Source organism: Lichenostomus cassidix, chromosome 2 (genome assembly GCF_008360975.1).
Source record: "Lichenostomus cassidix isolate B80296 chromosome 2, HeHo_3.0, whole genome shotgun sequence".
Classification (NCBI taxonomy): Eukaryota; Metazoa; Chordata; class Aves; order Passeriformes; family Meliphagidae; genus Lichenostomus; species Lichenostomus cassidix.
In genome coordinates, this window is record NC_139482.1 from 128,762,789 (window position 1) to 128,906,967 (window position 144,179).

The 144,179-nt window shown below is 41.4% G+C and overlaps 1 protein-coding gene, 3 long non-coding RNA genes and 1 other non-coding gene across 5 annotated transcripts; 3 read left to right on the forward strand and 2 right to left on the reverse strand.

Moving 5' to 3' along the window:
* The first annotated feature begins 4,499 nt into the window (after nt 1–4,499).
* Nucleotides 4,500–22,419, forward strand: LOC146442253 (uncharacterized). The gene is made up of 3 exons (XR_014850207.1): nt 4,500–4,612; nt 19,812–19,897; nt 22,201–22,419. It is a non-coding gene; the product is annotated as an uncharacterized LOC146442253 (long non-coding RNA).
* On the reverse strand, nt 15,992–23,932 carry CFAP418 (cilia and flagella associated protein 418). The gene is made up of 6 exons (XM_085053256.1): nt 23,767–23,932; nt 21,780–21,879; nt 19,665–19,735; nt 19,061–19,126; nt 18,158–18,253; nt 15,992–16,213 (listed from the first exon to the last, which is right to left on the reverse strand). The coding sequence occupies exons 1-6, from the start codon at nt 23,865–23,867 to the stop codon at nt 16,054–16,056; spliced, it is 594 nt and encodes a 197-aa protein (XP_084909382.1). The 5' UTR covers nt 23,868–23,932; the 3' UTR covers nt 15,992–16,053.
* Nucleotides 23,933–24,101: 169 nt separating this feature from the next.
* On the reverse strand, nt 24,102–24,183 carry TRNAS-AGA (transfer RNA serine (anticodon AGA)). Its single transcript has one exon. It is a non-coding gene; the product is annotated as a tRNA-Ser (tRNA).
* A 226-nt stretch (nt 24,184–24,409) lies between these two features.
* On the forward strand, nt 24,410–81,627 carry LOC146442256 (uncharacterized). The gene is made up of 4 exons (XR_014849575.1): nt 24,410–24,692; nt 24,832–24,948; nt 26,322–26,429; nt 81,406–81,627. It is a non-coding gene; the product is annotated as an uncharacterized LOC146442256 (long non-coding RNA).
* A 22,879-nt stretch (nt 81,628–104,506) lies between these two features.
* LOC146442257 (uncharacterized) lies at nt 104,507–119,857 on the forward strand. Its single transcript, XR_014849576.1, has 3 exons — nt 104,507–104,713; nt 117,353–117,508; nt 118,938–119,857. It is a non-coding gene; the product is annotated as an uncharacterized LOC146442257 (long non-coding RNA).
* The last annotated feature ends 24,322 nt before the right edge of the window (nt 119,858–144,179 follow it).

The following is a 144,179-nucleotide window of genomic DNA, read 5'->3' on the forward strand; positions in this document are numbered from 1 at the left end:
ACAAATGCAGGGGATGCCCCTGGATGTCCTGTGGCCTCAGCATGAAGGAAGTGGTAATTTTAAATACCACAGCTGTCAGGCCAGGCATGTGTGACATGGGGCTGAGGGCTGGAGCTACCCTGGCAGTTGCATGGAGCCACAGGGCCATCCCATGCCACCTTTCTCTAAGCACTTTGGGAAAAAATGCTGATGAGGGAAATAAGGTACCCCATCTTGGTCTCTCTGGGCTGAAGTCTCTCTGGACATATGGACCCAAAGGCTCATCTAATTTTGTTTCCAACTGTGCAGAGTTTCCACCCCAGCGTTAGCCCCTCCAAGTCACATTAGCACAACAAAAATCAGGTCTGTAGCCCTCAAAGGGCAGCTCACCCATGGCAGCACTGCTCTACAGATGCTTTGTAGAACTTGTGAGAAGGCCAAAGTGACTCTTTTAATATTTACCCTGGCAATGCCCCACAGCAGCAAAGGCACCAGCCTTATAAATGCTTTGGGGCAGTGTAGGGCACAGGGTGAGAGGCTCACTGGTGGGGAGGAAGAGCAGGTCCTGCAAGCTCAGAGAAATGTCCCTTGTTCACCAGATCTTTACTTACCCAGCAAATGGGAATCCAAATACAGCACCTCATGTTCCTCCTGCACCCAACACCACCCTGCCGTGCGCCTGTGGCTCAAGCAAAACACTGCAGAAGCTGAGGCTCCAAGAGACCTCAGAAGGGTTTGAGGTTGAAGCCCCAGAAATTTCCAAAGCCTCCCTGAGGGAAGAAAACCAAAGAAATGCTATTTTTTTCTTTTGCTACAGCCATTTCCCTGGTGAATAAAAGCAGCATTTGTGTCTCTGAGCAGAGCAGCTGAAATATCAAGGACTGGCACACTCAGTTTCCATGGGGCTAAACCTGCTTCAGAACCACTCTAAAGCACATAGATTGGGATGAAGATGTGAGTCCCTTCAGCGGGGTGCACAGGGGGAAGCTGCCAAGCTGGAGGCATCCACAGAGGCACAGGAATGACATCTGGAACCTGGATATGAAAATAGGCTGGGAATGTTGGGATGTTTGCTCAGGTGTCTCCTGCTAAACTTGCAGCTCTGAAAGAAGCATTGATGAGCATCCCCAACCAGAAGTGAGGTCTGATCCAGCCCAGCAAGTGGTTTTGCCCAGTTCCATGACACCTCATCTGTAGTGGATTTTGGTCTGGCAGGCAGACAGCATGTACCAGAGAAGGGCACTTCACACTCCACAGTCTCATTTTACACACACCTGCCTGGTTGTGAGCACTCTGTGGGACTGGAGGGTGTTTTTTCGGCAGGCTGATGTCTCAGAACAGAGTTTTGGTTTTGAATAATTTTTTTTAAAAAGCAAAAAAAAAAGTTTTTTCACACACAGGGTGGTTGGGCACTGGAACAGCTCCCCAGGGAAGTGGTCAGAGCACCAAGCAAGCCTGACAGAGTTCAAGAAGTGTTTGGACAATGCTCGCAGGCACTCAGTGTGATTCTTGGGGTGGCCTGGGTAGGGCCAGGAATTGGACTCGATGATCCTTGCAAATCCCTTCCAACTCAGTGTATTCTGTTATCTATGATTCTATGACCCACAGCTTCTCAGGGTTTTTGGCTTTTCTCATTTCTGCAGTACCTGAGCTTTTCTTCAGCAAGCTGAGTATTCCCAGTGCGAATCAGAAGGAGCTCAAACCTGTCCATAATTCATCTAGCAGGATTGTAAAATTGTTGTTCCCAAAGTGCTGCAGTGTCCACATCTAAGCAAGCAGTGGTGGGCAGAACATTCCATGGGCCACACATCTTACTGTGGCCTGAAGAGGCTTTCTGCTGTGAGTGCCTGTTTGCTTACTGTAAAATTTATTAAGGGCCCCTCTGTGCAGGCCATGTGGCTACAGGATTCATGGAATAGTCACTGCTTGGAAATAGCCTTTGAGCCAAGGACCAAGAGCAGGAGAGGTACATACAAGTGCCAAGGGGAACAAGTGCCAAGGGGAACAACATCTCTTCTGGGGTCAGAGAGAGAGGAGAAAAGAGCAAGGGTGGCACTTGCTGTGTCACTCACCATAGCAAGCAAAAATGCATCCTCCTTACTTTTTTCACAAGGAAAGGAAATTTCCACAAGTTTAAAATTGCAGTGTTTAAAAGTACCTTTTCTACCCTGTTTGTGGGACAGAAAGAACTTGTGCTTTGCCCTTCCCCAAGCGACTGGAGGTAGCTGAAGGCAGCCACCTTTTGATGTCTAGGATAAGGACGGGAGGCACCTCTGGACCTGTGCAATGCTCTGGTACAGCATAACCCTGGCATATGCTGGGGTAATGCTCTTTGCTTGCAGTGTGTCCCTAGCTTCTGGAAAGAGGGAAGGGAGTGCCAAGGAGGACAGTGGAAATTGGTTCCTTGTTTTGCTTTATTTCCTTTCCTATACCTAAACTCTTTCAGGGAGCTGGAAAACAGCAGCTACACTATCAGTTGCCCACGCCCCTTCCCAGTTTCTGATTGCCACAGATAGAAATATCCATCTAATGTAGGAGGAAACAGCATGAGTCTTTGCCTCTCCCTCCTGAGGGCCAGATAACTCTCCAGACCTTACTGCTGATGCCATGTAGTGTGGTAGTTGAAAAATGAAAGAAAAGGGTAGTAAGAGGCTCAAAACCTGCCCCTACAAATGGAGAGCCATGCCCAGAATGGGAGGAGGGCTGAGAGACCTCAGTGTGGTGAGGAGGTGTTGTGGGACAGGCAGCCCTTGCACATCCTGAGCACTTCAGCATTCCACATACTTCTCCCAAACTGCTGCTGTGGACTTGGAGCAGCTCCTCCTCTGGCCAGTGGTGTTGGCATAGTGGTCTCCTCCAAGGGCATTAATGTTACCCTTTGCCATGCTGCATCTGTCACTGTCCCTTGTGGGTTCCTTGATAATCTGTCAAATATCTGTCCCCATCACTCTCTGTGTTTCCTCTGAAAATAGGAATGGGTCCTGCACTTTCCAAGCACATTTAAGCTCTTCTTCTCTGCTATGTGCTGCCTCCTCAAACTTCTTCACCAGTTAAATTCAATCTCCTGTTGAGTACTCACTGCTAGTCATGCCCTGTGCTCCTCAGTGTCACCTTTCCTCGTCACAGTATCTCTTGTTTCCCCCACCAAGTGACTGTGGTTGAAATGGGAGTGGCAGCAGCAGCACAATTCCTAATAGATTATTTCTGTGTCCAATAAGCAATCTGTTACCTTCCTTAATGACAGTCTGCTCTGACAGCAAGAGGAAGGTTTGTGAGCTTCAGGCACTCTCACTGTCCAGAGGAAACATCTGCTCATTGATATCTGCTATTATAGAGGTGATTCTCTTCCATTTTAAATGCATGAGGCTTTAAATGAATGTAAAAGAACTGCAGGAATAGCTGAGCTCCTTGCTCCTGGTTCTATCTTTTATGAGATAGTTAAATACTGGTTTGATAAAAGAATGTATACATACACAAACATTCAAAAATTTCTCTTTCTTGATAGATTTTTCTCTCAGTATTTCCCACACTCCTAGCTACATTTCAGCACATCAATTGATTCAACTATAATCGATGTATCTAGGAGTGATGGTTGTTAAACCATCACTCCTAGATCACTAATTTACAAGCAGGTAAAGACAATGAAAGTGTACTTGGTTATTTATGCTACTTTCTTACTTCTGCAAAAACAGTTCCTTAAAAAAAGCTGAATTGAAAAAGTGGTGAGTGTACAGGGAATGAATGGACATTTCAGTGGGCAGAAGTTATCTATAATTATAGAAGTTATCTAAAAGAAATATATTTACATTTAAAAGTTAAACACTTTAAGGATAACAACTCTGTTGGGAATGGTTCTGCCAGTCTGGAATATGATCAGATATTATGATTATTGTAATTTAAAAATGCAGTTTAAAGGATGAAAAGGGGTGAAACCTCTGTGAGCCTTTCTCCTTCCCACCATGTGTCACTACCCCAGAATTTGGTTCTGAGGGGATCTGACATGTAGGCTTCCATACAGTAATAATTACGTAAAATAAACAGTATATTTTAGTGTGGACACAGATTTTGAACCCTTCAGCCTCAATGCTTTATATTTTAGCTGTGAGAAGTACTGAACTAGAAATCACACAGGCAAAATGTCCCCTGAAGAGCCAGCTCAGTTCAACTCCCACCTGCCAGCAAGGCTGAGGGCTCTCCATGAAGCCAAACCGCAGCTCTGTGGGGACATCCCTGTGTGTAGGACCACATCTGGTGACAGGGGACAGTGGGAAGGGCAGTGCCACAGGTGCCTTGTGTGTGCTGAGGGTTGGTCACACAGGTTTGCAATGCCTGCCATAGCACCTCTGCTCTGTGCTGCAGGACAGCCAGTCAGGTCACTCCCAAGGCATTGTTGTCTGAGGGAGAGGTGGGTTTCATCCCCAGGCTTTGCCCATATGCATATTTAGCTCACTAAAGAAGCCAGCAGGTTTTTTCATCTTTTAAAATTTGTCATTTGCCCAGACAGTTTCCAGTGCTTATTTAAGAGGAATTCAAACCGGCTGCCAAACTGCTTTTCTCAGCACTTTTTGTGACCTGTATGAAGGTGGAGGAAGCACACACTGAAAACCACTGGAACAAGCAATGGTGGAGGCAGGTTTGAATGACACTTGGTTAAAATGCAAGTGCACAGTGTTTTGCAAAAGCTTCAATTAGTTTAATTGTTTCTGTTGAATTAGTGCAATCCTACATTCAGATAAGCTCCTAAGGTATGACTCAAACTAGTTTTCTTAGCAGAGTATCAAAGTCTGGCTGACTCTTATTTCTGGCTTTCTAACTCTAGACAGTGCTGAAAGGGATGATGCAAAATCATCTCAGCTGGTTTGATGTAACCACCACAGTCTAAACCAAGAAAAGGCACTGTCACTTGCTCCCCAGCACATGTTAAACCAGTCTCAGTGGGACGCTGTCCTAGAGCCAGCTTGCCTTGCCTAGTTATAGCATGTTTTAGTGCTCAGACACTTGATGAGTTTAGGGGAACACACCAGCCGAACATCGTCACGTTGCCTTTAATCAGTGGCAAAGAAAGATTTTTTCTGGTGTGTAATTTGACTCAGATCTTATTCTGTTGCAATTCTGGGAGCTAGTTTTGAGAGAAGCAGCCCCCAGAATTGAGCAGTGGTGATGGCTGAGGGAACATGTGTGTGCCAGCCCTGCTCATCCCATCAAGACGTTTCAAGTGTGAAAATCACCGCAACAAAACCATGGAGCTGCATTAATGTCAGCAGCAGGGGAAAGCTGGCAGTGCACCAAAGGAAAAGAGTGAGCCAACACTTCAGAGCCTCAAAATCCTCATCTAGTGGGCAAGACCTTTAACTGCCATTCCTCTCTTAACCTGAGAATATAACACATTTACAGGGACCAGTCTTCCCTTCACTGAAGGCCAATACTATCCCAGTGGTCTTCCCCTGCAGAAAACCTTTCCAGTGTGTTATCTTGGAGATGGGAGGGTTAAGGTTACCCTGTGTGCCATACACAAAGCAGCTCTGCAAGGGCAGAGTGTGTTGTAGGCTCTATGCAGGCAGCAGCATCTTAAAATCCATTCTCAGGTTGCAAAGCACATGGAGAGGTTTGTTCCTTTGATGCATCTCTCAAACTGAAAAACACCCCCAGTGGATTTAGATAAAAAAATGGCATTTGTGTATATGCTATTGCCTAAATTCAGATTTAAGATCCCTATGGAAAATCTGGAACAATGCAGTTGAAGGGCTCAGTATTTAAAGCAGAGCCTCCCATTGGTGTGTGGCCTTGCCTGTGCTCTCTCAGGAAGAAATGCCTCCAGTGGGATGAACCAGCTGTGGCAGGCATGGCCCTGCTTTACACAGCCTGACCCCACTGAAGATCAGGCTCTACATGACTGGGGAGCATCCCATGTTTTTTTCCATGGCATGGCAGCAACTGCTGTGTGCTGTATTTTGAAGAGCAAGGTGAAGGGATCACTGTCAACAAGCAGGATTGCGTGGGGAGCATTCCCCTGCCGTGATGCAAAGGGATTTAGGTTCGTAACTCCTGACGCAGCTCCATCATAGACACAACAAACTGGTTTTGCATCAGTCCCTAATACTTTATCCATCTGCCTGCCCTGGAAAGCAATGCTCAACTCTGTGGAGAGCCACTGCAACTTGTGGAGTGAGCAGGGCCAGACTGGAGCTGTGTCCTCCCAGCACTGGGTGCAGATGTGGTGGAGAGTGGATGCTGAACTCCTTGAATTTCTTCCTCCACAGCCACGGCTGCCCTGAGAGTCAGTCTGGTCCTTTTAAGAAAGCTGCTGTGCTCCTCAGTGGGAATTTCCGTATTTAAATGACCATCTTGCAATTTCTCTAATCCTTCTGTCAAGGCCTCAGCAGTGACCAGGAGTGTGCTTGATCCCTGCCCAGCCACCCAGTCATTTCATCCTTTAATTCAGGTTAATGCTCCAAAGAAGTACTGTACTTATCCCCATTACACAACCACAGTCTGGAGGCATTTCAGGGCTGACATACCTTATTTTAGCATCAACTCCTCCTAAAACTATTAAGTTCCTGATGCTGTTTGCATCACGTTGATTTATTTTATGAATGAAAGGAAGATAATTTCTCAATACTGTAAGATGTAAAAGTCTGTGTCATAAGGCTGTGGCTGTAGCTTATTCCAACTCCCACCTTTATATTTTTTTGCTTTCCTAGCTCAGAGGTGTGATCTTAAATATTTTTTGTTTAACAACTAGCAGATAATGGGGAGATTTTAAAAAGTAAGCAATGCATATAAGTACTCATTGTCTGAGCTCCCCAAATGTCTAAAAAAGTGCAGCCTGCCTCCTCCATCTCATCTTCCCCTGCTCTCTGGCTGCTGACAAGCCTTCCTCAAGCACAGTGCACTTGTGACTTGACAGACTCCTGCTTTCATAGTAGAGCTGCAAATCCCTACTACTGGTGTGGGATTTAGGAGAGGAGGAGGTGTGGAAGTGCCTTCATCTCACAGGCAGCATCCTCCATCTCCTTCCCTGTTCAAACTCACTGCTACTCTTTTTGGCAGTAACCACCAAGGAGCTCCTGCTGGGAGTCCTTCCTTTGCATTTAAGGTGCGTGGAGGAAAAATGGAGCCCTGTAGTTGGCAGTGGGTTGGTGCCATATATTAAAACTTCTTAGCGTATAATTAGCAGAGTGAGGGGAGCTCCTCATGTGTGCCTTTCCATGAGTAGGCTCCTCAGTGCTCGCTCACACCGACCTGGATGGCAGCAACTTAGGTGATGATGTTTGTACACAAGAATGTTAATGGTTTATAGTTTACATGCAAGTGCTGAATCAGAATATGGCACAGTGAAAAGATTTGCGGAAAACATCTTTGCATTTCAAGAAGAATTTGCCTCTGTATTTTGAAAAACACAACAGCTGTGACTGGCCCACTTGTGGCCGTGCTCTCAGACCTTTCTTTCAATCTGCAAACCCACACTTTTTATTTTTTCCCCAGCAGTACAGTTTCCAGCACAGAAAATTTAAGGCTGCTGACAACAGAATTGCTTTTCTTAGTTACCCATTTTGGGCCTCTTAGATGTGGCCTGTGACCTCCTGGGGCCCCAGGCTATATTAGGACCCACAACTCTAGACTCCACACCCCAGAAAAGCGCTCAGTCTCCATCAAAAGTTTAGAAGGATGGCTGTCAAACATGACAGTTGAATTGACTAGACTCATTGAGAAACTAAATTTACTTCCTCAAAGTTTGCATTGCAAGCGTGCCCTGAGCTTTTCCCAGGTCATGGAGACAGATAAGAATTTTTCTGAAGGATGAATAAACACAGTTTCAAGACCACAAAGAAAACAACAGCCAACAGGGACTGAAAAAAAGAGTGGGAAGCGATGTTTTATTTTTAAATGTTTGAAGCATGAAGGTGCTCAGTTAAAGTAAGACCGTCAAAAATACTACCAAGTGCCTAAGTCCCACTGTGATGTTATCTTATTGCAATTCTCCCATGTTCTCCTGTGTTCTCCCACGTATTTCTGTTCTTGGCTAAGATACAGCCCAACCCATCAGACTGCAGGGAGAGAAGGGTGTTCCTTCTGTTCCTCCTGGGACTCGCTGGGCAGCTGGCACAGAAACACGTGGTGTCACTTTCTCTGATGTATAATGCAGCCAGCTCCCCTACAGTTGGAGGGGGATTTCTGGTGGCAACCTGCACCTGGGTTTTGCCTGAGCTTCCTCTAGGGGTAGACCTGTCTCAAGGGAGATGGCAATGCCTTCCAGCCCTGTGTTAGTGTCATTCATTTGAGCATGGCTGTAGAAAAAGGAAAATATTTAATTTCAGGCAAGTTAATGAACTCTTATTTTCAGCCCTTAGTCCTTTGAATAGCAGGACAGGAAATATGAGTAACTTGCAACATGTGACAGAAAAGGAAAGTAGCTGCTTTGTTCTTTTATGGGCTGTTGCCCTATTGAACAATGACGTGAGAATGTGTTGGGACAAACCTGATGAGGTGCTCTCTGCCACGAGGTGCCCATTAGGTTATTTGTTTTTCCCCTATTTAAAGGCGTCATTTGCCTTATAATGGATCCTGAAAATACCCAAGGTAACCACATGCGCAGCACTGGCTGAGAACCCTGAGTAGAGAATTGTTATTGCAAAGTCTGCCAAATGATTTGACATCTGGAAATTATCCAGTTTACAAACATATACTTTATAAAGAAGTAATGTTCTCCAGGTTTTAGGAAGGATTTGCAGTATACCACAGGGGAAAAACTCTTCTGCGAAACTGGAATGATTAAAGATTTTCACTTACCCTGGCAACCCTGTTGTGGAACACCTGGCTCGATACTCTGGTGCTAAGGCTGCTGACAGCTGTGTCACCGCGTTCTCCTGTGCTCAGGAGATTGGTGATGTGTGGTAGTCATGCTCAGCTAGCAGAACAGATGGACCCTGATATCTTCGTGACTTGAATTATTTTAGCAATTCAAATCCAGAATGTTCTCTTTGCAATGACCCAGGACAGATTGCTTTATTGCTGTTCAGGACACTGGTAGACTCTTTTATACCACTCTCCTTTTGCATAGTTTGTTTCTAGCCTTCCTCACTGGAATTGAACTAAGTGTAAATCTAGCACGGAGGAAGGGGAATGGGAAAAGGACAGGGAAAGGGAGAGGGAAAGATGTTTCATATATATGTGTGAAGATGCAACTAAAAGACTGCTTTAAACTGCTTCCAGGTCTCAATCTTAGCCAAAATAATTTCTCAGTATACTTTGGGGAAGACATGAGAAATGAGAGTTGTCATTCATACAAAAAATCAATGTGGAGGATCCTAGGATTTTGTGTCACTTCAGCCACTGAGGAGCACTTATTGATGGAATGGTGCTTTGCTGTGCTGTAGGCTCAGGGCAGGTGGATTTCCCAAAATATACACACAATCAAAAGGAAAATTGACATCATATGTTAATGAGCAACAGATTACACTGCAAATAATGTTTTGAAGACATGTATCTGCCACTTGTAAGCAAGACATCTCACTGATCCAAAGCACATAAAACAATGCAGCAACAGCTTTTATCTTGGAAGAGCTGGAACCAGAGCTGTGCCAGCACTGATATAAAACCTGCAATCTAAAAATTAAACCAGATATTGCAGTGTGTATTCAGATTCAGGAAAGGCTTATATTGCTTTATGGCTAGTAAGACTAATAACAACTCTTACTATGACAAAGTTTTATTTTTAAAGACACACATCCTCCTACTTCAGCATGCAGATTAATCTCTTCCTGCAAGTGACAGTAACCCAGATGGAATGAGACTGTAATACATGAGGCATTATTTTGGCTAAGTGCCCCCCAGATATAATCTCTTCCTAAATGCATCTGCATGTGTAAGATTGTACTCTGATTACATCGATGAGAATGGTCTTCCCAGGAAGGGCCAGGCAGCTATCACAGGCTGCTCTAGCAATTTATACACTTTTTCTTATCAGCATCCTGGGCAGTCCGCTCTGCCTAGATAAGGAGTTTGATGCTAAATTCAACCTTCCTGTCCCTGGTAGCTGCTTCCCCCTTCCTGTGAATGCTGTTTACATCAGGGCAGTCAGGACACAGAATTCTGAGCACACTCAGATTGCTGACTATCCCAAAGCTCCTAGCTGAAAGATGTATGCTCGCCATCCCATCTATTGCAATGTCTTAGAGTGAGGACATATGGTTTGCCTTTAAACAGAGATTGAAAAATTCTATGGATGCTTTATAAATACCCTATCACCATTCAAGAGTGACCATTGATTTCCCCTCTGCAGGCAATCACATTTTTTAGGCATGAATTTAAGGTACTAAGGAGCTAGAATATTTTGTGCTGGTGAAAATGCCTTTTCTCTTCTCTGCTTCCCAGTACTTTAGCAAAAAGTTCTGACGGTGCAAGGGTTTCAATTTCACTAAACTCTTTGAAAACTTCCACATTTTTTACTTATATTTGAATAACAGTTATAAACTCCTAAGAGGTTTATAATATCTTAGCTCTTACATGGAAGTATAATACCTATATTAGCTGTTATCTCTAAAACCTATCAACAGGAAACAGGTTTCGAAATACTGCAGGAAACCCTGAGGCAGGAGATGTGGGGGGACAGATTCAACCCCATCTTCTGGGCCAGCCTGTGGAATTGCAATCATAAAAGATTCTAGAAAGGACACCTCCCATGTGAAGTTTTGTCCTGGCTTTTGGCAAATGGTGGGTATTTTAACTTCTCCATGCAGCATGCTATTTTTATTTCTTTAACTTATGCGTGTCTTTAGTTTAAAAACAAACAAAAACCAATGGCTTGCTTCTTGTCTGAAAAATTGTTTTAACAAATTTTTATATATGAAACCTTTCACAGTGTGCTACTTAGCCTTGCTTGTTCATATCTGCCCTATTAAACTTTTAGTTCAATTGTTTCTATTAGAGGAAATCAAGTAAGTAAAGGATGTAGTAAGTAAAGAATGTAAGTAAAGAATGAAGTGTTCCAGAGATCACTCACCTATGGTGTAACTATGCTAAATTTAGATGATACTCCCTATTTAGATGATACTCCCTATTTCACCAGTAAAATTAGCAAACATTAGACCCATGGTTTAGATATGTTTGTGCTTCTAGTTAAAAGCACCTTGTCACTTCTGCAGAAACAGACACAACTTCACTGGTTATTGAAATAGTGTTTACTTCCATCCACTTTAAATCTGCTTTGTATAGTCAGACTCTCTGGATTCCCAAAGAACCAGAAGAGAGTTCAGAGAGTGAGACTTCACTAACCTCAGCTGTGGCTCATGGATGATGGACTGCAGGATGTAGGTTTTTGGATGATTCTCATGCTGCATCTCAGACTGCTCTGCAGCATCTCTGCTCCAAGTTGCTTTCCTACATAGACAGGAACAACTTTCTTTTTTCATTTCTAAATTTTTGACTTTTTCCTTTTAAAGACCTGTCACCTTGGGTGATGTGCTATATAAATTTTGTATTAGAATATCCTAACAGATCCTAACATATCCTAACACAACTGCTACTTGCCAAAATTATTTAACATTTTCAGGAAAAATTAATAAGGACAGAGTGAAAAAATTCCTGAGCCAATTCAGGTTTTCTACTGATGTTATTAGAGGATAAACATACACAGATATACCTATATAAGCAAAGACACACACACACACAAACACAGAATTTTTTATGTTTCTTTAGCTGACAGTAAAAAATTTAATCTAATTCAGTATTGGTCAAGGACCACTTGAAGACCATTCAGATGAATTAATACAAAAATCAAATGGAATTGCTACAGATCTGGCTACCCCACTTATAATGACACTAGTAGGAGACAAATGAAAGAAGCCTCGGTCCGTTGAATGTAAAACATTATTACAGAAAAACACAGAAGTATGAGCTTCTGTTAGTGAGGCAGAAGTCTGAACTGTAACACTCAGTGGTGTTGCTCTGCCCTCTGCAGACTGGATTGTATAATCACACATTAACCCTGATCATGCACTTTTAAAGCACATCTAACTCAATAGAGAAAAAGTTATCAAAGTGAATGAAAACACACATAACACCACTGTGACACTTCAAGTCCTAAATAAGTCAGGAATATTCATGAGGCAGTGGCTGGTTTCTGAGTATCCTCACTGAGTCCACACCGCAAATTAAGCTGGGGAAATCATTATTGCCTGAATAGCACCAATGCCTGGAATCCAAACTCAGAATGAGGTACAGGAAGTATTTATCTGTGTTACTCTAATGTAAGCCACGCAGCATTTTTTGATGGTGGAGAAACAAGTTCCAACTCCTACACACAGAGCACCTCCCCCCTGGTACTAAGAACGGTTTTTTACAGCAAGACCCAGGGCACATGGACCACAGCAATTGCTTGACTGATACACCAGGGTACAGCACCCCATTCTGCAAGATGTTCAGCTATATGCCACCCTGCACAGCACCTGCCTCCACCTTTTATCCTTGATAAATATCCAAGAAATTTGGCAAATGCATCCACCTTTATGAGCTCTCTATAATTTTGTGTGCTCTCCTCATGTTATCTGGTAAAGAATGTTAAAGCTTATTTCATTCTGACAGAAAACATTTTTGTAAGTCTTCTCTTGGATAGGAACAATCAACACACAATTCAGATTTGTTCCAACTTTTCATTTTATTAAGTGCTGACATTTGAAAAACTTTCTCAAAGCACACATGCCAAACCCTAGGCATCAGATGTGACCCTCACAAAAGAGCAGCACCTGATGTTCCTTTACTCTACCTGCCACCTGTCTGTGGTTATCGGGTGTCACCACAGCCAGAACGTCAGGTCTTCTGAAAAAAGAGCCTGGCAGGAAGAAAAATTTGCCTATGCAGCTCCCAACATAGCACTTCTTGCGTTGTGTGACTACCACATGTGCTGGTTACATGACCCAAAGACTCACATGTCAGGAAACAAGAGAAGTGGCAGTCTTTCAGCAAGTGGCAGCATTTGCAGCATATCTTCAGTACAAAACTAAAATAGATGTTTGGGAAAAAAAATCTTCATTTGATATAATACAGTGCAGAGCTTCCAATATGTAATGTTATTATGCTTCTGTAAGTTTAATTTAATGCAGGTCAAGATTCTTAGTAATGACTCTTCTGAGCTATATTCACCCTCCGCAGTTTGAAGGTAAAACAAGTGAAATAATGTCAGAGCAACATACTAAAATTTGATGGAATCTCATTTTGTCGTACTTCATTGCTTTTGTTTTTTTGAGGAATCTGCTGCAGAGTAACGGGACAGGCTAGAAAATTTCCAAGCATATCACTAAGCAAAATAAAAGTCTCAAATTTTCACCTTGCCCAGTTCACAAATGGAAATAGTATTATTCCAAAGCAAAACTTTGGAGGAAAACAATGGTCACGTTTATACTTAGCAACACTGTTCTCCAGTAGTTCCTTTTGACAACAGCTGAACTGCATTCTTCAACAGAATTCTTTACATATTCTTAAACAGAATTCTTGACATAATCCCTGCTATCTCAGATAACTGACACAGAAATATCACTTAGGGTCTGGGGTACATCTTGAAAACCTTGTACAAACTGACAATACCTTCATCAAATGAACATTCAAGCTCTAGTTTTACCCTTCTTTACATTCTTTTCATCCAAGGACTTTGGAGTGGTTTGTAACATGTAACTGAAGAAAGCAAAGGAAAAGAAATAAAATCTTAATACTGCTCCTCGTTCCAACAAAATAATGGTATCTAATGATATAGCAATTATTCTCAAATCTAGAAATACGCTAAATTCTGTAATGAAAATCAGTACAAGAAGCACTGTTTCTATACCTGTTTACAACTTCCCTTAGACAAAAAGCTGTCATATCCCACCATTCTGGCCAAGGCCAGAAAAAAGTTAACTATCCTTGAATAAACCTGATTATTTCAGGAGAATGTTCAGGGTATAGGAGACATGCTCCTTTTCCAAGTCATATGAGACTTGGACTCATGAACTGAGGTGGGAATTAGGATTTTCCCCATTTCCTGCTCACAAGTTGCAAGCCCAGCTTGTTCTGACACTGTGGCACAAATTCCAGTACAACTCCAGCCAAAAGACACTCTGTGGAACTACTTGGTCATGAGTTCCAAATAGCCTTGGAACAGACAAGCCAATGCAACTCAGCATTTTTTGAAATGCATTCTTCAAGAAGACTGGAAAGTAGGTTTCTTCTTCCCCAGAGCTTGTTAACAACTGTTGGGTTCTTAGGCTTAGCACTGATGCTCCCTGGGCATGAAAGTCGCTTGGACCCACCTGAAGAAACTCCAGGAACACTCACTGCATACAGCCCAGACCAGAGCTACATCTTCACAAAGGACAGAAAGGCAAGCAGAGCTCTTCTAGGAGCTGACTGAGCATTAGGCAACTGGTCTCTGCCCCTGAACCTGCAGTTTTGCACTCCAGCAGTTGAAACTTCAGCCTGAAATACTAAATTCACTGAAAACAATACATGACCCTAAATATGTCTATACCATTATGCCAAGCAGTATCTCTCCAAAGCCAACTCACCTCTGACTCTACAGCAAGGTCGCATGGGCACTGAAGGTGCAGTCTGGAGCACCAAAGAAGCACTGCCAGGCTTCTCAGGCACACTGCTGGACCTCTGCAGGTTCTAAAACAAGAACTCGTGGAAGGACAAGGTAAGCAGGGTGCAGAGTACATTATGTCTCTGGTTACAACTAAGATCTGCCCTTTCAGAGGGCGACAGATTCAGGAATCACCTCTATAAAACCATGCAATTGTTTTGGAAAAGCTCGGAAACAGAACAAATGTACAGATTAGAACCATGAACAAAACTTCAGAGAAAGAGAAATGGCTCTGTATAGCTAGAGTTGCCCAAAGTAAGTAATTCTGAATTTATCTGTGCAGATACACATACTGCATAGCAAAAATACTGACAGAGTTCCCATTTTGAGACATTTTTCAGTGTAGTAAATGACAGGACTGGTTATCCTTTCCTCCCTCTCCCCCCGCATAAAACTCAAATCTATCTTCTGTGTTATTTATACATAATGAAAAGAAAAAGGTCATAAAAAATAGTGACATTGACTGTAAGCAAGACAATTCACCAAGTAACAGTATTCCAGAGGGAAGGGAGTTAAAACAGGATAGTTACACTTTCTGAATACACAATATTTTAAAGAGAAGCTGAAGTGAAAGCTAAGTGAAACTGAAAAAATATCTGAATTTGAACATGAGTAGGGATATATATATTTTTTTCAGTCTTAAAAGTCTGAGCCTTTTCCCCTTGAAAATACTGATAGAAGAGTCACATACCCTTCAGAATCTCTTTAAAACTGCATATTTAATAATTGCACAGTAACTTGTTCCTCTCTTGTGCAGTGATGACTGAAGAAAAGTTGAAGAAATTCATTGTGGTAGTAGTCCTTAGTCAGTAAAAAGTGCTCTGAAGAACCCAGTAACAAGTGGAAGAAACTTTTCAGCATCTGCAGTTTTTGGCTACTGGTGGGTAAAAGGAAGTAAAGTTTTGGGGTGTGCTGAAACCTTTGAGGTTCACAGTAATTTTTTAAGAGAGAAACAACCACTTGTTCATTAACAACTATGAACAAAGCCAAAGAGCAGGATTAATTTCTGTGCAGCAATTAATACGCTTGTGTGTCATGGCTGTATCCCAACCCAGGAGTCTGAATCCAAGATTCTGCAGACACAGGAAATAAAGCTCTCTGCTAGATGTGAGGAACAGTCTCAAGGTGCTTTGCCCATGCCCAAGTCTGTTATTTCCTCTTTCTTTCTTTAATACCACTGAGTATGAGCTTTAACCTCATTTAGATTCCAGAAAGCCTCCAAGTTGGTTGTTTCCTCGTATAATTCAACTCCCCTCACTGCTTGCAAGACAGTTGAATTAAAAAAACAAAGAGCTTTCAGGTTGAAATCTGGGTGTTATAATCTATTTCTAGATATAAGTATAAAATATTCCATCTGTTCTCGGAAAACAGATGTTTTTTCATTACAGAATTACGGTGTTGGAAACAAATTGATTTGAAGACCCATTTCCACATAAGTAGGTATCCCACAGAAGCAGACTTCATTCTCCATGTTTACCACAAACCCACCGAAGCTGCTGCTCTGTTTGGAGGTCAGTTAATTCATTGATGGATCTCCAGCTGCACTGACAAGCATAAGCTCGTGCTCCTTTCTTCTTTATCATCTTTGCTCTTAGTTTACTGAGCTCAGGCATGTTATTCCTGCCAAAGAAGTGACAGCTTAGAATCATGATTTTTTTTTTAAAGCAAAAAAAGTCATGAGGCCATTTCAAATCAAAAGACATCTTAAGGACATTTCTGAGTACCACTGTCACAAATGAATTTAGGGATTTATTTAAATTCTGTTTTGAACACAATCCTTTCCTGAGAGCAGTCTCAGTGGCAGTTGCTGTGTTTCCAAATCAACTACAGATTGATGTTTTTGTAAACAACATTCTCTGCTGGCTTTAGAAACTCCCAGTCAGCCTCCAGAGGAAGAATTGAGAAGAAAACAAGGCAGAATTCTTATGTCAGGAAATTATCAAAAATGTATTTATCTTATCAAACTTACTCTAAAAATTGCTATGCATAATGGGTGCAATTACAGAGTAAACTTTTCATTAGGAACTGTTACTCAGGATGATTGTTAAAGTGACTGAAATGAAATGGCCATAAGAGGGTATAGTGTACATCACACCAGAAATAATTCCAGTGCAGCCATTAACCACAACAAATGAAAAATCAGATAGGCTATGATAAAAAGAAGTTGTTTCAAAAAAACTAAGTGAAAATGTAGCATTTTGGCTATCCCTGCTCTCCTGATCTCCTGGCCATCAATTACTGAATTACTTGAATTGCTCAAAAACAACATTAACAAGCCAGCTAAATAAAGAAAACCCAAAACAAGTATCAAATGAAGAAATTTTAAAAAAAGACATCAGACACCTACTGATGAAAGGAAAATGTTTAATCCTAAAGTTTGCTTTCTAAAGTTCAGGTTTGTCAAAATAAACAGCTAAATATCTTGCTAAATATTACAGATTTTAGTCAATGTTACAAGTATCTGATACTAATGCTGCTCATGTATTTTTTTTTCATTTATTAATTTCAAGATCTGAGAAGCAAGATAATTTAGACTTTGGGTAAATAGAAGAATCCCACTTTTGTTTAACTTTTCCTCCTACCAAACTAATCTTAGGAGACTACTGCACCACAGTATTTTTAAAGCTGCTTTAAATAATGGGGAAAATAACGGCATTCATAGAGAAATACAAATTTTGAGGCTGGAAGAAAAATACAGAAATAACCAAAGATGTAATAAAGGAAAATAAAACAAAAAGACAGGAAAATAAAGAAAAAGGAGATGATGTCTCCATTACTGCCCTGCTCTGGCTGTCACACACATCACTGTCCAAGCACATACTTGAACACATCCACCTCTTCCATCACTTAATGGGCACACACAGAGACTGGACTAAAATAAGACGAATCAAAATTTGATGTCTGTATTAGAAGCATGCCTACTACACTACCTTTCACAAAGTCTTGGGATTAGCTTTAGAGAAACTGGAAATAAGAGCTCCTTAATTGTAAATCTTCAAAATTATTTAAAGACATCACAATATAAGAAGAAAATAAAAATCCCACCTGTCCATTTAACCAAACCTTGCCTCAAGAAAGAAATCTGTTAAGAAATAAAGGTATTTGATTTTCACTGAACCTGACAGCATACTTGATCCTGGAAAAAAACATCTGACTTGAAAGCATCACTGTCCATATGACTGAAGGTGAGGTGCAATGCACATGCTGAACAGTCTGCAGTTATGTTGCAGACATTGTAGAAACCCTGCACTACTTGGTAGAGCTAACTCATCACATGGATTACCTGCTTATTTCAGCAGTATGGTGGCCTTTTGATCCATGAAACTTGAATTCTTTTTAAAAGCAGGACAATCATGGGAGAAGAGATGGAAATGGATGAAAACAGATTATGGGAGACATTGCTTCCCTTTCCCCACAGACTTTTCCACCTGATCCTGAACAGGTAGCACACATTGCTTCTTTTTAGGTGACAGAGCAGTGCTAAGGACTTTTCATCTTTCCTGTCCTTATTGAGCCCCAAAGCACATTAACACAATATTAATACCAAACCTACCCCAGACATACCTGAAGAAAAGATAATCACAGGACTGATCCCAGACATAGTCATTGAAAAGTGACACACGGAAGTCACAAGCAGTACAACGCAGTTGATCACACGTTCTGCACAAAGAAGAACAAACAATCAGAGAAGCTGACTGATATCATATACATAGATCATAACTGGTTTAAAGTACAGCACTCACTCAGAAATAATAGAAGCAACATTACCTAATCTTAACGCTTTTACATGTCTGGCAAGTTCAGTATTATGGAATGTGATTTAATTATATGATCATGTATTACTTTTACAGCTTCTTATCCTCACTGATACATTAAATAAACTGATATTCTCTTGATATATTCTCTTTAGTCTTCCTCACTGGTACAGCACCTGGCCAGCATCCAAATGTGCGTTGAGTACATAATTACTTTCTGCAAAAAATGCCACATGGAAATGCAATAATGTTCTATAGGATGTTGTGGATAAATCTTCAAAGTACTATCCTGCTAAATTCAGCTGCAATTGCAAAGCACTCTGACTATTTTCAGTTCAGGCTCTGGAATTATTTAAACCAGCCCAATGATTTAAGTCACATACTTGGCATCACATAGAAAGGGGAAGAGAGGCAGGGAAAAATAACAACACAGCAGCAATTTACTTAACTACTTACTGATTTTTGGTTTCATCTCTCATTTGCAAGCATCTTTCAACACCTCAGACAAACAAAAGGTCTAGTGGTCAACAACAGAGGACTGGAAGGGACCAGCTGATTTCAACTGCAGTTACAGGCAGCCACATCTTTAGATGACTACAAGGCTGCCCTGCCCAGTTTAAATGCAGAAGTTTGTACCACCAGGGAAACAAACACAGCTGTGAATAAAAATAATGACAAAGCAAACAGCACATATTTTTTTCAGTTTTCCCACCTTTTTGAAATATTTGTTCCTATTCCAGATGGTGAAAGGCTTCCACCCAGGTACACTGGACAGCATCTATATGGATTCATTAAAATATATGAAATATATGAAAATATATTGCAAAACAGGTTAGATAAGCAGTACAATGTTTTTTCTAGTTTAACAGCTATTTATAAAAAACATTTATATTGGTATTTATAAAAAAATATTTATTAAATATAGGGAAAGCATCCAAATGCTTGTAAACTACAGGATTTTAAAATTTCCATTACCAAAGTGTTCAAAGAAAAACTCTCTGAAAATCACTATGTCAAATATACAAGGGTCTATATATCGCAGCACTGGATAAATGCGTATGTCCATAAGGCAAAAGAAGGTGTGGTTCAGTAATTTAAATAACTAATACATTTATAATAATTAACTTTGACCACATGAAAACACATTACCAATTATTGAAAATTATCTATTTATCTTTGTTTTTCTTTAAAAAGAATGTTTCTCTTCTCAGTGTCTTTCTTAGGTAATGTCAACACAGATTAAACAGCAGCAATATTATTAGACTGATAAGTTATAATCAAGCTATGTCCAATGAGCCCAAACATTTTTCACTTACCTTTTCCCATGTGCCTGTACAACAACATGATTTCTTTCAGGTGCGAGACTTGCAGAGTTGGACTTCAATTTCTGTTAAAAAAACCCCCAAGGAGTAAAATGCAGCACTACAGCAAAGTAACAATGTTCTGTTTTATTTTATAAGCAGGAGCCAGCAAATCTCAGTCACAGAATAAGGGGACAAAGACTTTGGGAATTTTCTTGTTCAAGTGTGTGAGGCTCTGAAAGTAACAGGTAAGTGAGGAAGCAGGCTTCTTCCCATACTGAATTTCCAGCTCTGGCTGAAGGAATTCCACACCACATGACCACTTTGACTTTACAATCAAGACTTAGTATTTCATGCCCTCCTTTTAATAATTTTGCTTTTAAAACCAATTATAATTTGGAACCCTCTCCCTCAATGTTTTTAGCTTTTGTTTCATTAAAACCCATCAAGAACTTGGATTATTCAAAAAGACAGAGTCTTTGAAAAGTTTCTTATTTGCTACACACAGAAGATTTTATTTGAATTCTAGAATATTTGAACTCTAGATCCTAAATGGAAAGTTCTAGGGATATAAAATGAAAAAAACTATACAAATTTACTGACTTAATTCTCTTTCCCTAAGATGTATACAAGTATTTTTGTTAGTTCAGATTAAGCCACTCTGTAAAAAATCAAAGACAAACAAAACAAAAACAATGTCACTCATGAAAATAAGAGAATCCACATAGGGGTTATGAAGTATAATAAATACCATTTTCTACAGCTGATACCCAAACAAGTATCTATCTTCAATGGCTTCTGTCATTCTAACTGTCTTGAGAATGTAAATCTGTGGCTTCATCTCCATCTCCTGCTGTGAAATGAGAAGTCATTTGCAGAGGATACAAAACAGGGAGCAGTGGTTGGTGTGTCAGGTGACTGTGTTGCCATTAAGAGTGACCTCAAATGACTTGCAGAAATGGGCTGGGAGGAATCTCTTCAAGTTCAGCTAAGGGGAAATGCAATCTCTGCCCCCAGGGAGGAATAATTCTTATGCATAGAACGCCACGTGGGCTGACCAGCCAGAAAGCAGCTTTGCAGAGAAGGCTGTGGGAAATTCGGTCAATAACAAGTTGACCGTGAGCCAGCAGTGTGCCCTTGCAGCACAGAGGGCCAACAGTATCCTAGGCTACATTAGCAGGGATATTGCCAGCATGTCCAGGGAGATAATCCCTCCTCTCTACTCAGAGCTGATGAGACAGAATCACAGAATCATTTCAGCTGGAAGGGACCATCCCCTGCTCAAAGCGGGGTCAGTTTCAGCAGCTTGCCAAGGATTGTGTCCAGCAGCATTTTGAAAACCTCCAGACAGACCCCACAACCTCTCTGTGAAGACTGTCCCTGTGCTTGATAACCTTCACAGTAAAAAAAAGTGTTTTCTTGTGTACAGATGGAATTTTGTGTGTTTCAGTGTTTGCCCATTGCCTCTTGTCCTGTCACTGGGCACTATGGAGGAGAGTCTGGCCCCTTCTTTACTATACCCGTAGGTATTAACACATATTGATAAGGTCCCCCTGGAGCTTCTTTTCTCCAGACTGAACAGCCCCAGCTCTCTCAGCTGCTCCTCATATTCCAGTCTCTTAACCACCTCCATGGGCCTTTGCTGGAGGTTCTCCAGTAGCTCCATCTCTCTCTTGAATTTGAAAGACCAGAACAAGACATGGTACTCCAGATCCAACCTCATAGGCATGCCTGGAGCACTATGTCCAGTACAAGAGAGGCATGGACGTAGTGGAGTGGGCCCAGAAAAGGACCATAAAGGTCATTAAGGATTTAGACCATCTGACCTCCAGGTATAAGCTAAGAGAGATGGAATTGTTAGTCTGAAGGAAACAATGGTCAGGAGAACCTTATGAAGGTATGTCAGGGAAGAATAAAGAAGACATAGCCATACTCTTCTCAGTGGTGCTCACTGACAGGAGAAGCAATGGGCGCAAATTGAAGAACAAGAATTTCCACTTAAACATATTTTCCAAGTTTATTCTACAGCATGTTTTCATTCATGTTTTGCTTGAAAAGTTTTAGCTTATGGTGCTATTATTTCCATTGTTGAACCTAACTTGTTCTGCATTTCTCCAAACTTCTACTCACCTGAAGTGTTTTGGTAAAGCTGCTGTCATTACAGATTTCATCAATAATGTCATCTAGATCTTCTTCGCTGCTGCCAGCACTCATTAATGGTTTAGCTGATCTGAAAAACAAATAAATCAGCCTTTATTTTTACAGCAATATCACAGCAGTTCTTAGAATTGAAAGTTAAAAAATATAGTTACAGCCTTTTTCCTCTAAAATTTTTGTTGTATCTCAGGTAGGCCATCCAAATAATGACTGAACAGATGTAAACTGCAGGATGACACCTTTCAGTTCCTGTTGAATTGTCCCACCATAGGTCTTATTTTTGCTTGCTTCTTTTATTTCCAACCACTTCCAACACTGAATAAAACTATGACAGTACAACCCACACTGTGCTTACTGGGCAACTAATCGGACAACCCGGATTTTTCACATTCAGCTTCAGCAGCATGGATACAAAAAAGCCAGAGGAAAGTCTCTACTCAACTGCAGGGGTTCTGAAGAGAATTTCTGCCAAACTGGATGCATTTAGGAAGATCACCTGCACTTTGCTTTCACTCAAGCAACACTGAAGTCTGCTGTTTGCTAGCTCTTTGTCAAAGAGAGAGAGGCCTGTAGTACCACTGCATTACCCAATCAAGAACCAATCTACTCCTGAGAAAGAAGAAAAAGGTCTGATTTTTTTTTAAAGATTGTAATTAGATTGACTACAATTAAGTGCTCATCTAACCATTATGCAAACAACGTGGAAGTCCTGTAATGCGGCCAAAGGTAGTGCTCTTGCTGGTCTTGCATTAGTCATTGGGCTCTTCAAGATCCTTCCTGGGACTCTGAAATGCATGTTGTGTGAGCGCTCAGCAGCCCACCTGTGGAGATATCTGGCCAAGCCTCTCTGGTCCACAGACCTTCCAAGGGGAGTCTGAGATATCTGTGAGGGCTGGGATGTAAACCTGACAGTCAGGAGGGAAACCCAAGCGCAGGCAAAGATGCCTGTCAGGGCTAGGATGGAAAGCTGAGGGCAAGCAAAGACACCAATGAGGGCCAAGATGGAAACCTGATGTCTGGGATGGAAGCCTGAGAACAGGCAGGGATGCGGGACACCGAATGCTTGGCAGTACTGTCAGCAATGACCCTGTCAGGACCAAACCTGCAGGTATTCATATCACCATTGTGAAAATTGTGGCATTTGAGCCAGATACCTCATAGTGTAGAGTGTAAGTTAAGTGCTTACTGTAGCAGATATGGTTAATGAAATATGAACAGAAAAATTATGAACAGAAAAAAACAGATCCAAGGGAACAGCATGAAGCTGTGTCAGGGGAGGTTTAGGCAGGATATTAAGAAAAGGTTCTTCACCCAGAGGGTGGCTGGGCACTGAAACAGCTCCCCCGGGAAGTGGTCACAGCACCAAGCCTGACAGAGCTCAAGAACCATTTGGGCAATGCTCCCAGGTACATGATGTGATTTTTGGGTGTCCTAGGCAGGGCTAGGAATTGGACTTCAATGATCCTCGTGGGTTTCTTCCAACTCTGAACATTCTGTGATTTCTGTGAAATGACTGAAGTATGAAGAGAACAAAAACTTTGATAATGCTATTGCTAAAGTTCTTCCCGCTCTAAATCGCAAGATTTATAGATATTTGAGATCAGTTATTTACAGAGAGCTATTATGACGTGAGTTACAGAGCCAAGTAATCCCCAGCCTCAACTCAGAGGCAAGTTAGAGCAGCTTTTAACGCCATATTTAATCCGAGGCTGCGGTACTCGCTAAAGACAAAGACTGGCTGAAGTAACTAAACTCGCTGGCACACGATTTCGGTCTTTAAAAATTAAGGGCTGCAGGTGACACTCGCCGGCCCGGTTCCGGCTCCTGAACCCGCGTATTTTGGGTTCCTGAGAGGTCTGGCCGCACGGGGCAGGCAGGGAATGGGCTGCGCGCCACCCAGGCGGCCCTCGCTCAGCGGGTAGGTTTGTGAGGGCAGCGGGACCGCGGCGGGACCGCTAACCTGCCGTCCTTGGCCGCCGCGGGCTCCTCCTCGCCGCCGCCGTGCCGCTGGCACAGCCGCCTCTCCACTTCGTCCAGCAGCCGGTCCAGCTCGTCCGCCATCTTGCCGCCCGCGGTTGCCAAGGCGGCCTCGCGGCAGGGGAGGGGCGGGCTCTGCTCGCCCGGCCCGGCCCGGCGCGGTGGGGTGCGGTGCGGTGCGGGCGGCTGTGGGGCTCCTGCGGCGCGCGGCCGCGGCTACGCCCCCGCCACACAGCCACATCGCGACACTGCTCCCGGGATTCGGCAGTGAACGACGGCGGAGAAAAAAAGAAAAACACAAAGCCGCTGGCTGGCGGCCGTAGTCGGCAGGATTCGAACCTGCGCGGGGAGACCCCAATGGATTTCTAGTCCATCGCCTTAACCACTCGGCCACGACTACGCATGCTGCAATATCTTTCCCAGCATGTTATGACAGTTCACCAGTGGGAACTCATGATTTGGCGCTTCGGGTACGTCTCCTCACGGCGCGCGGCGAAAGGCTTAAAATAGAGTTTAGGCTTAATGCATCTCTTATACAGTTCACTGCGCTGCATATTGGTCTGTTTAGAGTAAAATGAAATTTGTTGTGTTTATTTTATTTTTCCCACCCCCGTAGATTAGGAATCCTCGTGGAGCGAGCGGCCTCAGGAACACTCCCCAGCTGACATCCCCTGCAGCGCCCGGGAAGTCGGGGTGACATTTTTGAGGGAAGGCCCACAAAGGGAAGGCTCTCATGTTTGAGGGAAGGCCCACAAAGGGAAGGCTCTCATGTTTGAGGGAAGGCCCACAAAGGTTGCTCTCGCCTACCGTCCTGTTAGTAAATCCAGGCTACAGCAGGAGGTGTCAGTCAGCAGCCTTCCAATGCCATCTCCATTTCTTCTCTCGTCTGAGACACACGGGAGGTCAGATGTCTCGAGGTGGGTGTACTGCCCGTGAATGCTGTATGTTGTTATATTTATTTAGAAATGCAAGGAAGCGGTTTAGAGAGAGAAAACTGCAAGAGCATTTAAGCTAAACAGAGCATTGCCATCTCCTCAGGTCAGCTGAGATGGAAAGCACAGTGCTTGTACCCTCCCGTGGCCCAGATGGCTCAATATTTGTCAGTTCATGATGAACTGGAGTCTACAGTCCTTAAGAATGCCAAGAAAAGCCTTTCAGTAACAAGGTATTTTACAATTCTCTGGGTATTTCAATTAATGAGTTGCAAGCCCTTTCTGAATTCCCTCGTACTTAAGCTTTTATTTCATTGTTCCATTTTCCTCCCCACACATCTCAGGTCTCCATTAATACCCCAGTCCGATACACGGCAGTGCTGGTGGGGGAGATGTGTTGGGTAGAACAGTTGTGAGCCTTTGCTGGGTTGACGTGATGGAAGAAACGAAATAGTGTTGATGCTGCTCCAGCTCTTTTAAGTGGTCCCTTGGCCAGAACTCTGTGTCATGTAGGTAAATTCAATCCAGAAGAAGTGGATTTTTGGGTGGAATTTTTACATTCATCTCTTGCAGCTGTGGAGAGTTTAAACTAATCACAATTCTCCCCAGTACGCTATCATCTCTGTAATTTGAAAAAGGATCAGGAGCCCACAGGCTTGGAAAATCTTGAAGAAACTCTTGTCCTGAAATACATCATCACATGTGGAAAAGACCACTTGCTGCATCATCTTAAAGGAGCTTAAGAATGCCGAAATCCAGTATCATTCTGGCATTCTTTCAAATGGCGTTAGAAATCTGAGTACATTCTCTTTTGACTGCAAAACAGCTTCTTTCCCTTTCAATCAATCCTGTGGCTGTCAGTGCGTCTTGCAAGGTGCCAAAAATGTATGGAGTGTCTATGGGATAATGGTGCCAAAGTCAGGGGTGCCTCGAGGCCTTCTCCCATGAACTCGTTGCAGCATTTGCTGAGTTGGAAAGCATTTGAAACCAAAAAGAAAAAAGACGCAGACCTTTAAAAATCCTTAAACTGAAAAGATTGGCTTTGTGCAGATTGCTGCCTGCTGTTTGGATCCTTGTTGTTCAAAACTTCTGAAGGGCCTGATGCAATCAAAGAGACTTACTGGATCAAATTGATTCCAGACTAGTCCATGGAATCACACTGAGGTGAATCTGGCATCCTGGGCCTTCAGCTAAGCTGTGGCCAGGAGAAAGGAGTTGAGGTCATGCCCTGAATTTTGTCCTCTCTTAGCAAATCAGTGAAGTGGCTTGTGCAAATCATATCTCCCACTGACTGCTTGGGGCTTATAGTGGTGTAAATGGAAAGGTTACTGATTGTTGAGGGCTGGAAAAGTACAGAGTGACCACTTTGATGATGATGGCTTTTTTTTTTTTTTTTTTTTTAATATAGTATCTCAATATATCATTAGGAAAAGAGAACAGAAAGCTAGAAGGCTGTTCTGGGTGGAAGCCATCATGTTCTCTAATCCTCAAGCTACTGAAAGCCTTCTCAGTGGTGCTGATAAAACTGGATTTTGCCGCAACAGTGATGAGGACAAGAAAAACCTTCTAGGACAGGATGTTAATTTGCCTCTTCTGTTTTCTCTAGGGACCAAAGAGAGCCTAAATTGAGGATGACCAGAACTCTTCTCAGCCCTGTTCACTGAACTATGGAACTCTCCAGGACCTGGGTAATGATAGAAGTCAGCAGAGCCAGGTAATACCGAAGTAGTTTCCAAGTGCTACTCATTGCCTGACAAGAGTGAAATGATTGCAGGGAGGCACTCTTTTTTTGATATGGTGATAGCATGTTGCAGTCCTTTCTGCCTTCCAATCTCTTGCCCCAGAAGTTGGGATGGAGGTAATGCAGTGACTGCCTCTCCCCAAGGTGTTCTGCTGCCTCCAGCAAATGTAGAACAGTTCAACTGCTTGCTGCCAGTCACAGGATATTGCTCTTATCCTGTTCCTGCTCACAATCCAGTATAACATCATTTTGAGTGACACCACTTATTTCCTATTAGTAGAACAGTGTATCAACATGAGAAAATTCAAGGCTGAATCTAGATTTTTGGCCATAATTTTAACCACTGGCAAGCATTCCCATGAATAAAATTATTCTACTAAAGATACCAGCCTGGGAGACGATGCCTTGAAAGACCTCTTGGCAGCAAAATTAACTGTGTGTGCAAGATTCCTTATGTAACACTGGTTTGTGATGTTGAGAGACAGCCTCAGATCAAAGGACAGTTTAAGCTGGAGGCTATCCCAGTCTTGGACTTCACTGTCAATCCTTCCATCAAAGGTGCAAGCTCAGAGGGTGGATTTTCAGTTCAGCTTGCTGGCACAGCTGCCTTACACATGAGGGGCACAAGGACTGAACAACTTCCAGTTACTTCCAACCTTCCTCTGAATTAATAATTTCAAGGTTAGAGTACGTGAGCACCTGTTTCCTGGGCTACACAGTTCTCTTGCAAAGGAAAGTATTCCTGAGAAGAACAGGTGAGTGTCCAGAAAGACAATCTTAGCCATTGCTGTGAGGGGTAAACTTATTTTGGGATGTTCATAAACATACATACTCATTTTCAAATTAGTGTGACATTGAGGTGCTTACCAAGGGAAGCAGAAGATTTTTCATGACAGTATATAAAACAAAAAAGAACTTGCTTGGGGGCCTTTTTATTGACATGGCATAATCCTAAAATCTTGTTATAACCATGACATTTTGATCTCCGTGAGGGCATAACAAACATTGGAAAGTCATTTCTGGGAAAAAACTGTCAGATTGTAAGGCTGTGTAACAAGGAGGTCACACCTCCAAATCAATGATAATTATGTGTAACTTTGAATAAAAATGGTGTTGCCAGACGCTGTGCCGCTTTACTGCACCTGCATTCTCTGGCACCAAGGGTGTCAGTCCCTGTAAAATGGAGCAGAGGGAGGCACAGGGTGATAAAGCAGGTCTGTGCAGAGAATATATCACAAGGTAAAAATGTTTCCATTTAACAGATAGAAATAATAATTAGTAGTAAATATAAGATAATTAGCTTGCCAGGAGGGAACTAGGCTGTGAGAATGTGAGTAGGAAGGAGAAAACATCAAGCAGAGAGGGCCAGGGACTATTGGGGAAAAATCCTTCCTGCTTGCTGCCCATTGCACAGCTGTGGTGAGAGGTAAACACCATGTAAAACCAGCCTAGCTGAGGGAGCTGAAACCAAAGCAGAGATAGTGTTCCATCACCCTTGCCAAGGCTGGAAAATGTTTTTCAGGGATGGTTCTTCAGAAGAGTTGTGAGCTAGGAATAACTATCTTGTAAGCCACAGAGGCATGGCATGTGTGTGCATGCGGGGGTGAAGATGCTGTTTGTGTGAACTCCACACTAACATCCTGCTCCTCAGTGGAGCTGGTTGAGATTTTTCTTCCTGAGGCCCCAGGATGCTGCATCTTGGAGACAGAAGTGGCAGCTGACAGGGGTGGTGTTGTCACACATCATGTTCCAGATACACTCCTTTGTTTCACTGTATAGCAGTGGACTTTGTTTCACTGCGTCACTTCCTTTTCTCTACAAGAATCCCAGTTGGAGGAAACATGTTAGGCGGAATCACACCTGTGTAACATGAATGCCATTTGCATGTGTGATTTTGTACAGGCTTTTACAGTTAAAAATACTTATAATGGCAAGAAGAATAGTGTTTTACAGATGAAAGCTTCTTCATAAAACCTCACTCTAGAACCTCAAATGCTGAACAGAGTTCTTAATGTCTGTAAGTTTCTAATGAGGTTTTAATTTGGATTTGAAATAAATAAGGTTTTTTCCCAGTGCAGTTTTCAAATGGGAGAATAGTAAAGGGCAAAGTGAAAATTAAAAGCTAGGACCCCACTGATTTCAGCAGGGTCAGAATTTCATACAGAAGGTGAAAATCCAGTCCACCTGATTGCAAATATCTGTTCCTTGCTGGAGGACAGGAACTCGTAGCTCTCCTTCCAACTCCAAGCTGTGTCTCCCAGCAGAGGGCATTGCAGAATGACATTAGCATTTTTCAGAAATCTGGCAGAAGGGGAACTGAACTTCAAGGGGTTGTTTGGCTGGTCTAAAATTTATTTTCATGACCTCCACTGGAAGAGTGGATCATCAGTCATTTAAAACCAAAAGATACTTCTAGCAAACTGTAGCTGGAAGATGAAAGGAATTTTTCCTTGCACTCCAAAAAACCCTGATGCCTGAAAGAGAAGGCAAATGCCAGAAAGCATTTGTTCTTAAGTTTCTCTGTCACACAATTTATTTTCATGTTTTCCATGACACTGTAGGCTGAAGCACAAAGACTGGTTTCAGGCTGAGATCCTCCTGACATTCTGTAAAAAAGAATAAACTGTTTCCTATTAAAAAAAAATGCAGAATTAAAATTAAATTGACGTGAGCAACAAGGAGAAGAGAGAAAGTTCAAGATTTGCAGTAGATGTGGATAACAAGCATAATTTAAAATAGTGGAGATCAGAAAGGAGATTTTTCAAAAGACTGGGCTGTGCTATGAATCAAACCAAGAAGCTACAAGGTACCCTGAGCAGTGCATAGCCTTCAATGCTTCTCTCTTCCCTGCCACCCTCCCTAAGCCCTGCAGCCCATATCTATCATGCAGACAGGTCTTCTGACCCTGTCCCCACATTCTGGCTGGTTCTGTCTCATAACAGTTGTGCCAATCCACTTTCTGGAGGCAGTGTACGTGGATTTAATGGACATGATCAGGTTGACTCCATAACGCAGGCCTTCTGTTAAGTCTCTGTCTACAGGCAGTGTTTATTTGAGCTTATTGTGTGGCCAGCCATCAAACTGACTGGTGTGACACCTTGGCAGAGGAGAGTGAGGGATTGAGGGGAGGAGAGGCTGAGAAGTGTGTGGAGCAACAGTACGTTCTGTTGTTTAGCATTTGTTCTTTGGCAGGTCACAAGAGGATTCAGTGTGTTTGAAAGCAGTCATTATAGTTTTACAGGTGGAGAAACTGAGTCACCCAGGTGGTTGTAGCCTGCCCAAACTCATTAGATAAAATCAGGATAGAAGTACTAAGAGCACTCCCATCTCTCCTGTTGATAAAGTCTCAGCTTAGTACACTGTACACTCACTGAGCTACACCATGTCTATGAGCTATGGTAAGAAACACTGCCAAGTTAGAGGAGTGCAGGTGGGCAAGAGTTAAAGAGCAAACTCTCCCGCCTCGATTCTAGATAATGTTCTCTCTCAGGTTAGTTTCCAGAGTTAAAACCAACGGGACTTGAGCAAAGGTCCTGAATTTGAATTTCAATGAATGATATTGAGGGAGTGGTTGGGGTATTTTTTACATACCCTGAAAATGCCTAATAGGCATTCAGCTCTGGAGGACTTGAAAGGACTGTAACCTTTCCTACAGTTTAACAACACATTTCTCCATAAAACTAACTTAAGAAAAATTCCCTGCATTCCCACACTGAGCACTTAGCAGTCTTTTCAAACTTACGATATAGCTGTAAATATAGCTTATAACCATAAAATTAAGGTTATGTGGACTTGTAACTTTTTATTTTATGCTAGCTCTGTGGCCCACTAGCAATTTCTACAAAGGTTACTGTCCTAAAGTCTGCAATGAATTACATGAGTAAACTAAGAAGACACAAAACTTAGAAGAGTAAGAAGAAACAGAAAACAACCCTCACTCTTTAAACAGACATTGGGTGTTTAAAAAGAGAAGGGCAAACAAAAGGAACTTCTCATGCTTTACAATTTCAATTTCAATTTCAATTTCTTTGTGCTGTACAGGGAACTTGCTAGCATACATAACTGTCACTGTGCTCATGGGGTGTTTAATGGCTACAGAATAACTTCAGAAAAGCCAACAGATCTCAAAAATAAATAGGTAGTGTTTTCTTGGAGTGCTACCAATGAAATTCTGACAACCTGTGCCAAGTGAAGCTCTGATGAGCAAAATTCAGATGATTTTTACTGTGGTGTACTAAAAAAATTTGTTTCCATCTAGCTGCATCCTTGCAATTTATGTTACGGATTGTGAAGTTACAGAACCTCTAGTTTCTACAGAAAATGGGCTCCGCTTTTATTATGTCATTTTACAGTGCCTAGAAAACCTTTGGCTTTCCAATATTGTAACTGCAAACTAAAATCTAATAAAGATAGCTTTTTTTCCAGTAGTTACTGTAGACTGACTGTAGAGTCAAGGTACTTCAGCTGAGTTCTTGAACAGAAACTCTTTAAAGTCCACTTCTTTTAAGAAAATTTTGTGGAAATTAGCCCTTGCTAGGGTAGGGTCGTTACCTCCCACTACTTCTGTTGTCTTGAAAACTTTGAAGGCCAGAACCACCTGATGAACAGCCTTGTTTTTTATGACAGCTCAGTTTACTGTAAATCTGTGATTACAAGCATTTGGACAGCATGGAAATTGGATGCAACTTCTGTGGCTCAGGCCCTTAGCTAAAAGAAATACAGCCACAGCAGGAGGGGGCTAAGGAAAGGAGCAATTAATTTAGTTTTCCTACAGTATTGCAACAACATGAGCATCATAATTTAAAAGCCTTTGGAACAGTCTTCTTAATTTCCTCCTATCCCACTCGCTCAACTTTTTGTCTTGGTCTGGCTTTTGTTCACTTCATGTAGCCTGCCAGACCAACCTAAGCCTGCCTGAACCCAACCAGTTGGTCCCTGACGTAATCCTGAATGCTGACCTGTGAGGCTGACCTCAAGATTTGCCAGGCAGAAAAGGACCCACTTGGCTTTAAAGTGCTGGCTCTGTTTTGCGAAGAGCTGGCAAAGTATGTTTTTCTTTTTACTTTTATAGCTTGTTCCAAAGTCCATGGAGGATACACAGCTGGCTGGCAATACCACAGCTAATTCCATGGCTGCAGAGTCTTAAAAAGCCTCTGGTGGTGATGCTCAAAAGCAATGCACAGGAGTAGTGCGCTATGTAATATGTGTGCTGCCTACAGACCTTCTTGCTCTCTACAAATGCACAGCATTAGCGAGGTGTTTCATTAATCTGTGATGGAAGTAAAGCAGACGTCTCTCTAGATAGCAAGTTCTAAGTGCTCCTGATCTATGTCAATTCTGCTTTTACCCCACTGCTTCTTGCTCTCATGTCTAATGCCACTGAAAGTGAATGACAATTCCAAACCTGTTTTACATTTTGGAAATTGCTTGTGTTTGGGAGACAGAAAGCTGCTCTTTTGAAACTCTTTAAATGAATATTCAGGTTCCCAATGAATTAATATTTTTCTCTTGTTCGGTTGTTTATTGATGATAGTTCTATTTTCTCTAGAGTATCTATTTTTATGGCCGCCTTTTTTCTTTCTTGGCATCTGTGGCTTTGCAAGTTGTCTGAAAAAGTCTGCAGGACAAAAAGAACACAAATTTACTGAAATTTAATCTAAATCATAACCCAGAAAAGCAGCAGGAAGAGAAATAAACAGCAATAACCCTTTTGGAACTAATCTCAACTCTCTCTTCTGATTAAAGGGAATTGCAAACATAACACATGTCTCTGAAGTAGCAATCTCAAGGACAATTATATGAAACATGGCAACTAGACAAGTCTCCCAAACACTTGCTGGTAGCTAGGATGAGGTAGTATGTCTTTTCCTGTTGTTGAGTAAAGTCACCCACCCAGCCTTTACACAATGGCTGCCTGTGAGCACTGACAGGAATTATCTTCCTGTGAGCATTACATAGCTCATCACCTTCAGTCAAGTAAATGTCAGCATGTCTTAACATAAACAAATCAGGATGGCAGCAGCTGAGAGTCACACTCCAGTTAGACTTATGTCTCGAAATGTGAAAGATCTGGCAACATCACTAAATCCTCAAACGAATACATCAGAGCCTTGTTTCTTTCACAGGTTGCAGTTGTATCTTCTTTGACATCCCCATTCCCAAAACCTAGAGATTAGTGCTCTTACTAAAGGTGTGAAAAATCCATGCTCAGTTCTCTCCCCTGCTCAAAAAAAAAAAAAGAAGGATTTTTCTCTCTTTTTTTGGAGAGGTGTTTTCAGTTCCTCCTGTGGTACAGAAAAGAAACCAAGACACAGGGCCTACCATTTAAAGCTTTTTAGTTGGTACATTATTGAAATTGCTTTTGATGTGCTCTTAGGGACTTCTCCAGTGTGTCTCCAGAGTATTTGTAGTGATTTACTTTTTCTTTCACATTGAAGAATTAATGGATGGGAAAATATCTCTGTAGGCCTTAGAGCAGAGACTGGAATGAGTCCCACTTTTTCCAGGTGAGTCTTTCAGCAGGATATGCAGCTGTGTTTGTGTGATTTTCACCTGAGAGCCTGGAGTGGTGTCTTGTGGTTTGGGCAGGGAGCTTTTGGGTAGAGGAGCAAGCTGCTCAAGTTCTCTATCGAGTAGGCTTCTCCATAAGACACTGATGCTAGAATTGCTCTACTACAGCTTTTCAAACACCTTAATGGTCTGTAGCTAGTTTCTGAAAGGGCTTCAAGAGTGACTGTGGAGCTCTTGATCTCAAGCAGAAGCGTGTTGTGTAGCACAAGGAAAGGAGCTTCAGCCGTGGGGTGAAAGGATGCTGCTAACACCCTATTGCTGCCCATGTTTCATGTTAACTAGCTCTAGATATATGTCCCCTTCTAGCTGGGGATATTGGGCCTCATTCCTGGGATTTCTGACTCAAACTGCACATGTGGGAAGCCTAGCACATGTGGGGAGGGGCTGGTTTCTATTTCACCACCAGTAATTCAGGCACTGTGGCTTTTAGCATTCAGTCCTTTCTTCCTGTAATGTCAAAATCACACAGTTGCCTGGTGTTGTGCATCTTGATTGCTGGAGACTAGAGTCCAGGTATGCAGCTGTCCATGTCTGTCTCAATGGGTTGGGATTAATTAATCTCTTTTCTTTCTACCATTTATCTGGGGAATACATCTAAGAGAAGGTCCAGCTCCATAGTATTTTTATTTGTAGGTAATCTAATCCGAGCTTTAATTATTGGTTATGTGCAAGGCATAACCAGGTACTCATTCTATAGGTACTGCCTAAGTCCACCATGAAACATACATCCATCTTCTTCACTCGGGCTTCTCTGAGGTCTTTCCAGTTGTCCCTGGCACAGTGTATGGTAGGCATATTGACTGGAGTTGGCAAAGGGATAAATGAATGCAATGTAGTCCATGACTGAGGTAAAGAATGGCATTAGCTCATTATCTTAATCAAGTATTTTTAGCTGCAACTCCTCTGTGTGGATTACATGATGGGTGGTGGTCTTTTATTTGGCGATTTGGCAAAAGGATGAGGGGCAGAGAAGAGGGAGGAAAACAAGGAAGGAATGAGGGTGGTGGAGGCCAACAGGTATCTTGATGAGGGCGAACACTTTTCACAAAGAAGTGGAGGAGGAGCCCAGGCTTGACTGGTGCTTGCTGACTTTACCACGGAATACATTTATCCAAAAACCAAAGAGGGGGATGGGAGGGCAGTTTTCTTCAATAGGAAACCCGGATGATTTGCTTTGTGTTGAGAGACCAGTGTGTGAGCAGTTGTTTATGCCTGCCACCCAAGCACAAAGCTGCTGTACGATTATGAAGACAGATTGTTAATATACTTTCAAGTTTGCTTCTATTACTTATTTTTCCATGCTGTGTGCACCGTGGAAAAACTCAGACTAGCCAATGAAAGCTGAACTGCAAAAGCAAAGTTTTCCTGTGAATGTAAAATGGAGCTTTATAAAATCACGCATTTTACGATCATTATGAATTGTGATTGGTTTCCAGACCAAAAAAAAAAAAAAAAAAAAATCTGCAAAACTGCACCTGCAGCAAGGCTGTATAGTGCTGATGAAAAATGTGAATCATGGATTATTACAGTTTTGGGTTTTGTTTGGATTTTTTTTTTTGTGTTTGTTTAATTTTGTTTTTAAGTTATAGGTTTTCCATTATTTATTACAATTCCTTTAGGACAACACAGGAGTCTTGAGTGTCAAATCTGTTCATACACTCTGGGGTACCTGCATGCAATTTATATGGAAAAGATGATAAGCGTTCGAGAAGATTGAACGCTACAGCCACTGGAAAATGGAAGGAGAGAAATTTTTACAGCTAGATGTCACAGTTAAATCTTAATCACAATCATACTGTTATAAATCCAGTGTAACTCCACAGGGAGCTTAACAGGGCCCTGAGCACACTGCTGCTGAATTAAACACAGCTTGTGCCTAGCATGTTGCAAGCCGCCCTTTGGTGGAAATATCCTTTGGTGGATGTATGCAGGTCCAGACAAATTCACAGGCAGTATCTCAATTGTCTTTTATAGTACTGTTTTCTGGTGCCCTGCTGGAGTTCCTGGTAACCAGAAAGCTTAATAAAAAGCTCTAGAAAATGTAGATCTTAGAGGAAAAATGTCACTCATGAAAATACTGAAGAAACATGATACTAAGATTAATAAATGTCATTAGTCAGGTTGCTAGCTCTGTCGAAGTAGTACTGTAACAACCCTTGGAAAAAAATAATGGAGTATTTCTGAAGAAAAATTGCAGAAACTAGTAAATAGAACATTTCATAGGTTATGCTTTCTCCTTTGTGTGCACACAGTCAGGGAAGAATATACCACATAGGAAAATTAGTGCCTGACACATTTCACATCATGGCTATTCCTGGCATGCTTTCCATAGTTAGGTTAAAATTGTGTTCCATGGAGTTACAGTACTTTCTTTGATTTGTTGCCAATATTTGCTTAAGCAAATTGAAGAGCTCACATTATACTAGGGTAGAAAGAGTGATAAATTGCAAAAATGCAGTAAATGTTAATGCTACATGTTTAAGCAGAAATCTGAAGAAATTGCTCTCATGGCTGATAACTTTAACAGATTGAAAAGAAAACACATGATCACATAACACAGTAAATGAAAGCTTGTGATAGAGGATACAGGTTCAAATATTTGCCACACCTGAAGAGATTTTGAAGTATTTTTTGCTTGGTTCCCTGAAACACAGTTCTTTAGTGTTCAAAACAAAAGCTTTGATTCCTAGAAAAAGTATACCAAATATTGTGTTCAACTGTGAGAACTTAGATGCTAAATTCTCCCTTTTAAAAAGTGCTTGCAGCTCCTGTGTTGACTTCAGGATATAATTTGGTCCATTGTAGTTATTTTAGCCTATTTTCTTGTCAACAAATTTGTGTTGTTTTTGTTTATTTCTGCATGAATGGAGAAAGCCATTGCAGAAACTTTAATTTCAGAGCCATAAGGCACATAATACAGAGCAGAACTAAATCCTGACCTGGTACACTCTAGTTTTGCTGTAAAGGTAAACTAAACCCCTACTGCAAATAGGGGTTTAGATAAAAGTTTTACAGTTTCTGGGAATCTCTTGAAATGCAAAAAAAGGGAGATGCATGATCAATTATTATGGACAAGATACACTATTTTATGAAGTATAACAATCAAAATAATTTGAAATAGATTTAGTGGCATGTATTCCATCTCTGATTTATACTTGCAGAAACATGCCGTGTATTTATACTAGTTAATGTGAAGATACGTATGCTACTTAGATCACATTAAAGTCAGGTGAATATTGTACAAAAATATTTAGAAATGCTAATTTCAACAAAAGAAGGAGTTCAGTGAGGTACAGAACTAATGAAGTCTGATATTCCATTGCCTCGTTACTTCTAGGTGGAATCTTGGATATTTGACTGAAGCTGTCATTCCAATCAGATTAAATTCTCAGATCTTTTAATGATTTCCCTTAATATGGGGATACCTAATTACTTTTATTGGAAGGCTATTAATGGAAAATAGACCTCATCACAGATGATATATTTGTACAAAATTTTGTAAAAAATATGTTGGGAACAGACAACAGTAGGAAAAGAGGGCATTATGAGATCTCTGATTTTTCTCCTCTCCATAAACCTTCCAGCGATGTGAGGATTAGGTGATATTGTCACCAGGTGGTGTAAAACCAAACACAGCCCTTGAAGAGCAAATAGCATATAAGAAATAGCAAAAGAAAGAACTGAAGTGAATCATTTGAGAACATCCAAACAGCTGAAATATGTTCACTGACATGGTTATTTGAACAATTGTGAATAACAACCAGATGAATTGAAGTCAAAGTTTCTCCATAATAATTCAGAAAGAGAACAAAAGGCTTAATCTACTAAATAAAATATTTGCTATGAAAAGCTTGCCCAGCTCTAATTTATATATTGTAAAAGGATGTTGGCTTGAGATATGCTTTATTACCAAACTCAGATAAGGATACAGGGAAATGCTGCCTGAGGACTTCATTAAAGGAGCTATGGACTAGGAGATCTAAGAGTGGTCAATAGGTGAAATGAAGGTATTTTTACAACTTTATGACTCTAGAGTAATAAACAAAGGATGTGACCAGTGGAACTTGGGGGAGGAGGCAGATAGAGAAAAATCAAAATAAGACAGAGTGCAAAAAGATAAAACATATTTTGGCAAGCTTATTTTGACTTTTTAAACTGGAACGGTGAACTCCTATGGACAGTCCCTCCCTTCCACCATTATGCAATGACTTCCACCCCATTTTCCATTGGTAGCCCTCTGTGTCAGTAGACACAGATCAGCTCTGGGTTTTAACTGGTCCTGGCACATTATGAGATCTCACCTGATTCAGGTCTGTGAGCTTCCTCAAAGCAAAACCCTGCTTCTGCAGAGTGCTGTGCCTCTTGCTGTAGACAAATGCATGTGGCTTTACTGTGATAACTTCCTCAAGGTTATGTTGACCTTAACTAGTGAGTCAAGTGGATAATATGTTTGTGGGGGGGAGGACTAAGTGAGGCTGGATAACATAAGTCCTCTCAGAGGTTCCCTGGGAGACCACAAAGAAGAATGCTCTCACACACACAAAAGTAAGAATGTGCATTTGGAGGGAGTGTTCATCACCACTGTGTTAATTTCTGATGGAAGACTTGCAGGCATTAGAGTCACTGCAGCTTTCATCCAAGCCCAAGTCAATGAATTACAGTGCATTCTCTGCTAAGCAGGACTTCATGCTTTCCAGTTCTTTCACATGCAGCAATTTTACAAATTACAGGATGTAACTGGGAAGGGTTTGTAGGATTGTCCTGAAAATTGCAGTTCTTTCAAAAGGAAGCTTTATTAATTTTTAGTCATATAAATGTGATACACCTGTGCAAATCTTAAGCATCTTCTTTGGAACAGTCTGTGGACAGTCTTAAGGGTCCCACATACTTGGGTAGGTTGCTAATCTTACCTAAGGGAAGGCAGTTGTTCACATGTAACAGCTGGCAGAAATCACTACGAACAACAAGACAGGTACATCTTTATTGGATGGGAACCCAGAGAAGAAGAAGCAGAAGCAGAAGAAACAGAAGGAGAAAAAGAAGAAGCAGAAGAAGAAACAGAAGAAGAAGCAGCAGCAGCAGCAGAAGAAGAAGCAAAAGAAGCAGCAGAAGAAGCAGCAGCAGAAGAAGCAAAAGAAGCAGCAGAAGAAGAAGCAAAAGAAGCAGCAGAAGAAGCAGCAGCAGAAGAAGCAAAAGAAGCATCACCAGAAGAAGCAGCAGCAGCAGAAGAAGCAGCAGCAGAAGAAGAAAGAAGGAGAGTCTCCACTAAAAAAGAATCTTTGAGGATTTCTTTTATAAATTTCTGCCCAGTTCTCTTCTACTTTCCTGGTAATTTAGGGGTTCCTGAGTTCCCTTTAATGCTGGATGGTGAGTTCAACACACAGGGTTTCATGCAGAGCAGGATACCTGAAGGACTACAGTTAGCGGAGAAAGTTTTTTTGCTCAAAGAGAGAGTTGCATCTTTATTTTCACTTGATTTTTGTGGCTAACATGAGGATTAGCCTCTCCATTTCCTCTTCATACTGTCCAAATTATCCATGCTTACTTATTGTACGTTTTTGCAGCTACTGGTCTGCTTTCAGCCATTGAAGGCTGAAAAAGACACAGATTAACAGGGATTCATGGAATGATGTGCTCTGTCTGGTTTCAGATTCCAGATTACATCTTTTCCCTGACCCTGCATCCAAGGCTCTTACAGAAAGTGACTTCATGGTACTAAGGACCAGGCAAATTTGAGGAGCAAACAGATTGACCAAATGAAAGAAAAAGACCTCCCAGATATGCTAAGCCCCAAAACGTTCCTCCCAAAAATCCAAAGCAAAGCACAAATTCAGTAACATTGGAACTGATCTGTGACCTTTCTCAGGTGGGATTTGAGGAATTAAGGAAACCTTAGAAAACTGAGGTCATGTCTGCTCAGCCTAGACTTTAGAGATCCTGTGGTGCTCCACGTACTAGGCGAGTATTTACCTTCATGTTCTGACCAAAACATAATCTTCTCCCCAGAGCAAAGGAGCATCCATACTCTGATTAGAGTCTCTTCTCCATCTTGGAAGTGTCTGCATTTTGATGATGCAGCTTGTGCCTTTGTGTAAACATACACACAAGTGCATACAGCGGGACTTGGGTATTGAAGAGGGCTTTGCACACAAAAGCAAATTTCCCATGTTTGTACAGAGTGTGAAAGGCTTATGGCCATGCCTTGGGAAGGCATGTTCCCTTGGAAAGGGAAGTATTTTGGGATCCTTTTAAAGATAATTTTCATTATTTATTATTAGTTTAGATGGATGGCCAGCAGTGCAAGCAACAACATGTAACAGCTGTTGGGCTTGATTGGGCAAACATTCTCCTTTTACACATGGGGACAATCCTTTTGAATTCATCAGAACTTTTAGGAGTATTGGTGATACTTACCAATATTAAATTCAATTTGGGAAAATCATTTAGGTGAGAAAAATAAATTGCAAGTACACGGTTAAACTTGCAAGAGTATTTGCAGAGCATAGCTTTGATGTATAATTAGCGTTTGCCAAGTTCTGTGCTAATGAGTCAGAATTTGTCTCTTCTATTTCCTAATTTTAAAAAATCCCAACGCAATTTTATTTCATCTTTTAAAGCACTTTGACTCTAGGGATCAAAATAACTCAGACTTCTGCACTAAGTTATACCAGAGAATAATTTTTGTTGTACTGTAGCACAGACTTTGAATAGTTGCTGTTTCAATACAAAAATAAAAACCATTCGCTTAATGTGTAATTAATAGTTTGGCATTTCCCTAAGGCTTTACCCAGGACCCTTTCTGTTTCTGTTTTGTATTACTGAACTCCCCTGCTAAATATTTCCAGATCATATAGATTTAGATAAGACATGTTCCAGAACTTATAACATTTTTTATTTTGACTTTTACAGTATTTATTAGTGTAATGAAAATAATACTTTGACAAGTCCCCAAATAAATGGTAATATTCACCCCTGGATGGCTGAGTGAAACATTCAGTGCCATGGGTTATTTAAGTGTGCTTACATTGCAGACATAAAAAATATGATAAAAATTTTAGTGCAGATCTGTTAAAAGCTCATGACCCTCTCCTTTGACCAAGGTGTTGATCCTGTAGTTTGAGGAACACTGGAGGACATTGGCAGACATGAGAAATGCCACAGAGCTCTCCTGGGAGTACAAGGAGACTGCAGGATTGGGACCTAACTTTGTAAGTGCTTTGTGGCATTCTCTGGGACCACTCTTACCTGCTTCTATGCATAATAAAAAGAAGAATAACTTGATGAAAAATATGTGACTCAGAAATGGAATAGTGGGGAAAATATCAGGAATTAACAGATGTCAAAAACCCAGTTATGATAAATTGATACAAACTTCTGCATTACTAAAGAATTTTACCCTTATTCACCAGTATGTATTAAGTTATTGAAGCCACTTTTATACTTAGTAGTGTATGAGTGAGAACTACTTCTGACAGTCATAAAATAGCTCATTTCTAAGTAACAGATTGTGTGCTTAAGGCCTGTAAGACCTTAAAGGTGCCATTTGTTTATTTGTAAAGCTTTTAACACACTTTTGAGACTATTCAAAAATTAAGGAGCCTTTGGAATCTAGGCTGGATTTCAGAATGTGCATACATATAAAAAGTAGGACTTTGTAGAGCTCTTTGGCCAAAATGAGTACATTTTCTCCTTTATGTGGCAGATCTCAACTTATGATTCCCTAGCTATACCTTCATACCACAATTCTTTTCCTGGTGGATGTGAGTCAGGTGGTCTTTACCTCCACACCATTTTGTCACCCAGACAGACTTATAAGTTGATTTTGAAAAGAGAAACATCAGTTCAAAACCAAGAGCTGAAGAGTCTCTTGGAGAATATTAAAAATGATGTTTCAACATTTCGCAAAATAAGTATTCCTTTTGCTAAATGAGAAGTTTCAACATAAAAAATAGTTTCTCCATTTTTTAATCCCACCTGTAAAATGTTTCCAAACATGAGTAAAACTCCTAAGTTTATGCTCTTTATAAACTTCAGTTGTTCAATACATTTATTGCTTGTCTAAAAATTGTCTGACTGACACCAGGTTTGCTACATAAGCAAGGCTGAGGGGCACAAAGGTATTTTCTGGGCAAAAACACTTGAAATATCTTAAGTAACTTAAATTCTCTTTCTCCTCTTGGTTCTTCCTGAATAGACCACATTGAGTGTACATTAGAATTTTCATTTCCTTGGAGCATGCTCACTTTTTCATTAACACATCCACAGAGTTGGATATGGTTTTTTTAATGTGAAGCTTCAAAATTGGAAGAATTTCCTTCTTGCCAATCTTTTCCCAATATGTGCTCCCATAAAGGGTATGTATCTGCACAAACACGTGGTGAAGTTTGAGATAAATTTGATATTAATTCGATGCACACCTTATTGTTTTTTCAACATAAGGAAGAGTGATCAGTTCCTTGTTTGGTATCACTGCACAGGTCTGACACCATCTAGGAATGATCGTAGTATCTATGACTGGAAATGCCATGTTTTTACTCTTTCCTCTATAAGTGTGAAATGTCATGTGATGGTCCACACATTACCTCAACCCTTTGCAAATAGATTATTTTTATAACAGGTCTACAGAGCTCTGTCTCTTTGCAAAAGCCATGCACCTTGCAAATTAATTGGACCTGAATGTAATGAATCTGGCAAATAATTAGCTAACTCTCAATTCTACTGTTCACCAGTGTTTATGCAGAACACACAAAAATTGTCATAATTTATCATAATTTCTGTTTCACCACAGCTACCATTATGTGATGGATCAGTGGTGACACATGAAATGTTTCTTGATGATTAAAGAGCTAAGTGGTAGTAGCATTTATGTGTATGAAAAATTAGCAATATTTTAAATTGCTGAATGTCTCATTTGAATCTAAAAGAAGATTAAATATCTCTGATTTAGTGTGATTAAAATAAGAAATACAAAATTGAAGTATGGTTAAAAATCTAATGCATGGCCCACCAGTAGAGTTAATACATTATCAAGTCTCCTCCCAAACACAGTTTCAACATTCTTATTTATATGTTGGAAACTGCTATTGGTGTCATTGTGCAAGTTAGGCTTTCCTTGTTTATTCTGGTATCTGAGTTCCTCTAGGGATTATAAGGGGAATTTGGGACTCTCCTCTGGCTAAGTGCAACAGGAAAATGACTGGCACAAGGGTAGAAAGGTAAAAGAAGGGCAGACTGAGAGCAGTAAGACAGGGCTGGGAGGGGAAAAAAAGGCAGATATTGAATCCCTATTGAGCAAGTAATGGAATTTATTTCAAGCAATCAGGCTACCATTTTGTGTTGTTTGCCAGAACTCTTATTCTAACTGCTGTTACCGCTACCTCATTGAAATGGATGAGACATTTCCCATTACTTCAGTGAGAACATGATAAACTGAGCCCTAAGTACAGATGGAAATCTCGCTTTTTGCATGTTTTGAAGGTTATGCATTCAATTTACACTGATCATGCACACAAAGTTGGAGCACACTATTTTTATTTTTAAAAAGGTAAAAAAAAAAAAACTCAAAGAAACCAATGCAGTTCTTTATCTCTGTGATAGTTTTGAATTTTCAAGACCCTCATCTGAGTTTCTAGGTCTTGCGTAGTTTTGTGTCTTACTGGTTGGAAATACTTGTGTCTGGGCTAAGGCCTATGATATTCTGCAGTTTCTGCTTCCCTAGGGCTTTATGACTTCAGGGTAACCAGCATTTGAGTGTGTGGGCAACTTATCCCAGCTTTGCTGGTGACAAGCAGGTTCTGCCTGCTGAGGTTTATCTGTGTAGAAACCTCCAGATGCAGCATGCTGTTGATGCAAGAAGGACTTGGAAATTGTTCATAACTTGCCAGAGTTACACTGAAAGAAGGTCTTGATTGTTCATTTTGGTGAGGAGCAGGAAGATCACAGATGGCCCAAAAAATGTCTTCTTATCTGTAAAACAAGTCATTCAGTCGAGCTCTCTGAACGGGACAAAGGGAAAGGCGAGATGGAACAAGTCCATGCTTACTTAGATCTGACATCAGCACAACTTGAGGAACTGTTGTCAAAGGCTAACAGGAAATATGACCTACGGTTCATCCAACTGCAGGTTTCCTTGGAGTCTAGACTCCTGTTTTCAACAGCCTTTTCACAAGTCTTGTCCTAAGTCCACTGAGTCTCCTTTGGAGAACAGCTGAGGATAGGGGAGCACAGAGCCATATTAGAAGTCAAGAAATCAGAATCTGTTTTGTTCAGAATCATAGAATCATTTAGGTTGGAACTGACCTCTAAGATGATCGAGTCCAGCCATTAATCCAGCACTGCCATGTTCACCATTAAACCTTGTCCCCAGGTGTTTCTGTCTTTTGCATTTATTTATGTTGCAGATGTCTTCAAAGGACTGGCAACACTTGGTGGTACGCACTACAGATGAGTTGAAAAGGGTCTTTTCAAACAGGGGGCCCATGCAATGTTCAAACAACAGCCAATTAGACGTGCTCTATAGGAAAATTTTAGCAGAGAGATTGAAACAGACCTGGAGGCAGCCATAACTTAAGAACATGTGTAGAATAATACAGATGAGTTAGTGGTTAGCATGTTTGCCTCTCTTATAGGCACTCCCGGCTTGCTCAAGGTATGCTGGCACTGCTAGGGTTTTTGGGAAGCCATCACTTGTGGAAGTGGGCTTGAGACAGAGCACATCACAATAAAGTTTGAAAACACCTGAACAACCGGTGTTGGTTTACCCTTGTGGTCTTTTTCCTGACATCCTAAGAGTTCACTGAAATCTCTGAGTAAAAAAACCCGAAGTCTGAGCATGGAAGAAAAAAACCAGTGATGTGTCAGAGAATCATGTGAACGGCTTGAGGGGAGAAAACAGAAGTTTTGCTGAATGCTTAACTACTGTTTCCCAGTTGAAAATACAATGGCTTCCATGCTGATCACAATTACGCTGTTATAAATCTACTGATTTCTTCTGCACTACCTTGGATTTACAACATTGTAACCAGTTTTGTTGGGTCTGCTGCTGCCAAAGAATTGTATTTTTTCACTCAGGCACACCCATTAAACTTCTCTTTATGTTGTCACATAGCAAGTGGTCTATCTTCTGAAGCTAAAGCATGAAGATACAGCATGTCCCGTTCCTGCTTTTAGTGATTGTTCTGTATTTAGTCAGCATTAGGAACAAAAGTTTAGTTCTGACTGGCTAATCTGATTGTGATCTGATTTGCAACTTTTTGTTTTGATTTTGAAGTTTTGATTTGACTGAGAAACTCACTGGATTCAGTGTGAGGACGATCTATATCAAAGCACAGTCACAAAGCTGTAGGACTGCAGGGGTCACAAAATGTCCCAGTGCCTGTATCACAGCCAGATTCCATGATGTGTCTGGTTTGTTCTTAAAAATCTGCACTGTCTTCCCCAATAGGTTAGAGCTTTGGTCCACTGTTCACTCTCACCTCCAAGACTGAAAACTCTTTTCCTCTTTTCCTGCATTGCTCTGGAATCTTCTTTATTGCAAATTAATTTTTCATCCTTTTGTCTGTGACCACAGAGAACAGTTCATCATATCTGTCTCCAACAGCCTTTTTCATACTGGAAGACTGTTATCAAGTGCCCCTTCAGTCTCCTCTTTTCTAGACTAAACAGACCCAGTTCCTTCAGATTTTTCCTCATAGGTCATGTTTTCTAAACCTCTTAACATTCTTAGTTGTTTCTTTTTTTCTCTTTTTTTTCTTTATTCCTGTGTAAAAGAGAAGACAGTTATTCTGGGAAAATTATTTCCCCAGAATTTGGCCATAGTGAGTCCCTGCTGTGATACAGTTTTTTCCTTGCTAGAGAGAGTGTTACCCACCTTTGAGTTAATGTTAGCCTAAAGGTCTCATGTTATCTGTTGTCAATCTCTGTGGTCACTGTGTGGTGTGGAAAATGTAAGTGGAATGGTGAGGAAGCATTTCTGAGTAGGGGTAACGTGTGCCATGTTGTACAGATTTAGCATACAGGTAACTGATTGAGGAGTCAAACATTTCATGGTTTCCAAAAAAGCCCATCTTTAGAAATCCTTCCTTAAAGAGGGCAATTAGTAGGTACCCTTTCTGGAAGATTCTGGAAGGTGGATGCAGTGGTCGTGGAGCATCAGTGCTGATGATTTGAACTAAGAATTGATGTTTGCATTGCTAGAGGGAAAGTTTTCTCTGCAGTGGAGCACAAATGTATTTTCTCTCCCTGACTTTTTCTCCCTCACACTTCATGACAATGGTATTTCTGGAGGAAGAAATATCTGGTCAGGCCTGTCTCAAGAGTCCAGACTTAACTTGGCTCTTTTCTACCTTAAACACAAGGAGTTTTATGTTCTACTGATTTTTGTATCTGAAGCTTGAACTACTCTTTCTTCTGTTACACATTTTAATGAAGTGCACCAGAAAACAGAAGGATGATGAAAAGCCTCTCAGAGTCCAGGACCAGCCCTGTGATCCCTTAGCTCCATGATTAGCCAAAATAATGTGTAAGGTTATATTAGTATTTTCACATTTCCTTTTCATGGGGGTGGAAGACTGAAAAATGTCATCAAATATCTCCAAACCATTTTCATGTTTATTAAGAATCACCGTTGCTTATTGCCCTTAATTTGATACATCAAATTTGCCATCATTTCTGAGTCTGGCACTGCTGTGGGACTGCAGCCTATTGATTCTGGCCTGACGTATGTCGGTGACAAACACACAGCAATTACTCTAATATTTACCACAGTATTAAATGCTGGTGGGAATACAAATCCTAATGGATTCATCGTACAAATTTGGAGTTGCCTCTAAATTAGCCCAATTAACTTCTGCTGAAGTTAAGCTCTGCTTACACTGGCTATGACAGAGAACTTCACCTCTGCTAGAGGACAGAGTTAAGCCTACTTCCAGCTGAGATGGCTTACGAAATGTTTTCACAAACGTGTGTGGATAGCACCGGACTGTTTCAGAATCATATTTACAAACTGCACTCTCCTTCAGGAGCTGGAGACGCCGTTCAGAGAAGGCTGAAAGAGCCACTTGTGTCATAGTTTGCACTGTCAGAGCACAAAGCAAATGCTAGCCAGCAGGGTGCATCTACAAACCAGCCGAAACTTGTTGCGTTCTATGTTAGCTGGGAATAAGGAAAGCAGAAGCACTGCCCTCCTGTGAGCCCCAGTGGGAGGAGGATTTACCAAGAGGAGAAGGCTGTGGACCTGTCCAGGAGGAGCTGTGAAGGAACCAATAAGAGGTACAGACATTTTTGCAAAAGGTAGTCTAGTAATGGATGTCCTTGACCTTGATGGGATGATGCATCTCATTGCCTTCTGTATTCCAATGCAGGAGGGAATTTACCCAGGGTTCTGGAGATACTCCAGAAAGCCACCAAAGAGGAGACCTTATGAATCCTTCTTCAGTCTTCTAGACACATCTGCAGCTTGACTGCCTGGGTCTCCAGATTGATCCTGAATTTTTGTTTATTTCTTTTGCAGACTGAAAGAAAGTCACGGGGTTTCTGGATTTTTGTTCCTTTTTTGTATCTTCCTAATTTGTATCTTTGTTTGAATGATAAATGAAGTCAAACTCATGTAATAGTATTGGCAACAGGGTTTCCAAAAAAATGCAAAGATAATTCTAACCTTCTGCCATTGCATGATTATTTTTACCAACTTCCTGGACATTCAGAGGGTGCTTACTTTCCCATTTTATATTTTTGCAGAGTGGAGATATGTATCATCAGACTGTAGCCTAACATGTCTAATTAAATAACCCCATCCACATTCACATACACGAGTGGCCAATTCAGGGGCTGCTAAAAGTTCTGCCACAAGTTGATAGACCGTGACATTGATTTCATTACACGAAAGTGCAGTTTGCTAAAAACTTTCCCCCCATCACCAGTAGAATTAGAACTTTTCCAGTGCCTAGTTTGGCAACAGAAAGGATGGCTTTATGAATGGATGTGTAAAATAAAAAAACTAGTTGCTGATGATCAGAAGGCAATTCAGCTTTCTGCCATGAAGAACAACTTCCAGAATCAAGAAAAATGTGAAGTCTGTGTTCTGTGTTCTTTACCAATTACCGATGCAGGATGCTATGGTCGATCAGTTGTTAGCATAGACCTTCAACAATTCACATAACTCCTTCACCCTTTTAACTTCAACTGTGGAAATGAAAAAGTAACTGTAAATCTTGCTGACAATTACTTCTATATCTATTGGCAGGCAGACAGCTTTGGCCTGAACAACGTGGGAACAACATGTACTGCACAGCCAATGCCCATTAATTGTCTCCTTAGTTTCTCCTGCAACTTGTAGAACACATTTCTCCCAGGTGATCTGCTGCTTTAAATGTTAGTACAAGCTTGTCTGGCACAGAATGCCAATAATTTATTAGTCAGATTCTGCTTTTCAGTAATATTTACAGCGTGTTCTGTTGTAGAGCACATTAGATACTCTAAGTACAGATGAAAATGTAGGAGAAGTGATTTTTTTTTGGTTATCTTCAAGAGGCAATTAAAATTACTCTTATTTTTCTATGAACTGTTTCATCAGCTGACACAGACCCCAAGACTGTTTTTCCCTCAGTCTGCGTATGTATGCTAATTCGTGAATGGCACAAGGATACAGTAGAAGCAGCTTCCAGATACTTTCCTCTCTGTGCACAGGACTGCTCTGTGGATTGCCTTGTCATCTGGACTCCTTGATGTACTGCTGTACTGATTAATCACTGCTGGTTTTGTTTCTGTAGCTTCTCCGAGACTTCTCCCTGGTTTCTGAGAAGGGTGCTGTGGCAGTAGGCAATAATAACTGCTTGGCTGCGATGGATACTTTTCTAGTGGGAGCAGTTGACCTTTGACTTTCTACTTCTGAACTAGTCTGTCAGTGCTGAATGCTTTATAACACTTATTTAATGAGCAATCTCTTCTCACCTCTCCCAAAGACTTAATAGCAGAAGCTGTAGCAAGATCTCCTATCATCATCTTTTTTTGTTCCAGAGGCATCGTTGAATATGCACCAGTGTTTTATGGAATGTTGTTACAGCTAAATCCAAGTGACACACAAAAGCAAATGAAGAGGAACAAATACTGCCTTAAGTCCTGCCTCTTTAACCCTTTTCATTCAATTTTATTGTACAATTTAGTCACTGGAAACCCAATGAGGATTGAAATGTGTTAGACCATTCTAGTTAAATGTTAAATGAAGGTTCAGACTAGTGTTTAGACATGAAGTGGTGTTGAATTAAATGCCCTTTACAATTTTAAGGATCACCAACTATCTCAGGCTCCTGGGCCTGGAGTTTGGAATCAGATGTGTTTTCTGGCAATTTTCTAGTCTTATTATCCAAATAATGCTGCACCAGTTACTGTATTTGGTCTCTAGCTACTTCAGTTGACTAGAAGTCTTTTTCTTACCTTCAAACTTGAATTCAGCTCAAGTCTGTTTGAAGACCTGAGAACACTGGAAAGGATGGATGATTTGCTGTTGTGGTGTGTCACCTATTTAGCTGTGACTGGAGACCCCTGGCACCTTTTGTGGGATCAAGCTGTTGGGGAGAGTGAAGCTTGCTGGTAACCTAGCATTAGGCTTACTCCTCTGTGCGTTGCTGAATAAAAATAAAAAATAAAAGCATTTGGGAATCCTGTGATTTGTCCACAGACAAATGCAGGACAAATAGTTTTCTTTTGTCATTAAGATACTTTAGTTCAGACATATTCCTCTGTGCATGTGTGTCTCCCACTAGACTGTGCACCTTTTTCACTAGACCTGAGAGATGAAGTTACCGGAAATCCAGAAGTACAATGTGTCTGAGACCCTGCTGACCCACACTGCCCTGTGCTGCTGCTGCTGCTTTGTCAGAGGCAGGGCAGGCAGCCCCTGCCCTCACTGTCCCCCCAAACAGCACTGGACATACCAGGAGGGCTTTTCAGGTGCATAAGGAGCTTGTGAAGACCTCAGAAATGTTAGCTAGTGTGCTGGAGATGTGTCTGTAGCAGCGATCATGCCTAAAATTGCTGCATGGATGGGGTGTTTGGGGTTGTACACAGCTTTGGGCTGGCTCTGCAGGGAAGTTCTGCCTGAAGCATGGCTCTGGGCCTTGGGTATGCCAGGGCAGGGCTTATTATGCCAGTGGCAACCAGTTCTTCACCTGGACCAGTAAATAAGAGAGAATGGGCACAACATTCACTCTGGGGAGCTGCATTTGTGCTGGTGAAATATCTAGTCCTGAATGTGATGGTGCTTCTCAGTCTTGAATATGAGGCTGGACAGAGAAGATACAACTGGATTACAAGGACACTCACAGACCTGGGAGGATTCTCCTTTCACCTTGCCTGGCTTAGTTAAGCAGATAAAATTTTGTTGCAGTGCCCAGCCTTGGAGTGCTGTTCTGGAGGGCAGCACTGACACAGGTGGGCTCCTGTGCCCTTCTCTGAGGATGTCTGGAGTCCTCCACAGAAGTTGCTAGGAATGTTCATTAATACAGTTTGTCTGAACTAAAGTATCCTAATGAGAAAAGAAAAAATTCTTATCCTGCATTTGTCTGTAACAGGATTCCCAAATGCTTTTTTTTTTTTTTTTTTAAATTTTATTCAGCAGCACCCAAGACACCTGTGTCTATTCCTTCAGAAAAATCTTTCCTGCAGTATCTCAAAAACTCACTTATAAGAAGTCCCCTTTTCAGGTCTAGCCGAGCTTTTCCAGCCCTCCTCCTTGTTTACACCTGGGCTGAAGGTGGTGTTGGACAACCTGCGCTGTTCTTCCTCGGTGATGGTGGGAGCATGCTGTCTCTCTGCTCTCCATCCCATGAAGCAAAGGCAGGGGGAAACTTGTCCATATTCACAACCAAAAATTTCAGCATGAAACTCCTGCTCAAATCGGCGCATAGAAATATGTGGCTTTTCCAAAGGTGCTTAATTTTTACAGCTCCACAGACTAAATTGGGGAATTCTTCATGCTGAACATTTTTGGGTGTCAGAAATGAAACATGAGTGATCTGAGTGAATCTCTGAAATGTCTGCTTACTCCTGATACTCACATGTCTGTAACTGCATTTATTCCTGGTGGTGGTGATGGGAATTAACCGCATTCCCATCTCCAAAACAGGGAAATACATTGTAAAAACAAATTTTCAATGCTGATATTGGCTTAGAGGAAGACCAGAGCCAGTAAAAACAGTTATTGCAGCCTTCAGATGAAATCTCTGATATGCAGTAGCTTTCCCAGATGCACAGGCACAAGGAGGATGGCTGGGTTCACATATTTTCTCACACATATCTGCTAATGGAGAAGTCCCATGTCCCACAGCAAATGTAAATACCCAGTAATGTTACATAAAGTTATAGCTTTCTCTAGAGAATTTTTGCTTCATAAATTTTTGGCAGCTCAGGATGGATGTAATCTTGCTCCTATGTGTTAAGTGGAAACAGGGCCTATTGCTGTCAGATCGCTACACTGAAGCCTTGAGCAATAATGGATATCTTATTAATGGACACAGAAATACAGTTGCCATGAATTTTGAGACTTAGAATTTAAAATGTGCCTGAGTATCACCTTTGAATAAGGCACTGCCTCCTGCCTGTATTTTATAACACAAGACAGGATTATTGCTTTACCAGAATACATGAGAGAAGTTGCTTCAGTGGTGGCATGTGAGGTTTGGATATCACAGAATTGTTTTGGCCATAGGTAGCTCATTTAAGTGATGCTGAATAACACCTTTTTCCAATGATCTGAGACATAGCAAAGGTGTATTCTCTCTTGTTGTCTCTGACCTGCCTGGGGTTTGCAACAGAGGACATTTATTTGCCACTGGATGTAGAGCTTCAAAGGTTTTTATGTTGGTGATTTATTTAGTCTTTTTATGCTGTTGGAAATTTTCTCATTTAAACCTCTAGGCACTGGTTTTACTTATCTCTTGTTAAATTACTGTCCTAAACAAATATTTCGTATGACCTTGACATGGTTTAGACAATATTTTATTAGCTCCATCTTATGGTCTGACTCATGAATCCTTTATATCTGTTTTCAGACCTTTGTTGTCTGAAAGATGACATTCTCAAGCTGTGTAAGCACCCCTGGATATATGTGTGTAAATCTCACTGCCTAGGCTGGAGCTGGTACCTGTTTTTTGGACATCTTGGTACCCTTTGGTACCCAGGGGGATGTCCAAGTCTGGAATCTTTCCAAATGGGAAAATTCATCACAAGCTAGATCAGCAGTTGAGATCCATGGAGCTGGCGTGGAGGAGCTGGATATGGTTGCTAGGCTGATTCTAGGTATGGGATCTTCAGAAACCTGTGTGAGCTACCTGCATGTAAGTCTCTGCTGGCAGTAGGATTTTGTTCAGAAGTTTGAATTCCCTGGTCAGCCAGAGAAAATTTTATTCAGCGTGCTCTGCACTGGCCCTGTGATGTTTGTGTATGTCCCATGAAGCAAGACAGTTTGTTGGGTGGAACAGAGTGGGGTTGGAGTGTCAAGGGGCAGAGCGATCCTTCTGTGCTTCTATCAAATATTGCTAACAGGGATTGTTGTTGCTAGTAAAAATATCCCTTAGAGATGACAAAGAGCACACATACACTTCACAGGTTAAAAGTATGTGTCTGTAAAGGTATCACTCTATGGTGCTTGTAAACATTTTGGAGAGCCTAGCTAAGATTTATGATACGTGAAACAGGGTGTTAAGGCATCATTGAGCCACCACTGTTTTAAAAATCTGGCATCCCTTTTACTCGTAAGGCTAAACTGTTTTAAATTTATTTACACCCCATCATTTCCTTAGGGACCTGTTTTCCATAAACTAATGAGGCACTGGTGCAAGAGCTCTGCTGTTATTCCTGGCAAAGACCATTTTGACTCAGAGGCATACTTCACTGGTTTGCTTTTTTTTTTTTTTCAGTATGCCACTGCAAATAATAAACAGGAGAAAATACATCATGTTTTTGAATATCAGAGACAAGTTGCAGGACTGTGAAAGGTTAAACAAAGCAATTACAAGTTGAAATCCATCTTACTGCACTTGTCCCCACAATTTTTCATGTCTTTCTTTTCTCACCTATTTTAAAATTGTACATATGCTTTGTTGAAGACGAGGTCAATCCACTAGCAACCACAGAGCATGCAAGCTTGCAAAAGGGAAATAACTAGATTGATATTCCTCATTGTGTCCAAAGGAGTGATATCTCATTCCTTTTCCCTTGGTTAACAGTGTGTCACACAATGGATCTTTCACTTAACGTTTGAGATACCAAAAGACTGCTGCTGAGACATACAGGAATTTTGAAGCAAGCAATAAGCTTAAGGTCAGCTTTTAGAAATAAAAAGCCCAAAGCTTCAATAGATTTTCTAAGTGCTGATTCTCAGTGCTGAGTGAAGGTTCTGTAAAGGGACTGGGCACTGGAATATATGCACCCAAGAACAAAACTGCAACAAAAGTGTACAATAGAAATCAAACCCTTTTCTTACATAACACTTCCAACATGCACTTCAATTATTCACACCTTTGCACTAAGCCCCGTAAGTATGTAAAAATTATTTATTGATGAGGGAAAAATGGTTATTATCAGTGTGATTACAGTTGGTTGTTAGAATATTAAGAGTGCTGTTCATTAGCTTATTTACATGAAAAAATGTCAAAATAAGTGTCTGTTATTATTCTTAAGGGAAAAACCTCTTCCCAATTACATGTGAAAACATGTTGTTCTGCCTGTGGACATGGGAGGATGAACACACTGTCCTCCTTGGGCATCTGAAGCAAGCAGCCTACATAAGGGTCTGCAGTTTCTCTGGGATCGTGGGAGAGAGAGAAAGGTAAGGGCAAATAGTGGCTCTGAAGATGGGCTTCTGCTCCCAGTTTGGTTGTAAGGAGGACAGAGCATCCCTCTGAATGACTAGCTGCAGGGGACCTGGGCTGTTTACCTGGAGTGGGGAGGTGAATATTCATGCTCCCTGCCAAGGTTATTAACCTTTTTGACATTTGTGAAAATCAGGGTAGGTAGGAAGGACGTTGTTGTGGTTTAATCCCAGCCAGCAACCAAGCCCCATGCAGTTGCTCACTCACTCCCCCACCAGTGGGATGGAGGATAGGACTGAAGGGCAAAAGGTAGAAAACTCGTGGGTTGACATAAGGACAATTTAATAGGAAAGCAAAAGCCACACATGCAAGTAAACCAAAGCAAGGAATTATTTACTTACTTCCCATGGGCAGGCAGTGGTGTTCATCGATCCCCAGGAGAGCAGGATGCCATCACATGTAATGGTTGCTTGGGAAGACAAATGCCATCACTCTGAATTTCCCCCCTTCCTCCTTTGTCCCATCACTGTATATACTGAGCATGATGCCACATGGTATGAAATATCCCTTTGGTCTTTTGGGGTCACCTGTCCCAGCTGTGTCTCCTCCCAACTTCCCATGCACCCTCAATCTCCTCAGCAGCATGGTAGTATGAAAAGCAGGAAAGGCCTTGATGCTGTGCAAGCACTGCTCAGCAATAACAAAAACATCCCAGTATTATCAACACTGTTCTCAGCACAAATTCAAAACATAGCCCCATACTAGCCATCATGAAGAAAATTAACTCTACCCCAGCCAAAACCAGCACAGAAGTAATTTCCCAAAGCCAGAAAACAATTGTTCCAAAGCTGAAACTAGAAGCTAAGTGTCCTGATTTGCTGGTCATGTATTTTAATTAAAAGAGCACCTCTTCCTGCAGAGAAGTACTTATTAAACACAGGAAACAAAACATGCAGGAATAATGATGAACTAGAGCTATAAAACAGGATTTGCTTGTTTGGTTCCTCCCCATCCCCCCTTCCCCATTAATCCCAGTTTTAATCTAGTTTCTGTAAGCACTGAGTGGAATACAGTCCTTTATTTGTGAGCCCTCATGAATATAGAGCAACCAAATAGGACAGAAGTGCAGTCTTCAAGCAGTATATTTCACAAGCTGAGGTGACCATGAGGAAGAAATCCAAATGAGGCCAAATTGTCAATGGATACAGAAATATTTTTTCTCTGACATTTCTTTTGCTCACTGTGTTACTAAACTGATAACTGTTACATGAGGGTGTCCTGTTAATAGCTGCTCATTAAAAAATTTTAACTTAATACAGTTAACTTCAATACCTTGAAGATGGGACAAGCATTAAGGCAAATACTAAAAATTCTAAATACTTGACTGCAAAGATAACTGATGATGCTTGAAGTTTGAAAGGACTAAGCAGGATTTGCAGAAGTGGATTGTGCATCACATTTTGAATTGTCTAATTCTGTGTTGTATCTCTCAAACATGAATCTTATGGTAAACCGGATGAAATCTGTTCACACTGAGAATGGCCATTGCAAAATGTTGCTGAATTACACTAGAAAGAGTACTGTGATAACTCTGTTGAATTAAAGCACATTATACAAAGAGTACTGTTAAAAAAAAGAGTTCTGTTTTCTGATACATTTTAGATCTTCTAATCCATCCTGGTAGCCCAAATTTAAATTTTCCATGTGCACTTTTTCTTTCTTAAATCTTAGAAGGTGATGAGGTCCCATGCTTGTAGAGTATTTCAGACTTTCCATTTCTTTATTAAGTGTGTATGACGTAAAGTGCTTTTATGTACAAAGTAAATAATGGCTTTTAGATATAAGCCGACAGATTTGTAAATTTAAATATTATTATATATTTATAACTGCACCCAGATTATTTGATAATGCCTATGTCTGTCTACTCTCACAGAACGCGTGAATGTTTTCATTTCATTTTACGATACTGTACTGCATGTATGTGTGTAAGCACTTGAAAATATTCTCACAGATGTATAGCCATGATGAAACCCATGTTCAGACCTTAGAGCGGGTGACAGACCCTTGACTTGAACATACTCTTGGAAAAATTTATTGCTGATTAGGGGCAGAAATGGGTTTTTACACTAAACATGCTCAACATGTCAGGTAATGCATTTGGCCAAGGGTGCCTACAATCAAAGGCATCTGTCTGGGCAGCCAGGCACCAAGATGCCCAGCATGGTGCTCTCAAGATGCTGTGAGCTTCTGCAGCCTGGCACAGGTCAGGCAGATGCTGCAAGAGAGAACATGGATGGGTAGAAGTCACAGCACACCACATTCCCACCTGTCCTGCCTTATCTCTGGGTGCACACTGCCTCTGGTAAGCACAACACATTAGTTTCCCTCACCTCTCAGGTTCAGGCTTGGTCTGCAGAGAGGAAAAGGAGAGAGAGCTTTGTTTTCAGGTCTTTACTCTAAGTGAAGCCAGAGAAATTACAAGATTTGGTCAGTTTTGGACATAGCCAACATCCCAGGCTGCCTGTTCTTGGAGCTTTGCTTGCACTGGGTGGAGATGCTGGGAAAACACCATGGGGAGCTGCATCTTCTGAAAGCATACACTTGTGCATTCATGCACACACACACACTTTGGGTGCCCTTCTTGCAACCGGGTGTTTCATTGAAGACACTTCAAAGAGGTGAGGGTGGGGCAGGAAGGGAGGGCAGAGCCATCACTTTGGTCAGCATCCTACAGGACAGAAACAGTAAATGCCCACAAAAGCAGGCAAATATACCAGCAGGCTTGATGAGACAGCTTGGGGGTTATACAGGACAAAAATGTCTTTTCCAGATTTGCCCAGGTCTTACCCCAGTTTGTCACTCACTGTGACCCTGCATACCCCTTGGTATACTTATTTTTGTTTTATTAACCATCATCCATTCTGATTGATAGCAGCATGGCCAGAAAACAAGGGTCTGGTTTCCTTGCACCCCCTTCCTGCAACCTCAGCCCCATTCTGCTCAGTGTGGAGTGGGGTGACCAGTGCAGCAGGACTGCTGTGAGTAGGGGATTAATGGTGTCTGAATGCACTCCAGCACTAAAAGCCACCTTGGTGGGACACTGAGGCTGTGCTGCACTGAGGGGCAGAGAGCACCTTTGGGAGATTTATTCCCCTACTTAGACGCTCATAATTTTTTTTCCTTACCTTTGCAGAAAAGGAATTCAATAAATCACCAAGAATGCCTCATACGCTCACAAGGAAAAACCATTACCTGCATGTTTTCTGCATGTATACAGCATCATATATATCCACATTACAAATGTCACAAACATGTCTTAGAATCAGTCTGCTTCATTTTTTCCAGATGGCAGAAAACCAACTTTCTACAGCTGTTCCTTAAAACATATTTTTACTTAAGTAATGGTGTTTTGCTAAACAATGGTACTCATAAACAAGTAATAATGCTCAAACCCACTTTGCACTGTTTTAACTGACTACCCAAGACACAGAGAAGTGATTAATTTTGCTTACAGGCTCTGTTTTTACTTTGCTTCATGGTGTAATTGATGCTTACAAAAATTATATAGAACAGGTTGTCAGATGTTGCAGCATTTTTTCCACCCTGAGTAAGGGCTTTGAAATTGATTTGGTTATATTTTTAAATAAAATAGCACTGAGCTGGAGAACCAGAATTTTGAACATCGAATGTCCTGAGACATTTTATTTTGATAATTTCAAAACTTTATAAAATGCTCTTAAAAATGTTAAAAAAGGTCTTTGAATGCAGATTCTCCTCAATACTGCTTTACTTCTGGCAAATTGGAATTTTCTGAGAAAAAATACTGTCATTACATATCTCAGTTAACTCCACTTGATATCAGAAAGGTCATTTAAACCTCTTGAAAATATTGTACATGTTTTCGCAAAAATTCTGAGATTTAATCAGGGGATTTATGAGGAACCACAGCCAGATGCAAGTAAAGGGATTCATGGGCCTGCCTTTAACAGTTAGGGGATATCCATCTTTGTATTTTTGGAGGAAAGAAGTCTTCAAATCTTTCAGCTCCATCTTCTGGCCTTCTGTCTTCTCAGTCCCTGAAGTCATGGCTGTAGAAGTCATTACTATGGAAGTGTCAAGCTGATAAAACAATCCCTTGTGAAAAACAAACAAAATAATGTTTAAAAAATTTCCTTCTGAGCCTGTCTTCTTGTACTGGGACAAATGACAAATAACTTTTTTTTTTTTTTTTTTTTTTTGTGTGTGTGTGTGTGTGTGTTCCATTTCTATGTCTGTAAAATGAAGTGTGTGATCCTGGTGCTTGAGGGAAATGGTTTAGTCTCTCCTATTGCAAGTTCAACTTCTCTTGCACAAAAAATGGGCCAGATCCTCAGTGGATGTAACACAGAGCAGGTCAAACAACAAGATTGGGTTTTGCATGGAAACACCAATTTGCTGAAATCCAGATTTCTGACCGGCTGTTAAACCTTTTTTAACCAGAATGAAATTGCCAGTTAAAAGCAGCAAGATCAAGCATCCACGTGCTGTGGAGACTTTTATTATGGAGACAAAAACACTGCAGAAAATTTTGGAGGTAATTAAACATTGTGCTGTATTTGCAGCAAGTAAGGCACGTTTAGGAAGGCTTCTTCCCAGGAATCTTTGCTGAAAGGTAAATTTATTTAAGAAGATAAACTCTACTTTGTTGTTGCAAAGCATAGCCTCCTGTCAGAAAAGTCTAGAAGTGCTGTATATGCTCAGTCTGGCCTCCATAATGTCTTGTTGTGCCAAAGGAACATAAGCCAGTTAAAAATGGCTCAGAGATGGGGGTACAGTGTAGCATTGCCATGAAGAAAGTGAAAGGCACACTTGGCACTAATTTGCCCTGTATTCAACCCCAAAGCCCCAGAATTTGCCTTGACAACCCTACACCACATGTTCACAGAGCACTACAGCTATCTGGAACGTGTTAAGAAAACAAACACATACCAAGATATGTATCTCATGTGGACTAATAATTTTACAATGTTTTGAAGGAAAAATCTGCAGGACACTGCTATTCCTTCCTTCCCTTTCTGGCCTTTTTCGGCACAGGAGTTGAAATATTGGTGTGTGCTTTGGCTACACCAAAAGTCTCTTGGTCCTCTGTGGTTGTTCAAAGCTCTAGAATGCTTTTTCCCAGTCCTATATCTACATTACACACACAAACTTGCATTATGGCACAGCAGAGGTAATCCAGGTGCCTAACAGGTGGGAAAAGTATCAATGATATTAATGGCAGAATTATACGAATGCAAGTTTTTAGATACTTTAAAAATTTGCTTCCACAATTTTGTTGGGTGCAAATCTGATCTTAGGTAAGGCCTTAAGACCAGACAGAACTTCTGTGATCAGATGAATGCAGAAGACATAGATACTTATTTTTCAGCCCACAATCAGGTTTGTTCATGCACTTCTGCATTTGCAGCCCCAAGCAGTTCCCATTAGCTTTAGCAAAGCTAAATGGTTAAGTGCCACAGAGTTAGGCCACATTAATCTCACCTTTTCCCATGTGGATTTTAAAAAATGGAAATAAAAACATTTGAGAGAAAATATGGGTCTTCTGGGAGAAGAATAGGTTCTGCCTGCTGGTCCCAGAGGGAATATATAACACCAGGATTAGAGTTACTAAGGAGTGGCTTAATGAAGCTGCCTGGCTCAAAGCTGGTCATGGTTGTACACATGGGAATAACATCTGCATACCAATAGAGCAAGGCAGTCCATGTTTTTTAGCTAAGAACAAATCAAAATCAAAACCGGTGTCTTCATACATTAAAAAATTACCATTTTTTTAAACATATGGATCCAAGCACTGATTTATTGATCTTATATGTAGGTGTAGGGAATAAAGCATGATAGTTTCATCCCATTAGAAGTAGAAGGTGGGTTGGATGGATGTTGTTTGCTGATCTCCCAAACCAGCACAAACTGGCCAGTAAGAAATGGATGTCTCTGCAAAGCACTTGACTGTCAGCTTCTTTGGCAGAGGTGCTTCAGGTGGTCTTGCCCAGGTACAGCACTGAACATATTTAGATGGGCCCATTCCTGGACCTGCACTGCCAGACAATGCAGCAGCTCTTCTGTTCTCAGTCACGTCACAAAAATCACCTTCTCTAACTGAATCAGCTCGATTTTAAAGCAGTTTGCATTCTTTAGGAGTGTGTGCTAGAGCCTCACTACCATCTGACAGCTAAAGCCTTTTAATTATCCTCATCCATGTATTCGAGGCTAAATTATTGCATTAGTTTTATCTTTTCATCATCTTTTCTACTCCACAGCATTCACTATCTCTAAATATAAAGTCATATTGATATATCTTCTATCTGCCTCCCCCTGCCATTTTTCTCCCTATCAATCCTTTCCACCCATGCCTTGCTTGGGTGTGCACTGGCCTTGTCTGTGCCTGGTGGCTCCCTGTATCCAAGGAAATTGCACTGCCCTGTCAAAGTGCTCAGTGCTTACCTATGCTGTTACATACTTTTATGCACACTTTTGAGCATTCTCCCAGACAGCTCCTGGGCTTGGCCAGGAGGTGTCGTGAGCCAGGGAGTGCTGTTCCAGTTGGTCCCTTAGTGTAGGTATCTAAACCTAGGTGTGCTTAAATTGTATAGCTCTATTCTCATAGTGTCTTCCTGCACTCCTCACACCAATATTTCTCAGGTCTGCATTCCTGCCATTGGTAGAGGTGAGGTCTGCACTTCTGTGGTGGGCGTTACTGACATAATGCTGGGAATTTCGTGGATAGCATCATTTGCTGGATAGAAAGGGAAGAGAAGGAGGAAAATAGGGAATCTGAAAGAAGAATAAATTAGTGCAGGTTGTTAAAAATTATCAGCTGTCAAGAGCTGTTCAAAGGACAGATGAAAAAATTACTTCACTGCTAATGTGTCTGAGATTTACTACAGAAAGGCCAACTACAGAAGTTAGACGACAGTTGAATTCCTCAGTTTCATTGATCTCATTTATTTCTAATATTTTTCTCTCCACCCATATCTGTAACTTGGAAAATAATGCCATTAGCATGTCTTGACTGTCTCATTAATACTGTACTCAGATATGTACCTTCTGGAAAACCAAGCAATCCCACTTGGCCTAGCTAGAAAATTATTGCATACTGCCTTCTCACCTATGGCCAAAGGATGCTTAGTTTTAATTCCTCAGAATCTTCCTGAGCCTCCTATGGCAGCATCAATTCCTACATGCCAACACTTGAGTTTATAGAATAAGATATAGCAGCACCTGTGACCAGAGGCTCCTGCTGCTAGAAGCTAGAGCAGTAGGGGGAAGTCCCTGGATCTCCACAAAAAATACCTTCAAGTGAAGGTGATTTCCCACATAACAAGATGAGGAGAAGATGGTTAGGAGATGTGCCTGGTTTTGGAGACTGTTTACTAGTTATTAGTTAAAAACTACAATATTTCAAATTCTAAGACCATTTGTTAATTTTTGGGAAGCCCCAAATTAAAAAAGAAAAAAAAATCCTTACACAACTAATGGAATGAATTTCTTCTAATCCAAACAGTGGCAAATTTACCCTTTAGAGAATCAAATCAAAGTTTCACATGATCTCAAATGCCTACTCTTTCAATGTACAGGTGGCTTGCTTGCAAAAAGCCAACAAGGCTTGGTTTTCTCCAAAATTACATCTTTCACAGAATCACAGAATCGTTAGGGTTGGAAGCAACTTCTGGAGTTCATCCAGTCCAATTCCCTCACCCAGGCAGGGTCACTTAGATCACAGGTTACACAGGAACATTTTCATGTGGGTTTTGAATGTCACCTGAGAGGGAGACTCCAAGACCTCCCTGGGCAGCCTGTTCCAGTGTTTTGCCACCCTCAGTGTAAAGAAGTTCTTCCTCATGTTGAGGTTGAATTTCTTGTGTTTAGTTTATGGCCATCACTCCTTGTCCTGCCACTGGGCACTGCTGAAAAGAGATGGTGAAAAGGCACCATCCTCTTGGCACCTGCCTTTGAGTTATTTATAGGTGTTGATGAGATCCATTCTCAGTTTTCTCAGGCCCAGCTCCCCCAGTCTCTTCTTGTAACAGATGCTCCAGACCACTTGTGCCCCTCTGCTGACCCTCTCTAGTAGTTCCTTGTCTTTCTTGTACTGAGGAGCCCAGAACTGGACACAGCACTCCAGATATGGCCTCACTAGGGCTGAGCAGAGAGACAGGATCACATCCCTCAGTCTGCTGGCCATGCTCATCCCCATGCACCCCAGGATACCATTGCCCCTCCTCGCTGCAAGGGCACTGCCAGCTCATGGTCAGCTTGTCATCCAGCAAAGCTCCTAGGCCCTTCTCTGCAGAGCTGCTCTCTTGCGGGTCAGCCCCCAGGCTATATTGGTACTTCTCTCTCTGTTTGTGTGTCCACATAGCCCAGTACGCCTGAATAGATGAGACTTAAAACTCTGGGCAATCCATCCACCCAGAGTTACTGAGCAGCAGCTCAGTAGTCTACATTCTGTACTACAGATTATTGATAGATTATAGGCACTCGGTGTCTAAAGGTCCCTGAGACTTGCCTTCACTGTAGTGGCTGTGCTTACAGCATTTGTGTGCTTAGAAATACTCCACAGCTCCCCTCTTCGGTCCTTTATCCACCTCTCCCCCAAACCTATGTCTCTTCCTCTGATCTCTTCCCTAATATGGAGGGAAGTATTATGGAAGATCTAAAGGACTTTTATTTACTGCCCAAAGCTATCATCATTGTCTGACAGTCCCCCCCACTCATGTCTTCTCAACCTGTTTGATCCTGTCCTGGTTCAGAGAAATCATCCCAACAAACCAGGGATGCTGGCTTCTTCATCGTGGCGTCTTTATACTCAGTGAAAGCTAACTGAATTTAAGCAGAGGGGGCATGTTTTTATTTCTTTAATAAATTTAAGTCAAGACCATTTACATGAAAAAAAGTAAGTCCCTTGAGATTTTTAAACCCTCCAAAAATAGCCCTCAAAATTCAGCCAGAATTAATGCAGCCACAATTTCCATGGAAAGCACCATCAGATGGAGGAGGCTATGCCAGCCAGCATGCATAGAATGACTGTTCAGTCCCCTCCACTCTTCCCACCTTGGCAGATTTTGTAGGGAGACAAGGAAAAAGTAATGGTTGAACTCTAACATGATGTCATACCCTCCGTCAGGAGAAGATCACCAAAGCTTTCAAAAAGTCTCTTACAAAATCCCTTAAAAGAGGGTGTTAAAGAAACTATGCAATCACAGAACAAGTAGAAAGTGCTGTCAATAATTAGAAATGGACCAAGAGAAAACATAAGAAGAAGGAAAAATGACTAGGTTTAGACAGCCTGAAAGAAAAACAGGTGCAATCCATGCTGTAGAATATCATCACTGGGGATCCTGCAGAAAGAGGTGAACAGTGAGGGGAGTTCTTAGATGTGAGCAGGGTTACACTGCTCACCAGGTGCCATACATGGCGATTCTTGGGAAGGGTACATGAACCACTTACAGGAATTATGGTGCATTTAAAATGAACTTTGATAATTAATAAATGAGCCCAACAGAAAGATCTATGAAGTCCTTTGGTAAACTAGCAGTGTCCAAACTGAACCAACCAAAAAATCCTGTTTCAAAAGCAAATGCTATGATACCATGGGAATGATGGACACAATTAGGAGAGGAAAACACCTCAATCTGAAATTATGCATCTCAGTTGAAATTGGTGAGCAGTACTCTCTTTAATAACGAATGAGGATCTGACCTTGTTTATTGATATCAATACTGAAAATGGATAGCAGGAATACTAAGGATATAAGCCAACAGCTAAAAAGAACGTGGCATCTTAGAAACAGATTATTCCATAATTTGATAACTGCTGGGAATTTTAGGAATTTCCTTTGAAACATCTTGCCAAGTCTTGATACCAAGATACTAGAACTAAGCAAGTTGGGACTTGATGGAGTAGAGCAATTCTTAACATAAGTGGGAGGTCTTCAGTAAAGTTTGATATGATACAGGCTATTGCTAAAGCTAGAACAGACAGGATGAATAAATAAATAATATGTCTGTTGTTTTAAAATGAAAATAAATCCTGCCACTCAAAGCTGTAGGGTATCCACCCCTCTCTGGTTGGTAAGGTATTGCTGAAAGATCAGATTAATGAAAAGGAAAGCTCTACAGGTTTTTTTGGATTTTTTCTGTTTGTGCAGATTTCTGTATGACCATGTGCACATGCATGCATACTCAATACTTTTTGCAAAGACTAATGGATCTAGTGGCACATATTCAGCATCTATGAATTTCCCAAATCACCACACCTGCAGGAAAAAAAAGTGTTCAGTCCCTCTATCCATCCCTGGCGTCAGGTTTGTACAAAGCTGTGCTTTACATAGCTCAGATTGTTCAGATGCATCACTTAAGCCAGTCTTGAGTAGGATGAAGTGTGGGGGACATTGAGGGAATATTTTACAGAATGAAGGGCTTCAGGGAAAGGATTGGAAATGGAAAAACAGCCATGATGGACTGTGCTTCTCTAGCTGTCAGATGCAGCTTGGAAGTCAACCAGGATGTCTAGAAAAGCAGTTTTTTCATATCCTGGTGAGTAAGTTATTATTTCATTTTTTCCCCCCTCCAATATTTTTCAAAGTCTTTTACATTTCACTTGCACAAAAAAGAGTGTTATGGGGGAAACTCCTTTTTTTATACACAAAGTTTTGTCTTCTACCAACCAGGGCAAATTTAGAATTGGTGCAAACACTGAGGAAGCTGCACATACAGAGAAAGTAAAAAGCTAACAAAAGCATCTCTGGAAATCCATTTGTGTTTAAAATTCTGGTTTCTAAGATTATGGTTATTATTTTCTGTTATTACAGGCCCTAGGCAACAGTGAAATAGTTCTGGGCATGGGACTAGCAATGGCAATTCCGTGCATAGACTAAATAGGCGAGACAGCTGAATAGGAAAAGATTGCAACATGCAAGGCAGAGATGGGTGATGCTGAGAGCTGAAAACATCTCTTGGATCCCACAGCATTAACCACAACCTCAGTTTCTCTCACCTACATCTTGCACACCTAAAAGTATCACCAGTTCCATCACTGTAGGTTGCAGCTACCCATGGGTCCAAGGCACCTGCTGTTTTCTGCTGCCAGAATGAGATTCCAGACACACTGCCCCACTGAACATCAGGCCCTTGTCCAGATGACTGCACTGATGGTGAAACTGTCTGTCTAGTCTCTTGGCTTCCTGGCTTGAAAAATTGGTGTTGCTAAAAGAAAATGAACTTGCTTTTTTTTTTTTTTTTTAATTTCTTCTGTCTGGAACTTGATTTTCACTTGATTAGTGACAAAGATATACATGGTTCCCCCACTCTAGCAACTCTGAATTGCTGTACCTGTTGTGGCACATTCTCAGGATGTCCCTACTCTTGTAGACAGGGATATAAAGATTGGAGCCATCTCAACATCTTTCTGGATTCTTCTCATCAACACTGAGAGTCCAGGTCTCCAGAGGCCTCTTGGAGTTCACTGTATCTTGCCTTTCTTATCAAGCTGTTATGTAAACACTCAGTACTCTGTGCAAGATACGATATCTTGATGGCTTTATCTCTCTCATTGTATCTGACCTGTCTGGAGCTTGCCACAGGGGACATTTATTTGCCACTGGACATAAAAGCATCAAAGAGCGAATACACCTTTGTTATGTTTCAGGTCACTGGAAAAAGGTGCCATGAAGGATCACTTAAATGAGCTACCTAAGGCCAAAACAAATCTGTGATATGCAAACTTGGTTCTATGGGCAGTTTAGGAATTTGGTTCTTCAGGTGGCTCCAGACATTGCAAATAAAGTGACTGGGATGGTACAGACACTGTAGACAATGTCCAGCTTCATTTCTGTAGCCTGTCACTGTCCTCCTGATATAAGAGAAGCATCCAGAATGCTGTGTACCACACCACCACATCATCTGTTTGCTGCTGCGTCTGTGGTTATTCAAGACACTTCCCTTGGATCAGTAACTTTTGATACCTGTTGCAGAGGCAGAGACCTCTGCTGAAATTTAGTTAAATGCCCCATTCTTCTTCAGTAGTTCACACTGAGCTTTCTTCATGGGAGCAGCCAAGTCATTTGCAGTGAGCCATGTGGATTTGTGAGGGCTGCATCCCTTCCTTTGCTAGTTAGTAATTCACAGAGCTCATAGATGTGTGCTAGAGTTACTGTAATTATCCATTAATCATTACTACACATAAAATCATTGCTGACTTAGTGTACTCTGGGTTACCATTTGCATCCTTATTATGTCCAACTTAGTCTCATCAGTGATGGTTAAAACTTATGCCAGATCTGGATCAGGTGGGAATACACTCAAATTCTTTCCATTTGCCATGCTCTGACTGACATGTAATGATCTGTTATTTTGAACAAGTAGCACAGTTTTTGCTGACTCACCTGGCTAATTTTCATGCTGCTGAAATTTATACTGTTCATCTACCACATTTATTTTTGGTAAAAATATTCTTTAAAACTAAGAATGTGCTATTGTGTTTGTCTCTGGCAAGGGGGAATGGCTTAGGATGCAGATCTGTCTGCAAATCCAGTGTGGTGTTTACACACTTGCTCTCCTGTCACCCATCCCTCCCGCACCACTTCCTCTCCAGCCACTCCCACAGATTTACTGGCTGATTTAATTTCAAATTATTTTTCCTTTCCAGAACATAACTTACTGTACAGTATCTAATTGCCTGCCTCAGTTCTGTTGCTCAGTACAGATGCAGGGGTTTTTCTACACCGACAGAAGTGTTTTTCTATGCTGTACCTGTGTGGATGTAAGCATGCCGGACAGTAGTCACGTGAGCCACCTTGGGAGGAGAAAGCCCAGCTGTGCAAGCTCTGGCTTGCTGATCTCTGTGCTAGCAAATATATGTATTTTACAAGAAACATAAACAGAGCTTGTCCTGGTTACAGGGCAACCAGGGAGATGCAGCTGAACGTGTAAGACAGTTGGCCTTCTTGGTAGATGCTTGGGCATAGCAGCCAGGCAACTCAGGTTTAATTTACAGTTAAGTCATCTAAGTTTATTTCTCAGAAAATATATATTTTAAAAATTCTGAAATTAAAACATGGTTAAAACTCTCTACAATAAACAGAAGTCTTTAGAGGAAAGAATGGCTGCCAGCTTTGCTTTTTGTTAAAGCTGTAACAGATTTGAAGTTTATTTTATACTTAAGGCTTAAAAGATGCTTGAGACCGTTCTTCAAAAGGAGCTGCACATCTGTGAAAGCACTCACTGAATACTTCAGATAATGCTCAATCTGGGTTGGATGCCCCAGAGATCAAGTCAAAGAGAGAAGTGATTGTTTTGCTTTTGATATCTACACCCAACCCCCTTAAAATGGGTGACATTTCAGCTGCAGGCACATTATCAGTAGCCTGAGATCAGAATAGCTGTCAAGTACTTTCAATTTGGAATAAAAACCAAACAAGCAATAGAGGTCATGAGTTAAAGATTTAGGACATGCTGTTAAACTTCTCAAACCTTTTTCTCCCACAGAAGGGAAGCTATAATAGCTCTCTATATAACTTACATATCATGGTGGCAAAGGAAGACCAACCAGTATTGCAGAGAATGTTTCTGCTGTGTAATTATTTTTAAAATGAAACTCTGTAGGACTGGGAGATTAACAGCACAGATTGATTTTTCTCAGGGTTTTCATATCTATGTTTTCAGCAGAGGTTGTGTGAAACTGTTCTGTATCTAGACTTGTAAGATGGGAACAAAATTACTTCATGCTGACTCTGTTAAGTCTCCTGCATCATGAAGTCATCAAGACATCCTAGTGCAGAGGGGCAAATTGCATTTTGCAGTTCAGGGGTCTAGTTTTTAATTTCAAAAATCCAGAATTCTTACATGACAAGGTGAGACAAATCTATTAAATTTTGTCTTAATGATAATTTCCTCTCAAAGACATTTTTGTTAGGAATGACAGAGGATTTTGTTGCTGTTGAAAGGAGAGGAAGCCACTCCACCACACTTTGGCTAGATGAAGAGTCCACAACATCTGCTTGTCTTAATAACCCTGTGTGGCTCTGTAGATGAGTGCTGAGGATTTATATCTTCTAAAGCATGCCTGGTATCTCCAGCACTGCCTTCTGTTCTAACAAATCTCCATCCTCCCACTGTAAGCCCTATTCTTCTGAGGGCCCTGGAAGACCCCAGGTGTTCATATCCCATCCTGCTGCCTTCTAAACACTCAGAATAATTTTATTTTTATAGGGGTTTTTCTGCTAGTTATTGTTTTGGTAGTTCTTTTGGTGGTTTTTGTTGGTGTTTTTCTTGTTATTAGTTTGGTGGGGTGTTGTTTTGTTTTGTTTTGGTGTTTTTGTTTTTTGGTTTTTTTTTAACTACCAGTTAGGAATTCACTGTTAGAAATCACAAGGGAAATGGTAACCTATTCCAAGCAGTCCTTGCAGGTGCTATCTTCAGTGTGAGAAAGCCCTTCCCTGTCTTCCAGTGAACAAACTTCACCCTGTCAAGAAGGATTTCAGGTTTGTCTTTTGTGTAATTCCCTGTTCTGGCAGCCAGGCAAGCTTAGCAGATCTTCATGAAAATCACTTCCTTCTGTTCACAAGCTATGAATGAAGATACTCCTCAAGCCCTCCGTAGATCTTTACAAGCTTTGCGTGTTTCTAGCACAGAATTTGAAGGTGTATCAGACACCAGGTATCACTAGCAGTGTGAAAACTTCCCATAGTTTGCCCAAAGTGTGCTGATTGTCCAAATGTCCCAAACACACACCACAATGCAGGTGAACTCCAGTGAGTTTCTTGATTCTTCGAGGTTCTGAAGGGAGCTGAGGGCTATTCAGCACTCTCTACCCTGCTGTAGAGCCCAGAAGAGCTTTGATGAAATGTTGTTATGAAGGTCATTGAGTTCAGTTTCCAGAGTTCACTGCATATTCTTTCCATATTCTTTCTCTGGCTCGGAAGAAAAATGGAGGGATGGTTTGCTTTCTCCTAAAGCCTTTTATTCCACCAGTCCTCTGTGCATATGCAATAACTTCTAGAAGCTGGTCTGAGGAGGCCTGACAGCTAGGGTGGTGAGCAGCAGTTTCTTATCTGGGATGGAGAGTGTGTAGGGAGCTCTCTCTATTGAGCTTAGAGGTCTTAGGAGAAAGGTGAGGTTCTCCATATCCTTTACTGGGAGCAAAAAAAGCTTTCTGTGAAATCCCTCGTAGCAATATTCACTCAGTGTAATGGCTTCTTAGGCTCTGGAATGCACTCATACCACCTAATTATTGACATCTTGAAGTCAGGTGTTGAATCTAATTGCTTGGCCTCATTGAAGAGAAATGGCTGTTCCCAGGTTGATTCATTCAAGCTATCATGGGCATTTGTTTTAGGACAAGCTGTCCTTAGAGAGGCAGGCATCACTCTGTTTTGGTTGTAGGGTTGAATGTTTTAGGCACATAGAGAAGTTAGACCCCAGAGCAGGTAATTTTTTTGACTGACCTCTTAAGAAAAATATTTCTTCACTTTTTGTTCTCCTTTTTCTTTGGCATGAAAGAAAATCTGCTTGCAGTAACACACTATGATACTTTAAGGACTGTGCAGCCAAGCTGTTTAAACATTTATTTAGAAACTGTGGCCTGAAAATTATAAACTGAGCAGCAGTTTAGATATTGGCATTGGTCTTTAAACTGCATATATTTAATTTCTCTTAGCTTTCCTGTATTTTTGCTAGACACTATTTAAGAGGTTTGGAGTTTTGCTTATCACCTGTATTTGCAGGGTCTGTCATTCATCTGGAAATGTAAAAACTATATTGTTAGCCCACAACTTCAGGTGTCAACTCTAAGTTATATGCTTTTTTCCTGGATACAGGTTAGGGAGAAAGAGATTCATTGCCTTGCAAGATTGAAAAAAGAGAAGGTGAAAAGAGTATGAGGTGCTCAGAAACTATGGGAATTGGGAACCAGTTAAAGGCTTGCAGGGAGAAAGATATGAAACAACTTTTGCTACGACAAGAGAGAAACAGCTGCTGTACTGTAATAACAAAACAAGTATTAATATTTCATTAAAGGATGCAGTGTTACTGCTGAAGGACATACCATTAAAAAAATACAGAAGCAGCCTTGCTGCAGAAAATTAAGTTGTGCCTGACACTGTGATGAGTAACATCTCACAGGCAACAGGAATATACCCCATAGTAGGAAATATTAGGGATTAGAGAGAAAGCATCACCTTGCACAGAGTTGGAAGACACATCGCAGTGGGGATGAGTGGGAAGAGATGGACGATTTCTTGATTTTGAAGTGCGCTTTCCTCTCCTGCTCACCGCAGTCCTGGAGAAGGATGCCATCCTGCTTTCCTGGCGGGTGCTGTCCAAACCCTTCCCTGTTTGTCAGGGATGTTGAGGACACAGGCTTTGTCTGATGTACCAGTGGGCAGCCTTGTATTTAAGGTGGGAGTCTTGGCTCATAGAGAGCGCAGGCATCCACCTGTGCAAGTCACGGCGGTTTTCAGAGACATTCTTCCACATGAACTAAAGATGGCTTTGCAACGGCAGCAGCTGCTCAGAGGATGCACAGGCAGCTTACGGTGGGGCTCTTGCGCTCTGCGGGCACTCAGAGCCCAGCCGTGCTGTGCCTTGGCCGGGCTGGCAGCAGCCCTCGCCCTGCTCGGTGTCCCTGGCCGCGGCATCAGCGGCGGTGGCAGCTGAAGGGGACGCGGGTGTCGCAGCATCTCGGCCAGGGTGGCGTTGGTATCTTGGGTATCTTGGGTCACTCACCAAGAAATTTTTGCTCCCTTTGTTTCCAGCCCTGAGTCAAACTCGAGAGCAGTTTCTCTAATCTTGGGCTGTTAATACAAAATAATGCTCAAATCCAAACTGCCCCGATTTTACTGCCCTCTAACCTCTGGTGTGGCTGGAGCTTGTGGAGAAGCAAGGAAATTCACTGGACTTTTGATTATCGTATTTTTTTTTAAGCTGTGGAAGTGGTTTTCCAAGATTATGCTCAGAACAGAATGGAGAACTGTTTGCCTTTTAAATGCTACAAATAACTGACTATGTGTAAAAATGTCAGACCTGATTGAAAACTGGAAGTTAGACTTTAGGAAGAGGGCTTCAGATCATGATTTGCCACCATTTTTAATGTGTGTGGTCACATCCAATTCCTTGTATGTTAATGAGTTTTGCTCATGGTTCAGGTGTGCAATTTGTCCTTCAACAAGTGAATACAATGCACGCTTGTGTACTGATCTGGCTATGATAGTCAATACATGTTACTCTTCTGCAGCTGAGGAAAAGTCAGTTAATGGAGACAGATCACATCTGTTCAGTCCAAACAGACACTGAGGAGAATGTTCAGATGCAGTTGCTAAACACTGCACATTTTTGAAAACAAAGCACAAATCTTAAAACTAAAACTATGGGCAGCTGGCAAACAAGGTTTAAAAAGAAAGTCTAGAACCGGGTTTAAAAAAAATGTCTAGAGCCATAGGTAATGTTTCTCCATTCTGAAATATTGGGTGATGGTCCAGAAGACTGAAAAAAATACCCTAATGTTATTCTGCCATGATTCAAAAGAAGCAGAAGATAGTGTCTTGTTAAATGTTACTGAATAAGGATATGGGTGTTTTGGGCACATGGCAGAACTGCAGAAACAAGAGAAATCGATGACTGCTAAAGAAAGGCAGTCTCATTCAATGGCAATGCTTCTATAATTTGATTTTCTCTGTCTTATTTTTTTCCTAATGAGATTAGGGCAATATTAAAATTTAGTCATGCAGTTTTGTTCTTCTAGTTTCAGATCTAAGTTCTTAGCCTTGTTAGGCTAAGAACATGTGGAATAGAGACATGTGGAAAGGAGTCATTCTTGCATTAAGATGGGTCTGCAGAGGAGGTGGGATGAGTTGAACTTTGGATACACTGGTCCTCCACCAGGACTACTGTAGAGCCATTCTGGGCTAGAAGTCCAGCTCCTAGATGGGTACAGCCAGATGAGGTGAAACCTTTCTCAAGCATATGCACATAAAATTACAAGTACTACAGAGGTATGATGACTGAAATAGTTAGAAAAACAGCCAATTATTTAAAAGCAAAATTAGAAATTCTAGAACTTTGTAGTGAAGATAATTTTCTACTGAAAGAAGTTTGTTAAAGGTGTTGATGGAACCTCCACCTTTGAAAATCCTGATGTTTTCGTTAAGACTGGGTGTCCTTTTAAAAGCACACTCAAAGGTTCAAGAACTCAGGAGCTCAACTCAATATGAAAAAGGAATTAATTCCTGAAAACTTTATGCTAGGAAAGAAGTTAGATGGCAAACTCTTCTGCTCCTAAAGTCCATCAGTCTGGTATAAGCAAGAAAGGTGATACAGCAAGAAAAATACTAAGACTGGACTGGGATGATAACTTGAATGGAAATAAGTGAAAAATTATATGTCTTTTGCTGAGGTTGTCATTAAAAAACATAGTACATGTTCTCCAAGTACCAGTATCATGCTCTTCAACATCCAAAAAAGGACTCAGGTGTACCCGGCCACAGGTATTTAACACAGAAACACAGCTCTTGAATACCAGATGTGCACTTAGAAACAGCATGCAAGGCAATTAGGAGGTCCATTGGGATTTACCGTGTTTCTAGTTCCTGCTAAACTAATATCTGTGAAGCTTTGCCTGAGGAGATATTCCCATCCCTACGTTTTACACAGTAGGAGTTCATTGGTGTAATCTGCATATAGTCAGAAGCTGAGACATTTTTCTGGTTTTCCAGCTTGTCAGAGCCCAATACACTACAGCAAAATTTGTAAAAGTCCTCTTTAGACAGCAAGTGGGGGCATATAACCATTTTTGTTCAGCAGAGCTGAACATTGTAGGTAAGGCATGAGGCAGCTGCTTTTCCCTGACCTGGTGGGTTGCTCACTGACTACATTTGCAGAAGTCGGCTGGCAGAATATTCATCAGATTAGTCCTGTGGGAACAAAGTGAGGTGTTCCTATTGCTGCATTGCACCATATATTGTGTCACTCTCATGTTATCTTTTATCATTCTAGTACCTGGTGGCTTCAGTAAGAAGGAAAATGTCACTGTGCCCGGCATGTGCCTTCCTTGAAAAGCAGAGGAGGAAAGGTGGTAGTGTCAGGGAAGCCGGGAAAGCAAATTCAAATGTCTGCATGGGACTTTTGAACCAGAAGGAATAAGTAACTGGAGTGAAGATTTCTCTCAGGAAGAGACTGAGTTTCTAAAAGGAAAGCGCTAGCACACAGCTGACCTCAGAGACATTCCTAACGGCACCCCTTTCTGAGTTTTCCAGGGATCGGGAGGTTCATTGCTATCTTATTTCTCATTAAAAATGAGAAAACCAGAAAGTGTAAGCAGAGGGATTCAAAACAGAACCCCTGTTCGTTCCAAACAAGGAGTTTGCTGTGCTGAGCACCTGGGGTTTGAATGGCTCTGTTGCTCTGCCTGTGCAGAGAAGAGCAAGTGAATGAAGCTGCTAATGGAGAGCCTGGTTTTGGCTGGGCTGCAAAACCCATTAAAACAGCGGAGCCAAGACAGTGACAATGTTTTGGCATGCTTTTGCAGTGGTCAAAGTGACCCTATATATCATTTTATGTATTTATTTTTCTATATGTGTACAGTCACCTCAATGACTTGGCATGCATTCTAGTCATGCCAGCCAAACCAGACCTTTTCTTTTTGGCTCTGCCTTCAAACTTTCTGGCATGTCAACTTCTACAAGGAAAGATGGCTGGCAGAGGAATCTTTGGTCTCAGCTGGGATGTAGTGCCATTTTTTTTCTGCAGTCATAGGGCACAGAAGGAAGAATCTGTGTTTATTTCTACATAGAAGGTAAAGACAGTAAAAAAAGAGGAAAAAGGCCTAAGCAGGAAACAGTAGACTAGGTGTTACTTTTAAAACCAAGTAGTGTGTGAAGTTTTTAAACGTAACAGCACAAAACTGCATATACCTTGAAGCTGTCATATGAAACCAGTTAGTAGAACAGTCTCATCTGAAAATACTTGGAAGTATAAGAGCCAAGAAGTGTAAGAACCTTCAGAGAGCCACTTAAAGCTTTGTGAACAACTAATACTACATTATGGGTGTAATATTTAATGCTTATGGTTTGCCTATGTACTCATTTTCTAAGGGCACACCAGTCACAAGCTGTACAGTGCTTTAGTGAAGCATCATCTTAGACACTACATAAAAAACAGATATAGAGATGGTCTAGAGATATCCAAAGTGAGACAATGCTTTAGAGGACTGAAAAGTTGAAATGTCAGAGGAGCTTAGTAGCTCCTATCTCATTGACAAAGATACCTTTCATGGCCATGAGAGCATGTTTGAAAGAACTACAGCATGAAGAAAGAGAGTGGAAAATGTTATGCTGGGAACTCATGTTTCATCCTTAATGACATTTCACCCTGACATGGGGATGATATTGTTAGACTGATCTGAGAGGAATGTCTGCCAGGACATTGTAAAACAGGGAACTTGATTTGCCTAAGGAAAAAGCGGTGAGATGACATGATGGTTGGACTAAAAAAAAAGTTAGAATATGCATCTCCTCAGCAGCAGGCTGGGATATTGAACATGTTACTTACAGATCTGTACAGTACCTTTCTGAATTTGCTGCTTGCAGACAAGCTCCCATGCACAGATCTTATAGGAATAATACTTTGAGTGAGCTGCCCATTATTTCCATTTGTACAAATTGCCATATTATTAGCGCACTAGAATGAACTGACTGCAGCAAGGACTGCTGTCCCATGGTGGAAGGTTGTTCTCACATACTTCACGGTCTGAAAAAGACAGCACTTTAAAACCTTATTTCATATAGAGTCTATAACAACAACAATAACAAAAAAGAGGCAATAAGAATGACAGTGCTAGAAATTCACAGGTCCAAGATGTCTTAAAATTAAGGCACATAGAGACAGGGGCATCTGTTCTTGAAGCTCAAACATTTGATTTGGGAAGAACAGGATGTTCTGTACCACTCCACTGAATCTTTTTGTGAATCAATAATATTTTAATATCCATAATAACATATGATTAATTTAATATTTGTGATATCAAAGCCTTCTGATAGCTCTGAAAAAATTGTTGTAATACATTGCCAGAAAGGGCCATGTCTTTGCACTGACTTTAAGAAAATGTTTTGTTGATTTATAAGCAATTATAAGCAATTAAAGGACTACATAAAGGAATTGATCAGAGGACACACAACCTAAAGCCAAACAAGGGTTATCTGTCAATTATTTCTGAATCACAGAACTGTTTTCTGGAAGGGACTGCTGGCAGTCATCTGGGTCAGCTTTGCTGTGGAGCTGGACTATTGTTTACAGCAGGTCAGATTGGAGAGAGCTGCCTTCCACTGTGGACTGAGAGAACTAAATACTGATATGATATTCTGGTAGAATCCAGGCAGATGTTTGAGAGGAGTGCCCAACACTGGGTTATAAACAAAGAGAGTGAGTTCATTTGGATCATGGATGCAATTTATGTTCTCTATCCTTCAGTGTATTCTGCTGTCCATCACAAGGGTCCAGCTGGAGCCAAAATATTTCCTTTCAGCTCTCTGTTGCTTGATTTGAAGTAAATACTGGAGCTCTTCATTTCCTCCATACCTGCCTGGTGGATTAGATAGGAAGTAACAATACAGGCAGCAGATGTCCAAGCACCTGCAGCAAGGTCTTGACTCTTGGTGTGGCACTAAGAACTAATTGTTTGTAAATGTGATAATGTGTACTCAGAAGACACCATCCCGTGCTGTCTTCTCTTCCTGGGCTGTAACAGCACCTTTGAACTCCTCTGGCTGCTGGGCAGGGGTGAGATAATGATCATTGGACTCAGCCTCAGAGTGACAAACAGATAAGGTGCTGTAGCATCTTTGAGTGGCTTTCACTGGATGCAAACCTGAGGGCTCTTCAACATGGTTAAGCAAGGAATATGGCCAACATGGTGTTTTAATGGAGAAAAATAAATGAACTAGTTATGTAACCCACTACTGTAGTACGAGTTTGACATTAGAATAAAATGAACTGCATCAGTTTAATCCACCTGTGGATGTAGGCAATAATATTCAGGATAGCAGGAAACCACTCTGAAGATGATTCAGATATAGTGTCAAACAGAATTTGGCCCAGTGACTGTAACCAAAGTCAGAATGTTTATTACCAGTTAATTTGTACACATGCCTGTGGCTCTTATTCTTGAAAATAACCTCCCTGAGTGACTGTGAAATGCTGCTATTTCTGTTGCAAAAAGTACATTTTTCCTGTGGTAGACCAACTCATCTTGGAAGCTGTTCAGCTGATGTAGCTGTTTGTTAAATGGTCTTTATTCTTGTGTAGGAGCTTTTGGAAAAATGTGATAGACAGTGTAGTCATATAGCACCTGCATCCACTTTATTGTAGCTGTAGGACAGGGGATCAAGTTCAGTCTGGGTTCAAGCAAATTCTGCTGCTACAGAATTACAAATGTCCTTGTAATATACATGTCTTGTTCTTATCCCACAGAATGAAGATGGGAAACTGAATTTGTGATACTATTTTAAACCACCAGGAAAAAGCAAATAACTGGTCAGCAATTTCCGGACACATTCTATGGGGAGCTTTTTAAGGCTATTTGAGCATTTTGAACCACATTGTTTCCCCCTGAGCTGAAAAATTCTTCCCTGCCATTCTGCACCTTCTATTGATCACGGTTCAAAGATCAAAGTAAAGTGTGTTTTCTGAGAAGCAAAGGTTAAAGTAATTTACAAAGTTACTTGACTATTGGGAGTTCAGGGGCAAGTATTTGGGCAGCAAATACAGTCTAGAGTCCTTGTGTCCTGCTATCTATCTTCCCCTGGCATCTGTTCTGAAAACCTGTTTGCTTTTGCAACAACGGCATCGTGCATTAAAGATACAGCACAGGGGCTCAGAAACATTGAAAAAATCACTGGCCTAGTGTGAATTTGATAGGCCGATTTATAAGTATGGCATTTTTCCTGCATTCACAAATAGAGCAGTTATCCATCTTCCCTGCTTGTTAGTGAAGGGAGGATTTTGTCCCTCGAGTTTAATTAAGCACCAAAACTCATGGCTTTATTTATTGACAAGCCTTTTCAGGGTGCCCATCTCTGTGATATCTGAGGCCACTCAAGCCATGACCCTGCTGCATTCCTTGGGAGGCAGGGAAAGGTCTCAGGGGTTTATCGCTGCCGACCGGGAGCTCACCCATCACTAACTGTAATAGTGTTAAGTGGGCAGCCTGCCGGTACCAGGGTCACCACTGGCAGTGGAGGTGGAGTGATTATAACAGTATTTGACTTGCTGTGATATGAGACACTGTACTTAGAGAACACTCAGAGGGAAATTGGATGGAAGAGACAATAAGGCAGAAACTGTTAATCTCTTTAGCACGTGTATGGTAATCGGTATAGAAGCTTATGTACCTACCTGAATGTACCTGAGAGAGAGAATCACAGAATCACAGAATGGGTCAGGTTGGAACAGACCACAGTAGGTCATCTGGTCCAACCTCCCTGTTTAAACAGGGTCATCCCAGAGCACATGGTACAGGATTGTGTCAGATCATTCTTGAATATTTCCAGTGAGCGAGACTCTGCACCCTCTCTGGGCAATCTGTTCCAGTGCTCAGTCACTTGCACAGCAAAGAAGTTCTTCCTCATGTTCAGGTGGAAATTTCTGTGCACCAGTTTCTGCCCATCACCTGTTGTCCTATTGCTTGGCACCACTGAGAGAGCCTGACTCCATCCTCTTGACACCCTCCTTTCAGATACTGATAGACATTGATGAGGTCCCCTTTTAGTCATCTCTGAACAGGCCCAGCTCCCTCAGCCTTTCCTGGTAGGAGAGGTGCTCCAGTCCCCTTGTCATTTTTGTTGCCCTCCTCTGGACCCTCTCCAGGAGCTCCATCTCTCTCTTGTCCTGAGGAGCCCAGAACTGGACAGAGCACTCCAGATGTGGCCTCACTATGGCTGAGCAGAGGGACAGGATGATCTCCCTAAACCTGCTGCTAATGCTCTTCCTAATGCACCCCAGAATACCTTTGTCGTTCTTTGTTGTCCACCAGGACCCCCAGGTCCTTCTCCACAGAGCTGTTTTCCAGCAGGTTGGCCCCTGGCCTGTTCTGGTGCCTGGGGTTATTCCTCCCCAGGTGCAGGACCTGCATTTGCCTTTGTTGAATTTCAGAAGGTTCCTCTCTGTCCATCTCTCCAACCTGTCGAGGTCCTTCTGAAGGGCTGCACAGCACCCTGGGGTATCTATCAGCCACTCCTCTCAGCTTTGTGTCATCAGGGAACTTGCTGAGGAGGCATCTGCCCCTTCATCCAAGTTATTGATGAAAATTTAAACAATACTGGGCCCAGTACTGAACCCTGGGGGACACCACCAGTGACTTCCTGTGCCACTGATTACAACGCTCTAGGATCTGCTGTTCAGCCAGTTCTCAGTTCACCTCTCTGTCTGCTCACCTAGTCCACACTTCCTGAGTTTGCCTATGAAGATGTTGTGAGAGACAGCATTGAATGCCTTGCTGAAGTCAAGCTAGACAATATCCCCTGCTTTCCCCCCATCCATCCAGGCAGTTGCTTCATCATAGAAGGCAATCAGGTTGGTCAAGCATGATTTACCTTTAGTGAATCCATGCTGAATACTCCTGATCACCTTCTTGTAATCCAGGTGGATAGACATGGCCTCCAGAATAAGGCACTCCATCACCTTTCTGGGGATTGAGGTGAGGCTGCCTGACTGGTAGTTCCCTGTGTCTTCCTTCTTACCCTTTTGGAAGACAGGGGTGACATTTGCTTTCTTCCAGTCCTCAGGCACCTCTCCTGATCTCCACAACCTTTCAAAGATGATCGTGAATGACCTTGCTGTGGCATCCACCAGCTCTCAGCAGTTGTGGATGCACTTCCTCAGGACCCATGGCCTAGTGGATGTCAGGTTTGCCTAGGTGTTTTCTAAGCCAGTCCTCCCTGACCAAGGAAAGGTCTTCCTTCCAACAAGCTTTTAGTCTGGTCTTCTGGGTCAGAAATCCCTGAGGGCTTCACTTGTCAGTGAAGATTGGTGCAAAGAAGGTGTTTGGTAACTCTGCCTTCTCTGCATCCTCAGTTATCAGGGTTCCCCCTCCATTTAGTAATGGTCCCACATTTGTTCTTCTGTTGTTATTGATGTATCTGAAGAGGCCCTTCTTGGTGTCCTTGACATCCTTGATAAGATTTAATTATTTAATTCGGAATGGGTTTTGGCTTTTTTTTTTTTTTTGCAAGACCACTATCAGTATTTTAAAAGGCTCTAATTAAAAGCAAGATCCTAGACTAAAACTAATCCAAACCAGCATATTTTCTGGGTTTTTCCATTTCTGACAACAGCAAAAAATTTGCAGCTCAGAATAACTCCCAGGAGAGGAAATATTATTTATAGCTCAGTGGTTTTTTTTTTCTTTATAAAGAAGTGTGTGGTAAGCATATATTTAGAAATTAATTGAAAAATAATAATAACAAAAATTATTAGAACTTTTCACCTCTGTGAGTACCTTTTTCTTTTCCCTTAGCAGTCCTGAATATGGAACAGGGAAACAGGTGTCATAAATCCACAAAATAATTATTCCCCCTTTGCTATATTACATTTTATTTATATTCCCTGGCTGTTATTTTACATTAAATCTGCAAGTTCTCTTCTTAGATTTTAGTTTTCACCCGAGCAAATGAGGACATAGCACATAACCACTGTTGCTGCAGAGAGTTCTTTTCCAAAGCTTAATTACTCTCTGGTTATGTTCATAAGAGTTTTAAATATTTCTGAGAGTTTTTGGTAACTGTGCATTTTTGTGACAGACTTCCTTTTTGATTGGAAATAACTGGTCTATAAGGAACAAAATCTTCAGATGTTTTTCCATTAAAGGTTAAATTTACTTTTGTGTAAAACCTAGTAAGGTTTTGGCTTTTAAGGTCCAGGTAACCTGTCCTTCTCTGTTATGTCCTTGAGGAAAAAGAACTTCAGACTTCCATGATGTTGGCCTCAGACTGGAGAGTCTGAAATAAATTAAATTTTGATCTATGGCAGAACCTGTTTCTTTCAGTAGTGAAGACCTGTTTTCACTAGTGTCCTGTGTACCTACTCGACATAAAGGGGAAGATATTAACTGCCAGAAAGAGCATGTAGTGAAGAGGCGATGGAAGAGATCAGAGGGAATAAAAGCAGCTAGAGCAGATGTCCAAATCTGTAGGCAGCCTCATCAAATGTGTCTCAAGAGGTAGTTCAGCAGAATAGAGCAGAGCCTTGCAGAGAAGCTCAGAAGCCCAACAACAGGTTTCTCTTTTCTGTCCTGCATTTTAGATCTCAGTATGGCATTCCCTTGGTTATGTTTTAACACCATCAGACCTGGTACTGCTTCCTTCCAACCAGCTCCCTCTGCTAGGGTGAGGCTGCAGACTGTAATGGCACACTGGCTGTCCAGCCATGTGAGCAAAGGAGAGTTGAGCAGAGGCACCCAAGTTAGTGCTTATCAACACAGATATTTGCAATCAACTTAAGTGTGGGCCTGACAATAATATTGCTGTGTTAACCTGCCTCCAAACCTCTGCTAAACAGGAATACCTCTGGTCATGCTGCACTGCTTCCATCTCTGGACTAACATTTTGCCCATTTGCTTGAGGTCTCTGAGCCCTGCTTTACTGAAGTTGGGGTAAAACTCCGTTCATTCAAAGAGCACCACTTTGCAGAAGAGCAGTGCAGAGGAACACAAGTTTACCTAGCCTGCAGGACAGTTGACTATGGAGAGTGAATAATGTGAGTTTATGTTGGGAGGAAATGCTGTTCTTTGTCCCAGCATGAACACAATCAGCATCTGTAAGACCTTTTCTCCAGCAAACCCTGCCTTTTAGTCTCAGAATTATTTCTTCATTGTCAAAATTGCCTTGTTTCTAGTTTTCTTAGCAATTATCTTCATATATAGATTGAAGCAAATGGGTAAAATTCATCCTCTGTTGATTCAAAAGACATTTGTTGAGCAGTAAGATGAGCCAGGCCTGTATTTAGAAAGCTGATATGGTTAAAATTAGAGGAGGTAAATGATGGTTCAAGATATGCACCGTGTAATAGGAGAGCTGGAGGGAAAGCACAAGTTACAGTCCCAGTGGAAGCAGGGTATTCACCAGACCATGGAGGTATACTCCACCAGGTGATTCAGAAGCATCTACCCTGGTTTGGACTTCTGCCCCTACTGTTATTATGTCCAAATGAGGGGCAGACCAGGCTATTTCTCCACCAGAGGTGACCAAGACCCGCCCAGCACAGATGCAGGGTTGACCAGGTCAGCAAAATGGGGAGCAGCACCAGGCTGGGTTGGAGACACGCTGAATCACTGTTTCCAGTAGGTAATTTTTGTCAGTGCAGCTCCTCGGGCCCTTGTTAGAAGTGAAAATGGCTTTGCCCATGGGCACATTCTCTAAGGAGAGCAGATGTTTTCATAGAAACAATTAAAATCTGTACCAATGAGACATTTTATCAGAGTTCTGGCCAGAATCCCCCCTGTGCATCTACTTGCAGGTGTTTGAAGAGGGAAAGCTGAGAGAAGGAAAAAAGCAAGGCTTAGCCAAAAGTAAGCATGACTAACAAATTACTCATAATTGAGGTTTGTTAATTGCATAGAACCCAATTAAACCTTTCCACATCTGAAATGGAATAACTTATGCTCACAGCAGAGCTTTTTAGCTATGAGACATTTCTGGTGACACTTGTCTGTTGATTTGCCGTTAGATAACTTCTTGGCTTGAGGCCAGTGGGACTGAGCTAAGAGACATTTTGTACACGTGTTTGCAGCACATTTTCACAAAGGGTTGCCAGAGTTTGGCCCATGATGACTAGTGAGTGGATTTATTACATTATTATTTTGGATTGTTATATTATTATTATGCATGACTGACACAGTGAAATTCTTATGCTGCAGAACTATGTAGAGTTCATATAAACCAGTAAGCCAGAGAGGCATTTTTCATAAAATTCCAACCTAAAGTACAGATTTTATGTATCTGGAAAGTCATAACTTTATGTAGCATCTGCTAGAATGCAAATATCTCCCCAAATATGTTGCCTCAAAGTGGATCTAGAAGAAACCTTTCCTGTGATTCCAAAAAAATGCAGATGACCAAAACCCCACCATTTCCAAGTGTGTGTGCCTCTTCCCTTCTTAGTTCCAGCTGGGACCACAAGTGGAAATACCAAAATACCACAGAAATGTAGTTCTTGCGGTACTTCCAGCCCCAGAAGAAGGAGGAAGTATTAGAAATCTTCCAATAAATAATGTTTTCATGAGATTTCTAGCCCAGAATTTCAAGCTCAAAAAGTTTGAATAATAAACCCAGCTCTGCTTGTCCACCTCGCCCTCGCCTTTATATTCAAGGACTGTTCTGTCTGAGATATGGCTGATATTCCTTCTAAGCTGTAGTATATCTTCAGTTTCACATTAAGTTCAGCAATAAATTGGATTAAATCTCGTTATGAAAGACAGATTTAACTTTGGCCTTCCATTTCTGATGGCTGCAGAAGAGTTGTTTTCTGTTTGTTTGTTTGTTTGTTTTTCAGGACTGCAAGGCTTCCAAAGGCAACTACAAGGCTGAGCAGTTTGAATGCCATGGCAGAAGAGCCGCAGCCAGCAATTTGGGTGCACACCTGTGTGTGGACAGGTAAGATGCAGTGCCATAACACGGACAAGAAAAAAGTGTACACAGCATGACCTGCAGCTGAGCTGGCAATGGCAGAAGAGAGAGGACTTCCAGGATGAGCTGGTGAGTAAAAGAAGATCCATCAGAAGAGCTGTCTCTCTGGTGCGCCCTGACTTTCCTCTGGTAAACAGCTCTTTCTTGTACAGAACTCTCTAAGCCCAGCACCAGCTTCTCTTCTTACGTGGCTCAACCTGTAAGACACTGGGTTTTGTGGTTGGCTGAGCAGATGAGGAGCGCTCACCAGAACACCTTAAATAGGTCTATATGATGGTAGCGCTATCAGGCACATTTTTCTGTCCTTTTAGAATGGAGCTTTGCTGAAACCTCTGTAAGAAATCAGGTCAGTGTAATCAGCACTGAAGGGACTTTCATTGTTGTTGGTTGAAATTTCACCACAGACAGATCATAAGATTTTTGTGACCTTGTGATTTCTTTTGTGAGTGGTGGTTGTGCAACAGATCCTCTGGTAAGATAAGACAACGTGAGGGTTTACACAAAGTAGGAAAGTTTACAAGAGATATGACTTGCCACTCTCCTCCTTTAAAGAGGAGACTACATTTCAGGCGCAGAAAAAAAGAGTAAAGCAAAAAACCTTCAAGATTTTTATTCTCTTTTGAGGTTGAATGTGATGCCAGATCAACAGTTTTCAACTTTTGAGGTCTCTCTCAGTACTAGGAAGATGACTGGTTGAAAACAGTAATTATTGGCAAACATTGCTTTGCTCCTCAGCAGCTGGGGCTGAGTGCACGGTAAATGGATATATGCCACTTTTGTGGCAACAGCTTCCTTCCATATTCCCTTCATGCTGCTACTGAGCAAGTCTGCTACTGAGATGGCTGTGAGAGCTACCTTTGCATAGCTAACCTCCCAGGTTACTGGTAAAAGAGGAAAAAAAGGAATGCACCGCTCACCTCCCAGTATTTTAACTAGGAATTTTGGGTAAACATTTCAGTGTCTGTGTTGGAGGATGTGGCTGGGCACACTCCTTTCACCACCTCATACGCTGTATTGCTGGGCAGATGTCATCTCAGCTTTCTGCAGGCTGCACTTTTAGCATTTCCCAACTCTCTAGTTCCTGCAGACCCAGGCTGTTATTTTGTTCAGTGCTGACTGTTAACAGAGGGAATCACGTGCTCATGCAGAAACATTACTTTTGTTCTCGTGCTTTTTTTTCTCTCATTTAAAATGTGAACATATCTGCTTGAGTTTTTTGGTGAAAACCACCTTTATTTTCTGAGTTAGAAGTCTGAAGAGACACAGACCTTTGAAACATTTTCTTGGTGTGTGGGCAAAAACTAACAATAACTTTTTTATAAGGGATATGACCAATTCTTGCTGGTACTCAGATTGCAAAATGTTTTGGCTGCTTGCAGTCACAAATGCTTTGTCCATTTCTGCTTTCTTTTGCATCTAGTGTAGGATCTAGTGAGCATTTATATTCATTTAAAAATAAAACACAAAGCTCTTTTGCTGACCATGTGAAATTCTTCAAGAGCAGACACACACACGCACACACATATACATATATATAGCTTAGGAAAGAAATATTTTCTTTAATAGCATGGCTTGTATGGACAATAAAACGCCCACTAAATATAGTAATGTTATAAGTTCCCATAATACATCTTAGGTTTCAGAAATTTAGAACCTGGCTCTAAAAAGCGACTTTTGAAACCCCTGAGAGTATAATTTTTCCTTAAAAAGAGAAGAATATGTGTTGAACTGGCCACTGATTTTCCCTCCAACAGGAGGCCTTTCCATAAATGTTAGGTACAATGATGTGTTTATTAGTTTTGATTCACTGCACTGGTTAATAGCTCCCTCTCTCTTTTGAGCACAGAGATGTGTTCTGGGATGAGTTGCACATTCCTCCTCTTAAAAATTACATCAGGAAACAACAGACTTGGCAATAAAATAGGGGAAAGAGGATGTTTGTTTCAAAATAATGATTTGGGGTTAGCCTTCTGTTCTGAAATCTTTTGATGGGAAGAATGCTGAGCCCTTTATGAATTATTCCCTTCATAAATAGGCTGAAGAGATATTGCTATGCTTCAGAGGTGAACAGGATGGCTAAGGTAAGGAAAGCCTGACAGTGTGTGCTGTAATGGTGAGAGCTGCAGCCAGCTGGGAAGCAGGAACTGAGTGCCACGAGCAGAGCAAGAGTGTGGGGCCTGATGCACAGCTCAAATCTAAATCATCTAGGACGAAGAGATGAGCCAGCAGTGACAGACAATGGTTACCATCCAGCAAGGCCTGGGTGGCCCGTGGTTTAATAGCTGACAGCTCCTTCCTAGCAAGCAGCGTGTCTGTAAAATCATCTGAAAAGCAATCAGGAGCTGCTTATCATTGCTGGAATTACTTAATAGCCATCTTGGAGCTGCCTTGGGACAAGGCAATGGACTGCACTCATAACTGCAGATGGGATCCTTTCCCAGGTCTGGTCACAGGCATGGGAAGGTTGTACTCCTCCTGCAACTTTGTACCTCTTTTTTAAGTAGGCAGAAGAAGGCTGACTAAATTTGGCTTATTTGATTCTTCATGAGCTGACTGATCAGATCTGAGATTTCTGGGGGAAAAAAGGATAATTTCAAAGCAAAATGGGGGAGTTCCTGGCCTCTGTATGCTTCTGGGCTTTTTCAAGGTGTTTTGCAGAATAAATTGATCTGGACCTATCTCGCTGTCTTTTCTTCTTACTTGTAAGGGCAAGTTGGGAAAAGTTTTACTAGAATCACTCATTTGCTTTCCAGAAGGTTCCTCTGGGTTAAGGGGAATGCTGAAGTTCAGTACTGTTCCCAGGCTGCCAGCCTACTCTTTTGAAAAATTTTTGCTTAAGGCTGTTCAGCTCAGGATGTCTTCCTGTTCCCCTTTAGAGACACTTGGGGAAATATTCTAAAAGGTGTGTGAGAAATTTATGTTGTGCCACTTTAAAGATACTTATGGCAGTTTATGCTCTTGGATCTTGAACTCTCGTCTGATGCTATATTGCTCAGCATGCAGGAATATGATCACAAAACCATGGAGGAAATTTTTGGATTTGTCCAAGTTTCTGTGATAAATGTGCGAGGTCAGTTTAAAAAGAGGCTATTTATCTGGAAGAGGTGAAAGACAGCTGTATCATCCATTTGTTAAGAGTTGGTGTCTCTAAAGGTGTGGGGTAGATTGTGGAAAAACCTCTTGATGTTACCAGTGATGATGAGAGAGCAGGAAAACTTCAGAAGGAAAGTTTAGGAAATGAGTTCTGATTGCATGGATCTCAGCAGAAAGCTAAGCAGGCTAATTGTCTGAGTGAGAGTAATTTAGGAAGTTATACAGGGGAAGATGAAAAGTCGGGAGGGAGAATTATCAGGAAAAAGGCACATGTTATCAAGTGGATAAGGTTACTACAAGAGAAGGTGTAGGAGATGACCTTTGTTAGCACTCATGACTGTGTTAGCAGTCGTGGCTGTGTTTGCCATGACAGACAGGGCTGGATTGGCTGCTTGGGTAGGGGGAGAACTAGAAGAAGGCATAATCATGAAACCAGCGGGAGAAGGACAGGCTGTGGTGGACTGGATCATGGAAGATATGAGCAGAACAGTCTTGAGGAAATAAAGAACAATTACCAACTCCACAGGTAAAGTCAGCCAAAACAGGCCTGTTTGAAAGTACACCCACAGTGGTGACACAGCTCCCACTGCTCTGAGGAGCATGTGTTTTCTCAAAGGAAAACTGAAGCACACAAACACATTTTTATGCTCTCCAAACAACACAGTGCAGAGAATTCAGTCCATGTTTTCAGTGATGCCTCTAGAAATTGTCTTCTGCCAATTAAGTCCATACATAATTCCACCTAAATGCCATTGTAACTGGCATGGTGGAGACAGGTGGAGATGGGCTCTGTGCAATGGAGGTAAGGTTTGGTATGTTACCTGTATCACAAGTAAATGTCTCAACTGTGAGCTATAGTTCCTGTGGTCTGCCTGCTGCTCTTAGGAATGATAAAAGGGCTTTTAGTGCAAAAAAGGAACAAACATGTCCAGACTTGTATCTGCATAATAAGCCCTCACAGAATCTTCCAGCCAGTATTTTGATGGTGTATTTAGAAAGTCTTTCAAATATGACCTTTCAACTACTGATGCCATCCTGTAACTTTCACAAAAGCGACTGTGTCAACTGCATCACATGGCTGAAGCTAGACTGATTTTCAGCCATGTGATGCTATTTTATCACCCTCAGGACAAAGGTTAAGTCCTTCCTTTCTGTTCTCTGTTAGGCACCACTTTCTTTGGTCCTCTTACTTTGATAACTTCTGAAATTCCTGAGGACCACAGAGTTAAGGGATTTTATAATCCACCATGCACTTCTCTGCTGAAGAACCTTGCTGGTGTGCTGCATGTAACAGAAATACCTTCACACAATGAAGCAATCATTCTTCCCCAGCAGGGTCTGAATGTCTTGATTCTCATCCTGCAGCAGGTTTGGCAGGCAACAAATCCCTCAGTTTGCACAGGGAAGTGGCCAGCATAATCTTTCTGCATTTTAAAACATTCTTTAATGCTAGTCTCTCTGCATTCAAATGGTAACTTTAGCTGACATAGAGTTTTGTAGACTATTTGAATTGCAGCCTATTGAAACTCTACCACACTGAATTTATGAATATCTTTATTGCAGTATAAATGTGTTATTTTCCCCTTTATTTATTATTGTATGGGCATGTTTTTAATACCTGTTCTGTGACTTATTTAGAGACTGTTGTCTCCTTTTTCTTTAGGTGGGGGCACCTGCATTATTGAAAGCTTGAATACAAAGTGGGTAGCACTGAGATAAAGGCTCATAGTTTTTAAATCAACCTCATGAAGCCTGTGGACTGAATGGACAGATGAAAATAAGTGTAGTACTATATTGCATATTATATAAAGGTGTAATTAAGTAAATGGACAAGTATTGAATGCACAGATGGACTAAAGTGAATTTACTGAAGTTGAGGATATTTCCTGTGTGTTTTTTCACACTAGATTTCAAGATTGCATGTGCAAAAATTCAGTCTCTTCCTAAGTGAAAACCAATGTAAAATTAATCACACTTTGAAACAGAAAAGGTATGAAGTAGGTCAGGTTTAAAATCTGAGTTTTAAATATTCCCTTTTCTGCTAGTTCTGGAAAACAAACAAGAAAAGCCAGGAGTAAAACCAACACTAACAGCAACTATCCAAAATTTGGACAGATGCTATGTAAAAATCTAGTATGAGAAAAGGAATTATGGCAACCCAACTTTCTATTTGCAGCATGTGTTGGCCATGCTGGATGCCCACCTAGGCATGAAGGGTGTGATGCTTGGCTGAGCAGTGGTGTGTCCCCACCTCCCGTGGTGATGCTGCACTGCTCGGCTGACACTGGTGGAGACCAACTTGAGGGGACCTGTTGGGACTGCCAGAGCACAGGGTGGTCTCTGGGCACCAGGCTGGGGCTTGACAAGAGGAAAGGCAGCTATGCTTCACCCTGTGCCACCTGTCACCTTGTTCCCTTACCACTTAAGAACCCCAGTGCCGCCCAGCCCATACCCACTTGCAATGCAGATGGTCCTTCCTGGCCTTGTGCCCAAGCACTGGATAATTGGGTTTTAGTGATAGAGAGGCAGGGGTTGGGGCAGAGAGGGGAATGTGGGCGAGGGTGGACGATGAAATTGGGATCATCAGAGGAGACCTGGAGGCTGGATCTGTCTCAGGATGTCGCTTAATGGCTTCTCCCAATTCACAGCTGCATAACTCGTGCTGGAGTCAGGTTCATAATATCTCAGGCATGTGATTCACATGAGTGTAAAGGCCACTGGATACAATTACACATTTATTTTTACCTACCACTAAGGCAACTTCCATTCAGTACGACCTGAGCTGGTTGCCCTTGCTCTATACTATTTCACTAGTATTTTTCCTGACAATTCATGTTTAAGAAGCACAAGACAGAGAGAGAATTAATGTTATGTGAAAGGATTTTCCTAGGGTAACTGTATTCAGTCTTTGCTCAAACTGAACGAATAACTTTGATCTGTCAACTGTGAAAAGTAAACTGGGTGCGACCTTCCGTCATCGGCTAATCGTCTCACTTAATGACATCTGTTAACTTTGTTCTGATATTAGATCATGGTCTTTCTTTGTACTGTCAAGATTTTTCATTCAAGGTCTAATTATTTCACTTTATGTGTATACAGATATCTTGGGAGTCAGTTGCACCTAGTATGAAGATAATTTTTTCTATTTTGAATTTCAAAAACTGATCACAGTGGTCAGATCGACGTGGCCTTTTAGTGGTTAAAATACACCAGCTTAAAACCCAGCATTGTATCTCAGTCCCTCTCTTCCCCTCAGTTTCTTTTAGGCACCGTATTTACTTCTATTCTTAAGTGAGAGAGGAGGAGGAAAAGAGAGAATTGTTTCTGTCTGTGTAATGTTTGATATTTCAATACTCGAAAATTTGATTGATTTGACTTGTTACACACATCTGAACTGCCCCACAGGAAGGAAGAAGAAAATACTGGTTTTCAGTCTGTACCTTTCCCTTTCAAAGTTGTTTTTTTTGGTTTTTTTTACCTTTTAATAGTGACAAAGGCATGGGTAGATGGCATTTTGGGGGATTAATGGCCATTTGGGGTTAATGCCCTAAGGCCCTCTGTCCATCAGCTCTTTCCAAACAGTGATTAATCTCCAGGGGAATGTGTGTGCCCTGATCGCTACTCCTGATAATGCTCATCCTTATAGTATAGATCAAAACATGTAGACTTATTGTAGTAATGGTCATGTTCTCACCTCCCAGCCTTTGTTCAGTTCAGTCAGCCACAGCTTAAGCCCCAGTATCTGGTCACATTCAGTTCAACAGGCGTTTTCTCCCCTGGGTCCAATCCTGCAATGTGTCCAGTGTTGGTCACTGGTGTTTGAGAACACTCTTCTGCTCTAGTAACTCTAGTGAAATTTCCCCTTAGAATGTAGGGGCATTCAGTTCGCTCTCCCCCTACTATGCAATAGCACTGGAGGATGTGGGACCACCAAAGAATGTGAAGGCAAAGAATGGAAATGGCTTTTGGGGTGAAGGGACAGTGGTAGGTGGCCAGATTTATGGCAGGGGAAGCACTGCACAACCATGAGCTCTTGTGCCTATTTCCTTTTTCTGGCACCAGCCAATTCTTCATTTGTTGCTGTGCTGTGCTGTGCTGTCTTCTTTGCCAGGTTTGGGTGAAAGTGAAATGGTCAGTTAAGTGAATTACACCATCTGTAGAAGACCAGTGCCTGTCAGTAAGTCAGCCCATACTGACCAGGTGAGTAGGTCTAATATTTTGCAGATCCTTTCCCAGGGATTACAGGGTTGCAGAGGATTACAAATTGCGGAGTACCACATCAGCTCTTAAAGATAGGTCATGTGCTGTCTCTGTATTAGGGGATTGTTTTCTTGGTTATATCTCTTAGTACCTTGTCAGATCTACTTTTCTCTCTCTGAAGCACTTTATTCTACATCACTTCCTTTGGGAGATAGTCTAGTAGTCCTCACTGGGATCCAGCCTCATTTTAATTACCATTTCATGCATTTGGAATAGGATTGTTAGTTCAATATCTGGTTATAAATAATACTCACCGCTAAGGAGAAATGCATGGAATCAAGACTTCTACATGTAAAGGCTTTAAATTCTGAGAATCTGAAATAAGTGTTTCAGTGCATTCCTGACTCTTTAAAAACATGTTGCATGCTGAGAAATAATAGAAGAAAAAATAAAACCTCAATGGCCATGTTTTCTACTTCTGTCCTGTGTTTGAGTCATTGTAATGTTTTTATGTGGTGTCTAATCTCTCTGTGAGCTGCTCCCTGAGCTGTCCTCTGGGTTTTCAGCATGCATTCTTTCCACTTTAGGAAAAGGATTATGTCTGGTGATTCTCTTGTTCCTCTAGAAGCTCTTTTAAGTAAATGTTGCCACTGTTAGATTTTTATGTTCAGTTAAAAGCATGTGAATGGGTGCAAGTATTTGATTTTAATTTCATAGAATAGGAGATTTTCTTTTAGTGCATGGCTATTGAAAATGTTATCTTTTTAGTGTATTTTTGGTCTTTTAAATACAGATAGGACTTTTAAATACAGCAGTGTCTAAATAAGTGATATTATGTTACATTTTCATGACACTTTATTATGCACACATATGAAGCTTTTCATAGCTTCCAAGTGGCTGTTTTCCTTATTCACTCTTTCAGTGATTGGGATGGACTACCATAGAATTAGCAAAGCCTATAATCACTGATTCCTTCTGAGTATATTCCCAAATCTAGTTTGAAAGCATAGAGACTATTCCTATAATTCTTAATGAACTCCAGCCACTCTTGATGACAATAAAAGAAAATGCAAAGCCATTAGCAGCTTGCCATAACAGTAGAGTAATAGCCAGTCAGGGCTATTGGGAGCTGTGGGGCTATTTGAAAACAAATTATTATTTCACCAGCAGCACAGTAAAACAAGCTGCACAGACTTACTCTTTTTTCCCCCCTTAAGCTCTTTCCCTTATTTTTTCTCTCCTTTCATGCTGAACATATTTGCCAAAAAAAGCCTAGAAATCAAGCATGTGGAGATTTCATCCTCACATATCAGAGTGTGAGACTTTCACCATGGCATTAATAGCTAAGCCTTCTCTCTTACCGCATTTCCAAGTGCACCTCTGCTTGCTCAATTTATAAAAATATTCATTCTTCTTGGAGGAAAAAATATCCAGTATTAAGTAAGCATTCTAAATTAGCATTAAGTAGCATGAGGACTTACTAAATTAGCATGAGGACTGACTTTCCTAGGGGAACACATTTTAAAATGAAATTTTAAATTAACTTCCAGCCTTGTTTTGCTTTTAAGCATTTTACCTGTTTATTGCATGTTTATTTTAACCATCTCATGTATTGTGTAATAATCTATGAATCGGTTCATTGTTCTGTATTTGTGAACTGACCATTCAGGTTCTGTTTTGTTCTGTTCTATTCTTTAATTAAAAAAACCCCAAAATCTAAAACACCACAAACTTGATCTTGCCTAACTTGAGAAGCCCATAAACTGACATTCAGGGGTCTGCCAAGAACTTCTCCACAACGAGTCTGCTATCAAAGAGCCAGACAGACTGTGTCTTTGATGCAAACTACAGGAATTAATAAAGGAGATAAACACAACTGGAGAGTTTGAATCTGGTTGATGGAATCCCTATCAGTGACTGAAAGCCACTCCAGGGCTGTCCTTTATCAAGTGTCCTGTTTAAAATTATGAGAACACCTTTGAAAGGGGTGTTGGTGGGAACTGCCTGGTGAAAACAGGACTGTTGCCCTCACTAGATCAAATCAGGCATAGCATTGTCTAGATTAATTTTAAAACCCCGCAATTCCAGCACATTGTTATCATGCTGCATCTCTTTCTTGCAGTGAATAAAATGTAATTGCATTTTTTTAAGTTGTTGTTCTAGCAAATCCTGTCAGCTTGTACACATCCAGGCCAGTGAGAGTCAAGCTGACCCTTTCTAGCAGGCAGAAACAACACACAGGCACAGGCTGTAAACATTGGAAAGCTGCCAGGTCCACTCCCAGAATATTTGGTATGAGTAGGCAGGAATATAAGCACAGTTATGCTGGGCTGGACCACAGAGCCAATACCCAGCACTGACTGCAGTTAATGCTTTGGGGAGAGTATAAAAACAGAGTGACATATAGTGACTGGGTTTAGAAAAAGAGTTCAGATATTTCCCTTTCTACAAGGCAGAAAGAAAATCATCACCAGTATCACAAACAGAAACACTTAAGACTGCCCTCTGCACTGTATGCATGTATGTGTGTGGCAAATGAAATCCCATGAAGGAAAGTTTTGGAAAAGAAAAAGGGCAAGGAGAGGAAAGCTATCAAAACTCCCAATATTATTATCAGAAAAAAAATCCCACAGTCCAACCCTCCAGAGTGTTCACTTATCTTTGCAAAGCCTATTCAATGAGTTATTCAGCTCCAAGAGATCCTCTGAGTGAAGTGACTCATCCTGGATCTTTCAGCTGTGGACACAGAGGTGAGTAGGTTCCCATAGGATGCTTAACTTAGCTGGTGTGTTCTTGAAGTTGGTTAGTAGGAAAACGCAATGTTTGCTACCCAGGAACAGAGACCCTGCCTTGAAGATCTGCAATTTAAGGGAAAAAAAATGTAAAGCTCTATTTTAGATACTTCCCTGATAGCAAAGTGGGTAAGCCTTGATGCAGCGCAGAGGGAATGGGACAATGCACAGTCTTGTCTCGACAGAAAGTGCCAGAAGAGGGGACAGCCATGAGGGTCCAAAACTGCTTGGATATCCTGTGAGAGGTGATGACCATATGGAACTCAAAGATGGAGAGGAATTTAGGAACTTCATGGGGGAGAGGGAAGAACCAGATCCTTGAAGAAGCTCTCTTTGCAGTAGGATGAGGTAATAATGAACAAACCTTCTGTGAGAAGACACTACACAGAAATAGCAATCATGAGCACCTTAGGGAAACTGAGAATCTTGATCTGTTTTTGCTTCAGAATGCAGGGAAAGGTGGGCATGAGAGCAACAACTTTGGTCTTGTGCCAAAAGGCAAAGCTGGCCTGATAGGTGTGATGAATGGAGTTCTTGCTGTTAAACAATATGCTCATGACCAGGGCAAGAAGAGGTTTACTCCAAGATGTACCAAACATGCAAATCATGACATTCGGGATGATGATGCTTACATGGATCAATTAACTTAAATCTGACCGAGTCTTCTCTTCCAAAAGCTCAGTGCATATGGGCTATTTTCTACACTATCATTCCTGTTGAATCTCTACAGACCTTTTGCTTCTTTTTCTCTTATTCTCACCATGCTGCTGTCTCTACTTCCTTTAAATTCTTTCTCTTTGTTGTTGCATTTTTCTACAAACACCTTGGAAATTTTTTCTGTGCTATCCTTACTTTCTGGGGAGTTGGCCTGATTTACTGAGTGTATTCATTAAGACTTGTTTTTCTCCATCTTACCCTCTCTCCCTTGGTGTAATATTGTCTTTTTCTGCTGTTTAATGTTATTGATTTCTGGTGTTACCTGTGTGGATTGTTTTTGGCCACCTCTTCTGTCTTCTGGCTTTTGTCTTTTCTTTCTGTTGAATTCAGTGAGATCATGTGCTTCAAGTAAACGGAATAGGCCAAGTTCTTGTCTGTATTTTCTATTTCTAGTGCCTGATCTCAAGATTCCTTATCACCCATGAATACTTTAGGTTACTGGTGTCCAAACAAGTGCCTTTATCTGCCTCATTTGTGCACTGAATGTTTAGGGCATTTAAAAGTATTCTCTGGTGTTAACCAATGTAAGAGCTGAAAAACTTCAGTCAACAAACCCTTTTTTTTAATGAGTTCATTGAAATACAACTCATAAAATGTCATCATTACAAAAAGGCTGGTTCTGAAACTTTGGTTTTATGGTATTGAATGTCAGATTACTTCCAAATATGTCTAGGGTGGTCTGCAATTTTTTTAGGTACTCAACCACCCTTTGCATTGCTGGATTTCAGAAGAGTGGTTTTTAGCTTTTTGGCTACGTAAGTGTGGAGTCTTTGTAGAGATTATCTAAAGTACAAGTATGAGCTCAGATGAGAGATTTATCATTCGCATTTCCCTTTGATTTCAAAGTAATCCAAAGCTGCCCAGAGCCTTAGAGGAGTGAGTTCTCGTGCTGAATTTCTGGTACATCTTGGCTGGTAGTTATCTGCTCTCACAGGGATAAGTTGGGCTGTAACTGCCCTCACCCCAGAGGCTGTCTGGGTGTGAGTCAAAATCCCAGCTCACTTGTTCTTTCTGGCTTTTCCTGCAATTGATGATGGGTGTCATTTAGCAATTAGCAAAAAAAAAAAAAAGATAATGTGGAAATAATATGAAGTGGAAGAGAGGATTTCTAAAGAGTCAGTTCTACTGTGCCATCAGGTTACTTTTCTCTCCCAAACACGTCTTCATTTGGGGGCAAAGCACGGATAAGTAAATAGTGGACATGCTCTGGGATAGACTTGGCTGAAGCCATTGATTTCCATCTCAGTATCACAGTGGTAACCTTGGCCTAATGCTTGTCTTGAAAATGTGCCCTGCAGCAGTGCAGAACCTAAAGGCAGCTCTCCCCTGCTGCGGGGGGAAGGGCTGCCCCAGAACCGGAACACACAGGATGGTTTCTCCTTGGCCACGAGCGGTGGGACTGGTCAGACTGGGTCGTTGTGGAAGCGTCGCAGGTTTAGAAAGGCAGCTCCTTCATTCTAGGTTCCATGTGGTTTATTGGGATAATAAGGGAGGGAACTGGGGAGTGGAGAGGAGGGCCGGGGGGGGATTTTAGTTCCATAGAGCCTAGAATCCAAGAGACCCGGTTCCGGGTCCCGCTGGGCTTTTATTCGTAGGGTTAGGAGGTGGTCCTGGCTCACATCAGCCAGTCCGGAAGGGTCAAGGGGGAGGGATCAGGGAAAGGACACACGTTACAACAGTGCCCCATGTAATGAAGCAGAATGTGGGCAAATACCTCATGACTGGTGTCATGTGAGTTGCAACGGGACTGATATCCAGTCTAGCAGAGATCTAGCAGAGAGGTTACAGTTTCTTTTATGCTAAGCTGGTGTTGAAAAGTATCCATTATCTCCCTAAAAAAAATAGCGAGTTTTGCTGTGCTCTGAGAAGGTGCACCAACCCTTGAGCAGGGGATCCTGATCCTTTCATGCCACCTGAGTGGTTCAGAAACGAAGTACTTTGTCTACAGATGTCCACCAGGTAAAAACTTCCCCACTGAGTAGGAATTATCAACTAGCAGAGAAATCATGGAGGTGCCTTCAGCCTCCCACAGGCAGGACACACAATGGAGCCTGCCTGGCCATCCCAGGCCTCCTAGGTCACCAGAGTCACTGCTCTGAAAGGTGCTGTAGGCGGAGTTCATTTGTGTGAACACAAGAACTTGCTACTGCTTGCCATGGTCTGCAGTATACCACTTGGCCTCTGACCATGACTCTCCTCTGCAACTGTGTTGAGGTTTAATGGTTGTTGTAGCAGACCTTACTGGAGAATGTTTCTGTCCAGCCTGGTTTAGCGCCTCAGTGCACCAACTGGACACTGCACTCTCACCGGCTGGGGAGCCATAAGGCTAGCTCTGGTTTTGTCTGCTATTCCACAACACGGCAATGGTAAATGAGGCCAGGAGGGTCTATGCATCGTGTCCATGGAAGATTTTATTCACATGGCTGCACCAGAGGCCAAAGACCTCCCAGAGGCAGAGATGCTTCATGGGCAAAGATCTCACATGGTGCATAGACCATGTGCACAGACATCCACATGCATAGGCTACATGTGCAACAACATGGTGGAGGAGGAGGAATTTTCTAGGGAGACAGGGGGGTGGGGACAGCACACATATCATCAATCCAAGACACCCAGTGATCTCTGGGCACAGGGGCAGTACATGGGTGGAGTTAGGGTACAGGAACCAATGGGAAAACCCAAGGGGGTGTCCAGGGCCAGGGGCAGGGAAGGCAGCCTAATAGGTGAAAAGTAACCATATAAGGGAGAAAAAGGGGTGGGGAGATACAATTTGTACCACAACACAACTGCCATTTAAAATCTTGTGCACTTTGATGGCATCTCCAAGAGTGTCAGGCATGTAGGTCCGGGTGAGATAAGGTGTGATGATTAACACCCTGGAAAAAAACGACACAGAGGGGAGGAAGCTTAGTGCTCCTCCAGGTATCATGACAGCCACTTGAAGTGGATGAATTATTTTGGCATAAGCTGCAGATCCTGGAGACTTCATACTGCCTGGAGCCTTATGCTGCTCCCACTCGGGGCTTACATTCAAACACCACATAAACGCAAAGCCTCACCCCAAGAAATCTCTCTTTCTCCTTGGGGAGAAATCCCTCCTTCTCCTTTCTCCACTCCCAATCCCACCCTGCTGTGCAGCACCTGGGGATCCCTGCAAGCACAGGCTGTGCACCAAGTCCAGGCAATAAGTGATTTGGTCGAAGACACAATACTTATAGGCTCTCAGGAGGCTCATTGGAAAAATCTGCAAATCAATTAATGTACAATAAGACAGCACAGTATCTTCAAGGATTTCTTGTAGCCTTCTCCTTGTGCTTGGGTTTAGTATTTCTCCTTACAGCAGTCATCTCCATATATCTTCTGTAATGTGGTGGAATCAGTGCCTTGGAGAATTTTTTCTGAATTCTAGTTGCCAGACAGCTATAGACCAATTAATCTAGAAGTATGCACATTTGGGGATGATATTCTCCAGTGACTCAGCAATGTAACAGATGGCAAAATATTTCATATTTATTTCCATTCCATTTCTATATTGGAAATGAACCCAGACTTTTTTTTTTTTTTTTGACAGTCAGACAACATCTGTTGAGGACACTGTCAGCTGAATTACAACCTCGCTGGCAGGTAGTTGGGTAGACAGCATGAATTGCTTTCAGCTATTCAGTATGTAGTTAAATCTCTTTCTTTACTACATTATTTTCATTATAACTGCTGGATTTATGGATGTTGACTAGCTTTACACTGTATCTCTGAGAGTTTAAGTTTAGTCATATAAGGATTTGATGCATTAAGATGCTGAGCATTAAGTTGTGGTATCAGTGGATTTACTTGTACTCATGCCTTAGCCAAGACCAATTAAAGGAAGGGATATTTTGTAGGGAACAGGCCAGGGCTTGGAGGAGATGCACTTCACTGCCATGGAAGGAACTCAAGTGTGGGAGTGACTTGGAGGATTTACTCCCAGGAGCTGGTGTAGTCCAGACATATCACAGTCTGTGATATCTGAGCTGAGCAAGAGGCTGCCAAGTGCTCTCTCTCCTGGTGCAAGCAGCATACTAGACTTCTGACAGTTCCCAAACAACATTTTTCTTGGGGAAGCAGGTGTGGAAGTTGAGGTCTTCCATGGTGAGAGGATGAGGATCCTGAGCACTGGAGGAAGCCTGATCTGAGGGAAGGGATTTGGTATTTCTGTGCAAAGATCAAAACCCCCTGAGCAGCAGAATTAGCAGTTTCATCTAGGCTTGTTGTCCTGTGTCTTGGATGCCTTTTTTCAATGCAGTAAATTCTATTCCCTCCCTCCTGAGCACTATCCACACTGCCAGTCTACTCTGCAACAACACAGTCAATTCTGCCTCTGGTCCTGTTCCCCCTCCACAGTACTCTGAGCTCTCTTATGTTTTTTCTGCTGTTGAGCAAGACACTGTGTGTGATGATCAGAGACACATACATATTAATTTTGTAGAGAACATATGGCTGTGGACTGGCCAGCTGCTGCCAAACAGATTGAACAACAGCTGAGTTCTTCTCCTGTTTCCATCAGACATTTCAGATTTTCAGCAAATATGTGTGTATGTCCTCTAAGATGTCTACTGTCTGCCAAATGCAATTAGGGTAAACTGATGGACAGATAGGACAGACAGGGTAAACACAGTTGTGGAAAACTAGGTTAAGAATCACAGTAAACAAGTGAGTAATGAGGGAAATATTTGCAAAACATTAGTTTAATTACTTGGATTCTGTGCAATCCTTTAACTGACTTCATTCAGCTTCTTCTTTGGGATAGGAGTTAGATGTTCTTCTCTGTTTATTTAGTACTTCACATAATTTGCTCACAGCATACATACGAAGTCAGACCAGTTACATCCACTCAACCATATGCAAGTGTGTGTTTTTATACACATGTGTACAAAGGTATCCAAATCCAAGGGTGATCACTGCTGTTAGTTATAAAAAACTTCCAGTTTTTAAAAAGTTTAAAAGTTTCTAAACAGGATTGCTCTCTCAAGCTGGATAACAGTAGAGTGTACCAGTAGATAAAGTGGAAAATACATGTTTTAGTGATGGGTTTAAGCAAAGAAATATGCTAATGCCCTAGTGCCTGTCTATGGGTACCACCCTGGATGCCTGGCAAGTGACAGACTGTATGTGACAATGGCATGACAAGTCATTGAGCCTCAGGTGAGGCTTGGTGAGTGCCCCTGTCTATTCATACACTGTGGGACAAGCAGAAGATAGCATGGTGTACTGGTGGTTTCTTTTGTGGAGTGAAACTAAGACACTTGCATTAGCCAGGAGCTGAGCCTGCTAATAGAGATAACTCATTAGTCAGAGGCTCTGGATGTCCTGCCTTGGGCTTTACCTGTGAGCTCTTGCCAAAGCTTGGAGGAACTTCATGTTCTGCATTGCTCACTTGTGTAAAAATAAAAATCCAAGGAACTATTCTTTCTTTAAGTTTCTCAGTAATACTGAAGTTTGCTGCACAGTCATTGTCATTGTGTAAAGGACCAGACAGATAAAGACCCCTGTATGTATTCAAGGCCTCTATCAGAAAATAATTCTTGTTATTTTCCAGTGGCTCCAGTACTTTAAATTAGCCCCTACATATTAAGAAAGCACAGAAATTACCACTTTTACTCAGAAAAATGGAAGGTCTTGGTCTTTCTCCTTGTCCAAAATTGGATTTCTGGTTGCTAAACACAAGTTTCTTGAATTCCAGGTAGAAACTGCAAATAAATACTTAAACATGTGCAATTAGGCACTGCCATAAAGTAGCCAACTGAACTACAGAATTAAGTCTTCTTAAAAGTGTGCTAGAATATTCTCCTGGAAACGCTTCCTTTATTCTTTTTCCTTTTATTTTTTAAATTTTTAATTTTTATTTTTCATCAGAGGATGACTTGAGTTTTATTACTGTGTTATGAATCATTACAGTCTGATAGCCACGATCTGGCAAATGTCTTCCTTTAATGAATTTTTTTTGAGCTTTGTTGATTAGCAAGGTGTTATTTGTGTGGAAAGCATTTCAGAAACATGGGAGAATTTTTATCTTATATGTTACGCTAATTGAGTCATGCTTACAGTTCTTCACAGATTTTTTTTTTTCTGTTATTTTATTAGGTAATGAAGGTTTTAAGACAAAATGTGGTGCTACTTTTAACCAGAAAACACAGTGCTGTTTAAATTTTGAAAAACAAGGAAGCCTGATCAAATTCAGAAACCTTCATGGCCACTGACCACCTGCTGAAATGATCTGTGGGTGAATTACTTGCTGATCTAAAATCACCTGAGGCAAATTTTTCCTTTAAAGCTAACCCACATATCTTAGGGTGCAAAACCACATCATGTCTTTAATAAATTCTCAATTTCTTGTCCAAAACTTTGGGGTGCAGTGAACTACCCCAAAGACAGTGAAAGTGCAAAAAACAACCTTCCTGGTGCCTTTGTCAACCCCATTATGGTGGGCATAAGGTCCCAGACCTGGTACAGGGACTATGAGGTGGCTGCTAGATGGACTCAGTTCCATATATACTCTGTCTACAGGTGAATATTTGTAATAGGAATATTACATTTTCCATCTGTAGTAAAAAGACAGAAAATAAACTAAGTTAATATAAAAAGCCAGTTAAAAGGATTTTCCATCTCCTATGGAAACTCTTTGTAGCCAGGAGTATTTAGTAGCTGGAAAGAATGGGGATGCCATTAATGAAACAACCCTACAAGGCTGAAAGAGAAAAACCTGCATGAAAAAGCTGCAGAGCATGAAATCCAAACTCCCATCAGTCATGTAGCCTGTTTAAACCAATGTCTTGCCTTCCACAGGAAATCAGTAGAGCTGGAGGACTTAGCACTACCTAGATAGTGTCAGGAAAAGTAGCAATGAAAAATAGTGTGGATCAAGGGGTGACATGTATAGATCTGGTAGTGAGGGTTTAGGGAGTTGCTGCAGGCAAATATGTCCTTTTAATTACCTGTCTCACATCCCTTAGATGAAAACAACGCAGAGGAGTAATCTCAGTAGGAATATAGTTCTCTCTAAATGTGGAAGATATTAAGCAAACATTCTTCTGCACATGGAGACTGTAAAAGCTCTTCTCACTGTAAAGTTTGCATGGTACCTCCTGTTTCTGTGCTTATATGAAGAAAGCAAAGGCTAACAGAAGTTTGGGAATCAGATGGGGAAAAGCTTCTTTTGTCTGTGGATTTTTCAAACCAAGAAAAGCCTTCCAGGCCAGAAAGAATGTGAAATATTCTCTTCGTTGGGCTTGACCTTCATCATGCCTTTTCCAGACCACTTGTTGACAGTGATTTTGTCATATCAGAACAAGGCTGGAATATGGTGATTCTACCAGAATGTAACCAAAATAAAAACACTCTGGGAATGATGTGTGTGTGCGCTCTGTCAATAGTTATCCTATCTTTCTCTTTCTTATCCTTCCAATATGGCTATGGTGAGAGATAAATTCAGTCTGTGAGGGAGGGTACTGCACACAAGTTGGGTGTGAGGCAATGCAAAGCAAAGGCTCGATGAAGTCTGTCGTAAAGAACAGCAGGTGTCACTGATGTGGGATTCCTCAGGTACGAAGCCAAAATGTAAACAGAAACCAGTTTCACTTACATTCTTCCAAAAGCACTCAAATACAGTAAATTGTGTGTAGTGTAAATTAGTAATGCTGTGATTTGGAGGAGCAAAACCCCAGTAAGAAGAGTGGCTGAGCACAGGTAAGGTGAGAGATGGTGAAGCACTGAGGAAGTTAAAGGAGTTTCTCTTGTCTTATTGCTGGCAGTCTGAGGAGTGAGGTTTTCACTATGACATTTCTCATCTGTATTTCAGGTTTGTTAATTTGTTATTCTGTTTTATTTGTTCTTACAACAAATTAGTGCATCCTGTTCAGTGGGAGAATCTGAGGTCTCGCCTTTTACTGCCTGACCAGCTCAAATTGCCACTGATCTGCCTTGTACTCCTGTAAGCAATTACAGTAGTATGAAGCAGATGCAGAATCTCCACACGTTCCTGCATGACAGTGAGGTGAAGTCAGGGTGTAAAGAAAATTCCTCACCATATCCTTCATCTGACTTTGCAGTTAGGTTGGAGGAAGAAACAGGATATGTGCTGCCTGACTGACAGTGTGGAAATAACCCTGATCTTGCCAACACTTGTACCTGAGCCAGCCTGTCTGCATGTAAACAGTCCTTTGGAAATTGCTGAAATCTTGTATTTGTTCAGAGAAAAGATGTGTTTGAAGGACTGAACCAAAATGGCAACTTTGGGTGTTAGTCATGTAGTCAAACTCCCCTCAAAACTTTAAGAGACAAGGCTGTCATTCTGCCTTCTTGCTTCATCTGGAAGAGCAGGGCAGGCATGTGAACCGGCGGAAGCAGATCCAGAAGATCCTCTGCAAGCTGCCTGATGCTGGCTGCTCTCCCAGGGGACTGGTAACAGCACCGTGCTCAACATGCACCACGTGGCTGGTGTGGGTCTGTGAGAGCCAAGGTCTATAGGGGCCAAGGTTTCTGAGGTCTCTCATTTACCTCCCCCGTGATGACATGTCTGTAACAGAGGCAGACAGAAATGAAATGAGGGGACACAAATGTCTGAGCTATCAACCTATACAAATTGAACTCCTTGCATTAAGAAAGGAGCTTTAAATTGCACAGAATTCACATTGTTGTCTGCTTCAAATTTCAAAGACATACCTACTGAAGTGGTTTTAATACTTTACATATTGAAACAATCACCATGTATCCTTCAAAGTCCTGTTTCTGTGCCTGAGCTGCTATTTCTGGGCTGTTTGGGATTAAGGATGCTGTGTATGTGTTTAAAAGTCAGTATGTGTAGATTGGAATTAGAAATATATGAAATGTGGGGGTGTTTAGAATTTCCATTTAATTTCAACCTTAAATGTTCAGGTATTGTTTAATTATAATTATTTCACCTCAATTATTGCACCTAACCACAGGGTATCAGACTGCAGACAAACTTAAAAGTTTCTTTTAAAGACTGTATTTGCTTTTTTTATTTCTTTCACCATAGCTTGAGATGCCATTCTGTTAGAATGTGGTATAGGATTCCCTTTATGACGTTCTTGTGCATTGTTGTAAAAGGAATTATGTTGCAAATTCAATAACCTGCCTTGAGGATCAGTTAGCAAGAAATCATAGGTCATAAAGGAACAAAACCTTGTTAAACTTAATATCCTCAGTAACAAAGCAGGAAGGGTAAGAGGAGTTCTAAAAATTTCAGGGTTTTGGCTTTAATCAGCTTTGAAAATTTGGATCTAATTTGAAACGTCAGTTTCAGATGATTGTCCTGCTTTCTGTAACACAGAAAGTTTGTTCATAAGGTGAAAATCCACTGTGTGCCAAGATTCAGGTTAGAGAATGTTTTTATGGCTATCTAATAAACTCTGAAAATAGGAGTTTATAATGGAAATGCTGACTGACTCCTTACTCTAACAAGACTGGCGGATGCTGCTGTAATGTACTGTGTAATTTATGGGAGTCACCTGTTAAGCCATCTGGGACAGAAAGTTTCCCAACTTCTAAAATGTTGGTAACTTGACTAGCCTTATGAACTTCATTTTACAATGATACCAAATGCAGCCTATGCCAGCGCAACATATTCTTGGGCCATTATTTCATATTTATCCAAGAAAATGAACTTTTAAGATTACCCCAATATGAGTAGTAGTGGAGGTTAGATGGGTGATGCTGGTGCTTTGATTTATTGTTATAGGTGTCATATGGAGTGAGTCCTGGGGTAAAATAAAAGTTTCTGTTGTTACTCTTCAGCTAGGGAAAGTGTTAGGTTTTTTAAAAGAGACTTGGGGCCTTTAAAAACTGGCTACACTATGTTAGTCCACTGGGGCTTTCACAGACTGGGGGGGAGGGGATGTGAACAGAAAGAGAGGTTAACGGAGAAAGAAAGATGATGAACGATGTGGGATCATTAATGGGGAATCATTAATAGGCATCAGCTAGAAAAGCCCTATCTGTGAGTTTATGGGATTAGCAATTTCTCTTGCAGTAGTATACACTTTTATTTGCCTTGGAAGCCAGTGATCAGTGAGAAGCAATTTTAGTTTGTCACTGGTTTTTAATTTTTTTGTCTAACTGGGTTTTTTAATCTCTAATAATTTCCCCAAGTTCTGTTTTCAGTTTCACAGTACTCTGAGTAAGAGGTGTTTGTCAGCAGGACTTTCAACTCAGCATTTGGGATTCTTCATGTGATTTAGCATGGGGAATTGCTGTTACTTTGCTCAAAGAATCATCCACTTTTGCAGATGATGTGATGAAGCTAAAGCACTGAACTTCGGGTGATCATTACAGACATTTTGCATGGGAATTAGAGCAATATTAGCCATTCCCCCACATTGCAATTGTAATACTTAACATTTTGCACTCCTGTTGAAGTGTCTATGAATGTAACTTGGCATTTTCACCCCAGCTGTTGCAAGGTGTTGCTCAATACTCTTAAACAGATGCTAACTTCCAGTGAACATCCAACTAGCAGTAGTCTTCAGACAGCCTGACAGACAAGCTCTGGCCTTGTAGGAGAGCCAGATGTTTCTGGGCAGCCTGTCGGAGACGGTGGAGCCGACTCCAATGGGAATAATGAGCATCTCAAGCCTCAATGCTTTCCACACCATATGTAAGAGGCATGTCGCCCAGCTTTGTCCTCCCTGAATACATGTAGGGCAGATGAAACATTTATGAAAAATAAATCTGAATGAGAATTCCAGCAAAAGGAAAACACCATAGTCCACAGGCAGTTCTCCACCCTCAGGAAGCAGGTGAAGAACTGTCTGAAACATCCAAACCAGATAGCAATCCCATTGCTTAATGTGCTCCTGGCAGCTTCTCAAGAATTATGGTGATAGGAGTGCAATGAGATTATACGTATATTGGCATGGACTCATATTCCCTGGTGCCTTCTCTTCATTTTAATATTTAGGTTTTTATGTATCTTTCATAACTCTAGTCACTGTATCAAGGTAATTGAAGCATTACTTTGTCTGCTGCTTGAAAATTTGTGAGGATTTGGGAGTCATAGTGGACACACAGCTGAGGATTAACTTTCAGTGCAATGCTGTGTAAAAGGAAGGTGGTGCATATCAAGTCAGCATAGGGAGATGATCTCCCCTCTCCATTTACTATTTATCGGGCTGAAAAACTACACTCTTGTACTGCAATACAAGAGTGGGGAAATGGGCCATTAACACCTGAAGATGTAAAAAGCATGACCTAAATGCTTGTCTGACTATTTACTAAGTTCTTTCATTCAGTGAAAATGCATAGCTCTTAAGGATTCTAATTTCAATAACAAAGGCAGAACAAAACCCTGGATACAGTTTAGCACCAAACAGATACAGCAGAGAAATGAGGCGAATGTTTAAGCGATGCTAGAAAAATGACTGAGCTACCAAGGGAAAAACTGAGTTGTACATCTCCTGAAAACTTCATACAAGACTTGTTGGAGAATGCATATAAGCCCAAAAATTTCTGGGGCTCAATAAAAAAATAAGTGAAGGGAATTATAAGGTCAGTGTTTTGCTATTGGTCTTTAGAAGTAGAAAGGAAGATGGCTTTAAAGAGAGCTAGCAGCCTGCTGCAGGGCACACTTAAAAGAAGAAAAAGATCAGACAGCAGTTGATAGTGATCGTAACTATTTTTTTTCTATTTTTAGCTCTGTCTTTTCAGTGACTTCATTCAAGGATGGCAAGAGACCACGTACCATTATGTAACTGTATGAGTGAAAAGAATTTTCCTCAAAAGTTCGTGGGACACTAAGCAGATGGCAGCAACTTAATCCAATCCAAAGAAGGAATAAGTGAAATCACTCAGTCCATTACATTCACTGGGGAAACTCTATGATTCCCTCAGATCTAATGGAAAAAGAAAATAAAACATTACTGAAACTGCCACATATATATATTTATTAAAGCAGAACAAGCAGTTGTCTTTTGTTCTCTTAAACTGATACTGAAAAAAATTATGCTTTTTTTTGGTTTTTATTACCTTTTAAATCTTCCTTAGCAGTTTCTTATCATAGTTCGTATTAATTGAACTGATACTGACACAGAAATGCTGTAGTTTGTAGCTATGTGGGATCAGACGAATTGCAAACTCTGTCTACTTCCTTTGCTGTTGTGTTTTTCCATCGGAGTCAGCAGAAACCATGGTTGAGCACTTGCATCTGCCCACGAAGCTGGACTAGATAATGAACTTCACCAATGCTTTCTTAACATAACATCATGGAAAACAGCTGCAAGGAAGGCAGTGGGGCAGAGCTAATTCAGCCCATAACTGGGTGAAAATCAGGTGCTTCATGCTCTTTAGGCCAGGCTAGGACCTGCAGTAAGTCTATGATGGTAGGTATCAACCTTGAAAAAGTATCTTTCCCTCTCCTTTCTTCTGAAGTGTGACCTCTCACCTATTGTCTCAGGAGAAGCATTTTTACTCTCTAGACAAAGAGGCTTCCACAATTCCTCTAACAGTTTTAAATGCACCCAAAATGCCAACCTTTAAGCTTCTAGGGAAATTACAGACAAATATGTATTTGCTGAGCTGTATTTCACACATCCTCACTGCTGTTCACATGCTCCTGCTGATGAGATATCTGGATGCAAAGCAGAATATGCAGTAAGAGTATAGTTACTGCTAATAGTTTGCTTTCTGAAAATAATTTCCCCTTGAAATGTTTTCATTTTCACATTCAGTAAATGGTAAGGCACAATTTTACATTCAAATTATTTTCCAGGGCACAAGTAGTTACTGTCAGTGCACAGGTATGCCAAGGCAGAGTGCCACAGCCAGGGCCCATCCTGCCATCCCAGCCAGGAGCTGGGCAGCTGGGGACAGCCCCAGGCATTGGGACAAGGAACAGGTGAGGAAGTCCTAGGAGAAGATATTATGGCACTGAAGGTTCTGGGCATGGATTTGTGCCTGTGTGTAGAGGTGCTCTGGCCACATTCCACCTACCACTTCATCCTGATGTGCAGCTTCCATCACCTCCTCCTCTGCTCACCACCTACCCAGCTTCATGCCACTGATGAATGCCCCTCCCAGAAGCACAGGTCCCTGCAGGTCCCAAACCCATGCCAACCTGTTTTAAAAAGAGTGGGTTTAAGCAAGGTAATCCTTGAAAGGAATCCCTGATTTAGAATCCCTTGAAAGGAATCCCTGATTGTGAATATGGACTTTTCCTCCAAATCTTGGTCTTCCAGCTCCTGTATGTGTCAGTTGCCAAACCCTGCTGCAAGGTCTTCCTTCTTTTCTGTGTATCTGGCAACAAAATGAGATGAAAAATATTTTTTGTGGAAGAAAGTGGGAAATGCAATACAGTGGCTACTATTTTCAGCTTTGAATGAGCAGAAAACAGAGGATTGGATTTTGCCTGCAAAGAAATTGGGAAATAATAATGTAGTTGAAAGCAACATTCTCTCTGAGCCCCTAAACTTGGGAGCAATAGACATACAGTTATGTTTGTTGCCTTATTCTAATAATGTAGTACACAAAGTGAGTGCACCTAAGTAGAAAGCAGAGTATTTTATCTTGAAATTTTCACACTATCACAGAGAAAACAGACTTTAAAAATATGCAGAATATAACTTCAAGAATGTTTTACTTAGAGCTTGGTGTTCTTTTTATTTTGTAAATTAATTAAAAGCAAAGAAGGTACAGCTAGTAACAATTACTGAAAAGATTTTGCAAAAAATGTGCTTTTCACAGTGCAGTGCTTTTCTTCCTGTTCCTCACTGAGGGGAACTAGGATTTATTTATTGTGCTGGATAAAAATATTGAACTAATAGCAGGCAATTTTGTATGACTTCATATTATAATAAATGAATCCATTTTCAAATCAGATTCAATCAAACATCAATTTATAATAATAAAATCCAGATTTGCATGCCACTAGAGATGTGTTCTAGCAAAAATAACAGACTTCAGGAGGTAATTAAAGTATATTCTATATACAATACATGATTTTAAAATTACCCTTCTGTACCATATATGCAATGCCCAGAGAAGGTGTGGGGTTTGGGTGGAGCTGGTTGAATAATATTAAAAAAAGAAAGGAAAAAGGACTACATTGTAGGTTTTGGCTCAGTCCTGCAGTAAGGCTGTTGTATAAACTACACTGCATCCCAGGAGTAATTTTGGGAACATGGCACTTAAAGTATCTCAGAAAAATGTGACTTAGTGTGCTTCTATGCTGCACAGCTGGTTGATCCTCACCTGCTGTGACCTCTCTCACATGTGCCAGAGCACACATGCACGTTGTGGGGTTGTACCTAGTCTGCAGATGTGTTTGCAGGGACGTATGCAGGTCCTTGGTGCTAACACACTTCAAATCACTTCCCAGCCTAGCAAATGGTGTATCCTTGCCTTGCTGTGCTGTGGTCTCTGCTGCCTGTTGCCATCTTGGGCACAGTACAGCCATCTGTACCTTTAAAACCACTTTTACTGTTGTTTGCCTTTGGGAAACAGGGTATACCTTACCTTTTATTCCCCGTAGAAACGGGGGGGGATGCCACAGTGTTTTGGCCTTGGAGATGCCAAGAGATGTCCAGTGGCCAAGACACAGGCAGGGGCCAGGTGGTGACCGGAGGGATGGGAATGGGCTGCATCCCAGCAGCGAGGGGAAAGGTGGAACTGCCCGGGAGAGGGCTGCATTGGGGTGGTTTCTTCATTTTGGCTATATTTAGCCTTGGTTCTCTTACCTGGTATATCTAGAAGGTGTTTAGTTCCCTGCTAAAATATATGTCTAATGATGAGACAATTTCTGTCTGAGGATGGTCTCCTCCTGTCACCCCAAGCCCAGACAGGCAGCTGGGACCAAGCAATCAACTCATTGACTTAAAATCAGAGCAACTGGAGTCCCAGTTGCTGAAACTAGTACAGAGCCTCAGGCAGGGAAGTGTGCCCAGGGACAGAAGTATCCTTGTATTTTAAAACATGTGGTTCTCCAGTTTTCATCTTTTAACTTACATGCATTAGGTTGTTGCCAAATTAAAGTATTCAAGATATTTTTTTTTTCTGGATGGGATCTACATTGCTGCCAAGTCTGAACTTCTTGAGTATCCTCATTCTCCAAGTGCTCTCAAGGGCTTTCTGAGGGACTTTACCTGCAGTGCCTATGGGATGGCCCAGGCAACCCATCCTTGATCCCCTTCTGATCAATGAGGATCTCCCAGAAGAGGGAACCCCTTGGCAAAAGGAAGTATGCCTTGAGACGTACCTGCACAGAGCCAGTCCAGGCCCAGAAGCACTCAGATGTCCTCTGGCAGCTTAAGATAACCTTGTGCTCATCCTCTTCCATGTCTTAATTACTTTAACGTAGGACTGTCTTCAGATGTTTTAGCCAGTGTCTAAATTGCCAGTTAATTCCATCCTAGAGATAAGAAAATGCTGCCAGCAACTGGGCTTTCATGCCAGTCTACATGCTATCTAGATATTACCATGATAAAATATGATTTTCAGTATTTGTTTTTCTCTAATTTGGAAGTGTTTATCAAGCATTTCAGAATTTTCTGTGTTTCTTTTTCACTTTTTTTAATTTAAAAAAAAAAGAATCCACAGGACAAGATGTAGAATTTCCTGTTAAGATAATTGGAAAAAAAGATTTATTTTCAGGCTCATTAATCAGTACAGTTTCAGTGCATCTGGGGATCTGTGGTTTCATCCTCCCCAGCAGTCCACACTCCTGAACCCACTGTATCTTCTGTAAAGAGCAGAGGTCAGTCTGTGTCTTGGCAGTGTTATTCTGCACTCTACTATTACCAGAAATGCTGCTTGCTGATTTTCTATTGACATCCTGAATTTGTCCTGTCAGTTTTCTTTGCTTTGTAATTAGCATTTTAGCAAAATAAATGCTCATTGCAAACAACTTATTTATTTTCTATTTGCTGCTTTCTCCACCCTTCCTAATCAGCCTGTTGTTTTTCATGGTTGAATAAGTATAAATAATTAGCACATTAAAAAAATCAGATCTCTCCTATTGAAAATTATTGAGACTGAAAAAGAGGCTGTATCAATCCAATCGGTTTTTGCAATTTCCTCAGTTCTACTCTGTGAAACTTTTTAACAGACTTGGGAAACATGGATAAGGCTAGCCACAGCTTTTTTGGAAAAAAAAAATATGTCCCCAGCTCCCTCAGATTTTTCCCTGAGGGTCTATTTATTTAGTGCTGAGCTTTGCCAGACCACTTGATGCTTCTATTATAACAGACAAAAGCAGTTACAGTACATAAATGATTCAGAGATACATTTTGAAGTAATTAAATGCAGAGCAGTGATGCAGAAAATTAGTCAAAATTAGTGTAAAATTATGATAACCACCATGCTGAGTATTGAATGCAGTGGAAGCTGCAATAGTAGTGGGAAAAAAAGGAAGGATTATGGTTTAAGTCACAATCCTGGAAGTCAAAAGACCAATGTTCAGTCCTACTGTGACCTCAAGCAACTCTCTTAACTTCTGTTCCTCATCTTGCAAAGGGGGATAATCACTCTCTGCTGCAACAAAGGGAATTTACCAATTTTTATAAATTACTTCTAGGTGCTGTGATATAAAATGCACTGACACCTGGGTCAGCAGGATTTTCCTTCCTAGAAATCTCTAGGAGAAAAAGAGATTATTTATGTAGTTTATTTGCTTTGGAAAGCATCCTCAGAGATGTGTTCAACAGTAAAGTCAGATGCTCCTTAGCTTTTGGCAGAACTTCATCATCCTTGACTCTATCCATATCCTGAGCAATTCTGTTTATTCTGTGTTTCATATGGAGAGCTGTTCCTCTTTCCTCCTCTCCATATCCCTTCCTGTGCTCAGGGTGTAAGGCTGAGCAGGATGGAGGAGAAAAGCTTTTGCTGTGAATCAGGGCATAAGGCACAGTGTTGGCTGAATGTGCTGGTGGAGCAGGACTTGTGAGACAATGCCCTTTGTGAATTATCCTCTTGGATGTGTCCCATAACCTACCTGATCCCTCTCTACACTGCCAGCTTAGAGCATGCCTTGGTGAAATGGATGGGGCTGGGAGAGCTCTTGCAGGGGAGCAGCAGAGAAAAGGGATTGAAAATGTTTTGTGTCAAAACTGTGTTTTCGGTGTGCATCCAGTGCAGGCAAATGGTTGGGGCCAGAAGTCTGAGTACAGTCAGGAGTCATCTGTGGTCTGGTCCTCAGAGGAACCCCAGGAGCGCAGTGTAGGTATCGATGTATACAGATCCACACTGTGTCTGGACCTTTTCTTTCTGTAACACAACCAAACTCTGCTATGACCAGGTTACTTTGCTGCTGCAGCTATTGCCTGCAGGTCTGGGCACCTCTGCTTCCCTGGGCTTTTTTTGTTCTCTGCTGTCTCTTACCTGGTGAATTGCCTGTGAGCTCCATGGAGGAAAGAATGCAGTTCTGGTTCTGTGCATGGCCTCCTGCTTTGAGGTTCTGACCCTTGCTGGTTTTTGGATCATTATTGTAATGTGGGTAAAAATTACCTTTGTCACTTCATGCTTGTTTCCACCAAAGCTGTTGAGCTCTCAGGTTACTCCCAGTGGGTTTATCTTTACGTAATTCCTTGAGTAGGAGGCTCTGAATGATACAGGTTTAGAGACAATCTGTTGACGCCTGATGGAAAAGGCAGACTAGATCATACTTCATTTGCCTGTTGTTACCAAGTATAAATGTTTCAATAATTTTGAGGAACATTTTTTTAAGTTCATGAATGAGTAAAAAATAAATTTGTAAATGTTAGTGACAAAATGGTTATATGGGATGTATCCTGGATGAAAGGCAAATTCTAGTCTTGTATGTTCAGCTCAGGCTCTGGACAGAGCAGAGAGAGGGCAGCAAACAAATCTGATAATAAAGCTAATGCTATAGATGATACTCCAACAAAATTTTGGGGAGTCCTTGTTTCTTCCAGACCTAAGAAGCAGATTCTTCTAAGGTGTGATAGGAGGCAAAAACAACAGAAACAGCTCTGAAGGCCTGGTTTGGCTGTAGGTGTTGCAGAGGAGCCAGGTTAGGTGTTTGCTGCACCACCTTCAGGATATATCAGTCACTGGGACAAGAGGCCCATTGGAAAAGCAGGGAAAAGTGGGAAAAGCTGTGGTGAGAAGAACAAGGTGTTGGTGATGTGTCACCTGCTAATGACCAATTTTTGTATGGTCCAGGCCAAACTAAGCTGATTCCTACTTTGAGCAAGGTATTTGTAAGTAAGTGGTGGTGAATTGATGGAGGAATCCTTAGTGAGATGGGGGTCATCCTGATTTGCCTTTCACCACCCAGTAGCGTTTCTGTTCCAGTCTAATGAGGAGTGTTTGGGAAGTATGTGAGGTAACCAGGAACCAGTTGCCTTTGGTTTGCTCCCTGGAGCAGAAGTATCACTAAGTTGTGCAGTCACTGTTGTTGTGGGGAACCTCAACCTTGCCAAGGCCACCTGGCCATGGGAATGGGTGCAGTTTTGGACCTCTGTGTCCAATGAGTGCCTCCTCTTCCATAGAGCTCTCCATGTGCAGGGCCTGATGGATGGCTCCATACTGGCACCCCTGGCACTGCTCAGGCACTAAAGGAAAGGCAGAGGAAGAGGGAAGGCAGGCAAGAAGGCAAGAAAGAGCCAGTGAAAGAGATATGCAATGGGCTGGAAGGACAAAGATGATGGGAATGGGAGAAGATGTGCTCAGAAGTATGTGCTCAGAAAGATGCAGTTATAATAAACAGTTTAAATACCATGAAGCTCTTCTGACAAAAATGAGAAGAACTTAGAAGAAATAAATAAAGGAAGGTTAGAAAGAAAGATCACAAGATAGAAGAAAGCAGAAGTGTTGGGGAAGATGAAATAGGATGGTTACTGAAGGTAATCCCCCTTCTTGATAGAACAATGCCCCCTGCCCAGGCAAGTCCAAAGGTCAGAGCAGACCCTGCCTGCCTGGTGGAGATCCCAAAAAGCAGTTTTTTTTAAGGTTTGAAACATGACCCCGTATGGTAATGTGATGATTCTTACAGGTTGCATGTAAGTGCTGTAGGGTTTGTAGCTTGTCTTTGATTGGTTAAAGGGAGTTAGAATATTCAGCAGAGAAGATGATTTATTGCATTGTAAACAGCAAATCGCTCTCTTTTACTCTCTTCTTTCTGCTCTCTCTCTCTCTCTCTCTCTTTTCTCTGGCCTGCTTTGGGCTGCGTCTTGCAGCCCAGCAGGCCTCTCACGCCCACACTCTTTCTCAATAAACCCTCATGTTCTAAAACTCATCTTTAGAGATCTCTTGTCCCTATTTTTATCCCCATAACTAAACCCCACTGAGTTTTTTCCTTACACAGAAGAAAGGCCAGTTAGGTTAAAGAGAGACACTGAGGAAAGCAGGCATGGTGGGTGTGAGAAGGAAGAAACTCTTGAATGGCTGGCAGTGGGTCAGGAAGGAGGAGCACATGCAGAAAGCCCACGAGTGACCAGAGCAGGGCTACTGCTGAGGAGGATGAGAGTGTACAGCAGTGGGGGCTCTGCACCAGGGTTGTCTTCTGCAGGCCCCTTCCACTGGCAAGTTTCAATGGGAAGCTGATTTCACTGGTCAGTGAGGGATTTTGGGATTTAGCTCTTTAAGTCATAACCTGTTGATGTCAAATTGTGTAATTTACATTTATATAACCCCTGTTATTCCAATCTGGACTAAGAAAAGATTGCACCCTGCCAAAACTTTCCTACTTGAAACATGATGAAATATTACCTCACTAACACTGCATGTACTAATTAAAGTACACTAATTAGTTATTTGAGAGCACAAAGGTTAGGCACACATGGATTACCCACTGTAATTTGGGGGTGGTGGGGGGGGAGCACACATACCAAATAGTCTCTCTAGGGTTCCCAGTGGGAACATTTCCTCCTCCCTGCCTTAAGTTGCTCTCTCCACTTCTTTGAAGCTGCATTAAGATACATCTACCTGATTACAAATGTAACAATGCCACTTATGCTCTGTAAAACCCTGTCTAGAAATCACCATATTATTTTTGCTTGGAACTTTTTTATTTGGGACTGTTTCCTGACCTGTTCTCTAAGTGAAGGCGCATGGGAAGACTCTGCAGCATGAGCTTGCAAGGTGCCATGGTGCAGGGGCATCTGGGGCTTTGGGCAGCCTTCAACTCTCTGCAGCTTTGGGTCTACAGCATTCTCAGGGCAGGAAGACACAAGAGCTCAACGATGCACCATGTCAAGTGATGTGGTCTTGGCTGCACAGCCCTTTTCAGGGCCATGTCTACCTTACTGTTACTTGCATGCAATTTTCTGTTTAAATTCTTCCAGTGTATGTAGACCCCATTAAAGAATTTGGAGGTTTGTGTTGTTGCATGCTGTACCAACTTCAATAGAAAATATAGTATCTAAAGTATCTGCCCCAGAAGGCTTGCAATCTTCATGATTTATTTGACAGAGGAGTAATTTATTTATTCCTTTCTGGTTCTTTGCTATCCACTTGTAAAATGTTTATGTGAGCTCCTCTCTGATGGCTAGTACTTCTTTAGTTGAATTATTTTAACTTAGAAAACAAATTCTTTCTTTCACTAATGGATTTCCAGTAGTGTTTCTCACTTGTTTCTCTTTAGCTGTTCATCTCTGTAAAAGGGTCTGAGGCATTCCTGCTGGGAATTCTTTATGAGTCTGTTGGAAGACAAGGTTCTGGCCCATTTTCACCTAAAATTGCCATGATATGAGTATGGGGGGCTTGAGGGTCTGGAATTTTTAAGCCACAATAGTCACTTCTCAGCTGATCCTCTCAGCAACAACCCAGTCTGAGAGTTTTCAGGGGAAAGAAAGTTGGGATGTAAGTTCCCCTCAGCTAGCTGAGGTAATTAAACCACATACTAGGTGGAGCTTAGTCTGCCAAGTGCCAAATAGAAGGGAGGAGGCTGCTTCTCATGCCTTTCTACCTGCCTTTTGTGAGTGATTCACCATGGATTGCCTATAGCCTCATTTATGTAAGTTATCTGTAGGTGCTGAGTGCTTCTGTCTTTCCCTAATGTACAGAATGCAAACATGTAGCTACTAATGTTGTGTATTAATGGGGTCATCAGCACAAACAGAACTAAGCCACCTCATTTCACTAAGGTTTTTTTTTGTACTTGAAATGCTCTTTCTCTCTCTGCATAATATATGTGAATGCCTGGAGCAGGATATTAGTCCAGGGTGTTTCTCTTAGCTCTAGTTTGCATATTTACACCTCTGTGAGCATGAAGTCAGACAGGTCCCAAGGGTCAAACCCAACATCTCAAGTGGCACCTGGAAAGTGCTGAAGTTACCTGCTCTTTAAAAGAGGATGACTCCGTCATTGCATACTGCCATGTTCCACATCAAACCCCAGCTCAATGTCATTATACTTCCCTGATGTCTCACTCCAAGGCAGGTCATGCACTCTGTGAGCATGAAGTCAGACAGGTGACTGTCTGTGAGCATGAAGTCAGACAGGTCCCAAGGGTCAAACCAAACATCTCAAGTGGCACCTGGGAAGTGCTGAAGTTACCTGCTCTTTAAAAGAGGATGACTCCACCATTGCATACTGCCATGTTCCACATCAAACCCTAGCTCAATGCCATTATACTTCCCTGATGTCTCACTCTAAGGCAGGTCATGCACAGATAGAAATAAGGACTTGTGAAGAAACAGCTTTCTAAATGGGATGGCAGAACTCGTGGATGGAAATGGACTTTCACCTTCTCTAATAGGGAGTCCAGCATGGTGGAGGTCACTTTATGTGTGATAAATTTTATTCCCTTACATTATAATGAAGTATGCTTTCTTTCCTCTACTTCTTTTGGTCTGTTTGACTTCTCATCAGTTTTGAAGTCCCCTTTGTAAGCTTAAAGTAAATTGTGCTCTTTAGTGTTTGCTGAATTGGCATTACTCAGCACCTTTCAGGTCTGAGCCTTAGCAGGGAGCTGAAACAGATGTTGAATGGTAAAATGCAGACATTGCCTGAGTCTTGCTCAGTTTTGCATTATCATGGTGTCTGTTTCTAAAGATATTATCATGGTGTATATCGCTAAAACAGACATATGCAAAGGGATGAATTTGTTGTACTTGTCCTCTGCTTCTCAGTGTAGGAAATAGTTTCTCGGAACTAAGCTTCCCACAGAAGATTGCATTTGATGGATTTACTCCAGAAATTTGGCCAAGATAAATTTTGAAAGTGAAGTCATAATTTACACATGACATTTCAGGTACAAGATATTTTTTTCAAGCTCCTTTGCTGTTTAAAAGTTAAGTAAAGGCTTGTGCTTATTTAATTTAGCTTTGATGATTGACTTTTGGTTTGAATACTGAGAAAAAAAAAAAAAAGAGAGAATGTCTTACTGTTACATATGTGTTTCTTTAAAAAAAAACCCAAATACACATGTGCACAAAATTTAGGGCTGAACTCAAAACCAGCAACAAGACATGTGGGATAAGTTTGGTGGGAGATTATTATCCCATCGTCCTGTTGGAGTGCATCCTTCCATGTGTGACATAAGCTGTTTGAACAGTCTGCAAGTCCTGCAGGTTTCCTGAGAAATCAAGGAAAAATGTATAGAGAACCTTTTGCTGCTAGAGAATCCTTAGTATCAGATCTTTTCTTGTGAGAGAAGCTCCACACAAAGGGGGATGAAATGGTGCAGCAGCATGTGGGGTTTGCTTGGATGCCCTTGGTACACTCCCTGCTGTCCCAGACCCCTTCAACAAGGCAGGGTGCAGAGATGTGAGGAGGTTACTGGAAGGCAGGTGATGGTGCATCTCTTGGTGTCTGCAGCTCTCACACTGCCAGCTCACCTCAGAAGCAAGGCAGCAAGAGCAGTCTTGCCTCTGCATTATCAACAATTCTTCACTGTTCCCTGCTCAGCAACCCCTTTCCAAGGGACTCAACTCCTTTATAAAGTTTTTGATATATGTAGACTCTCAGGTTAAACTCAAAATAGATGGAAGAGCTGCAGCACCTACAAGGGTACAATCCTTAACCAATTTAGGTTCTGCTCTTGTGCTATAGGCTAGAGCATATATTCCAACAATAAACATCTCTGTAAATGGGTTGATATGTAACACTCATGATGAACAGCTCCTTCCTGGCTCCTGAATTATTATGGAAAATATGGCTGTGTCCACTAGAAAAACTTCTCTAGTGAGTGTCTGTTAAGGTGGGGAGATGAGCTGTGTGCCTAACTCCTGATTTCCTTGTGCTTCTTCCAATGCAATGAGCCCCCTGTGTGTGGGAGAGTGCTGTGCTAGATGTGCCTGAACTCACCTTGCCCTGGGGAGGGCCTGCTGTCCCCACCTGGCCACTCTCTTGCTCTTTAGGACAAGAAACAAGTGAACTGTGTGTTGTCTTGTTTCGCCTCCCACCTTCCACCTATTTGAGCTAATCTTTGAAAGTGTTTCATTTTCCTGATGTCACACCATCTGAGTACTGATGGGCTAAACAGAAAAATAGCAGGGGAATATGCTCCACGTAATTTATGGGAAAGTAACACAGAAGTAACAAAAGACACTTTTTTCCTGTGGTTTTTGTTACTGTAAAACAGGACTGGATGGGAATCCTGGGTACGCTTTAATAATTTCCAGATACTAATAAGAAATTATCCAGCAGCTTGTGGTACTTAAGATTTCAGGAAAAGCAACAAATGACTGTGACGACTTCTGATCCACATCAACAAGACCACAAACCACTGATCTCCAAAGAAATGGTGTATCCAGAAAACCTACTAGATGGTTTTATGAAGGAGTCATTGTTTTTCAAAACAAAATGAATGTGGAAAGGACAATTTTTGGCAAATAATTACATCTGTAATGGAAAACATATTGGCTCATTAAACTACACTCTTAATCTTCCTCGCTTATTTATCAGCTTTTGATGCAGCAGAGTCTGGGATTTATATTCTGTCCAATGTCCCACAGAACTTTTGTCCAGTCATCTGTAAATTTCACATAGGCAAGCGTAACATTTTCCTACCATAACATCATCTTAAAAAAGGGGAAAAAAAGACATAGTATTAAAAGTTAAAAGCTGCTGTAAACCTAAGAAAATACATTTGTTCAGCTGAGCCCACATTAAGCTTGATTTGCTTCATTTGGAAACAGCTGAAACTGGGTAATCTTGTGCTTGTAGTGAGAAATATCAATTTAACATGTAGTGTGCTAAGGGCTGCCCTGTTCCAATTAAAAGTCCACTGTGTTTTTATGGTGGTATTCTGGAGGGTGTCTTGATTTGCTGATGAATGCTGACAGGACTATTAAAGCTGTGAAACAACATCACTTAAACGTGGCACAAAATGAAAGAAAAGGCACTGCCATGCTGCTCTTGGGTGTTATTATCCTGATTAAAATTGGAGCCAAAGTGAAAATCATCCCTGGGCAATGCATTTATTTATTTATTTATTTATCCCTTTAAAATGACTTCATGGTATTGGTAGCTGTGTTTCCTGACAGGACCCCTTAAGGCACTGTGATTAAGTGAAGGAGCATTTCTTATTAACCCCTCTTTGTTGTGCCTAGAAGCACAGATGAAAAATGACTGAGTGTGCAGTGTGACAGTATGAATATGCAATACTTAGACTCGTACAGGCCTCTGACTGTTAACATTTTCTGACACTCTTGGTTATTAAAAACCCTTCTCTCAGCACAGTTTTGAGAGTCATGTCAGCAGGCCTTTGAAATTCTGTGGGAAGAGAGTCACCTGGATAGAACATAGCCTTTCATTTGTCCCCTTAAATTGCCCATGACAACATGAAAATACCTGTTTTCCCCTTTTTTTTTTTGCCATGTATTCAAAAACCTAGGAGTCATTCAAGTGATGACTTTACTCACAAGCCAAGCAGCCAAGCAAGAGGCTCACCAACTTGATGTTTTTGTGCCAAATCAAACATCTCTTGGCCCTTCTATGTGAGATGTGGGAACAGGCAGGTTAGAAATAAAGTAGAGTTCTTTGCATAAGGTCCAAACAACGCTCTTATTTTCTATGCATGCTTATAGGGGGATTCTAATTAACGTTTTTCCTGTCCTCGGCCAGTACATAAGCACAGTACATGGCAGAGTTGAGCATGGGCAGAGAACTGGACATGGCTGGGGAGCTGGAGGCAAAGAGGGATGCTGGCTGGAGATGGGGCTGGCATCAGGAGGAGATGGTGTCTTCAGGCCTGAGGGGATGGAGGCTTCTCCCAGCCTTGTAAGTAATGGAACAACCAGACTTGCCTGATAGCCAATGTAGAAGTGGGGAAAAATAAGCACTCATTTTCCATCCAGTGAAGATATTGATAAACTTAACTGAGGCATGACGGGATGTGAGGAAAAAGAGCCTTTAATTATCTATACACCAGTGCCCCATACCTGGTAATAAATTTGTCTGCATTGCTGTCACTGGATGCTGCCCATAGAACTCACATGCCTGGAATGCAAAAGCCTGTGAACATAACCTATTTAGGAAGAGTCAAGAGGGGAAGGGGAATAGCAAGCCACATAAAATGAGCTGTTATCTCTTTCTGAGTCACTGGGCATCCTCTCCCTTCCCCTCTTCTCCTGCCCTATTCCACACCCCCACAGTTTGCGCTCTGGTTTCAGGGGACTTGTGGTTGGAGAATGTGGTGCAGGGAGAAAACATCTGCTTTTGTCCCAGCAACTGACAGGTTTCCCTGGAGAGTGCACGCCTGTGGCAGCACAGCATGAAATGCCCTTCACTCAGGTACTAGCACCAGAGAGAAAGTTGTCCCAGCAGACGGGAGCTGGTACGGCTGCTTGCGGCTGGGGTCAATGTTTCTGCACAGTGGAAAAGGGATGGACGGGCAGTGGCTTTATCCTCAGTGTCTCCTAAGACCTTGAGAAAAAGAGTCTGTGTTTGTTTCTTGTTCCTGTAGATTCCTGTGTAGAAGGGTGTTGAAGATGAGGATACAGAATCAGCATGGATGCTCATCTCTTTGATGAAGCTGATGAAGCCTAGAGATTACATAGGAACAATCCACTCAAGGCATTTAAGTGTTGTAAGGAAATGTCAATTAGCAATAAAAATTAAAATTTGGCCCTGCAATGTATTAAGTGAAGTAGCTGTGCATGGGAAAGAGTCTGGTTATGTCTCTTGCAGTTCCTTGTTCCTGGCATGGTTCACATGAGGTCATGAAAATTATGCTGAGTGCTTTTCTATGAAAAAACAGGAGATGCTTTTAATTAGCATTCAACAGAATTCACAAAATCACTGTAATAGGGTTTTTAAATGCCTCCCTACACTGTGTGCTGGAATGAAAAAAACACAAGATACTTGAAGTTTCAATTTGAATGGTGTGCTGGATCTCCCATTCTGTCAACACTAAAATAGTGTAGATTTTTCAAAACATACTGATTTTTAAACAACTTAGCGGGACTGCTCAGTAGAATAGATTTAACCTTAGTGGATGGAAAAGAAAATCACAGAACTATATGAAGGGCTACACGCTGCTTAGGAGGGACAGACCAGGAAGATGAGGTGGTGGAGTTGCCCTCTATGTGAGGCAACACTTGGAATGTATTGAGTTCTGTCTTGGGGTGGATGATGATTAAGTAGAGAGCTTATGGGTCAGGATTAAAGGGGAGAGTAGCCATGGTTGCATTGTGAATGTTTTCTACAGGTCACCAGATCAGGAGGAGGAAATGGATGAGGTCCTCTGGAGGCTGCTTGAAGCAGCCTCAAAGTCACAAGAAGTGGTTTTTGTGGGGGACTTTAACTACCTTGACATCTGCTGGAGAAGCCATACAGCAAAGCACAAACAGTCCAGGAGGTTCCTGGAAGCCTTGATCCTGGCACAGGTAGTGGAGGTTCCCACAAGGAATGGTATGCTTGACCTCATACCAACCAACAGGGAAAGCCTTGTTGGAGATGTGAAGGTTGGGGGCAGCCTTGGCTGTAGTGAGCATGAGACTGTGGAGTTCAGTGTCAGGTGAGGAGGAAGCAGGACAGAAAGTAAGCTTACAACCATGGACTTCAGGAGAGCTAACTTTAGCCTCTTTAGGAATCTGCCTGGAAGAATCCCGTGGGAACAGGCCTTGCAGGAAAGAGTGGTCCAAGAGGGTTGGTTGATATTTAAATATCAGTTCCTCCAGGCTCAAGAACGATGTATCCCAATGAGCAAGAAATTGGTTAAAGGCAGCAAGAGACCTGTGTGGATGAAAAAGGCACCAGTGCAGGCTGGGGACCATAGGACCCTGGGGGACAAAAAGCTGTACATGAGCCAGGACTGTGTCCTTTAGCCAATAAGGCCAAAGGTGTCTTGGGGTGCATTAGGAAGAGCATTGGCAGCAGGTTTAGGGAGGTGATCCTGTCCCTCTGCTCAGCCCTAGTGAGGCCACATCTGGAGTGCTCTGTCCAGTTCTGGGCTCCTCAGGACAAGAGAGACATGGAGCTCCTGGAGAGGGTCCAGAGGAGGGCAACAAAAATAATGAGGAGACTGGAACATCTCTCTTACAAGGAAAGGCTAAAAGAGCTGGGCCTGTTCAACCTTGAGAAGAGACAGCTGAAAGGGGATGTCATCAATGTCAATCAGTGTCTGAAGGGAGGGTATCAAGAGGATGATGCCAGGCTCTTCTCAGTGGTGCTGAGCAATAGGACAAGAGGCAATGGACAGAAAATGATGCACAGGAAGTTCCACCTGAACACATGGAAAAGCTTTACTGTGCAGGTGCACTGGAACAGATTGCCCAGAGAGGGTGTGGAGTCTCCCTCACTGGAGATATTCAAGAACCATCTAGACACAATCCTGTGCCATGTGCTCTGGGATGACCTTGCTTGAGCAGGGAGGTTGGACCAGATGACCTACTGTGCTCCCTTCCAACCTTGTCCATTCTGTGATTCTGTGAAATACTTCAGTTATGATTTTGGAGAAAAGCCATGTGAATTAGTCATATTACATGCTGATCCTGATACTGAAACACTTTCCAGTCCAACATTTCTCAAATGACGCTAAACAGCAGCTGCTAAAGCTAGGCATTTTAAAATCAGGACGTCTAGATAATTTGCATCTGAGAGTTTAATAAGAGCTTGCTGAAGAGCTCTTTGAATGATTAGTGGTACTTTTCAGTAAATCTTGAACCAGTGTAAAGTTTTAGAGGACACAGCAAAAATTGAAGATATAGCATGACAAAGGGGTAAAATTACAGCCCAGGTAATTTTAAGTCTTTTACCTTTATACTGATCATGTAAAAAAAGCCAGAATTGCTGATGAAATTCTCAATAAATAAAGAATGGAGGAAATGAATACAATCAATTTCAAACCCACAGTTTTCAGGGAAAACCTCTGAAACTAACCTGTTATTTGGTGGGGCTTTTTTCTTCATGTACATAAAATTTGGTTGAAAAGCAAGTAAAGTAAAATGTTTGATAATGTATTGTGTAGCATTTTAATCAAGAACAATGTAATTTACTTCCTGCAGTATACTAAATTGATTTGATGCTATAATATTATAATAAATGGATTACCACTGCTGAACATTTTTAGTTGCATCTTGGCATTCTGGGTCTTCTTCAATTTTTTGCAATGAAGATCTGAAAGGAGATCATTGCAGAGAAGGTTTCCAACCACTGTAGAGATTGGGAATGGTAAGTAAGAGAGACAGACACCTAATAAAAGAAAGAGATGGGTCTTCTGAATCAGGCACACTCTAAAGGTGATGCCACACCTCTGGGAAAATAGAAAAGGAGCCTTTCTTGTGAGATGGAAGCTCCAGCTTGTCAGAAGTAACTCTCCGAAGGATTCTGTCAGGCAAGGTGATTTCCTAAATAAGCTGATCAGATCCTTCAGTGTACAAAGAGGGAACAACAGGTAGGTACAGGGAGATTGGAAGTGATAAAAGGTTAGATCTTTTGAAAAAAAGACTCATGGGGTTCAATCTGATTATTTAAATAAAAAGGGAAGTTAGAATTTAAGGTAAAGATTTGAGGTGCTCTCACTACAGAAAATTGTTGGTTATGTTGCCTGAAGGCTCCTGTTAACTAATACTAAAAGTTAGAGCTCTGGTATAGTATGGAACAAAATAACCTAAGCTGCAGGCTGAGAGTTTTGGAGTAGTAATAAGATTCAAATATTTTTAGAGAGGTTTTAACCTTTTGAGCTATATTATCTGGGCGAGGCCCTTTTTCTTCAGTGGACACATTAAAATCAAATTTTTTAAAAGAAAATATAGTCTCATTCAAACAATTATACAGAATTTTTATGTGTTATCTTTATAGCGAAGATCAGAGCAGAAGAACATACCAAGCCACACTGATGTAATAAATATATTAATCTACTGGATGGATAGCTGAGTTTGTAATGCTGTGTGGAAGGCTGAAACTAGTAGGGGAGAATGTGGAGGAAGGAATGAAAAGCTAAGGAACGGCAAAGAAAATGTATCTGTTCTGAGCTGGAGACCAGATGAGATGTTTTGGGTCAACTGAGGTTATGTTGTGTGTCAGTGACCACCAGAGTATGCTGTGAAGCTTTGAATAGGCAGTTTCTTCCCACATATTGCTAGTCTTCCTTGCCCAGAGAAAATCTAAACAGTGTTCTAGTTCTTTGGCTGTCTGATCCTGTCATGGTTCTGTCCTAGTGGAACAGGTAATGTCTCATTCTTGCTTTGAGGCCTTCTTCCTTCATGTCACAAGGCAGAGCCCTGACTTTGAAGCCTTCATTTCCACAAACCCTAGCTAATGGGACTACTGATAGCATGTTACCTATCTTTTTCTCTCTCTTAAAAATCCAAGCTAGCAAACAGTCAAACAGCCTTTCCCCACCCCTAATCGCTCACATAATTTTAGTGAAAGAATTGAATTTAAAGCTGGAAAAGCAATTGCTTGAAAACTTGGAAGTACTGTGGATAATTTTTCTCTCTTGAATTTGTGTTAAATGAGGCAACCTATAGTCATCCTTTCCCATGGAGCATTCAGGATACAGTGTAGTCATGCCCAAGAGGTGGATTGGGTTTTTTTTCAGGGAAGGGGGCTCTTGTCTGTAGGACACTCGCTTCTCTGGCTGCAGAAATTAGTAAACTGGACTAAGTGCTACAGAAGACTGTAGGAGGAGGAAGAATAGTCCTGTGATAAGAGAAGCTGCTCTGAAGAGTTGCTCTCTATCTTTGCTGCAGGAGACAACTTTTGCAATCCTCACGTGACTTCAGCAGACCCACTGGTCTGGTTTGTAATCTGCATTGGTGTATGGCAAGAGGAAATAGTGATTTTCAGCTAAGCATCAGACAAATGCCTATGAAGTAAGTGAAGCTACAGGGTTGCATCTGTACAGACACAGTTGAAGACTGTAATTTGATTGAAGAGTGTCACTTGAGACTGCTGTGGCAGCCAAACTGCTAGTGCTGAAAAAGCTTTGTTGTAGGAGCATCCCATATGTCAACAAGGTAGAGCAGGTAAATTACTAGCTCCTCCTGTGTGTGCTGAGTTGCTTTTTTAACTTTGTTTTCTTTTCAGTGACATGAAGGGGCTTTCCTCAAGTGCAGATGGGCATATGCTCATATATGAAGAGGATTGGTTTAATAGAAAAGAATAGAATAGTTCCAGTTGGAAGTGACCTACAATGATCATCTAGTCCAACTGCCTGACCGCTTCAGGGATGAACAGAAGTTAAACCAAGGCTAAGTCGCTAAGGGTTTTTTCAAATGCCTTTGTGTGCTGACAGACTTGGGGCATCCACCACCTCTAGGAAGCCTCTTCCAGTTTTTGACCACCATCTCAGTAAGGAAATGCATCCCAATGTCCAGTCTAAGCCTCCCCCAGTACAGCTCTGAACCATTTCCACATGTCCTATCCCTGCATACCAGGGAGAACAGCTCAACACCTCCCTCTCTATGTCCCCTTGTCGGGAAGCTGCAGAGAGCTGTGAGGTCATCTCCTTTTTTTCCAAACTAGATAAGCCTGAGATCGTCAGCTGCTCTTCACAGGACATTCCTTCGAGCTCTTTCACCAGCCTTGTTGTCCTCCTCTGGACTCATTCACATCCTTTACCATCATTTTTCAGCTTTGGGCCCAGAGCAGCACACAGAGCTCAAGATGAGGTGACACAAATGCTGTACAGAGGGACAGTCACCTCTGTGACAGGCTGGTGAGGCTGAGGTTTCTGTACTCCAGGAGGGGGTTTGTTCTCTGGGCTGCCAGGGTGCATTGCTGACCCCGCCTGAGCCTGCTGCCGACCAGCACACACAGATCCCTTCCTGCAGGGCTGATCTCCAGCCACTCTGTCCCAGGTCCAGAATACAGCATTCAAACTTGTTGAATTTCATCCCATTAATCACTGCCCAATACTATAAGCTGTCTAGATGCCTCGGCAAGGCATCTTGCTGCTCAGGAGAGTCAATGGCACCTCTCAGTTTGGTATCATCAGCAAACCTGCTAATGGTGCATTCAACTCCTGCATCCACATTGTTAATAAATATGTTGAACAGAGCTGGCCCTGGAATTGAGCTCTGAGGAACACTTCTGGGACAGGTTTCCAGGCAGATGTAGCCTCATTCACTACAGCAGTTCGAGCTCTGCCCTTCAAGTAGGTCATTGCCCAGCTCACCATGGACCTGCTCATCCCACAGGTGGATGATTTATCCTGAAGGAAACTTGAGAGAGTATGAAAAGCCTTGCTACTGCTCAGAAAAACTATATCCACAGCCTTCCCTTCATCCATTGGGTAAGTGACCATATTATAGAAGGATAATCAAATTAGTTAACCAGGTCTCTCCCTTTGTGAGCCCATGTTGACTGTGCCTGGTGATATTGAGTTATTCATTGAACACATTTCAAAGACCACTTTCCATTTACCCTGACGGATCTCTTGCTCTCTGTGGGAAATCATCTATGCTACCTGCAACACCCTGAACATGCAGTTGTGGTGGTTTCAGCTGGGATAGAGATAATTTTCTTCACAGTATCTGGTATGGGGCTGTGTTTTGGATTTGTGCTGAGGACAGTGTTGATAATTCTGGAATGTTTTCATTATTGCTGAGCAATAGTGCTTACACAGATCCAAGGCCTTTTCTATTTCTCATACCACCCCCAAATGAGTAGGATGAGGGTGCACAAGGAGTTGGAAAGGGGCACAGCCAGAACAACTAACCCCAGCTGACCACAGAACATTCCAGACCATATGGTGTCGTGCTCAGTAGACGAAGCTGGGAGAAGAAGAAGGAAAGGGAGGCTGTTAGGAGTGATGGCGTTTGTCTTCCCAAGTCGCTGTTACACGTGGTGGAGCCCTGCTGTCCTGAGGATGTCTGAACACCTGCCTGCCCATGGGAAGCAGAGGATTAATTCCTTGTTTTGCTTTGCTTATGTGCACAGCTTTTGCTTTACCCATTAAACTGTCTTTATCCCTGCCCAGGAGTTTTCTCACTTTTACTCTTCTGATTCTCTTCTCTATTCCACTGTGGGGAAGTGAAAGACCAGCTGCGTGGGGTTGAGCTGCTGGCTGGGATTAAACCATGACAACAGCTCATGAGAAAATTGGAAATAAACTGATAGGGACATATATTTAGATATTTATTAATGAGAAAAAGAGAAGCCTCAGGCTCTCTATAGGAATCAAGGTGCTTTTATACTCCCAGCTGGCCTACAGGATGGCTTTTCACTAAATGCCTGAGGTTTCAATGAAATGATAATCCAATCCCATAAATAAAATATTTATTAATTACATCCCTTTTCTTCTTCTGTGATATAGTATCCAAATTATTAACCAAATATTTCTAAATATATTGATTAAGTGGTTCTATATCTTAATTGTTTTGTGTACAATAATTTTAAAATCTTTTGGTTTTCTCCTATTAAGAGTTGTTTTTTCCTTCCCTATATCTTTCACAGATATTATCAGTGGATCTTATTCCCAGTGAGGATATGATAATGTATCCTAGGAGTCTTTCTGGAATTCCAGGAGATGAGGTCTTGCCAAGAAATGTAGCCATGGATGAAAGTGGAGACAGGAAATTATTTGCCCACAGCTCCCGTGAGACTCTGTTACAGCAGCTCAAAATGGTTTTTTACATATATATTTTCTATTTTATATGCTTATGATTTTTTTTTGTTTTTATGAAGCGTCCACTTGCCTGACTTCATTTTCTAATTCTTCCTTTTGTGATTAAAGTACCCCTTTTCTGTAAATGTTTATTGAATCACAACTCTGGGATGTTCCACTGAAATTATTTTCCTATCGGTGAAAGGGAAGGTAATGCTGAAAACACTGGGCTGTAGAACCAACTCTGTGTTGCAAAACTACAAGCCCAGAATAGTAAGTTCAAAATGTTTTCCCTGGAATTTTCAGGCAAACCAACCACTTCTTTGGAACTGGGAAATGCTCCCAGGTGCCACAAGACTGAGGTGCTGAAGTTTCATGCTAGGGAATAAAGAGGTGCTGGGACAATACAGCAGGAGGTTCTATACACATGCAGCTATATCAACATCAATCAGCAAAGGGAAACTGCCTTTGGAGATTATTTGGACAGGTCTGTGCTGTGCCCTGTGCTGCTGAGTTTACAGAAAGGCCCAGCCAGAAAAGCACTCTACACCTAGATATCATAACAAAAGGGACATCCAGGGTAGTAAAATAAATATTTAATTTCTTCATCTTCCCATATCCATCTCAGACATCCAGCTAACTCTAATAATACTTTATACTAGAATACTTAACAAATGCAACTATTTTAAATTGATATAATTGTTTTGATAGATACTTGTGAGTTCATTGTGCACTCTCTGCCCATTAATGTCTTTCCAGCTATGGGACAGTGTTAAGCCTTTTTTGCATGTTGTAAATGTATCAGACCTAAAAGCCAAAGTAGCTTTTGAAGCACTAACAATATCACTCAGTGCTTATATTACCCTTTACATCTTCAGAGTCTTTTATGAACAGCCATGAATGAAGTATGGTAATAGCTTTATTGTGTTGCAAACCTGCTTTGCCATTCCTCCAGCTGCTTCAGCAGGTCTCATCCTGGTGCCTGTGAGAACAACACATCAATGCTTCAGATGGCTATCCATTGAAACTGGGCTGTCGACAGTGACAGTTTTCCCTGTACCTCCCCCAAAGGCAGATTAGACACTACATATCAAAATTTTGGAAAGTAGATTTACAGTCAGCATGGTCAGGTGTCACATATTCAAGGGGGTCCTCCTCCCTCTGCTGTCACCTGTGCTTGGGCTGCAAGTTCTTTGGGTGCCAGACAGCATCTCTCAGCTTGGCAGTGTCCAGAGTGGTCTTGGTGCACAGTCTGGAGCTTGTAGGAGTGTAAACACAAGTTACTACAAATTGCCATCAAGGATGACTTTTCCAGGTGCTAATAGTGGGAAAAATCATAGTGCCTCACATAGAGGGGTCTGGATCCCGCTTTGTGGCTCAGCTGTTCACCATCATCCCTGCCCTTGGTCTACAGAGGTGTGACCCCTTGCTTTCATCCAAACCATGGAGGAGGAGTCAAAGTTCATCTGGAGCAGAGGAGAAACAAACCATGTGGAAAATGCCCAACAATCTTTCAGTCCTCCAAAAGCTCCTTTGCAGAAGGAGAGGCTGAGATTGCTGAGGTCCCTGGCTGTATCCTCCTTCCATCTGCAGACCAGTCGGCTTGCAAGGCATGGGAACTGGTTTTGGCTGTTTCCTCCTCCCCAGGCCCATAGGTGCCCCCAGGATCTGCTGCAGCTGGCATTGCCCCTCTGTGACCAAGTGTGTCACACCAGGTCCTGGGGCCACAGTGCCACTGGCCCGGCAGGGGCTGTGCTCCATCGTGAGCACGATGGCAAGGCTGCTGCATTCGCTGCTGAAAGTAAACTGGATGTCAAGCAATTCTCCCATCTGGCATCTATTAAAATAATGTGTGTGAGTGTGTGTGTGTGTATATGTGTGTGTGTGTTTGCGTGTGTGTATGTATGTGTATAAAATATGGACACAGTCTCTGATTTCAAATATAGAATGAAATGCATGTTTCAAATTATGTTTTAATTTTGGCTTTTTTGTTAACTGGAAAGATCCTTTATTTTAGAGTTTGCACAAACTATTTTACTTAACATATTATCTGTAACAGATTGCATAAGCATGACTGTTATCTGCGTTAGTCATCACTTTAGACCATGGAATATAACTCATGGCAGTCTGGATTTAATGAATGTTTGAATTAACCTATACCTAATTTCTTGTGTTTTAAAACCTAAATCTCATTGAAAGCTGAGCTTTGTTTACTTCCCAAAATTGATCTGAGGGCCATTTGGAACACTTAGTGTATTCTAAAATGTGATCGTATCAACAATACATGCTCAAGTTTGTTTTAAAGCGAGTTTTTCTTTCCTAGTTTACATAAATCATTTAAAAAAATCGTTCACTTTTTTGGATCATAATGTACTCACTTGGCTTTTAGACCTACATAGCTCACAGGCCAATTTTTCAAACAGGATTCTAAAGCTATTTGTGGATTACTTTCTGTTTGCTACTTGTAATCTGCATTCCTGAGGCAAGCATGCTAAAATGACTGAGGATTTTCATCGAGCTAAGTGATTATACTAAATAGGGCAATTTTGGGTGCTCTTAGCTTCTGTGTTTAAAAATACAATACAGAAGAAACCAACACCACATTTTCTGTTAAACCACAGAGGGCACTGTTTGTTCTTAATATAAAATGACCCCGCTACATAGACTCTTGTCAGTCTTCATTAAGCAATTAATGTTAAGAACTTCAATTTAAACTTTCCCCCCCCGCTTTTTTTCTTTCTTTGATTTAAAAGTTAACTAGGTGCATTACACCTATGCACACTCTCATGATCTTTCAGTGTTTGGTACCAAATCCTGCCCTGGACCATCCCTCCTCTCCTTACTGCTTCACCACAGTACTGGAGTCAGAAAGTTTCCTTTCCAGCAATGGGTCTGGAGATGTAATGCAGAAAACTGCCTCATGATTGTTTAATGGTTAATTAGCACTCTTCCTTTTAACTTGCTCTTTTAGCTTAAAGTATTGGAGAATGGGAAAGCAAGGCAGCACTGGCAACAATTGAAGTGCTAACTCTTAGTATTTCTCCTCTGATGCTTTCAAACAGGATGCAGCAGAAGAAACAGAGCAACAGTGAGGTTGAAAGTCAGTTGCCTATGCCAGTTTTGCAATTATTGTTTATTTATCTATTGCTTGAAATAGGATGACATTTTCAGTTTTCTCAAAAGAAAAAGAATCTTCCGAAATACTTAACACAGAAAAAGCAATAGCAAAATTTACAGGTTTTGACAAAAATAAAGTATTGGTTGTTTTTTTTAATTCTATGTATTTGTTTGTTTCTGTAAAACATGCTGGGGAAAAAATCAGAATTTCATGTGAAACAAATTTGGGACTTGTTTTGTCTTGGAGTTTTGTTGATACAAAGTAGCCTTAGATGATTGTACAGAACATCACACACAGACAAGATAAACTGTTTATAATATGAAAATCCCCATAGATTAAAGGAAAGAAATAAAAAGTAGAAATTGCGAAAACTATCAACATCAGATTAGTGGGAAGGTTCCTGTTCACTTGTGGTCCTGTTAACTGTTATGCAAGTTTGGGACATCTCAGAAGCTATAAAATATTGCTTCATTTGCTATTGGTTCAGTTAAAGGCATATTTTAGCAGTTTCTCTCTCCCTGTAACAGTGACCCTTACGAACTTTACTGGTTAATTTATTTTCTTGTTCATTTGAGGCCTGGATAACTTCTGGGGTAATTTTTTTCCATTTCACTTCCTCAACCTGTGTTTAAAGCTGGCATTGAGATCCCTGAGCTGCTTTGCAGCTCTTGATGACACACTGCATTGGTCTTAGCCAGACATAGCAGGTTTTGCTTTGTCTTTTTTGTGCCTGGCCAAAGACAGTTAGGACACAAATGGCTGTTCACATTGCAAGCACTTGAAAAGGACTGCCAAAATTATGGATGTCTGTGAAAAACAGGATCCCCTGATGGGCTTTAGGCAACTTGTGATTTTGTCACTGGGCAACCTATTGCAATGCTAAATTACCTGCTGGTGGACTTTTTTCTTTATATTCAGGTTGAATCTCTCTTGTTCCAATTTATATTTGGTGTCTCTAATCTTCCTGACATGTCCCAAGATAGAGCCTTGAGGAACTCCTCACCAGGCATGAAATAAGGTGCTGCCCAGTGACAACTATCCTTTGAAATGGACAATTCAAATAGTTTTTTCTTCATCTTGCCGTCCAGCCATCAGGATTGTAAAGATTTACCTTGGATATAAGGATGCTGCAGGAGGCCACGTTGAAAATGTCAAAGAAGCCTTTCCTCCATTGTGAAATGACTCATGAGAAGGGTGCTGTTCTTGGGCTACATTTAAAGGGACAATTTGTAAGAGAGCTAATGGAGACTGTCCAGAGAAATGGATTTTTTTTTTCTGCTGTTTCTAGTTATTTTTCTTTTAAAATATGAGATGATACTTTGGAATTCCCTTCTGAGAGTAGTTCAATCAAGTAATCCATTGCCACAAGGCCAAGGATTATACATTTTTGCAGGTTTCTTTTAAAGCATTCAGGAGTAAATGTCTAAGCTTTTTTAAGTACCCTGAATAGGAGATTGTCCATACCATCAAAACCAGCAAACTCTGCTGCACAGCTGGAGTGTTATTTTCCTTGAAGGCACTGCTAGGGGCAAGTACATTATCTTGCCAGTGAGGTTACATGCTTTTTATGTGTTTTAGGACTGGGTCTGCATTACCTTCGGATAGTTATAAAAACATGCTGATAGTTCTGCAGAAGAATTTGATTTTTCAAAATGTTCTTCCTTGCCTGTCTGATTTTCAAAAACTGGAAACATAATCTGGGAAATAGGGCCACAAAGTCATTACAAAAGCCCTGCACAGCACAACTCTTGCTGTTTTTGGCTTTTCTATTTCCTCCATATGCCAATTCATTCCTAGCAATGCTTATCAAGGGATCATAAGCATTTTCCATCTCATTTGATTTTTGAACCTGAAATTCAGTATTCTGCAACACAGAATATTGGATCTGCTTTAATTTGCTAAGTTTAGGCATATCCTGAATATCTAAATATTATTAAACATAAGGTTCCTTTGATTTTTCCTTTTAAGTGACATAGAATGAATTTGTAGAAGAGAAAGCAGTACTTCAGTTATCCATAATGCATCTGTTTATGTTTCCAACTGGTGCACTTTATCACCAAGTCATTGGTTTATATTACAAAATGATGGCTGTGTAATAAGTAGTTAGCAGAAACCACAGGCACGTCTTTGAAATAACACTAATGGCCATTTTTGATGAAATATATGAGGCTTTGTGAAAATGATTTGATGAAGAAATGTATTTTCTTTACTTCCTGTTAACAGTGAGCACGTTGAAGCCCTTTAATCTCTGCTGCACAACTAAACATTTTTTTTTCCTATTTGGGTTTAGTTTGAACTAGCAAGCGCCATTTAATAATTAAGAAGCTTTAAAGCAAGTGAATTTGATCAGGGAAGAACTAATTAACAATAGCTGGTAACACTGGGAATTAGTCATTCTATGTCTTTCTATACTAATCTAGTTTATGGTACTGAGGATTCTCCTCTGCTAGCTGAGTTTGCATATGTAGGAATCAATAAATAATAGTAAATTATAAGCATGCTGGAAGGCCCAAGTGTGATGACATTTTTAAGACAAAGATTTGCTCTGAAGGGATTAAATCTCTAGGTTTTTATGAAAAGTGCAGCCAGTCCTTAGCAATTTACCATACTGCACATTGGATAAGTTTTCTGGCGTTCTACAAGTAAATCTTCCAACCAGTTTCTAAGCTAAAATTAGATGTAAATTGGATCTGCAGTTAAAGATGTGATCCTTGGACAAGTTTAACGTTTATGTCTGTTTTATACTCTAGCTTAAAAAAGTTCAGCTGCAATGCATTGTGCAAAATGATATTTTGCACAGGATACATTTGAAGAAATAATTTATGATTAAATTTTTATGCAGTGTTGTTTTTAACTCCTATTACAAGCAGTTTTGCTGATGCTACATATTTTCAATCTTGTTCTCAGAAAATTTTGCTAAACTTTGGCTACTTTTTCATGTTTTTTTTTCACCCAAGTGAAGATTACTTGCATACTGCAGGGGAAATGTTTTGGGAAAGTTCTTATCCAACTTTTTCAGCTTTAAGAAATCAGCTTATTAAATATTTACTTCTTCATATTTTTGACATTTTGGAAAAAAACAGCCTTCATTCAGAGTCCCACTAGGCTTTGGTATCAGGACTGTAAATATGGCCTTTGTTTCAAAACTACTCTTTGTTATCTTCATGACATAAAATTTAATGTGTTCAAGGAAGGAAAGAGTCCTACAGATAGAAGTCTTCCTTTCATAATATAGATCAATTTCTAAAACATTTGCCCTGTGAATTGAAAGGGATAGGGATCCTGCAGTAAAATACGCATACCTAATAAACCCAGTAAAATGCTAATTAAATGTTAGTTATGCAGGCAAAACAAATGTCAGTGCTTCCCAGCTGTTGAATGCTTCACTACTTCAGTTTATTTTAAGCAAAATTAATCAGATTTAGAAAAAATACCAGCTTCCTACAAGTTACCTGAAGGCATTTCATTGAGATGAATGACTCAGATCAATGCAGCTGTTGCAGGAAAGTCTAGAAGACCTAGGCTGCCCAAACACCACATGCAAGCTGCCCACATCAGCAGCCCTTGCTGTTTCTTGCTCTCTGGGCTGTCCCTCAGAGAAAGACTGAGGTTATTTTTGTGGGACAGAACAGCAAACAGGGGACAAAGGACAGGAGGCTGTAGAAAACCAGATTCATTGACTCTGTTGCCACTGGAGCTGTGTGGACTCAAGGATGAGTTAAACTACAAAATCATTGTGGTCTTACAGGTGATTCTGCTACTGACAGCCTTTCAACTACAGACAATGTGTATAGAGTACTTCCAAGAGGGACAGTGCCTGACGTTTCTCTCGCTTGGCCATATGATCCTACTGTGGTCAGAGAAATTATGCAAGAGCAGTCAGAAGTTTAGAGACTGATTCAGGGCTCTCCATCCTATCATACACTCCACAGAAAACTGTGAAAGTCAGAAACAACAGCCAGTTCCAGACGCTTTGGGTTCTTTGAGCATGACCAATCTGATTCAAAGGCACATCAATGATTTGGCCAGATCTGGCAGTTTTGTGTGCCTTTAATGCAGTAGTAAACCTGTTTGTAAGAGAGAAATTAAGCAAAAAAGGTTTTAAATGACAACTTTTGCAGTTAAGTGGAACATTAGCTCTATCCTTAGGAGAATCAGCAAGTGAAAAATGCATAAATTGTCTTTAAAAATAACTTTCATTTTATCTGGAACCAGTCCAATAAAATAATTTCATTATATCTGTATAACTATTTTGTCACATTATTACACCTTATTATGTAGAGTGCTTAAGGGCCTTGCCCATGCATTTCTTACCTGAATGAACTTGACTTTTTTTCTAAATATAATTGTAACCAGGTTTTCTTTTTTAGTCTTCTACCTATGAAATTCATTGTTAATATTTTAATTTTTCTCTAGATAATGACTGTTTTATCTGAGAATCCAGACTAATCTCTCCTCTCAAGGGATATGATGGGAAGAGCATTAGGCTTATTATAATGCTTTCCAGGAAAGCTGAAATTCAGGATTCCTTGGATTAGGATGTTATGGACCAGGAAATAATAAGAATAATTCCAAGATGGGTGTTATTTTTTCAAACAGGCATGCACTGACAGTATTTCCATGTGTAGCATTTGTACTATGTGATCTGCTCTGCATGGCCTAATGGCAACAGGAGTTTTGCTATTTCTCTTCCTTGTGTCCAGGGATTTTGCCTGGATGCATTTTTTATCCATAACTACTTCATTAGTGCGAAGATTCACATGGAGGTGCTTTAGAGACCTCCCTTCAGAAAGCTACCATTGATGAGGTGGATGTTGAATATCCTCAGAGGAACGAGATTCACACTGAGAGAATCTCATCCGTGAGAATACGATGCGAGTGCTCCCTGGGGTCTCTACGCTTGCATGAATAGGAAGGATTAAAGGTTCAGGCTTATAGCCCATTTGTCATGAAATCCTCTAATGATGACAGAAACTGTAGACTTGCCTCATATAGAATATCTATAAAGAGCAGAGTGAAAAGGATATAGTGAGGCAATGGTGCATGACCCTAATTTTAGAAGTATTGAAAGTGGGAGAATTCGAGGAGTTTACGACAGTAACAGAATATTGGGGTTTGGTTTCCCTTCCTCCCACCAGTGCAAACCCAAGCACTAAAGACTGTGTCTCAAAAAGTCCAGATGAGCATCTGGATATTCTCACCCTCCCTCTGTATCCCCAGCACCCTCTAAGAAATACAGAAACAATAATGTAAAAACCTACGATAACTCAAAAGTCACAATATGCAATGGGAAAAAAAGCAAGAGGGCATTGAATGCCCAGCAGCAGCTGGGATGCAGCTGGTGGAAGAACTGTGATGATCCTGCCTTTGGTGGGATGGGGTAGCAGTGCCAGGGGTTGTGGAAGCACTTGCCAAGGGTGCCCATCTGTTGATAACCTGGGTCCTACTTGAGCCTCTGGCTTGACCCTGATCCTGAGCCACGCCAAAGCTCATATGGTCCAGGATGGATGCAGTCAGCTGCTCTGTTTCATTACAAATTGAAAAAATGTCAGATATTCTAAATATGCATTTCATATTTCAGATAGAAATCAATATCGTACAAAATGGAAATTCCCTCTCCTTGTCTAGCTGCAGCCTGGAAGAGGGATCCTTTGAGGAGATGTATGAGAGAGGTATAGTGTGATCTTCAGATGAGAAAATGGGTGTTAGACTGGTGCTGCAGCCCTTCTGTAGAAATAGAGGTGTATTCCCTAATTTGAACATTTTGTGATTTAACCAATAAAACTAAGACCTTTGCATCTTTTTGCTGAACACCTGGAATTTTTCAAAGAGATATTTATACCTGCCAGGTTTAGTTAGAGGTTTGCAAAACACCAGTGGCAGGCTGGAGTGAGGGAGGGAAAGCAAGGTGTTTCAGGACACAAAGCAGCCCTCCTCTGCCAGGTTGCCTGTTTAAAATACAAGTTCATATGAGCAAGGATAATCTTTTTCTGTGTGTAGTGTGGTGTCCAGCGAACTGTTACAAATCTGTAATAATCTGTGTATGCTGGCTTGCCAGGCATATCTTCTTTACACCAAATTTTTCCTTGTGAAATCATAGCATGGTGTTACATGGCTTTATCCTGGCACTGCAGCAGTGTCACTTGCTGCCTCTGAGGGAGAAGGGTGACGTGGTGGGGACATTGTCTGCATGCAACTGCTATGCAGGCAAATGTGAACTGTACCTCTGTGAGAATTAGTCTGGTAGGGGAAGAAAGAAACCCCACAAATTTGCCAAGAAGATGAAGCACAACATTTGAGTTTTGACGGGCTCGTGGGTAATTATCAGGCTATTTAACATGACAGGAGGCATACCTTACTTCAGGTACTCTCAGATGACTTGTGTGCTCTCAAAAATATTATCCGGCAAGTATGGAAAATTTTAAGTTCCTTGTTTAAAAATGTATTGAAAGTTCCTCGATAGAAAGTGTAAAATGTTTGTTCATTGGGCTACCTGGTAAGCTTTGCACTTCTGTAATTTTTCCTGCTTACCCTAACAGCTGTCTTCTTTTCTTCAAACTCTAAGAAAAGGAAATGCCTTCATTAATTTAATTTAGATAGTTTGATTTCAGTGGTACCCACTGCATTTCACATTTTATAGTTTGCAGTTCAGAAGCAACATCTGGGCTTTTCCCAGTAAAAATGTGATTTCCTGCTCTTAATACATTTATTGTATTTTCTTATATAAATATAGTTTAATTATAGAAAGGAATCATGTTATTAATCTTCACTTTGTGTCTAGACTGTTGATTACTTGAGGTACCTAAGCCCAGAACTTGCTATTAAATGTCATGAAAGCATTGCATTTGAGTGGCTTGTGGCCATTAATATGCTCATGAGTCTGCAGGAGAAATGGAGCTTAGAGCACAGTCTATCTATCCACCTCGAATTTGACATCACTGGGAATCGAAATCCTTCTGGCTTACCATTGAAATATGGTGCTTGTGGGTTTGATGACTTGAAAAATGGCCATTTAGTGAGACAAATACACCAGAAATCAGATTGTTACTTGTGTGATTACTTGCTAGTCATATTTTCCTAAGCAGATGGTCCATGCTATCCGTGAGCAAGCAGCTTTTTAAGCAGCTACCCTGCCTGGTTTTAGGGGACTGGATTTGATGCATTTGTAAGGTTTGCTGTATTATGTAACCCAGTCCTCCAAAGTTTTATACTATTTTATAGTCACAGTTGATTAAAGCTGACCTGGCAAGAGACCAGAAAGCCTTTGAGAGGATTAGTGGTTATTAGTGTCATTGCCTCTTCTACTGTAAAAGTGGCTCTGTTGTGAGCAGCTGAGCATCATCGCCCGGGCACAGCTCAGGCCTGGGTGCACAGAGGGCAGAGGGGAGCTGCTATCGGCAGAGCCTTGTGCCACCCCTGCCGTCTGCTCCCGGTGTGTGAAGAGCCCCTTTTGATGTCAGTGAGCAGCCAGGAGCCCTTGGCAGGCGGTGTTGGGGCTGGGCTGCCATCCCCTCCCTGCACCGACTCACCTGGGTGGCGGCGGAGGCAGGGAAATCACTCAACACCTGCCTCTGTAGCGCTTTGTCTCCCTTTCTTCTCTCTGCTTTGTACGCTGCACTGGAGAGGTGCCTGGCGCTGAACTTTTTACCTTCAAGGCTAAGTATTTTGTGTGCTGGAGAAAATGGCCATTAAAATGATTTGTGAAATAAATACTATCACTAAGGCAGGTGTTGGACCTGTAAACAGTTAATTGCCAGAGCTCTGCAGACGTTGACTATTTCTTTTGAGACATCTGCCAGCTAATATTATCTGATAGCAGCTCATTCAGTTGATGAATCTGTCATTTTGCAATTTAGCTACCAGAATGTGTGCTGGGTCGATCGGCTTGCAAACCTGTGTTTAGAAGAGCTTCACAATCTGCAGTCATCTGGAGACGTTAAAGGTATAATGCAATTAATAATATACCGTCATCCCAACATGAAAGTAACTTACAGTAGGGAAGGCAAAACATGTTAGTTTTCTGTGCCTTTGAGACTCTCGCAAATGTTGCTTTTAAACAATGGTAAGAGTAATAAAAGCCTGGTCCTACCTAAGAGTCAATGAACAGCAGAAGATGTGGCACATTGTTAGGAGGAGATTTAGCCAAAGCTTATTTGTAGAAACTCAGTGAAATAATATTTGTGTTCAACATCTACGTTCAGCATTTTTCAGATGGTTTGTGCTTTGATAATTATTGCAGAACTTTGCTTCAGGTAAACCAATCATGCTCCAAAAGACATATGTGATACTCAAAAGTTCATCCATAAGTAACCATGGGAAGAAAGAGGGGGCTGTGTCTGAAATAGACAGGATTCATATCTACTTTTGTATTGGACTGCATTTTGAACTGTTTGAATTAAAACAGTTTTGTAAGTGAAAAGCACAACAATACATGGGAGCTGGTCCATGGAATATTATTTTTTTTGTTGATCACATGCATGTAGGTCTTAATACCCTCCGTAACAATTTCAAATATGTTTAGTATTTTTGCTATTTGGTTAAACAAAAGATGATTCACACCTGAGGAGAGTGCATTCACTCAACAAGCCTAGAAAGAAACCGTGGATTTTGAATGGGATTTTATATAAAGCAAAAAGAAAAAGAGAAATGGCTTGTTTAAAAAAAGCATTAACATCAAGAAGTCTGTGGTGGAATTGCAATTGAGTCATAATCTCTTAAAAAAGCCCCTGCTATGGCAGATAACTAATTTGCTCTGCAGTCAGGCTGCTCAGGTTACCCCTTGATGTTTTGGGCTGTGGGGACCCTCCTTCAGGACTTTGTTGCTCTTGGTGGCCACAGCCGTGGGGTCGGGGATGAACAGGATGGAGTGGCAGGAGGGTAAATGTGAGAGCTTTGTGTTTTCAGACAGTTCTTTTGCTTCTAGGAAAGTTAATTAGGAAGTGAAACCTTAAGCAGTTGACAGTGTGCATTGTTGGCTGCTAGTGCTCTGTGACAAATACCACTGAAAGGTACTTCACTTTCTTTTGTAAACAGAAAGGTAAGGAATTTGCACAAAAATGTATTGGTGAAGATCTGCTTTTCATCATGGCCTAACCACATAGTAAACAACAGAAATAACTTGTTTTAATAAAGTATGGTGTTGAAACATTTATCAGCAAGCTCTTTCTCTCCATTTCAAAGGTATGTTTAGGTAAGAGGAACTGTTGCCTTAAAGAAACCCAATCTGAAATTTAGTTATAACATTTTTTTCAGGTCAAGGTCAGGAAACTTAAGGAAAAGTTTGACTTTTGGGCCATCATACAATTATGCCTGAGTTGATTAATACAGTATGCTGAAACAGCCATCTAGGAATTCTGTAGTATTTTAAATGTATCCCAAATAGTAGTTATTCACATAAAATTATTCTAGTAGTTGCATTATAAAAAGCATGACTTCATTTATATTGTAATTTTTTGCATGTAGCATGCACAGTTATGAGGCAAGTGTAATAATCCATGTGTTTTAATTTCTCTGTTTAACAATAAAAAAATTAACATACCTTTCTCTTATAGGCTACATTCCCTTGAGTGGCATCATTACAGGTCTCTGGAGAATTAATAAAATAGTCCTAGGGACTTCAGAGTTTAAGCCTGTAAAAACAGTTCTGGCAGTACTTCATTTGAACTAGACTTTAGTGGTGTACTTGTGAAACCAAATGGAGAGTGGTGTAGAGGTGACTTAAACACTATAGATGTCCATTTCAGAATAAAGGTAGCTGCCTTTTGTGCTGCATTTCCAACCTCTGCAGGTGGAGCAGCTCTGCCCACAGCCTTTCACAGCATCAGCAATACAGACTAGCACAGCAGAATATTAATTATGTGGAGACTGTACAAGGGCATTTGTGGAATAATGTCTGGCACTCAAAAAGCAATCACCACAGATGACTGCTCTGAGAGGCTGGGAAACAGGGAGGAGAGAATGGCATTGTATGTCTGCAATACATTCATGCAGGCTGGTGCTCAGCCTCATAGAGAGAATGATGCAAAGGATATTTTCTAAGCAAGACCCAGTCTGTTCTACAGCCACTCCCCTGGAGCAGCTGTGGCCATGGAAAGATCTCCCATCTCTGCAGCTCACTGTTTATCCATGTTGTCCCCTTGCTTGTGCCCATTAATCTCAGTCCTTGTGGTAACACCACAGTTTCTTCAGCCACGCAGATATTTTGCAACAGCTTTCTCTTTTGCCAGTGTTCCCTACAGAAAGGGAGAAATTAGTTCTCTGTTTATACATTCCCGTGCAGTGATGCTCTATCTGTTTTTACAAAGCTGTGTAATGCCATTTAGATTTAGTCCACAGAGTGAACTATTTTTAATGGTTTTCAGAGGGTCATTGTAAATATTAAATCATTCAGATACTTCCACATTTTTCCATAAGAAACTCCCCAAATATTATTAGACTTAGCATTCTTTTGGGTTACTTTGAAAAATGGAGTAGGAAGATTTTCAGATGTCCTTAGTCCTGGTCTAAATTTCTTCCTGCTCCTTCCTAATGTTTTTAAGGATGCAAATCCAACACACAGTAAAATTTACAGTGATTTAATAGTAATTATAATAAATATTACATAGGATAACTATGGGATAACAGTGCTTGAGTAAGGTGATCTGAGTAAATGCTTGAATAAGGTCATTATACATCATAACTGCTCCTCAGGCACTTTAAATAATGCCAGGGCCAGGTGATACAGAGCTGAGTATATGAAATTAGCTTGCCAGTGGCTCTTCCTGCTGTATGACTGGAGATGAGCATGGGGAGGGATAGAAGAAGGTTGAAGGGTTTCAGGGGCATGGGTCTGCCCCCACCTCTGGTTATGTTTGGGCTGGGGAGGAGGATTCCACCCTTATCAACCCTGTTGTGAGCTCATTCCTCATTTCTTGAGCAGAGAGAAATGTTTATTCAGCTGACACAGTTTCTGGGAAAGAGGCTGGAAGAAGAAACTGCTGTGTGACAGTCTTCCTCCTTATCATCTGAAGTGGTGATGTATCTGTGCAACATGTGCAATGTGGGAAGGGATGGGGAAGGATGGCCAGCTAGACAAGGGACAGACCAAGGAAAATGAAGTATTTGAATGCACAGGGGATTATTACCCCATTTCTCTGCATCTACAACAATATTCATCTGAACTCAGCCTACCAAACCCTAATCAAAATAACCTTTTTCACTTGAGCAGTTGATTAACCCCCAAAGGCTCCATCTTTCAGTGAGTTTACTCAAATGCAGATAGTATGTGTGGAGTATGCAGTGCTGATTTGCACTAGAGTATATGTTAATAGCAGTGTCAGTGGATGGAGGAACAGGGAAGGGCTGGGAGGAAACCATGGGGGTATCTGCCCTGCACTGACAGGAACAGCTGAAAGCATGAGGCTGCCTCCCTGCTCCCATATGGCTTTGTGAGGGAGAGGATTTGGAAGGGTGTGATTAAACCCACAGGAGAGGCATGCAAGGCAAACTGGAGAACAGCCCCTTGTCTGATTTATTCTGGGGACTGCTTTTCTCTTCCCAGCATCAGCCCTCCTTGCTATCCCTTCTGATCCAGCACAGCGGGTGTCTCTGTGAATGGATTGGTAGCCTTCGGCTGCAGCTCCTTGTGGAAATTGCTTTGACCCTTATTTTCATTTGTTGGCCTGACTGCTATCCTGTCCCTGAAGCGGAGTGTGGTTACACCTTTCTGCTTAAGCTGGCATGTTTAGTTTAAAACCAGAAGAAATTAGAACTTCTCAGCTTTCTAGAAATAACTTTTCTTCTTTTTTTATCACCTACAGAATGCCTGGAGAGTTTCAAACTAATAACAAGATTATGTAAGAGAACAGGAAATAAAAACATACATATATTTTATTTCTGCAGAAACAGCCCCATTGCATTTAGTCTTCCAACACAGTAAATGAGCCCTCTGTATACTTTGGCACTACAAAGCATTTCAAAGATACTTCTGGTAAACACCAATACCATATCTATCCCTCTAAACCTCATTTTTCAGAAATGTATACATTGTAGAAGTGGAACAAAAGTCAGCTTCAACATTTAAGCAATCAGTTTGATTCTAGTCACAGCAATTACTCCTTCTGTCAGCAGGAGGAAAATTTACAATCAGGAAATCAAAGAGTCAAACTTATTCGTGTATAATGCAGCATAAGATGCATGTAAATTGGATCACCCCACTGGAAAACCTGCTTCCTCTCATTTGCCTGAGCAGAGCTGGGTGGCCACTGCACTCTGCAGCAGGGCGTGCTCAGCCCAGCCCACGGGCAGGTGGAAGGAGCAGGGCCATGGGCAGGGCTGCACTGCCGTGCCAAGGCAGGGTCCCACTGTGCCCCCATCCCTCTCCCAGCCCACCCAGGGCACTGCTGCTGCAGCTGCCCATCCCACCAGCCCGCCTGACCCTCTTTTGCCATCCTGGAGCAATGCATCAGTTCCAGCTGCATTGCACTCCTTTTCCATCATCCTCTCTTCAAGGCACATCCAGATGTCTTCCTGCCTCCATGTCTGTATTTTTTTCTTTTCAGGAGTGAGGCATTGACAGCTTTCTCTTTTCTCCCCTTCTTCCTCATGGGTTCTTTGGAAATGGCTGAGGAAAAGAGTGATCAGCCAATTTATGTGACACTCTCTCAGATAAACAAATGGGAAAATGGGACTTTTGAGGCTTGTCTGGACAGTGTAATTAAAATGATCCTTGTGTGGCAGTTGTAAATTGACCCTTGGCAAACAACCTGGCTGGTCAGATCAGGTTTTGGAAAGAGCTTCATCATTCCTTAACATGGGTGATTCTGCATTTTAGTAATTCTATAATGTTATTTTTTTTCTCTTTGGAGATTTCTAATGGGTTTATTTATAAAATAGCATGGACTTTGAGACACCTACTTCATCTCCTTTCACTGAATCACCTTCTTCTACAAATAGTTCTGGTTCACAATTCCTTTCCTGGGGAGTTAAAAAAAAAAGAAAAAAAAAAGAAGGGGGAAAAAAGGAAAATAGATCTAATTTCACTCATTTCAGTTGACAAGAATCAGTAAACTGGTTCCCAGATCAGGGGACTTTTCCTTTTGGTAATGCATAATCCTCTCTGACTACATTCATTTAATTCTTCAAGCCCACTCTGCACTTCAGTGTGTTCTCAGGTTTCCAGCTCTTCATAGTACATTTTTAACACATAGAAATAATGTCTGAAAGCTAATTACATTAAACAACTTCAAGGTAATTTCAAACATACCATGTCTTGTAGAAAAATATACGTCTAACTTTAAAAATAATTTCTGTTAACAATTATAAAAGAAAATCAAATACTTCTGCTCTGCTGAGCAGGATTTTGCCTTTAGAAAAATAATGCTACCATTACCTGTTTTTATCATAGCAGCAAAAAAAAGAACCAGATGAGGTTGAATCCTGGTGTGCACAGTCTCTCTACTCACAGTCACCCATTAGAGTTGGACCTTCTTCTCTAAATATTTATAATCCAAGTGGACGCTATGGATAAAGATGACAGAAATTCAGCACAGCTTTGCAGTAGTTGCTGGGGAAGGGGGCACCTTGTATTCCTTCCTTCCTTCCTTCCTTCCTTCCTTCCTTCCTTCCTTCCTTCCTTCCTTCCTTCCTTCCTTCCTTCCTTCCTTCCTTCCTTCCTTCCTTCCTTCCTTCCTTCCTTCCTTCCTTCCTTCCTTCCTTCCTTCCTTCCTTCCTTCCTTCCTTCCTTCCTTCCTTCCTTCCTTCCTTCCTTCCTTCCTTCCTTCCTTCCTTCCTTCCCTCCCTCCCTCCCTCCCTCCCTCCCTCCCTCCCTCCCTCCCTCCCTCTGAACCTCCTTTTCTCCAGTCTAAACACTCTCAGCTCCCTCAGCCACTTCTCATAGGACTTGTGCTCCAGACTCTGGACTCACCACATCACCTCAGTGTTTCTGAATTGAGGGGCCCAAAACTGGACTTGAGGTGTGGCCTCACCAGTGCTGAGTGCAGGGGAACAATCATTGCCCTGGTCCTGCTGGCCACACAATTTTGCTGGCTGGGAGAAGAAAGAAAAGTCTCACCTGCAGTAGTACAGGGCAGCTCCCAAAGGCAGTGGGAAATGGCATTTTTCTCTTCACTGTGTATATTTTAGTTTTAGGTATGTTTTTCTCAAAATCTGTAACAGCATGGTTTTCAACATCTATGTTCTGTCCATTTAATTTCATTTGTGGTTCTTTTTTGTGGCATTCAATATTTACCAGTGAGAATTAAGCTTATGTTCAGACTTAAAGGTCTGTCTGTACATCTTGTCTGAAGAAAGGGATTTTGATATTATACATGCACCTGACAAGGCTTAATTTGCTCATATATTTCTTGAAATTAATCATTGATGTAGTAGTTAAAAAACACAACTTGAGATCATGAAGAAATGTGTGGGAAGCATATCTGGACTTAAAACTTTGGAAGAATGTGAGAATTCACGTTTATTAAGCCAAAATATAATAAATTCACAATGTAAAATACAACTCCAAGTAGGCCAGATGATAAACGTTTTAATGCAATGCATGCAGCTGCTCCACTCTGTTGTTTCCAGTCCTTTTCTGTCTGGTCTATTTACCTCCCCTTAATAGCTGCAGGACATATTTATTGGGACCTAAATTTTCCCTAGTTGTTTGCAGCACAACTTTCTGGTCCAAGGAAAGGCTCATTTCTTTGAACTGTTTTTCCAATAAGAGCAGAAAACAGCAAATACTGAATTAAAAACTACATAAGCACATTGCAAAGCAATTTCACTGGGTTTCTGCTTTCTGGGGAGCTGAAGAGGGGAGAAGGTAAAGAGCTGTCTGTGATGTGTGCACACTGTTTGCCTGAAAGGGCTGTGTACCTCTGCAAGGTTGTGCTGACTCCCTGGGAAGCTGAGGAGTTAGAACCCAAACTGGCTGACAAATTTGTGTCAGAGGCAAAACAAAACAGTGCGGGGCAATACAAAAATGTGGAAGGTAAAGTCAGGTGGTGGCTGAAGTGGGTTTGGCTGCAGCAGTGGTTGTTCCTGTTCTGTACAGGGTGATTGGGCCCCAGGTTACAGATGTTTCAGAAAACAAAGCCAGTCGTTGAGGGAGTGTATGTTCTATATTAAAAGTTGTTCTGGAGCCTCTCTCACCCAGGCATATGAAGACAATTTTTGTGTATGAGGCAGCAGGTGAAAAACCCTGCTTATTCAGCAACACAGAAATGAAAGTAATATGATAGAAAGAGTAAGACATTCATAGACATTTTTTCATAGTAAAATAAGAAGATCCTGTCCTGGAAAAAATGTATAGATTTTCTGGTTGTCCTGTGTTCCAGTTGCAAAACTTGAGACAAATGGGCGTTATGACAACTTCTTTTGTAGCAGCAAAACAAAGGTGTGTGTTGTGGGAGCCTCTGGCCAGCTCTAAGATGGTTAGTCACCATACCATGCCTAGGAAAATGCATTATATGTTAATTTGTACAGTAAGGACAACACCACCACACTGCATTTTGGACAGTATGCTGTGCTTTGTTTTAATAACACTAGGCAACTTTCAAACCAGGAAAAACACCCTCTTTGTAAAACCTGGGGACCTGAATATTGACCAGTAAGAATAAAATGCTCTCAGTGAAGTGCAGAGTGTAAGGGAGTTAGTCTAAAAACACTGGCCTCAGTGGAGAGTGGAGAGGGAATATGATAAGACACTGGACTTAAGTAGGGGTCAGGGCACAGGTATGCAGAGCTTTGAACGTGAAAATGGAAAGCATTGAAGTAATGTGATATCCCTCAGGTGAGAATAT

Excerpts from the sequence above, each read along its gene's own strand:
- CFAP418 (XM_085053256.1), bottom strand. The coding sequence starts at position 23,867 with ATGGCGGACGAGCTGGACCGGCTGCTGGACGAAGTGGAGAGGCGGCTG. Across the intron at positions 19,127-19,664 it reads GTACAGGCACATGGGAAAAG|ATGCTGTCCAGTGTACCTGG; the intron begins GTAAGTGAAAAA and ends GAATCCATATAG. Across the intron at positions 18,254-19,060 it reads GGAACAAATATTTCAAAAAG|AACGTGTGATCAACTGCGTT; the intron begins GTGGGAAAACTG and ends TTCTTTGTGCAG.